The sequence below is a fragment of the Gigantopelta aegis genome, chromosome 5, assembly GCF_016097555.1.
Source record: "Gigantopelta aegis isolate Gae_Host chromosome 5, Gae_host_genome, whole genome shotgun sequence".
Taxonomy (NCBI): Eukaryota; Metazoa; Mollusca; class Gastropoda; order Neomphalida; family Peltospiridae; genus Gigantopelta; species Gigantopelta aegis.
The window spans coordinates 17,530,108-17,674,286 of NC_054703.1; the positions used below are offsets into that span (position 1 = coordinate 17,530,108).

A 144,179-nucleotide genomic window follows, 5' to 3' on the forward strand; every position below is an offset into this window, starting at 1 on the left:
CGGCTGATGACATTTCGACTTTGGTTGAACTCTGTTTCCAGGAACCTTCTGAAGGACCCTAACAACACCAGGATTGTCATTTGTGTTATGCTGTGTGATTGATAATATTGTGCCATGGAAAGAATCATGGCTTGAAGTGGATGACGGGTTGTGATCTACGTTATCAGGTTTTTTAATAGTGAGCAGTTAATTCATATTGAAGCACAGACACTGCTCTCATTCTTATCTATGTCGATTACTATACTGGCAAGGTATGACACATCACTGGATTCCTTGACCTCAACATCAGATCTAGGTACAGATACCAAGAGCATGGTAACCGGAGAAATTACATACATTAATGTTATGAACTTTGTTCTTTCTTTTTTCACCGTGAAGATATATGTTTTTTCACATGTGTTCTATTGAATTACTTGACATCAAAAACGTTGAGTGACGTCATGGTGCCCCCTAGGGCACAGTTTATGCTTCTTTCCAGAAGTGATTGGTCACTTATCCGCCCCAGTATAAGTACTAGATGGTGAGTGCACGAAACGCAGGATGCCAGTGATCTTACATGTTGGCTAAATACTTCAAAAGGGTAATACAGTGTGGAGTTGTATCACACAACACACGGATAGGCCAACACACGCCCACGCGCCATTCCCCTGAGTCGGTTCCTGTCCCAACAACCAGGGAATGGAGCATTTTTCAAGAAACAGAAAATTAATAGAGCAAATATTTAAAGAATAACTAACCAGCTACGAGGAATTATGAATTATCTCTCCCATGTGAATTAATGCTGTAAACCCGAGCCTAAGGCGAGGGTTTTACAACATTCATTCACGAGGGACTGAAACTAGTTATTAGGCTTTTAAAGTGCATATTTTACTGGAATTATCAATTGCAAATCAAATGTTTTGACGGTGGGTTTTTTCTTTTTTCTTGTTTGTTTGTTTGTTTGTTCTTGGGTTTTTGTTTTGTTTTTTTGTTGTTGTTTTTTGTTGTGTTTTTTTTGGTGATAATGATAACTAGTTTAACGTGCCCATATACCACTAGGGTTTCGAACACGCCCATCCCGAGTCCGACCTCCGATAAGATCGGTGGCCCGACTCTGGATGGAGGGGGAGGGGGGGGGGGGGGGGGGGGGGGGGGGGGGGTGTTGAAAATGGGCAGATCTTGAGAAGCCGGATCCGTCTGAACGAGAGAGAGTATCAGACTAGGGTATAGTCCAGTCGTCATGGGTTGGTATAGTGGTGCGGACGGGGGTGAGAAACGGAAAAGGTAGGCCTACATACATAACTTGTGCATTAGGGTTAGTGACGTTAAAACAACAACTCGGGCCATTTATGTTTGGCTCCACAGTAAATGGCCATACAATAGGCCCATATTTTAGATTATTTCTTTTTCGTTAGCATAGTTACACCGACATCCTTACAGTGCACCACAACTGATCACAGGTTGTGGTATGTGCTGTCCTGTTTGTAGGAAAATGCATATAAAAGATCCTTGTTGCATTAGGAACAATGTAGCCGGGTTTCCTGTGATGACTACGTGTCAAAATTATCAAATAACATCCAATAGCCGATGATTAATTAATCAATGTGCTCTGGTGGTGTCGTTAAATAACTTAAACTTTAAATTTCTTTTTCTTTATAGTCCTCGATATATAAGATTAACATACTAGAAATATATTAAATTATTGTCTTCGTTTATTTTATCAGTGGATATAGATAATAAACTTGCCGAAGCTATTTCCAAGAAGGTCAAGGTTGCATGCTTCATCACTTCCATGCAGAATCATCTCGAGAACAAACTCCGAGCTGTCAATCAAACGTGGGGGCGGCGCTGCGACAAGACTCTCTATGTGATGACAACCAACATGACAGGCGCAGATATACTTCCGGTTGAGATTGAAGACGATCGCCAGACGTTGACGGAAAAGACTCGGGTCGCCTTCACGCATCTTTATAACAAATACCTGAACCAGTTTGACTTTTTTCTCAAGGCTGATGACGATACGTATATCATTGTGGAAAACTTAAAATACTTGCTCTCTCACTATAACGCTAGCCAGCCGATATATATGGGAGATCTGTTCATCCAGTATGCACCAAACGGATATATGAGCGGTGGCGCCTCCTACGTGCTAAGCAGAGAGGCCCTGAAAAGGTTGGTTCAAAACGGTTACAAAGTTCCTGGAAGGTGTCGACTAGAGGGCGGGGACGAAGATCTTGAAACTGGGCGGTGCCTGTACAAAGCTGACGTATTGTCATACAGCCCTGTTGATCGACATGGCCGAAAGGCATTCCATGCTGTCAATGTATATGCATATCTGGTGGGACCCATGCCTGGTTTTCTTAAAATATTTTCAAGGATTCCATCAAAAATGGTAAGTATTACAATATAATGCTAGTTGCGTTGTAATTTCTCCCAACTCCCGACTTAAACGAGTGCGCTCAGATTAATAATTAATGGGATATACACAGTGGCGTAGGAAGGTGACACACCCCCACCCCCAACCCCCCCCCCCCCCCCCCCCCCCCCCCCCCCCCCCCTCGCTTCCTATGCCAGTAATACAACAAGAATCGAGTTGTAGGGACACTCAGGCTAGCAACTGGACAATCGTACAAGTCGTAACAGCAGAAAGCTGGCCAACGTTCTGCTGCCATTTGGTAGTTTGAGACTAGCATAATGCAATACGCCATACCCCCACTCCCACCCCCACATTACAATAGTTAATTTCGTTTTTCAGACAGTTATGTTTTAAGATGAGCGACTTAAATTAGGTGGCTCGAAAATAGCACTTCAAAACGGTGACAAACTGAAAATGAGTAAAATTAATATTGTGACTTTATCCATTGAAGGTTCATGGCACGTATACTCAGTGAGTCCAAAGTAGAAATGGGGTGGGGGTGGTAGTTTCATGCGGAAAGAATTTGTAATACAAAGTTACAGGAAGCCAGAAGCTCTGTGTGAACAAATAAAGCCAGAACTAAACTTTGACTGCTCGGCCAAAATAATTAAGGTGATTAGAGCAATTTTGGTGGGTTGCCAGTGACAGTATCAATAGTCACAAGATTGGATATGACTCCCATACCGAAATCTAGAGGAGTGATTTACTGATTTACCACTACCCTGACCAAAAGCTAGGGCAGGGATTTACTACTATTTTTAATGAAAACTAGGGCAGTGATTTACCACTATCCTGACTAAAACCTAGGGCAGTGATTTACCACTATCCTGGCTGAAATCTAGAGCAGTGATTTACCACTATCCTGACTAAACCCTAGGGCAGTGATTTACCACTATTCTTACAAAATGCTAGGACAGTGATTTACCACTATCCTGACTAAAAGCGAGGGCAGTGATTTACCACTATCCTGACTGAAAGCTAGGGTAGTGATTTATCACTATCCTGACTGAAAGCTAGGGCAGTGATGTATTGTTGAACAACCCATCAATCAAATGAAGCATCCTGACCAAGTGTTTACTGTGATAGATTCAACGATCTAGGTGATTTTAAACAAAGATTGTGATAGATTCAACGATCTAGGTGATTTTAAACAAAGATTGTGATAGATTCAACGATCTAGGTGATGTTAAACAAAGATTCCCTTGTTATTTATTTCTGTTGACAATGACTGTTTCCACTTTACAGGGCGACGACTGTTGCAGCCAGCTTACCATCAGCTTTCACTACACAGAACCGAAGCTGATGTACCTCTTGGACTTCCTCCTTTACAGAATCAGTGTTTATGGACGATCCATCAGCTACAAGAAGCTGAAGGGACTCTTTCAACTAAAAGCGTTACCTAAACCACCAATAAACATGCCCCGATTTGCGTATCTCGGAGAGGAGCTAAAACAGTATTACAGTAACGAGACAGATTGGAGGAAGTTAAACTCCACAATATACGTGTCGAACGACTTAAAGCGACTGTGGGAAAAGAGAAAGACAAGAAAAATAAATGTTTAAATTGTTTTTGTTTGTTTTTTCAGGCAAATTAACTATACAATGTGGGGTGGGTTTTTTTACAAGATTCAGCACTTTATGATATCCTGCACATCAATGTTTGGTTTGTGTTGGTGCATATGGGTCACTGTTAACTGCATAGAGTAGTCTAGATTTCTTGTTTCAATGAAAATTGCACACTCAAATTAGGGTACTGTTTTAAGATATACATTCCCAGTTACATTTTTACTGAAATAATCCCTTTGTTTTTAATAATGGTTTATGTTAAAATAACGATGGCTTGCAGACAATTAATATCTCTTTAAATCAAGTTATTTTCATAATTTATGTAGTCTAAAAAAAAAAAAAACGATCAGTTTTAAAGTGAAAAACATGAACTGTTAAAACAAAAACAAAAATAGGTGCTACATGTAGTCAGATACTTACAAACGTAGTGTTCCTGTATGATAGACATGTTCCACGTATGTGGGGTAGTCTTGACTAAACTGACACGCTAAAAAACCCTTCTGATCCTAATCATCTTCTTCTTAAGCTAGGATTCCATGTGTCCGTAGTGCGTTATGCGTGATGCGCAATGCGTGATGCGTGATGCGCAATGCGTTTTGCCCGTTTCCATGTATCCGTATATATTCATCTGCGTGAAACTACTTTGTCCTTTTGGAGCAAGACTGGAGAAAAGAATAGGTGTGTATTTTGTGAATATGGCTTGCAAAATATGGTTTAAGTGTAGTTATTATCACAAAATTATTGTTACTGTTTGAAAATATTATATGACGGATGTCTGGCTTCTAGTGTGTGGGTGCAACTTTTAATAACTTTTAATATTTCGATGTTTACTCAAATCATGATATATACCGTAATCTACCTCCAAAAAATATCAATGTTCCATCTCCCCCACTGAAGGAATAAACTGTTTATATTCTTTAGAAAAGGGCACTCACCCCAACACCATCGACTTGGATCCGCTGACATTTAACAAACTGGCTTATCATAATTATGCTGCATATACACGTACATATATAAGTTTCTGTGTATTGCGTTTATATTTTTTGTTGAATGTTATTTTTACGGAACATTATCTATATTAGACTTTATCTTTTGTAGTGAAGTCATGCCTCCCTGCTGGTCAAAACTAGCGCGTTTAAGAAGAGAGGTGGAAGAAGATGAAAATATGTTGCTCATAGCTGGAATTGCGCATTACTACCGAAAGAAAACCAAACGAAGGAAACATAAGTGCTGGGTCCATGCAGTATTGAAACAGAGAAAAATATTTGGAACGTACCATCATCTGGTTAAAGAACTTGAGTTGGATTCAAAAGTATTCCAACAATACTTTCGTTTAAGCAGGGAACAATTTCAGCAAGTTTTGTTGCATTTAGAGCTACACCTTGTCAAAATAAACCTAACAAGAGAAACCATCAGTCCAACGGAACGACTTACAATTTGTTTGAGGTAATAACATAAACATACACATGTATATATTTTGTTAAGTTCTATTTATTTGCAAAAACATGTAATACAAATATCAAAATTATACAATGACTGTGGTATGAACTGTTTCCTGAAAATCATGAATAGTGAGCATTTGCCATCCTGGCCCTATTGCATCTAAAATACCGAATGCAAACGTTACAGTGCTCTATACATTAAGGTTGCCATAATAAAGAAACATATTAATTCCTGTCTCAGTTGTTTAACTCGGTCACAGCCATGCCAAGAACATCTGATGTTTCCCTCTCCACACTGGGGAAGTGCTCGTTTTCATAGTGATTACTTTGTGGTGAGCACTGATATAAGGGAACGCACTGCTGAAGAGTGCTGGAGGGAGATATTATGCAATGTGTTTGAGGCTGCACACAAGCTTGCATTGGAGGAAGAGGCATAATAGTTTGGGGTGGCAAATGCCTATTCTCTGCATTGAAGAACAACTGTGCAATCTGAAATTGCACCACTCCTTTAACATCGTTTGGCAGTTTCTTTAGACGAAGAATGTATGGCTCAAGGAAAGCCTCATCTGCATCTCTAGCTTCTGGAATGTTTTCCCTTCTCTTTTTAGTACTTGTGCAGAGATCAATCGGTGCCTTCTCAAAGCCATCTGGTTCTTTAGTTTTTCTATACCTGGCTTGCTTTGATCTTATTATTTGTTTGCTACCACTAGCAGATGTTCTGTTGACGTTTGATGTTGACTGGCTCTTTATGCTATTTAAAAAAAAGAAAGAAAAAAAGAAAAAAAAAGAAGCACAGTTAATACATTAATAATAATAACAATAACAATAATAAGAAGAAAAACAACAACAACAATAATAATAATAAATGATCTTTTCATTCATTTCAGATATCTGGCAACGGGTGAGTCGTACAAGTCACTTGCATTCAGTTTCCGTGTGGGTGCTACAACTGTTAGTACCATTGTTCCAGAGGTATGTGAGCTGATTTGGTATCACATGAAGGACTTGTATATGCCGCCACCAAGAACCAGTAATGAATGGAGGCTTACTGCAGAAAACTATGGATAAATGGGACTTCCCCAATTACATCGGAGCGATAGACGGCAAACACGTTATTCTAAAAGCACCAAAAAATACAGGATCACTCTATTTCAACTACAAAAACACATTTTCTATGGTGTTACTAGCCTTAGTTGATGCTAATCTCAAGTTTCTTTATATTGACATTGGGTCATATGGACGAAACAGCGATGGGGGCATTTTTCACATTCAAGCCTTGGCAAAGCTTTAGCTGCAGGTAAATTAAATCTGCCTCAAGATACTCCTCTTCCTGGTGGCAGGCACATGGGACCAATGCCTTATGTCATCATAGCAGATGAAGCATTTCCACTACAAAGGACTCTTCTGAGACCATTTCCTGGAAGGGGTTGCACAGAAGAGCAGAAACTGTTTAACTACAGATTAAGTAGAGCCAGACGCATTGTAGAAAATGCTTTCGGGATACTAGCATGTCGTTGGAGAATATATCACACAAAAATAGCGGTACAGCCTGAAACGGTCAAATCTGTGGTAAAGGCTACATGTGTTTTGCACAACATGCTACAAAGCCAGAGCACCCCGGCACAGATACAAGCCATCCAGCAAGAATATGTTGAGGGTACAGAATGCGAGGCTCTTGAAAATATGCCCCGAATTGGTTACAGATCAGGTGTGGAGGCAGGCAAAATACGGGAGGTTTTCATGGAGTATTTTGCTAATTTTTACAAACTGCCATGGCAAAATTAAATCATTCAAAGAGGACAGTTCAGAGAATAGAAGGTTTTTTTACGATTTACCTTGTTGATGAGCTTTCCTCTGCAGCAGTATATTTTAACCCAATCTCATCGTCTGGATCTTCATCACCATCCACAGAGTTTTCAAATAGGTCATCATGATCATCGTTCTCGTTCAGAGAAAGACTATCTGCACATAGATTGCTGTCAGTGCTGAAAATAATCAGTATAACTTCTACCCAATCATTGTGCATGTAATATCTAGGGCAAGGAAGATATGATGTAGACATAGTTAATGTTATAATTATATGAACTGCAATATTCAATATGCTTTAAAAAACCCCAAAAAAACAAAAACATTTAAAAAAGAAACTACTGTGTTGTCAGAAATAGGAAGTAAAATAAATGAAAATAAAGTACCGTTTAATTGATATAGATCGTTATTATATTTTTCTTTTTAAAATTACATTTTTTCTTCTGTAAATTCATCCAAAAATTGCATTATGTCAATAAATTTCCATTTCTTTGTGTCACTTGCTCCAGATCCACTTTTCTTGAATTTCCTTTCTCTTCTCTTCCGTACATAAGTGTCCCGAAGTGTTCTCCATTTTACTTTCCAGAAATCACCTATGTAAAAACAGAAAACGTAAATTCGTAAACAACCATAGTAGCAGTAGCAAGTGATTTACATATACATAGAGAAATCATTTGTTGCCATTATTCAAAATCAATAGAGGAAACCCGCTACCGCCACTTGGGCGTCTCGTTCTGACTAGCAGCAAAGGATATTTTATATGCACTGTCCCATATACAGGGTAGTACATACCACGTTATTGTGAAGCACTGGCTGGAAAAAGAAATAGCTTAATGGGTCCACTAAGAAGGATCCATCTGGCGACCCACCTTGAGCGGACGCTATACCACTGAGCTACGTCCCACTCCCGACGAGATGAAATGTACACAAGTGACGTAATGTACATCACAATGTGTCACTAAAATGCTGACGCAATAACGTGGAAATAAAACGAGACAATTTCATCAATGTAAAATCATTACACATAGTACTACAGTAAATTAAACATGACCACTTAAAAATCAGGTTTGATTATATATAATGTGCATGTGTTTATGTATGTAGGTCTAATCTTCCTACCTGTCTTTCCCTCCCAGTCAAGTATAGTTGCTACGCTATTCCATATATTGACACTCTTCACAGAGTCCTTGTGGTCCTTTCTTGAAGTGTCATATATGGACGGCTTTTGCTTAACCACTTCTATTAATTTTTCTAAAATATCTTCTGGAACAATGTTCCGAGGCATTTTGATATTGCCGCAAAAAAACTAGGAAACACGTGATTTCTCGACTTCCTGTGTCCGTATTGTCTGCGTGATGCGTATTGGAACGATCATCGAGGAGTTCTGAATTAACGCATCACGCATCACGTACACATGGAATCGCTTCAATTGAATTCAATAGAAACCGTTGTTAGCGCATCACGCATAACGCACTACGCATAGCGCACTACGGACACATGGAATCCTAGCTTTAGGTTGTATTCCTTCACTGTCTGGAGATCCACACAGTGGTGTAAAGTTATTTGTATGTTTCTTCTTGTTTTCTTTCTTTCTTTTTGTCTCCTGTCCCACGAAGCAGGACCAAGTGTTACTATATTTAAGGCCGATAAAAATTTCAAGATGGCCATCCTGGCATCTGAAAAATCGAGACATTTTTAACTTTTTCTCAATTTCCACCATTCAAATTTCATCCATATGTATTCTTAATTATATTCTCATGGCCCTGGCCAAGTTTGTTATTTTTTCGGGACGATTCAAAATTCAAAATGGCCGCCCTGGCCTCTGATTGACAGATATCTTTCTTCTTCTTAAGTTCTACTGGTCAGGTTTCAACCAAACTTGGTTCAAAGAATGCTCTCATGGCACTTACCAAGAGTTGTTATTTTTGGGGAAGTTTTAAAATTCAAGATGGCCGCTCTGACCTTTGATTGACTGAGTTGTTTTTGACTTCTCAAGGTCCACGTACAAGCAGATTTCAACCAAATCTATTCCATATTATCCTCTCCTAGCCCTGACCAAGTATTGTTATTTTTCAGGCTGATTCAAAATCTAAGATGGCCGGCCTGGCCTTCGATTGACTGAGACATTTTAAAACTTCTTTTCAAGGTCCACCATCCAGGTTTCAACCACACTTGGTTCAAACGATCCTCTCATGGACCTGACAAAGAATTGCTATTTTTGGGGCTGATTCAGAATCCAAGATGGCCACCCTGGCCTCTGATTGGCTCGGACATTTTCAATGTTTTCTCAGATTCCACCAGGCAAATTTGAACCAAACATGGCCGAAGTCATCCTCTCATGACCATGCATATGTTTGTTATTTTGGTGGCCAATTGAAAATCCAGTAAAACACAAGATGACCCTGTTTTAACCATATTACATTATCATGCGTATGTATTAATCTTAATTTTGTTTTAATTATTATTGTAAATACTATCTAAATCTGTTACATGTATCTTTGGTTGTTTAGCCACTGTTCCCATTGATTTTGATAAATCATGTGAGAAGTTATGGATTTTTGAGAAATAACCATGAAAATTATATGGACTTGGCTTTTTCTGTTCAAATTCAACTACACAAACTAAGCCTTTTTTGTGTGGAATCTTGCGCAAGCTTCCATAAGTGTAGACATGCTTGCACAGTTGAAGATATGCATGCGGCAAGCTTGCAGAATTACTGACAACCTTACATGAGCTAAATGTTAGCTTGCAAATAGCTTGCATTACTTGTGCTACCTTGTAACAAACTTGTAACTACCTTGCGACAACCTAGTCGAAAGCATGCATTTTTGTTTGGGTATAACCACCTAATAATGTTTGACTTGATAAAAATAATTCTACAACCATTTGTGATGTACAGTTGTATGGACAAACTGTTCAATGTAACAGGACTGTGAAGGATTGGACAATAATGTACACTGGTTGTGGATTTGTAGTGTCCGTAACCTTTCAAAAAGCATCATTATACATTCAGATACTTTATTTTTTTTTAAACCCGACCAAACCATGTATTTAAATGTTCTTGTATTTTAAGGCTATACCATATTACAAGGAGAACAAACAAATAATATAGCTGAATTTGTAATGGTTAATTTCGTCCAGCATTCACCTCTGAAAATAAAATTATGACTAGCAGGGCATTCCTCATGCTGAAAACATGTCTGAATTGTGTTCAGTACTAAGACCATTTTTAACTTGCATAAACAATTAAGTTCACAATGAGACATAATATTGAACCCTACTGATAACATACTACTAGGGGTGTTTTACATTTGTTAAATATGTTCAGTTGATCGGTTATGGACACTAGCAGATGTCACATCCGGCCATGAATAGTTAGATTTGCATCTGAAAATTATTGTGTTCATATTTACGTTTAGTATTGGTGTTAATAAGGTTACTGTTTACTTGGTGTTAACAGAGTTACCATTTATGTTATGACTGTTTCATGAACATGTTAAACTAAAGGTGCACCGTATTACTCTTATGTTTACATACTGTGTGTTTACAATATGGTTTTATATCTAGTATTCTAGTTTTGTTTGGTAGTGTTCGTAATCAAATATTCACTTTACTATTTCATGTTCTTTGCCTGTCTAAGTTGACTGTGAAAGAAAATATTTTGCCTTTAAAATAACACTAATACAAATATAATTCAGTTTTAATAGTTGGAAATGGTTATTATTTTAAGATATCTTAGCACAACTGGCAGTTCTATTTTATATTCCATTATGTTTATATTTATTAGTCATAGTTATTTAACATTCAGTTAAATATTAGATGAAATAAACACTATATATTCACGTATGTTCATGAATTAAACATCCTGGAAAATACATATACTATTGGTTGGATGAAGTGCATTTATGTTTTGTTATATAAGATTATAGTGTCCGTATCCTTAACGTGAAAAAGATAGAAGCTATTGTCATAAGCATAAACTTGGAATTATTAAACCCACTGATACATTTTCCAATAGTTAAATGGGCATACTTTATTAAAATAAAATGTAGTTGGATCTTTCATAAAGAAATATATTTCGCCCCAAACCCTCCATAAACATTTCTAGGAAAGCTCGCCGGGCCCGCACCTAAAACCACGCCCTAACGACTACCAAACAGACTAGCTTTTAGAGGCGTTCCTGAAGATCTAAACGGAGGGGGGGGGGGGGGGGGGGGGGGGGACTCGGGACAGGCGTGTTCGAAACCCTAGTGGTATATGGACACGTTAAACCAGTTACTAAGCTATTGCTATCCAGTATGGTGTTTTCTCTATCTCACAACTGTAACACGTAGTCGTGAAAAAACTGTTCACGGTAGAAAAACCTGAAAATAAAATCATAAATCATGAATAAATAATGTATAACTGTTGAATTTCTTTTTGTTTCTATAAAGCAGAATTACACAATACCGATAATATAATAGTAGTCACAAAATACAGTATTCATTTCTTTGTGGGACAGACAGTGTTTATTGTACTTTTCTTCTCTTTTTTTTTTTTTTTTCAAAATGTAGTAAAAACATAATATCATTTTTCAATTAATAACTATAGCTGTCTCCCATTCAATGTGTGTTATATTCAGAGAATAACACATATTTAATAAACTCAGGCACGTACACAGATCTGTTCAACCTATAAACGGAGCCAGATGTATTTATATATAAACATAAATCATACATATGTGTGTGCTAAATTCATCTCAGTCGGTTGAGTGATCGCTTGAGGTGCTTGCGTCACAGGATCGATACCATTCAACTGACTGGGTGTTTTCTCGTTCAAATGGTGCACTACAACTGGACCCAGGCCGTGGTATGTGCTGTCCTGTGTGGAAAAGTGCATATAAAGGATCCCTTGCTTCATTGGGGGGGGGGGGGGGGGGGTGTAGCAGGTTTCCTCTGATGACAACGTGTTAGAATTACCAAATGGTTGACATTCAATAGCCGATGGATAGTTCATCAATGTGTCGTTAAGAAAACAAACTGTTTGGAAGAAGATCTATGCTGTTGTACTGTGCGACAGTCGATCGGCTGATCAGAGGTCATGACCTCTCAAAAGGCATATTATTCCACAATGTGAAGAGACGATAAATATTGCATGGGTATCTTAATGTACATAATGTATTTATAGTATGGTGATGGATGCGCTGTCGGTCTGGGATCGATCCCCGTCGGTGGGACCATTTGGCTATTTCTCGCTCCAGCCAGTGCACCACTAGTGGTATATCAAAGGCCGTGGTATGGGTTATCCTACCTGTGGGATGGTGCATATAAAAACCTTGCTGCTAATCGAAAAGAGTATCCCGTGAAGTGGCGACAGCGGGTTTCCTCTCAATATCTGCGTGGTCCTTATCCATATGTGCGACCCCATATAACCGTAAATAAAAAGTTGAATACATCGTTAAATAAAACATTTCCTTCTTATAGTATAATGTAATATAATATAATATAACTGGCAATCGCTGATACAATCGGAAAGACGGAATGTGCTCTCCTTTCGCGACCACCTGGCAACAGCACTGATTGGACAGTGATTCATGAGTGCATGTCAACACAACTGTTTAAAACTCTAGTGGGCAATACATTGATTTTAGATACGATTGTCTGGTTAAATGTTCAACGGGCTGTGTCTTGTGCAGGTTTAGATGAATTTGTCTAGCCAGCCCTGGGAGTGACAGTCCTCCTACTTGCGAAGTATCAAGGATGTATCTTTCTGAGATGTTGAAAAGTTAGTTTGTTTTGTTTAACGACACCACTAGAGCACATTGATTTAATTAATTATCGGCTATTGGATGTCAAACATTTGATATCATTATGTAACATTTGGTAATTTTGACATAGTCTTGGAGAGAAAAATCGCTACATTTTTGCATTAGTAGCAAGGGATCTTTTATATGCACCATCGCACAGACAGGAAAAGACATACCACAGCCTTTGATATACCAGTCGTGGTGCACTTGCTAGAACGAGAAATAGCCCAATGGGAAACTGACGAGGATCGATCCTACACCGACCTCGCATCAAGCAACCGCTTTACCACTGGCCTACGCCCCGCCCCTTTCTGGTTAGTTCAAGTCATTCTGCTGGCGAAACATCTGACACTGACTCTTGGGAGGAGTTACGAGATAGTTAAAACTGTTTTGTAACAGCCCTGTACAGAGATACGATTTTGAACGGGTCGTCATGTCGCTCAGGTTATGCATGTGTCGTTCATCGTACAGCTAGAGGTTATGAAAAGGGACCGTTTAACAGTTACTTCAGGCGAGAAATATGGCAATTCTTAAATACCCTCCTTCAGTGTAACGTCTGTTATCGCTGAGACGCCAAATCCCTCTAAATTATGTAACACTTGTCTCCATTCCACTTCGTTCCCTGTCACTGGTTAATCAGCTTTGTTGGATGTGCTCTTTGTATTTGGGTTTTTTAAATATCATATACAAAATCGTCTGCTAATGCTAGGACCCCATCTACCAACTGCTACGACAAAGTTGGCCAACTTTCTGCTCTCACGACTTCTACAACTGTCCATTTGCTAGTCTGAGCATTCTACCAAATCTATTTTCTTCGTATACAGCTCCTACGGCCGATTAGTTGTTAATCTGAGCACAACCATAGTAAGTCCGGAGTTGGGGAAACGTCGAGTTGGCCAACTTCGTCGTGATAATTGACAGTCTGGGATAGCATTAGGACATTGTTTTTGAAAACGTTACGTACCTCCCTCTCCCCGAACTATAACGTTACGTAATTGTTGAACGGTCCCGAAGCATAATCTTACTTTATTATAGATCTTTGCATGCATGGTTGTATATATGTTATATATATATATATATATATATATATATATATATATATATATATATATATATATATATATATATATATATATAAAGGAAACGTGTCATTAAAAATATATCCATAGTTACCCATTTTCATAAGGCCAGTAAAAAAGTCACCTTACCATACCATACTAAACAATCCGATACCCTACCTTCCCACACCGCATCAGACCTTACCCTACCCTACCATACAATACCATACTCTACAGCACCACACGACACACCACACCGCAACATACCCTACCCTGCCCTACCATACCATACCATACCATACCCTACAGCACCACACAACGTCACACCACACCGCAACATACCCTACCCTACCTTACCATACCCTACAGCACCGCACAATGCCACACCACACCGCAACATACCATACCATACCCTACCCTACCTTACCATACCACGTCACACCACATATAACACAGCACCACACCACACGACATCATACCCTACCCTACCACACCACCACACCACACCGCATCATACCGCACCGCGCCGCATCATACTGCACTGCACCGCACCACACAACACCACAACACACCATACCATGCCATACCATACTATACCGAACAGTACCATACATAAATTAAAACAACTTGGACACTTTATTTAACGTAAAGATAAATTTAACCTTAAATAGTTCACTGAACTGTAGTGGTGATGATAGCATGCTATACACAAATTAAAACTTGGACACTTTGCTTAACGTAAAGATAAAATCAACACATTACATGACCTAACTGTACTGGTAATGATTCTTAAAATTGTTTTATGTTAACCCTTTCCAACATACAACCACTTTGTTCCAAAAGACTTCTACATAATGCATTGTATTTTGAAAGAGCTGGCAGTGAAAGGGTTACGAAGTAGGACATTCAACCTATTGCCACATTTAGCCCAGCCGACCGTCGCACTGTGTGGTTTGGTGACACCAATCACTGACCCGTGAAAGTCGAGCAATGAAAAACATCATGTTTGTGTCCGAGAGACGTAGCAGGAGAGGTGAACCAAATATTTCCAGACACGAATAATGTAATAGCCGTCATCAACCGTTATCTTTAGGTGACCATGGCACCCGCCATTTCTAGCGTACTAAACTCGCGCTGGCAACGCCATTATTTAAATATGTTTACAAACAAGTCTCTCGTACCGCTATTAATGTGGTCGCACTGTTGTAATAAAAAACAAATCAGATACAACTGCAGCCAATCATTGCCTGGCTATTACGGTACACTTTAATTATAGCCAATCACCATCTACAAAAACAGAATAAAAAACACATTGATTTTAACCCCCCCCCCCCCCCCCCCCCCCCCCACCCCCCCGGTATATGAATCAAAATGTTAAATCAGCAAATACCGCCGTCATCCTCCCATACGCCAATACACACACACGCACGCATGCACGTACGCACGCACACACACACAGACACACACACAGAGACACAGACACATACACAGTCACACAGAAACTCACATACACAGAGACTAAAACATACACGCACACAAACACAGACACATACATACATAGACACAAACACACACAGAGTCACACAGAAACACACATACACAGACGCAAAAAGATACACACACAGACACACACACACACACACAGACACACACACGCACACATACATACATAGTGACAAACACCCATACAGACACACGCACACATACACATACACGCACACATACAGATACACGTACAAATACAGACACAGATACACACACATACACACAAAGGCACACTCACACATACACACACACACACACACACACACATACAGACACAGAGACACACACAGACACAAGACAGACAGACAGATACACACACACACACACATACAGACACAGAGACAGACACAGGCACAAGACAGACAGATAAACACACACTTACACACACACACACACACACAAACAACAAACACACACAGACACACACACAGAGACACAGACATACACAGTCACACAGAAACTCACATACACAGACACACAGACTAAAACACACACAGACACACAGAGACTAAAACACACACGCACACAAACACAGACACATACACACAAACACACATACACAGACGCACACAGATACACAGACGCACACAAATACACACACAGACACACACACACAGACTAAAATACACACACGCACACATACATACATACATAGTGACAAACACCCATACAGATACACGCACAAATACAGATACACGCACAAATACAGATACACGCACACATAAGACACAGATACACACAAAGGCACACTCACACATACACACACACACACACACACAACACACACACACACAAACCCCAACACACACACACACACACACACACACACACACACACACAGCGATTCTGTTCGCAAATATCGCAAGTCAAACTATATTCAGAGGAATGTAGGTAGTAGTATCGCTTTGACGTCAATAAGCATCTTAAAACGTAACTCATTGTTGACGTCACGGGAAAATGTCGAAATACCATTGGAACGCGCACCTCCAGACCCTTACCCTGGATCCGCGCCTGACAGGGAATAAAAGTAGCGCAGAACTATGTACAGTAATAATCCATTGTCCGTCACCGACAGGAGTGATGATGATAACAATATTAAGTACATAAAATAGATTCATGCACTACAATATGAATCAGTTCTTTGTTAAATTCTTTGTTATTCTTTTGTTTTAATTATTATTATTATTATTATTATTATTATTATTATTTGTCATTCTTTTGTTTTAATTATTATTATTATTTTTTATTATTATTTTTTTTTTTTTTTATTATTATTATTATTATTATTTTTTTTTTATCCCACTGCCCCATTTCTTTTCGCTCCTTTGAATTCCATCTTATTTCTTCCCAATCTGGCAACTTCTCCTATCTTTCAACTTATTTTGCTGTCCATCTCCACGTCCCAGTCATTGTCTCTCTAACCGCGACATGTGTTTGTCTCTTGTGGCTATCCGTGCCACACACCTGCTATTCCCCATCATCTTTTAGCTGTGGGCTTAGTCTGACTACTTCAAGGAGTGTTCAGTGGTTACTTCTGGCATTGTTAAGAGGCACTTGTAAACCACCTGCTATACTTACTATATACCAACTACCGGCAGTCGTTAGTGCCGTGGGTCAGACCAGGTTTATTAGCGGCAGAGGACGAGGATGCCAGGTGAGTGCAGGGAAATACACAGAAATGTATCAGTTTGCAACAAAAGCCTTCGCTAATCTAGAATACATGGTTCACTCAGAAATGTATCAGTTCGCTATAAACGCCGTCGTTAATCTAGAATACATGGTCACTCAGAAATGTATCAGTTCGCTATAAACGCCGTCGTTAATCTAGAATACATGGTCACTCAGAAATGTATCAGTTCGCTATAAACGCCGTCGCTAATCTAGAATACATGGTCACTCAGAAATGTATCAGTTCGCTATAAACGCCGTCGTTAATCTAGAATCCATGGTCACTCAGAAAGGTATCAGTTCGCTATAAACGCCGTCGCTAATCTAGAATACATGGGTCACTCAGAAATGTATCAGTTCGCTATAAACGCCGTCGCTAATCTAGAATACATGGTCACTCAAAAATGTATCGGTTCGCTATAAACGGTTAGTCCGCGGGATGCAAAAAGAAAGAAAGAAATGTTTTATTTAACGACGCACTCAACATATTTTATTTACGGTTATATGGCGTCAGACTTATGGTTAAGGACCACACAGATTTTTTAGAAGAAACCCGCTGTCGCCACTACATGGGCTACTCTTTCCAATTAGCAGCAAGGGATCTTTTATTTGCGCTTCCCACTGGCAGGATAGCACAAACCATGGCCTTTGTTGAACCAGTTATGGATCACTGGTCGGTGCAAGTGGTTTACACCTACCCATTGAGCCTTGCGGAGCACTCACTCAGGGTTTGGAGTCTCGGCATCTGGATTACAAATCCCATGCCTCGACTGGGATCCGAACCCAGTACCTACCAGCATGTAGACCGATGGCCTAACCACGACGCCAGCGAGGCCGGTACCCCGCGGAATGCATTCTCTATTGTTATCTTGAACAAAGTATCACGAAATAAATTCCTGTTACCTCTCCACATCAACTCTGATAGCAAAACCACGACTTTATTAAAGCAGCAGTTGTGTTTGTATTTTGCATTAGGAAACGGTGTCAAATGATCGGTGACGAGTCTAATGTGAAGAAGGCCACAGTCTGCGTCATAATGAACTGCCCCGGTGCCGCCAGAGATAAAGACAACACAGTGTGCGTCATAATGCACTGTCCCGGCGACGCCAGAGATAAAGACAACACAGTAAATGTTTTCTCACACGAATCGTGTCACTAATCACCACCTGCTGGGAACACCCACGGTCAAGGCCACAGACATATTTAATGTGCCTTCTGTTGCAACATGCTTTGGTCTTATTTAAAGGAAGAAAGACATGTTTTATTTAACGACGCACTCAGCACATTTTATTTACGGTTATATGGCGTCAGACATATGGTTAAGGACCACACAGATATTAAGAGAGGAAACCCGCTGTCGCCATGGTCATCTCTTTCCGAGTAGCAGCAAGGGATCTTTTATATGCACCATCCCACAGCCAGGATTGTACATACCACGGCCTTTGATATACCAGTCGTAATGCACTGGCTGGAACGATTATTTAAAGCTACTACAAGATAGCATGCGTTCCCATCTAATGGAGATTTTAGGCCACTCCCCACGACACAAAATCTCAGATACTGTTTTAAAAATCGGGCACAAATTAATAAAACCTTGGTAAGCCCAGTCTGTTGTTAAACTACAATCTAACTCAAGTTGGCCTCAGATTACAGTTATCTTCCCATTTGGTTGTCCAAAATCCGGAAATTTGACCGCACAAGTAGTCTGCTGTTTGACTGTGATTATTTCATGGCAGACAGCTATGAAGTGGCAACTATTTGACTGAAGTTGACACGGGAGAGCATGTAGTTTGTAAACATGTGTAACTTGTTGACATTGATGACTTGTTTGTGGTAATTCCGGCCCATGCAAAAGTAGTGCGTTTTGTGTAAAATGGGTGTACTCCGGCCTGCTTTAGAGGGTGTGTTTGTTTAAACCAATATGCTGGGAGAAAAAGCTGGACAACAAGGGTTGTCCTTTTCAGGGTATGTGTCCCCCAGGCAGGCAAAGGTACATACAAAAATCCACGGGCCTGCTGATATTAATAAAAATGTTATAGCTACTAAGGCTATATAGAAACATATGGCGAAATTAATTGTGGTCTGAGGCCAGTTTCTCACTAAGTCATATTCATAAAACTAGTCTAACGTTAGCATTCTTCTGTTGCTCGCTAAATCACCAGAAAGCTACCGAGTCAATCGTCTTCACTAGTATTGTAACATGCAATTGTGTTTTCAAAGACAAATCGTTATACTAGAGAGGGACAGTGGGTTATAGACTGGACAAAGGTCTTGGTGTGTGCTGGTCTGTCTGTGGTGCATATAAAAGATCCCTTGCTGCATTAGGAAAAATGTAGCGGGTTTCCCTTGATGACTACGAGTCAGAATAACCATGTGTTTGACATCTAATAGCCGATGATCAATTAATCAACATGCTCCGGTGGCGTCGTGAAACAAAACAATCTGTTTAACTTTTAATACCATTAAGTATATGAGTTTTTGTTATGACAAACATCTGCACAAACAACCAGTCGATAAAGATACTACCACAACCCACACACTAGGATCAAACAATGTTTTTGTTCAATACTGGAGTTTACGAGATTTTATTTAGCTGTGATGGCGTGTGTGGGGTGTGGCTGGAGGTGCAACCCTCAACCCCAACACCCAATATATAGTGTAGCATTATTTGGGGTGAATTATTTCTGAAATGCACCATGACTGACATATCAAAGGCCGTGGTATGTGTTATCCTTTCTGTGGGATGGTGTATATAAAAGATTCCTTGCTACCAATGCAAAAATGTAGCGGGTTTTCTCTTCCGGATTAAATGTCAAAATCACCAAATGTTAGACAAATATGCTCTGTTGTCGTTAAATAAAACAAACAAACAAACAAACTTCTTAATAATTAAGCGTTCAACAACTATTAATATATACTTCACGCATAAAACAAAAGAGAAGACAATCTGCATGATCGAGAGGGGGGGGGGGGGGTCCACCCCCAAAACCCTCCATCTGTCTACACATGTTCATCATGAAATTGACGAGTTCTATGAGAAACGGACATCTGTTGGTCAAGGATTGGACGCACACCGATATGCGTAGTGACAACTACTATTGTGAATTACACTGTAGTTACTTACTGTAGTTACTTACTGTGTAGCAGTGAACTAGACGTTTAAAATATTGCTATCATCCAGTTGCCAACTAAGTTCAACTTGAGCTTAAGTTTAAGTTGACGTTAAGCCCGAGACACTCATTTTGAGGTTGCTGAAGACGTGATCGCAATACTGCCTTAAGGACCAGGAGTCACATTTTAAAGGTCCTGGGTCTGTTTGCTTGGCGCTCAGTCCTAAATACTGGTACCGAGTTACTCACCACGACGGACGATTCCATAGTGCCATGTCGCTCACTTTGATTTGTTTTGTGGGACTACTTTTTGTCGAGGAGTCGTTCCAAGCATGGACCCCTTCACCGGGCACGACATTCCAGTGGCAATTGCAGGAGAGTATTAATACGCACGTTGCTGCTTCGGTGTATGATATTGACCTGTTTAATGCGAAGGACAGCGATTTTCACACTTTAAAAAGGTGGGTGTGTGCTGTTGTGCTGACGAGCTAAAATGCAATGTTACTATGTATAAGTTCAGGTAATTGAAAATTCCTTTGGCTAGTGTCCTTCCATTACAATAAGTTTATTAAGTACTGAATCGAAAGGGTGCTTGCTGATCCCCCCCCCCCCCCCACCCCAAGTTCAAAATAAAAGAAATAAAATTTTAGATACAACATTAAGTAGCAGTGTATTTTAACTGATTTTAACTTTAACTTTACCGTTTTGTAGGACAGAATAAATCACAAATACAGAGACGGCTGGTTGGCCAGTTCACTTATGCATGCTTTATTTAACTCGCTCACGCACTCAAGCACTCACTCACTCACTCATTCTTTGATTGATTGATTGATTGATTGATTGATTGATTGATTTATTTATTTACATATTTGGTATTACAGCCACGGTCACAAGATTATCTGCTACTTCTCGGCGGGAACTCACGAGAATTGGCGACATGATGCGCACAGTTTTCCGCACAGCACTCTGGGTAACGCGCTACCGGAATGGAAAGGAGAGCGATGGCTAGATATTAGGTTCGTGTGTGTGTTATGTGTGAGAATGGATGGATGGATGGATGAATGAATGAATGAATGAATGAATGACCGAATTCATAAATCAATCAAACATTGATAGGGCCTCCACGAGTCCAAAATGTTGGACTCGAGTACTTGAGGGTCAAACTCGAACCGAACCCGAGTTCCTGACACTTACACTAGATGTTAATGCGTCTAAGGAATAAAGTAAAATAGCATTATACATCTTAATTTCAGCGCTGAACATGAATGCCAAACCATGCCATTTTTCTGTATTTAGAAAGCGGTTGATACGTTCAGTATTGTGACGGAATGGATGGACGGACGGACGGACGGACGGACGGACGGCCAGATTAAAATGACAAACTAGCGCAAAAGCATATAATGATTGTGTAACTTGTTTTGCTGACTATATATGGGACCTGTAAGATGCTAGTGAGGTCTACACACAGAGAGGTGACTGCTGGTGCTAGACTACTGGGGTGTGTTCCATTGTTACCGTATGGTCTTCGTCAAGCGGGCTGGACGTAGCCTAGTGGTAAAGCGTTCGCTTGATGCGTGGTCGGTCTAGGATTGATCCTCGTCGGTGGACCCACTGGGCTATTTCTCGTTCCAGCCAGTGCTCCACAACTGCTGTAACAAAGGCCGTGGTATGTACCATCCTGTCTGTGGGATGGTGCATATGAAAGATCCCTTGCTGCTAATCGAAAAGTGTAGTCCATGAAGTGGCGATAGCGGGTTTCTTCTCTCAATATATGTGTGGTCCTAAACCATATTTCTGACGCTGTATAACCGTAAATAAAATGTGTTGAGTGCGTCGTTAAATTAAAAAAAAAGGTCTTCGTCAACTGTGTGTGAAAGCTGGTATTGGTGATTTCACTCGATATATTCCAGTATCATAAAAGGGTATAACTGGCAATACAAGAGCTACTTGCGTTGTGGGTGCTGATTTACCACGATGTGTTTGCGATACGTAGCCTTCATCGGGAACTCAGTGAAGTCAGCATCAGCTCATATGGCTCTGTGGTGAAGCACGATTTCAGCAATTCTGAAACTGTAAGTGGGGAAGACAATGCTGATGCTATACTACCGGGATGTATTCCATTGTAATAGTCTTCGTGAACTGTGGGTTAAAGCTGGCACTGGTGATTCTACATACATTGGCTGCATGGGGTTGGAGCCGACATGTGTAAGGTATTACCTGCCATCCATACCTTAACCGGCTGTGATTACACAAGTTGGGACAAAGTTTACAGCATTGAAAGCAAACACAGTTGTCCACTTAAAGGACTTGAACTATCCCAGCAAGGATATATTGATGGCAACAATTGAACGATGTCTCACCAAGATTTTGAAGAAAGGCACATGCAAGACAATGAATCAGCTGAGAACACACATGTACCACCACAACAAAGGAATGTGTCTGGATCAACTCCCTCCTACCAGTCACGCCATAAGGGCACACATATCGAGAGCATTTGTTTGCAACACATGGGATGATCGCCTTGCTTACTGATCAAGCCCAAGCCCTGGATCCAACTTTGTGCGGGTTTGTAGACGAGGATGACTTACGTCGACCAGACAGGGCACGACAGCCAATATCAGAAGAGTATGTACTACAGTGTAACTACACCAAGTGTGCAAATAGCGGATGTATTTGTAGGAAGAATGGGGGTACCATGTTGCATGTTTTGTAAATGTCAAAGTAAGCAGGGAAACGATTTGGGTTCTAGTTGTAAAAACTGTTTGCGTTCTACTTAATCCATATGTGCATGAGGTTATTAATTTACATTGGTGGTTGATAGTCGTACACACTTTGGTGTAATTTGCGTATAATTAATGATTTCGGTGTGTTGATCATGTTATTACAAACAATGTTAATGTTTCACTTTCCATATTTTCTACAGAACTATGGCAAAACCGAATATCCATTGAACATTTACTTGTCTGAAATGGAACTAAATGTGTACAGTTATGATGACCTTTTAACCTCGGATGGCCTGATTAAATAACATATTTGCACAATTCTTATTTCATTACACAGAGGTCTCTAATACAAACAATTTGAAGGGTTGTGTGCTGTGCTACGACATTTGGTTACGGTACACAGTTATTGCAATTTTCGTAAAAACATTTCTTCCAAATTTGGCCATGGAGGCTGTATCTTTGAACGTCATTTTCTCAGTTATTGTCGGGTTACAGAAATTCTACCCTCACTTTTCTGTCTACCCACATGGTGTACTTAAATAATATGAAGAGTAACTTAGAGGACATTTCATGCACACGGGGATCCCCCCCCCCCCCCCCCCCCTCAGCCACTGAACTAGTAGTTACTTTTGAAGTTAATGTCCTACATTATCTCACGTGTACGGATACTCGAGTACTCGTGGAGACCCTATCAAACAACGAATTAAAGAAATAATAGACGAATGAATGAACAAATGTGAATTAACGAGTGAACGAAATGGTAATTAGAGGAAACAAAAACAGGGTCATACTCCGGGGGGGGGGGGGGGGGGGGGGGAGGTCGGGGGGGGGAGGGATGACCCCACACTGAGGCTAAGAACAAAATGTAGATATAAGGGTCCGGTAAGTTCGTATTCGAACCCACTACACCCTTGATAAATTCATTGTGTACTTCTTCCAGCTGGGTATAACTCTTGTTTGTGGTGTGAAGCATACTAGCATCGACAACCCTTTATAAACTCACTTACCTCATCCCAACTAGTGTCTTACGGGCGGTACCTCCTATGTACGGTAAGGAGAAATGCATATTGAATATTCCTTGCTGTTTATACATACATACATACATACATACATACATACATACATACATACATACATACATATATACATACATACATACTAATATATATATATATATATATATATTAGGTTTTGTGGCGATAGCGAACCCATTCTCTAGACCATATCTGGAAATAGCCATATGCATAGATAATGGAAAACATTCTTGTCAACTGTCGGAGTAAAACAAAAGCCGAAAATATTATTTCCAATCGTTATTATTTATTTATTCAAGTAGAGCAACACATAGCCAGGACCTCAGCGCAGGTGGTGAGGTGGAGGGGAAATGCCTCCACTGACAGACATCCCAGCTTAATTAGCTATTAAATGTAAAACGTATACTGCTGTCGTTAAGCAAACATTCCTTTCTTTTCTTTTCTGCCAATTAAACAATATGCTCGGGTGTCTTCTCACAAACATTCCTTTCTTTTCTGTTCTTTTCTGACCATTACACGGTGTGCTGGGGTGTCTTCTCACAAACATTCCTTTTGTTCTTTTCTGGCCATTACACGGTGTGCTGGGGGTGTCTTCTCCCAAACATTCCTTTCTTTTCTTTTCTGACCATTACACGGTGTGCTGGGGTGTCTTCTCACAAACATTCCTTTCTTTTCTTTTCTGACCATTACACGGTGTGCTGGGGTGTCTTCTCACAAACATTCCTTTCTTTTCTTTTCTTTTCTTTTCTGACCATTACACGGTGTGCTGGGGTGTCTTCTCACAAACATTCCTTTCTTTTCTTTTCTGCACATTAAACAATCTGCTCGGGTGTCTTCTCACAAACATTCCTTTCTTTTCTTTTCTGCACATTAAACAATCTGCTCGGGTGTCTTCTCACAAACATTCCTTTCTTTTCTTTTCTGCACATTAAACAATCTGCTCGGGTGTCTTCTCACAAACATTTCTTTCTTTTCTTTTCTGCACATTAAACAATCTGCTCGGGTGTCTTCTCACAAACATTCCTTTCTTTTCTTCTGACCATTAAACAAAGCGCTGGGGTGTCGTCTCACAAACATTCCTTTCTTTTCTTTTCTACCCATTACACAGTGTGTGGGGTTCTTCTCACAAACACTCCTTTTTTTTCGCAGAAGTCCACAGGTGAAGTCGATAATGGAGAAGCGGCTAGATCTCGCGAGATCTCGCGGGTGCGATGCTGTGGAACCAGACAACGTCGACGGCTATGCCAACAACAATGGGATGGGTCTCCACAGGGCTGACCAGATACACTACAACACGTGGCTCGCTCACAGTACGTCACTATACACTACAACACGTGGCTCGCTCACAGTACGTCACTATACACTACAACACGTGGCTCGCCCAGACTACGTCACTATACACTACAACACGTGGCTCGCTCACAGTACGTCACTAAACATACACTACAACACGCAGCTCGCTCACAGTACGTCACTATACACCACAACACATGGCTCGCTCACAGTACGTCACACGTGGCTCGCTCACAGTACGTCACTATACACCACAACACGTGGCTCGCTCACAGTACGTCACTATACACTACAGAACGTGGCTGGTTCACAGTACGTCACTATACACTACAACACGTGGCTCACTCACAGTACGTCACTATACACTACAACACGTGGCTCGCTCACAGTACGTCACTATACACTACAAAACGTGGCTGGCTCACAATACGTCACTATACACCACAACAGGCGACTCACATTACGTCACTATACACTACAACACGTGGCTCGCTCACAGTACATCACTATACACTACAGAATGTGGTTCGCTCACAGTACGTCACTATACACCACAACACGTGGCTCGCTCACAGTACGTCACTATACACGGTAACACGTGACTCGCTCACAGTACCTCACTGTACACTACAACACGTTGCTCGCTCACAGTACGTCACTATACACTACAACACGTGGCTCGCTTACAATACGTCACTAAACATACACTATAACACGTGGCTCACTCACAGTACGTCACTAAACATACACTATAACACGTGGCTCGCTGTAGTACCTCATTGGTGTTATGAGCGTCTCTTGCTTAACTCTATATATCCATATACTATTTATTAGTAAAACGTCGTTATCTCGATCTTGAAACGAACAAACCATCGAGTTCGATATACCTGTGATTCGAGATAAAGATAGAGACAAATTTGTTGTTCAAAAGTATGCCATGGGATAATAACAGAGTTCGAGATAACGACTTGTGCATTATCGCTGTTTTTCATACATACCTGTTTACAACTGCTGTGATTGTGCCGTTGTAGCCGCCCACGCCAAGGGTCTGTCGATTGGTCTGAAGAACGCCCTCAGTCTGATACCCGAGCTCGTGTCTCTCTTCGACTGGGCGCTCAACGAGTCGTGTCTAGACTACGACGAGTGCGACGAGTACCAACCCTTCCTACACCAACACAAGGTATATAGATATAGATACATACATACATGCATACATACATACATGCATACATACATACATACATACATACTCACATACATACATACATACATACCTACATACCTACATATACTCTTCAAAAAAAGAAACGCAAAAGGGTACAAATGGGTTATAACTCCGATTTTATGTTTCCTACCGGTTCATGCTTTGTGAATATAACGTCATTGCATGTCCCAAACACATTCCCACGGTTACATTCGATAAAACGCAGCTACTGTACAATAAAGTTCCAAAATGTGAATATTCGCAAAAACGCAGCCACGTGCAAACCATGTCACCACTGCACGTGCGTTGTCTGCACGTGCAACATGAACACCGACAGTATAAAAGTGCAGGGTGTTCGCTTGCCTGGCCTCTGTATCTGGCCGACAGTTGACAATCCAGGACATGCCACGTCTCAGTGAACCGCAAAGAAACAATGCCATCGGCCGACTAGACGCAGGCGAATCCAGAACGGCCGTTGCCAGGGCATTCCATGTGTCCCCAAGCACCATCTCCAGACTGTGGGACCGTTACCAGCAACATGGATCAACACGTGACCTCCCTAGATCCGGTCGACCACGGGTCACTACCCCCGGGCAGGACCGCTACATCCGGGTACGCCACCTTCGGGAACGATTGACTACTGCCACCTCCACAGCCGCAGCAATACCAGGTTTGCGCAGGATATCCGACCAGACCGTACGGAACCGCCTACGTGAGGTAGGAATTCGTGCCAGACGTCCAGTTCGAGGTGTCATCTTAACACCACAACACCGTCGACTCCGACTGCAGTGGTGCCAGATTCATCGACAATGGCCTCAACTGCGATGGAGACAGGTGTGGTTCAGTGACGAGTCCCGATTTCTGCTCCGACGTCATGATGGAAGATGTCGCGTGTATAGGCGTCGTGGTGAACGTTATGCGGCAAACTGCGTGCAGGAAGTGGACAGATTCGGCGGGGGTAGTGTCATGGTGTGGGCAGCCATCTCACACACTGGCAGAACTGACCTGGTCCACGTGCAGGGCAACCTGAATGCACAGGGCTACATTGACCAGATCCTCCGGCCACACATCGTTCCAGTTATGGCCAACGCCAACGCAGTGTTCCAACATGACAACGCCAGGCCTCACACAGCACGTCTCGCAACGGCTTTCCTACAGAACAACAACATTAATGTCCTTCCTTGGCCATCGATATCACCGGATTTGAACCCAATTGAGCATCTATGGGACGAGTTGGACCGACGCCTCCGACAGCGACAACCACAGCCCCAGACCCTGCCCGAGCTGGCAGCAGCCTTGCAGGCCGAGTGGGCCACCATCCCCCGGGACGTCATCCGTACTCTGGTTGCTTCAATGGGCAGGCGGTGCCAGGCAGTTGTCAACACACGCGGAGGCCACACCCGGTATTGACTCCAGATGACCTTGACCTTGGTGGTGTGTCCTATCACTTACTCACAATGGACTAGAGTGAATTGTGAACAATCCTGCAACATTTGGTAATTATCGGACTCACCATTCAATAATTAAATCAATTCTCCAAATGTTACGACAATGTGGTTTTGCGTTTCTTCTTTTGAAGAGTATACATACAAGCATACATATACATATACAAAACTCTCTCTCTCTCTCTCTCTCTCTCTCTCTCTCTCTCTCTCTCTCTCTCTCTCTCTCTCTCTCTCTCTATATATATATATATATATATATATATATATATATATATCTGTCTTTGTGTGTGTGTGTGTGTGTGTGTATCTTTCTACGAAATGTTACGATGGTGTTTTACTATTTCACTGTTTGTGTTAGGCTGTATTCCACGTGGAGTACGTGGACAGCCACACTGACGGGCCGGCCAAACAGCGCAGTGTGTGTCACTCGAGCCACCGACCCCACGGCTTCACCACCCTCATCAAAGACTGGGACCTCACAGCTTGGAGACTCACCTGCTGACGTCTTAAAGGGGCAATGTCTTCATTTTGTACCCGTTGCAATAAGGCGCTGATTAAAGCTACATTCTCGAGTTTATTATTATTATTAATATATATATATATATATATATATATATATATATATATATATATATATACAGTGGAACCTCGTTAGTCCGGACTCCAGTAGTCTGGAATCCTCACCTTACGGACGTTTTTTTTTTTTCAAAACGAAACGACGAAATGAAAGTTATTCATTAATCCAGATATTCAGCTTCCGGAACCGGACGGTCATAATTCTGAACGAAATGTAAAAAGTAAAGGCAAATTGCTTCGTTTGACCGGTCGGTTTGACCAGTTTATTTAACCATTCACCTGTGTTTATTTAGTGTTAATCGGATAGAGCACAAGTGTTATTTTATGAGAAAAAAAAAGAGTATTTTATTTTTAAAAGTGGTGAACTCTTGATCATACCCTACGGTACCCCATGACCTCGTTTTTTTAACTACCCTCCCAACTTACCTGTATGATTTATTACTGAATACTGTTCATAATTGTTTTGGTGTCCAACTAAAGAGTATTGCCAGTCACCCAAAATAAAGACAAAGGAAACGTCTTTATTTGTTACTGCTATCAAAACACTGGCTTGCGACTCTTTCACAAGTGGAACAATGCTCATTCAGTTTCACGCCGGTTTTGAGACAGTTGTATTTCTGTGCTAGGGGCGGAGGGATGTATCATGTTGGCGTTTATATTATATCAGTAGATATAGCAGAAAGGAAGTGGGTGTAACTATGCTACGTGTTAAGCAGAGAGGCCCTGAAAAGGTTGGTTGAAAACGGTTACAAAGTTCCTGGAAGGTGTCGACTAGATGGCGGGAAGAAGATCTTGAAACTGGGCGGTGCCTGTACAAAGCTGACGTATTGTCATACAGCCCTGTTGATCGACATGGCCGGAAGGCGTTTCATGCGCACAATGCATATTCATACATTGTGGGGCCCATGCCTGGTTTTCTTAAAACATATTCAAGGATTCCATCAAAAGTGTTAAGTATTAGCTGCATACCAACAAAGGCCTTTATCTCAATCTAAACCTCTGTAAACTGGATACCCATGGAAACCAGGTTCTTGTTTGACTTGGGACTCAAGTTGGCCCATGAGTATCCGGTTTAGGGGTGTAGGTCATTTAACAGGCACCACCAAAATTATTTCCAGGCCTTGAAAACCATATAGGACATAAGCAAATACAAACATATGAAATTAGTTTAGTTTTGACTTCAAAGAACATAACTTTCTTTACACTCATACCATTTAACAACGGAAACGATTAACACGACAGCTGAACACAATTTGTCTTGCTTTATGTTTTGCGTATTTACTTTATTTCAAATATTTGTAGTAATAGTAGTCGCCTATAATGTTATAATATTTGTAATTAGGAGAGGGCCTCGTAAGTTGAATAACTTGTACCCAATCCTTTTGTGTATTATATGCAATAAAATATGTTTGAAACAAACAACGGAACAGGGGAACATATAACGTGCATGGCAGGGCTTAAGGTTTCACTAAAGCAGAGGCGATGGACGGTGTACCCAAAATAAGCCAGCCCAAAATAAGACAGCCCAAATTATGTACAAACATGCTAACCTCAAAATCAACGGAATGTTAATTGTAATTAGATTAAAACAACTAGAAATGCTTTTCTAAATATGTACCAGCTTTTATTAATATTACTGTTCTAAAACGGCTTGGTGTGCTCAGACCAGATAAAAAGTCTGCTGTGCCCAATTTAGTGTGATCTAAAGCCCTAGATGATTTTCTGTTTCAGATTTTGAAAATAGTTTTGCTACAAATAACATGAACTTCTCCCATATGAATTTATTATATAATGGATACGCATACAGTTTGCTAAACTAAATCATGTTGTTAGATAAATACAACAGTTATGACGAATGGCCAAAGAGTAAAACGAAAAAAAGCAACCAAAATGCATAATATCGGACATCAATTGTTTTATAATCAACATTAAAATAATCAAATGCATAGCCTATTTCTTTATTTAAACACAATAGAACAGACCTTTATGACATGGGAAAACATAAATAACAATGTTTTTACATGACAATATAGGACAGGTTTACGGGAGACCATTAACGAATACATAGTATAAGTATTTATTCTATAACTTACCCATGATATCCATGTCATAAACCCATGTGATAATTTAATGTATTAACCCGGTTAATAATGGTATGCAAATTTAATAGTATATGCAAATTTGCAATGTCTCTACGTAATACTGTTTTGCTGTCAATGGGTCATTTGTGTAAAAGCCAACAAACCTGAATACCAGAGCGTAACGTTTTCATACGATTTGGTAACCTAAATATATATATATATATATATATATATATATATATATATATATATATATATATAAAGTGACGATCAAAAGAAAGTATACCAATTATTTTTAGATAGGTTCCAGTATTGTTCGTTATAATGCAATCAATGACTAATAGACGCACATTCATCAAATTTATACTGCACGAGAAACATGATACTCGTGCACATAAGGGTGTAAAAAAAAAGGTGCCATTGCTTAGAACATGCCTCAGTCAACAGTAAAACACCAGAGAACATGGCAAGGCTAACTGCTGAAGAAAGAGAGAGAGCTATTGGAATAGTGCAGATGGGTGCGAGTTATGCCCATGTGGCAAGAATCCTGAATTGCACACAATTGACGATTACCAGATTGATACAGCGTTACAGGGTGACTGGCAGGACTGCATATAGACCATGAAGTGGAAGACCCCACGTCACAATAGCCAACGAGGACCGCCATCTCCGCATCTTACACTTACATAACATATTCCTCACTGTGACGTCATCTGCAGCGACTGGCCTTGGACATGTCATCAGTCGTCACACTGTACGTCGTCGACTACGACAGCATGGTATCAGGGCCTATCGACCATTCGGGATGACATTAACGAAGCAACATCGACTTCGACGTTTACGTTGGGCACGTCAGTTTCAACGTTGGCAACATCGGAACTGGCAACATGTACTCTTTTCTGATGAGAGCAGGTTCTAGTTATTCAGAGCTAATGGCAGGACTCGGATATACCGACGTGCAGGAGAGAGAACAGCTCCGTGCTGTGTTCAGGAGACTGAACCGTTTGGTGGTGGATCTGTGATGGTTTGGGGCGGTATCTGTGGCCAACAGCGGACAGACCTTATTGTCATTGACGGAAATATATCCGACATCGGGTCCATGCTTGCATACTTGCACATGGTGGACATACACGCTATTGAAACATGTTCTTTGTGGTCAAATTTATTCACCATCGTTATGAGTGGCCCTTTAAGAAATCGCACATTTCACCCCTAGTGAACTGTGATATTATCATTTTATGGGTTTTATTGAGTATACTCGTGTTTATTTATCGCATCAACTTGTGTTTTGTGTTGTTTTTAATACTTTGAAAAAATAATTGGTATACTTTCTTTTGATCGTCAGTTTATATATATATATATATATAATTAAATTTCTGTTACATTCATTACAACATAACGTCATCCGATTGGTCCAGACGTAGCAACGGGAGTTTGTTCATTTTTCGATGAATATAAAAATTACGTCGTCAGGGAACGTCATATGTGATGACGTCATTTTATATGGGCAAGTTGTCTTAATGAGCGTTAATATTTATTGATAAAAAATAATTCAAAATAAAGTATGACGTTTTAGTGTTATTAGCATGTATCATTCAAATTTAATTATAAGTATTGTCTGTTATTTCTTTTACGTTCATCTGGGTATGAACAAAAAAAATCATTCGCAAACTTATGTGAGAACGGCTTCGCCGATTCACACAGTTTGCGGATGATTTTTTTTGTTCATACCCCGATGAACGTAAAAGAAACAACAGACAATCCTTAAATAAATAAATAAATATATATATATACAAAAATACAATGGCTCGAGTAGTGTAGTATATATTGATACATATATATCTACGGTCTTCCGAATTTATCATTAATTATTTTAATTAATTTACAGACTTTTCTTAGGACACCTATTTTATTAACGGTCAATAATTACTTAAAGAAGGCATAAGAGAATCATTAGAGTCACATAGTGTGCATGGTCGATTTTCTACAGGGATGTTGTTCCATCGTCCTAAATCAATTGGAAGGTAGTGATTCGATGTTCTAAATTTAAGTATGGTCATCCAGTTTTTCTGGCATTATGGTGAGATATTTTTCTACAGTTTTTCCCTAAACATTAAGCATGTTTTTCCTCTAGACAAACTTGCACTATTATTGTTCTGCGTTTGAAGGTACTGGTCATGATGTCTTAATTTGATTTGTTCAAGAAATTGTTTGTTTGTTTGCTGTTGTTTTTTTGCTGAGAATCTTTGGGACATCCATATATCTAATACCTAGGCTGTTAAATAATTGTTTAATATGTTGGATCCAAGTATAGTTGTGTCCATTCAGGAAAGAGTCATGTAACATCAATTCATGTAATAAAAATGCTAGTTTTATTTATTTGCCAGGTACAATTCTAGTCCAGAAACTAATAATTCTTTGTTAGATAATTGATTTAAGAGGTCTATGTCCTAGTTCTCCATATAACATGAATATTGATGTGACTTTTTTAAACAGGGAGAAAGCGACTCGGGGAATGTGTGTGTATGTTTTCGATAATATCCGTTTTTTTGTAGCCCCCATTTCGCATCCAGTCATACTGGATCCAGGCACGGTTCCAGTATGAGCTACAATTCGGCAAGCTAAGTCAAAATTATTCAAATAGCTCCATTCCTTTTCTATGAACCGTTCCAAAGCATGTGCCAAATTACCTCATGAAGACTTCGCAATCTTTTATCTTTTGGGCTTAATCGTACGAGACATTCAAAATTCAATAGCACCACGAGTGCCCCCCACCTACTACCGACCCTGGTCGGGCTGCTGGTGATCTCTTGCACCTGCCAGCGCGGGCATTCCCTCCTCTCACCCACCCCAAACCCGTCCCTGTCCTGGACGGAAGAGCTGGAATGGGTCGGCAATTGCGCCTATTACAGGCGTGCGCTGCAGCAGCTTACTCTGAATATGCAGGTTAAACCCTTCGATCAGACCCAATAGGTTGATTGTTGATGTAATACATCAATATCCGTTTGCAGTTATGACACACGATATCGTTATACTCTTCATCATATCCATTACTGTTAGGAGAATCTTTTAAGTCTTCTGCCAAAGTAATTATGACAGTTTTTAACAACACTACATGCTTTTCAGACTCTTGAAGTTACAATGTATATTGTATTCGTACGGGTTTGTTCTAGCTGTGCTTTTAGTGAACTGATTGCCTGAGATTGGTTGTCGATGGTTAGTTGTGCTTCTGTCAAATGGTTGGTTGTTTTAATAAAATGATTTCTGGCTTGGTTTATTTCTCTACTGGAATTTTGTTTGGCCTTGAGAGCATCGAGTTCTTGTTTTAGTGGGTTATTTAAGTTGACATTGCTAGTTAGAACCTTAGCACCTAAGTTAGAAAATGGTATTTGCCTACATGGTGTTTTTGATTGCTCGTAACATATAGTATTAGTGCTTAACACTGATTGGTCTGATTGGCAGGTCGCTGACTAAGTAGCAGACGTCAGATTACCAATTAACTACATGTGTACATGTAAACATGAATATATAAATTGTATTGTTAGAAAGTTGAAATTGAAGCACTGTGACAGTGCAACATTGTGGCTCACCAGACCACTGTGTGGTTAGTGTTGCAGGCAGCAGAACGTTTTGAACATTGGGGCATAGACATTTTGAAAAATAGATAACAGAAGTAGTAATGTTAAATCTACGAGTTTCGATTCTTTTTTTTCTTTCTTTGTAATTTATAAAATGTATTGTTCATAGGCTGCGGTACAGTGACGTTTAATATATTGGGGTGGGGTGAGGTGGGGTGGGGTGGGGTGGGGTGGTGGCGTCGTTTTGCATGATATATTGAAACGTCATTAATTAAATACAATATACGTGGGAAACGTGCGTGTTGAATTTGGTGATAATAGAATAAAGAATTTTGGTAGAATTATGGGCCAGGGCCCAGATTATTCGAGGTGAGCAAAGTTTATGGGGAGATATATTGAACAAAATCCATTAAGCATTGAGGGGTTATGATTCCTAAACTCCTTCTCCTACACACGCGCCTGGGACATTCTAAGCGTCGTTTTCGTACTATGGTATGTATTACAATTTTATTTATTTCTGAACCGGATATGTTTTAATTGCACACAAAAAAGGTTGCGTTCTGTTATTTATAAAACACTTTTACTTTGTTCTTACGTCAAACCAAACCCAAATTAGTTACAAAAAACAAAAACAAACACAAACAAAAAACCCACCAAAACTTTTCTGTTGGAGGATAGGATGGACTATAAATACATTACTTTATTTTAGATCATTTAAAAAAAAAAACGTTATGATCAGTTGTTCGTTTTGAGTTTTGAAAACAAATTTAAAAAGAAAGAAAGCAAGAGAAGTTGTTTAAGAACTATTTTGTTTTGGTGTGTAGATATTGTAGGCTTCAGTATTTCAACACGTGTGAACCTCGTGTGCTCTACACAAGGCGATCATACACAAGGGACTAACGATTACATTAATCAAGATAACCAAGCATATACGAAGAATTATATTGTATTACCGAACATGAGATCTTATATTATGTGTTGAGAAAAGCTAAGCGTAACAAAAGCTCCGGCAATGATGGCCTATTATATGAGTTCTTCACTTAATATAAAGATATAATGCTACCTATTCTCTGTAAACTTTTTAATGTTATTTTAGACTCTGACATATTTCCGGAAAATTGGTGCAATGGCACAATTATCCATGTGTTTAAAACGGGTAATAAAAATGATATAACTAGTTACAGAGGTATCACTCTCACGAGCCAATTGTCAAAATTGTTCTAATAAACAATAGATTACTGAATATGAGTTCAACCTACAATATTATATCTGATGCGCAGTTTGGGTTTAAGCCCAGTTTTAGCATAGCTGACTCTATTTTGCTCTACAGAGTCTTATAACTATTACGCTTGGCAGTAAGAAAATACTCTATTGTGCTTTCATTGACTTTAGTAAAGCATTTGATACTGTTGAGCATAAAGCATTGTGGCTAAAAAATATAAATTAGGATTAAATAGTAAACTTATATATGTTGTAAAATCAATGTATGGTCAAATAAAATCATGTGTGAAATATCAGAGAAATACATCTGAATCCTTCTGGCACAGATCCGGTTTAATACAGAGAAATACATCTGAATCCTTCTGGTACAGATCCGGTTTAATACAGGGAAATACATCTGAATCCTTCTGGCACAGATCCAGTTTAATACAGGGAAATACATCTGAATCCTTCTGGCACAGATCCGGTTTAATACAGGGAGAAGCTCTCTCGCCATGATTATTGTCTTGTGTGAAACCCATTTAGAAATTGTTGACAGTTTTAACTATTTTGAGGTCTGTCTTCATTATATTGGAAACTTTAATACCACTCAAAAGGTCATATACAACCATGGTTAAAAAAAGCTATTGCTGTTCTATTTGGTAAACCTAGTGACTATTTCTCAAATGCAGAAACATTACTATCACTGTTTGATACATATGTTAGCAGTATTTTAAATTATGGCTGTGAAGTTTGGTGTTTTAACAAAGCATATAGATACGAGATCCTACATTTACAATTTGTAAACGTATTTTAGGCGTGAAAAGGAGCACTACTATAATATGATGGTCCATTTTGAATTAGGTAGATCACCTTTGTACATAAGTAGGAACATTCGTATTGTTAAATATTGGATAAATGTGTTATTTGAATACAAATAACTGTATTTTTAAAGAGTGTTATACCACCCCATATCACGAGTGCATAAGAAAACCACGTTCTGTTAACTGGGTTAGTCAAATACGAGACCTGCTTCTCACCAATAGTTTTGGTCACATATGGTATAATTAAAATGTAGAAAATTGCAATACATTTATATCACTATTCAAACAGAGAATGACTGATAAATTTATCCAATCTATGTTTGCTGTATTCAACAATTCTCCAAAATGTCTGTTATACAAATTCGTTGTTAATAATTATTGCTTACAGCCTTATCTTCAGAAACCTATTGCCCTGAAATACAAACACATTTTGAGTAAATATAGATTATCTTCCCATAATCTCTTTATAGAAACGGGCAGATACCACAATATTGACAGGAATAATAGAATTTTTAGGGTGTGCAATATGAACGTAGTAGAAGGCGAATATCACTTTGTTCTAGTGTGTCCTGCAATAAGAGATAAATATATAAAATATAACCTTTTTATTATAATAAAACATCAACATTTAAAGTAACGCAACTGCTGTCCAGCGACAATTCAAAACAGCTAATTAAATTGTATAAGTATTTGAACACTGCTACCACGCATAGAACAGACAACATTGATACATGACATATGTTATTATGCTGTATATTAGTGCTATGCATGTATTACCCATTTACTATTGATTTGTATCGATTGTAACCCGTAGCTATACCATTCCCCGCAATGTGCACATTATATTATTTTATCTATAAATATGTATGTATGCCTACAAAATATATATTTTTTGGCAAAATAACAAATGTGGATATAGATTTTGAGGTACACTGGAAAATGGTAAAGTTGTGAAATTTCGCGGGGTTTTTTTTGTGGGGTTTTCATATTTCATATGTGAAATTTCATTAATATTTTCATATTATGTAGGATCACAGGATAAATAAACTAACTGATTACTGTGTCAAGACATCGGCTTTATTCTGCTCAGGTCGAATGGCGATTGCCGCGAGGCAGGTCCTCACAACATTATCTTTTCTATCCTTCGTATGTATTAACTAATATAAGTCAATAGAACTTTAATTAATTAATTTATTTATTATTATTATTATTATTATTATTATATTTATTTATTTATTACTAAATCATTATCCACCACAACCATACACAGATCCTGTATATATTTATTATTTTGTTGTACATTATACTATACTGATAAGTTGTAAAAACGTAAAGTAACAAAGAACTTGAACTACGATGGTAACCACACTTCCTGTGATCTGATAACCTCATCATGATCATTCGAAGTGTTATATAGTATGGCACTGCCTGATAACACATCCGTTACTAGCATGATGACCTTGGCGTTGCTATGTGTTATCAGCCATATGTTTCTTAACGCGGGCGTTCGCGAAACGTTTTGTTTTTTGCGTTAAGAAACGGATTGCTAGCCACGACTCGCGAGCACACCGAACCTTGGCTAACGTCATTGAAAAGTGACTCGCGGCGAACAAAAATGACTTCTACAATTGTCGATATACATACATACACACACACATATATATATATATATATATATATATATATATATATATATATATATACACACACACACACACACACACGCGTGCGTGTGTGTGTGTGTGTGTGTGTGTACCCCCAAGCAGCATTTAACGACGTGTCAGTTACACATTTTATCTTGTATTGAAAATCTCCTGTTAAGCCGCGAATACATTTATCGGGGGGGGGGGGGGGGGGGGGGGGTTTTTTTGTTTTTTTCATCTGCTCCCGCTTCCGCACACGTTATCGATCGTCCGCCAAATTCGATAGTATTGAAATCAATTGGTACGGACAGACCTGGCCGTCTATGTATCCGCACGTTTACACCTTCCCGCCCAAATCGTTCCGGGACCGATTTTGCCTAAAGCGGACAAGGATTCTCACAATGTGACGTCATATTCAGGTGTTTCCTAAACTTGGTGTACAACCCTTCATAGATATAGGCCTAATGATATGAAATGTTTATTAGCAAGTGACCTCTATATATCATACAGGCCTCGGTGGCGTCGTGGTTAGGCCATCGGTCAACAGGCTGGTAGGTACTGGGTTCGGATCCTAGTCGAGGCATGGGATTTTTTTTATCCAGATACCGACTCCAAACCCTGAGTGAGTGCTCCGCAAGGCTCAATGGGTAGGTGTAAACCACTTGCACCGACCAGTAATCCATAACTGGCTCAACTAAGGCCATAGTTTGTGCTATCCTGTCTGTCGAAAGCGCAACTAAAAGATCCCTTGCTGCTAATCGGAAAGAGTAGCCCATGAAGTGGCGACGGCGGGTTTCCTCTCAAAATCTGTGTGGTTCTTAACCATATGTCTGACGCCATATAACCGTAAATAAAATATGTTGAGTGCGTCGTTAAATAAAACATTTCTTTCTTTCTTTCTATATATCATAGGTGTTTGATTTTGTAATCAAAATACATTGACGGACGTAGGCATACTTTTGTATTTGGCAAACAAACCCCAGTAGGTGATATCGAGGCTTTATAACAGGCATATATATATATATATATATATATATATATATATATATATATATATATATATACAGTGAAATACAAAAAAACAACCCAGGGGAATGTGAGGGTTGGCCCTGCGTTCCCCACCTCTGGTTATTCCACTGGATACATCTACACGTGAAGTCGCAATAGTCAATCAATTTCACGATGAAATGATAAGTTGTTAATATTGACCAATGGCTATACGCCATTTCTGATTACTGTGCTATAAATACGAACACATGATTGTGTGCTGGGTCTTTTACAGGTGAAATTTATAGTTTGGTAAGTTAGATAGTTATGTAGGTTGTTGGTCTTGAACTTCAAGTAAATGCTTTCAGTCACATTCATTTTGTATGTGAATATTTTCGTTAGTTTGTATTATCTCATTCACCATATTAATTGGCAGTGAATCTTAAACAGACACTCTTATGGGGATGTTGTGGTGCTTGTTGAGGGGAAGGGGGGGGGGGGGGGGGAGGTTCAGAAAAACAAATTAGTAAATAAAAAAAACCCTCGCATGTCTTCCATGACACATATGATACCCTCCCGGGGTTGGTAAAATTCTAAAATCATCTTAGATCCTCCCCTGTATATAGGTCTTAAGAGTTTAACATTATGGGTGGTAATTTCAATGTATAAATACTTTTTATTTGGATATATTCACCGAAATTATAGTTATTTTACTTCAAAATTCAAACATAATATTGACGATTGCACTGATATGCAGATCAGAATGAATGGGACGGTGCCGACTTTTATATTTAATAAAACAAAATTAATACTTTGAAGCAAAAAGAGGAGTACCATCGATATAATTTTTTTTTTTTTAAATAATTAACTAAATAAATACATAAACAAATGTCTTTCACGAGCTGATATGGCAATCCTCAATTGAGTGTTTTCTTTAGCAATGTGGGGTTCTACTAAATATAACATTTGTGCAAACTGTTCTGTACTGGTGGAATCTATATCCATCCATGTGTAGCTCTTGAACAAGTCTGCGATACTCTCCGTGGTCATTGCGCTTCATATTGATATGGCGTACCCACCATCTTCTCATCAACCTCTTTATCTTCTTGTTTCTTCTGTTTCTGTACAGTAACAATACATCATCATCATCAGTGTTGTAGCCGAGTGGTAGGAATTTCAACATGTCAGATAATTATGAAGATTGTGTTTCTTTCGATCTATATAGCCTACAACACACGTGGAAAATGAAGTATTTACATTGTTATATTCCATTGTGAATTTGCTTAAACACATGACAGGTGTGTTCCTACAAAACGGACAACGGACGACGGATAACGTGTTCGGGAGCGGGAGCGGAAGGGAAAAAACGGATAAATGTTTACTTATACTGCCAAATGATACCTCAATTAAATCCAGTGTCCGATTTTATTTTGTAAGTCACGAGCCCGGGCCCCTCTAAATTTTGCGATAGTTATAATTTCATTATATATTAGTTTTCTTCTTTTTTTACGATCCCCCTCCAAACTTCCCCCAAAGTTCCCTTGTTTCTGGATCCGTCACTGACTGACTCATGTGTACGTATTTTGCGTGTAATGCGTGACAGTCCTCTACATTAACGTTTCCATCTATGAGCCAGATGGCGCCTACTTGTAGATAGTATGAAATGTTATAGTCGCAAATGAAAAAAAGAATGGTTGCATATGCGACCGATGACCAAACCGGACGCAATGTAAAGGGCTGCGTGATGCGTATTGGAACGATCACCGAGGATTTCGTAAATTACGCATTACGCTTTGCGTACATATGGAAGCGCTTCAGTTGATTACTATATAAACTGACTGGCGTGTGTGTGTGTGTGTGGGGGGGGGGGGGGGGGGGGGGGGGGGGGGGGGGGGGCACTTTTCAGATATTTTGCTTTATATTTGCTTTATAATAGTGTGAAAATGTGGGGGAGGTTTGGAGGGGGATTTTAAATAAAAAAGAAAATTAATATATAATAATATTATAACTGTCGCAAAATATAGCCCCCCCCCCCCCCTGTAAGAGAACAGAACTAGTTACACTGTGAAACAATACATTTATATTTTGTACTTTAATATTTGCTAATTGTAATCCATGTAAAATGCATAATGGGTTTGTCTGCAACCCTATATAGTTGTTTGGTAGTGCTTAATTCAAATGTGAATAAACGTTATCGAGATTCGCGCATTTTAAAAAAAACCCAAAACCCTCTAAATTCGGGCAAAACTCAGTCTGCCATCCCCCAACCCACCCCAGACAAATTCGAGCCTGTACGCCTGCAAGGGGCTGTATGGTGAGTATAGGCCCAAATGTTATCATTAACAGACATGGATTCATAGTTTATGAAAACAGGAATCTAAAAAAATAACAATTGAATCACTAAACGCGCGCGTGCTAAAAAAAACAAAAACAAAAAAAACATCAATGTGTTTAAATTTTGGTATTGGGCATACATGTAGCTTTCGTTTTCTATACTACTCAAAAGAATTTAAGGGTCAGACGATATTTTCAACATTATTTTCTGAATGTCAATTATATTAGCTAGACCATAATGTCACGCATGGTATTGTTCCATTTTGACGAAAGTGGGTCTAAGCAACCCATAAATGAATTAAAATCCACTGTCATTGACACTGTCGACTAGTTCTAATAGCGAAAACATGCTTACATTTGCACGTAAATTAGGGCGAAAGCGAAAGGTCTGCTAAGTGCCCATAACTTGCTTTTTCACAAAGCGCTTCATTTGCACGCTTTGCATGTGTATTCCATGTTCCCAATGCTGAATTTCTGTATAATTGGAGCTTGCGTTCCTGTACGGTGCACACTCCAAATTCGACAATAGTACGACTTCAACTGACTATCGAAGATCGAGGAAGGGCTATTGCTTGGCTTCAGGATGGCAATACGCAAATAAATGTTGCTCTGAGACTTGGTGTCAGTCAGAGTGTCGTTGGCCGACTGTGGCAACGGTACCAAGCAACGAATTCTGTTCGAAATCGTCCACGTTCGAGAAGACCCCGAAGCACTACAAATAGAGAGGACCGCTACATCACCAATATGGCTCTACGTCAACGCACAACCACTGCACGCCGATTACGTGACAATCTGCTGACTGCGACTGGAACTCGAGTGTCTGATCAAACCATACGCAATCGTCTGAGAGCCAATAATCTACGCTGCCGTCGCCAGGCTGTTCGACCACCACTCCTACCACGTCACAGAACGGCCAGACGTCACTGGTGCACGCTTCATCTGCGGTGGCAACGTGTTCAGTGGGGTCGAGTGATGTTCACTGATGAGTCCAGGTTTAGTCTCCAGTTCAACGACGGTCGGGTTCGTGTCTACAGACGTCATGGGGAGCGCTTCGCTGACGTTAACGTTAGACAACGTCACCGGTTCGGTGCTGGCAGCGTCATGGTGTGGGGCGGCATCTCTATCCACCACAGGACCCCCCTCTATGTGGTGGATGGCAATCTGAATGGAATCCGCTATCTGAATGAGATTATCCGGCCGTTGGTTCTCCCAGGCCTTCAGCAGATTGGCGGCGGGGCAGTTCTGCAGGATGACAATGCCAGACCCCACCGCGCCAGAGTGGTAACGGACTTTCTCAGACAACAAGGTATCGCCAGGATGGATTGGCCAGCATATTCGCCTGACTTGGCCCCAATAGAGAACGCCTGGGACGAATTAGGCAGGAGAGTTCGGGATAACCATGCCCCTCCGGCCAACCTTCATGATCTGGGTCAACTTCTTATGGCAGAGTGGCAGGCCATTCCCCAAGAGTTCTTCAGACGTCTGATCAACAGCATGAGGCAACGATGTGTCGAGTGTATTCGCGCCAGGGGTGGATTCACACACTATTAAACGAATGTTCTAATGTGTAAAATCCATGTTTGACAACCTTCAACTTTGACAGCATGTCATGTGACTTTCTTGTATACAGTGACGTTTATTTGTGGGTTTTTGTAAATATGGAACAATAAATAAAAAATTTGGTGTAGTTTACATCATCAATCTAATACACTCTGAAACTTATTTGGTTATAAATTTTTGACCCTTAAATTCTTTTGAGTAGTATATTTGGTGTATTGACGGCAACGGAATCGCTTTCGTGAATAAGTCGGTTGCTCCCCTTGCAACAGAAGTTCCACGAATGATTTTATTCGAGACGGAATGAAATGTATGACATGTTAAACATATTTACGGTACAGGTACCAATCACATGCCAGACACGGTTTGAGTTGAGAACGCATTCGACAGTGTCAGCTGTTAAATAAATTCATCTCTAAACAGCAACAAAGTCAATAGTCATATTTAACTGACATTTTATTATTTTTCAGGTGATCCTAGTTGATCAAGATATTTCGTAAGCGTATTTATTTTATTGACCAGTTATATTATTCCTTTTTTCTTTTTCGTAAGAAAAGCGTCCATCGTTTGGCAGCTCTTGGCTGCACATTTTTTGCTTCGCTCTATTTGCTCAGGTCGTCCCATAATAGTTGTAGTTAGTGAGTCGACAAAACAGCGCGCCACAATTATTTACATGATAGACTGGTTTCTCAATTTACCATAATGAGTACAAACTCACCACCTGTTTACCATGAGTATAAACTCACCACCTGTTTACCATCATGAGTACAAACTCACCACCTGTTTACCATATGAGTACAAGCTCACCACCTGTTTACCATGAGTACACACTCACCACCTGTTTACTATAATGAGTACACACTCACCACCCGTTTACCATAAGTACAAATTCACCACCTGTTTACCATGAGTATAAACTCACCACCTGTTTACCATGAGTATAAACTCACCACCTGTTTACCATAATGTGTACAAGCTCACCACCTGTTTACCATAATGAGTACACACTCACTACCTGTTTACCATGAGTACACACTCACCACCTGTTTACCATGAGTACACATCACCTGTTTACCATGAGTATAAACTCACCACCTGTTTACCATGAGTACACACTCACCACTTGTTTACCATAATTAATACACACTCACCACCTGTTTACCATGAGTACACACTCACCACTTGTTTACCATAATTAATACACACTCACCACCTGTTTACCATGAGTACACATCACCTGTTTACCATGAGTATAAACTCACCACCTGTTTACCATGAGTACACACTCACCACCTGTTTACCATGAGTACACATCACCTGTTTACCATGAGTATAAACTCACCACCTGTTTACCATGAGTACACACTCACCACATGTTTACCATAATTAATACACACTCACCACCTGTTTACCATGAGTACACATTCACCACTTGTTTACCATAATACACACTCACCACCTGTTTACCATGAGTACAAACTCACCACCTGTTTACCATAATGAGTACAAGCTCACCACCTGTTTACCATAATGAGTACACAATCACCATCTGTTTGCCATAATGAGTACAAACTCACCACCTGTTTACCATAATGTGTACACGCTCACCATCTGTTTACCATAATGTGTACAAATTCAAGAGAAAGTCCCTTTAATACTCGTTAGTCCCCAGACTGTAAGTTTTCAGATCTGATCAAAATAATTAAATAATAATTTTTTAAATAATAAACTCGAGAATACCAACGTTAATTAGCTTGAATACCAAACACCCGGTTTAAAATGTATCTTGTGTGTGTGTGTGGGGGGGGGGGGGGGGCGACAACAACAAAAAACAACCACCTCTGCCCACACACACATAAAAAAAACACCCAGAAAACCCACCAACAACACACCCAAATCAACACAACACAACACAAAAAGTCTCCAGTCCCTAAAAAAAAAAACCCAAAAAACAAAATCAACACAAAAAACCCAACCCCCCCCTCCCCTTTCACCCCCCCCCCCCCCCCCCCCCCCCCCCCCCCCCCACCCCCCCCCCCCCCCCCCCCCAAAAAAAAAAACCCACCAAAAAACAAACAAACAAAAAACATCAGCAAAAATCATACAAACAAACAAATCCCATCCAGGGAGGGATTAGAGTAATCCTTCAAAAACATGCAAAAGTAAATTTTTCTAAGTATAAAAAAAAAAAAAATAATAATAATAATAATAAACACAATAAATCACAAATAGATTTATTTTCTGATTCAAAGCAAAATATTCCTTCCATAATATATACATTGAATACAAAAACTAGTACAAAGTCGACACAAATATAATCTATTCAACAAAAGCTATAAAAATTTAATGATCTCGAATTAAAACAAAACTATAACGGAAGGGAGAGAACAAGTACCGAGTACATGAACAGGAACATGTTAAACACGAGTTATTTCCCCTGAAGAGAGAGAGAGAGAGAGAGAGAGAGAGAGAGAGAGAGAGAGAGAGAGAGAGAGAGAGAAATAATTATTAATGTCATTTCTTGCTATTTACAAAATGTATAACACTATTCTAGCCGTTGAAATTTGTTTCTCCTTCCACCCCTATTCAATGGTATACAATTATGTACCTCTCAAAACCGGACGTTTTTCATGGTCACTTTTTAAATATCTATACAGAAGAGAACCTCTCTAAAGCGAATACTTCTTAAAAGTGGACTTTTTACTCGGTCAGGAGGGTGTCCGGTTTAGAGGAGTGTCACTGTAGTTTGAAGTAGCCAAAGTAAATAGAGGATTCGTCACGAGTATTTTTTAATATGCAAAACATCAACCGAGTCTATGTTAGTCGGTGTTTGTCGAGGCAGAGCCGTCGGTATTTGTCGAGGCCCTGCCGAGACAAATACCAATTAACTAGACGAGGTTTATATTTTACATATTAAAAAACACGAGCAGTGAATTTTATTTATCCTATAACACTTCTAAAATAACATTTTAATCAATTTTTTTTAGTACATCACAGTACTAAAGTGGCCGCCATTGGTAATATGACGTCATCACGATTAGCACAAATTAGTTTGACGTCACGCATTTTAAAAGACCTTGTAAATTTGCATACCATTATTAACATGGTTAATACACACAAATTATCATATTTATTGTACGAGTTTATTTTGCGCAAGAATATAGGAACTATATACCACGAGACCGCGTGGCGGTCGAGTGGCATGTTCTTGCGCAAAATAAACGAGTGCAATAAATAGGATGCGAAAACAACGTATGTGAGGTTCTGTATTTATTACATACCTTCTTTTACTTTTTACAAATCGGTTTTTAATTTAACGTCATAAGTACACTTTCTTATATCTATGACAATACCTTCTTTCATGGATTTACTTAACGTTAGGAATCATTCTCTGCGGCAATCTTGTGTAATGTTTCAAATACGATGTGACGTAATTTGTAAATCATACATGACCTCAGTAACAAAACGGCGCTAACTCCAGTAAAAATAAAAAGGGAATTCCCCATTTACAAGTTCCGGTCCAGATCGCACATGTATAATACAAGATCCATTTATCACACGGTTTGAAAATGTTTTTATCACTATAGTAAGATTGAATAGGTATGTAATACATTTTACTATAACGCAACAACTTTGCAGAGGCGGTTGCATATTCTTTTTTTTCCCAGGACTTTGAAAAAAAAGAAGAAGGCATTTACAGTATTTCATGTTATAACATGTTTGATGTAAAGACGAACATAAACACTCACTGGACCAAGATATTACACCCTGCTCCCCACACCAAAATATATCAAAACAAATAAGTTTGTTTAACGACACCACTAGACCACATTGATTAATTAATCATCGGCTGTTGGATGTCATTAGAGGAAATCCGCTACATTTTTTTATTAACAGCTAGGGATCTTTCAGGTCTATATGCACTTTCCCACAGACATGATAGCACATACCACAGCCATTGACCAGTTGTGGTGCACTGGTTGGAACGAGAATCTAATCAGTTGAATGAATCCACCGAGGTGGTTCGATCCTGTCACACAAGAACCTCAAGCGAGCACTCAAACATTGAGCTATTTCAGGGTCATACCTATATCAAATATCGGGGTGTGGTGGGTTGGGGTGGGTGCTGGACAGTAAAATCTTAGACTGACCATTTCATTAAGACCGCTGGTTTAAACATCACACCACTGAGACCGGTGTACCCAATCTTAGACTGATCATTTCATTAAGACCGCTGGTTTAAGAGCGGTCATGTGATGAAAGCAATAACCTCCCGGAAATGGCACCAATCAAGTGAGGTCATGTCTCGTGAGACTGGATGTGCATGGCGCCATGCAATTTGTATGGCGTTGTCATGACGTTAAAGCCACACAATATATTAGAATCTAAAAGTTTTATAAGCACCAGAGCAGATATAACTATGGTTTCTCTTATTTAGCCGTTGCCAATTGTTTTCATCGAAACGGATGGATACAGAAAGAGCAGAAGTAAATTCAAGTAGTTTCAATAATATTTAATCCAATGGTCAAATAATACTATATCGTTGTGCAACAGAGTTTGATTTCGAAACTGCACTACCAATTTTAAACCTTTTATCTGAAATCTGTCGTTTTTATCTGACCAATCGACTGCAGATTGGTTTCGAAGAACTATCAGGTCATTTTGTACATCGAATAAAGAATACCAGTGACTGTGCGTTAGTCTTCGCCAACTTTTACACATATTCAGTCTTAGTAATTTAATAGTAGCATTCATCAATGGCTCAATGCACTAATTTCTTTTCTTTTTTAATTTCGGTAATTTGTAACAAGTGTTTCTACACCCCATTTTTGTAAAACGTGAACCAATCTATGATTTGTTTAAACGTAAACAGCTTTTTAATGGGTTTATTGAATTAGAATGGGGATAACTATGTTTTATTGGACCATTTGCCGACGTTAATGTTGATTTTACAGTCGCAAATATCCGCTTTATCGCCTCCGCTTCAATTTGTGACAGTAAAACCAGCATTAAAAAGTTTGTTTTGTTTAACGATACCACTAGTGCACATTGATTTATTAATCATCGGCTATTGGATGTCAAAAATTAGACAATTTTGATGTATAGTCTTAGAGATGAAACCCGCTACCTTTTTCCATTAGTAGCAAGGAATATTTTGTATGCACCATGCCAGTCAAGATAGCACATACCACGGTCTTTGGTATACCATTCGTGGTGCATGGTTGTGACGAACCAACATTCACGTCCACAAATGGTGAAATACAACCTAGTTATCTCCTAAATATCATAAGCAAGTACGTTTTAACAGTTTCCGAGAAGTCTGTACCTACCCGAGTCTGCACGTCACAAGAATAGTTTTACACTAGGGACCAGTCGATTACCCATACACACATCGTGCTAAATATTACGTACAAAAATGAATTCCGTAAATACAACGGCAATGAAAGCCGCCATTTTTTTAAATAACTTTAACAATAACAGAAGTGGCAGCCGTGTATATAGCCTCGGCTAATGACGGCTGGCTATCTACACGGCGGTCCTATGGTGAAAGTCTAGTGTAAGGCCACCAGCACAGGCACTTGACACAGATTAGCATACATGAATAATAATGTTTTAAATGTTCTATATTGGTAAACGATATATTTCCGCAATATTTTGCTCATACCCTCTTCAAGCATGACAACTTTATTTCCACTTAACGTGTATTTACATATACCAAAAATTTCGATCCCTACTATATAAAACATATAGTAGGGATCGAAATTTTTTATATATGTAAGTGGCAATAAATATGTCATGTTTGAAGAGAGTATAAGCAAAATATTGCGAAAATGTTTCAAATTTAACGATATACAACACATTTTTAATTTTATTCATGTGGCCACCAGGCACGATCTAAACTTCCCCGTGCTGAGCCCGGGCTACATCTAGTAATATGTAATAGCGAGTTCGAATTTCGAATACGATTATTATATATAATATTTAAAATCACAAAGTGTCAATTGGCAGCATTCGAACCTACCGCGCCAATTAAAAAAGAAGTTTGGTTTGTTTACCGACACCACTAGTGCACATTGATTAATTAATCATCGGCTATTGGATGTCAAATATTTGGTAATTCTGACAGAGGAAACCTGCTACATTTTTCCTAATTAGCAGCAAGGGATCTTTTATATGTACTTTCCCACAGACCAGTTGTAGTGCACCAGTTGGAACGATAATGGATGAATCCACCGAGGTGATTCGATCCTGCGATGCAAGCACCTCAAGCGATTACTAAACCGACTGAGCTAAATCCCGCCCTTAGAAACATCTGACAGCCCGTGACCTTAACCGCTCGTCCAAAGGATACATCCATACAAATGTAAGCTCAATTAACCGTCATAATAATGTTTAAATAATCGTATTCGAATCTCAAGCTTTTGAAGCCTACCCTTCATTTTGTTTTCTTTTCTACAGTCTGTTGGTTTATTTGTTTCTATTGTTGTCGTCGTCTTATTCTTTGATCAGGACAACTGCTAATTTAAAACGACTCGTTTTCGCAGGGTCGACTTAAACATGGGAATCTGCTTCAGTCCAGCGCCCATATCCATCACGTTTGTTACCTTGGTAACGGTGTCAGTGATACTCAGACCGTGGTACTTGTCCATCATGTCGATCAATGTCGAGATGAACTGAGTCCCGGATGTCGCGTTTCTGTAGGCAATGAATCCTGGAGCCGTGGCGAACACTGTCAGGAAATCGGCGTGCTCGTGCACCGGATTCTCAACTGTGACGTCATACTCCCAGCTTCCTCCGTGATCGGTGTCCTCCACGTTGACACCTTGTGCGGCTTCCCTGCCCTGACAAGCTTGGATGAAAAACAGTTTGGGCTTCTTTCCTAACGAGCGGCACTGCCTGGCTGAGAAGAACGACTGTATTTCCGACACGCTGACCAGACGACCGTTGGTTCCATACACGGACTCCCTCTCGCCGTGAGAGAGGATGAAGCAGACGAAGCAGTCATACGGTTGATGATTCAGCGACGATATTCGTTTCAGTTCTTCCAGCATGTCTGAATCGGTCTGGTTTTCAAACACTTTGACCTTGAAGTGAGATCGCGTGAAGAACTGGTCCAGTTTGGCCACGTCTTCGTCTGTCCCGTCTCGTCTGCTCAGTCCTGGCCAGGTGAAGTCTCTGTTGTTGATGATCACACACATCCCTTTTGGTCTGGCGTCCATTTTGTACTGATCACTCTCATCCACTACTGGTGGAAGTGTCAATTGGTTTAAGATACATCGTTGTGGTGGTTCCTCGAGTGCAGGAGCCATACTGATAGGAGCGCCCCGTGGTAACTCTGCTGTTGGTTCCTCGGGTGCAGCAGCCATACTGATAGGAGGTCCCCGTGGTAACTCTGCAGGTGGTTCCTCGAGTGCAGCAGCCATACTGATAGGAGGTCCACGTGGTAACTCAGCAGGTGGTTCCTCGAGTGCAGCAGCCATACTGATAGGAGGTCCATGTGGCAACTCTGCAGATGGTTCCTCGAGTGCAGCAGCCATACTGATAGGTCCACGTGGTAACTCAGCAGGTGGTTCCTCGAGTGCAGCAGCCATACTGATAGGAGGTCCATGTGGCAACTCTGCAGATGGTTCCTCGAGTGCAGCAGCCATACTGATAGGAGGTCCACGTGGTAACTCAGCAGGTGGTTCCTCGAGTGCAGCAGCCATACTGATAGGAGGTCCACGTGGTAACTCAGCAGGTGGTTCCTCGAGTGCAGCAGCCATACTGATAGGAGGTCCACGTGGTAACTCTGCAGATGGTTCCTCGAGTGCAGCAGCCATACTGATAGGAGGTCCACGTGGTAACTCAGCAGGTGGTTCCTCGAGTGCAGCAGCCATACTGATAGGAGGTCCACGTGGTAACTCAGCAGGTGGTTCCTCGAGTGCAGCAGCCATACTGATAGGAGGTCCACGTGGTAACTCTGCAGATGGTTCCTCGAGTGCAGCAGCCATACTGATAGGAGGTCCATGTGGTAACTCTGCAGATGGTTCCTCGAGTGCAGCATCCATACTGATAGGAGGTTCACGTGGTAACTCAGCAGGTGGTTCCTCGAATGCAGCAGCCATACTGATAGGAGGTTCACGTGGTAACTCAGCAGGTGGTTCCTCGAGTGCAGCAGCCATACTGATAGGAGCGCCCCGTGGTAACTCTGCAGATGGTTCCTCGAGTGCAGCAGCCATACTGATGGGAGGTCCACGTGGTAACTCTGCAGATGGTTCCTCGAGTGCAGCAGCCATACTGATGGGAGGTCCACGTGGTAACTCTGCAGGTGGTTCCTCGAGAGCAGCAGCCATACTGATAAGAGGGCCCCATGGTACCACTTTCTGAACGTGAAAGCAGTGTAAATTTCCATTATGCAGTAAAGTCGTTCCTGGTACTACTTGTAGAGAGACAAGAAGATGTTTGTTTACTTTAATCTGTCTTGTTAAAGGAAGTCTTTTTCGGTTTTGTTTTACAGTTTTACGTTTACGTACATTCTCCGCATCTTGTGTAGACAGGTCTGTTTGTGCTGAATATGGGTGATTTTGTTCGAAAGGACAAGGTGTCTTCGGCTTCCGTCCAAAGAATATGCCAAATTCCAATTTCATATATAGCGAGAAGACATAATCAACAGAAAAATTATAAACGTTTATAAGAACGACAAAAATTATAATTGTAGTAATAGTTGTTTCAAAAGTAAATTTCTCATATACTGTCTCATGGTGCAAAGCGACCGGTTGAGTGTATATCCGTGTCGCTCTGTTTGACTGCAAAGTGCTGTCGTTAAAAATTGAACCGATCACTCTTTTTTGCGTAAATTCAAATCCTAGTACTAGCTCGGAAACAAATCCGTTGGTTAGATATTGATAAGCTACAACAAATTTCAAGTATATTGGTACTCCCGACCAGAAGGGTTCGTCTTGTAGCAACAAGGCTTCTCGTATTTCCGCTCGAAACACTTCAAACAGCAAATAATCAACAAGCAAACTAACACAGGATATGACCTCGTTTTTGCGATAGAAAGGAGACCATGTACCTATCGTTAGAATGCCACGACATAATACAGAAAAAACAAGTAATACGTCGGTTTCTGTGGCATGAAGTGGATCACAACATGTCGCCCATATTGTAAAAGAAACCCAACATAAAATTAAAAGACATAGTTCTGTGTGTCGGAAGAACAAGCTCAATGCCCTGTCCATGCGTCTAGCTTCACACTTCTCACACATTGTCCAGCTCAACCTCCGATTGTCCGTAATAAGAATCGTAAAATGATCACTCACTCACTAATAAGTGCTCGCGCCAAGGATGGACGTCCCTGAGCCTTCAGTGGATATGTGCACGTTAACAGAGTTTTCCTTCCTTCCTCTTTCACTAAAATAGTTAATACGCGTTTTTACACACTTTGAAATAAACAGTGCACTTAATTCCAGTTTTCCAGCGTCTTACTACCCAATAGTGCAGTCAAACTAATGTTGTAAGTATTATATTCTGCTCGCATTGCACTGTATTTATAGAAACCATTTCAATAACTGGGTTTTCCCTGTGGGGTGGTTACACATATATCTACGTCACTGCAACTGGTTTATCGGGAATCAGTAGCCTATGAACACATAAACAGTGACTGGGTCGCCAGTTCGCCAGATGTAGGTTCAGTCAACATAAATGTTGTTCAATACTGCATGCATATATAGCAGCATATGTGTTGGCTTAACTTGGTTATGCTTGAATTTAAAGACACGCTATCAAAGTAGAATAAATAAAGTAACTGAATATATTAATTTCGTTTCAGAGTTAAAGACTATACCTTTAGCTACCAGTGGAATAAGATATAACTAGAAAATCTATAAATGATAACCAACAGATTAAATGATGAAAGTAATGTAAAGTTTGTTTTATTTAACGACGCCACTAGAGCACATCGATTTTTTTAATCTTATCATCGGCTATTGGACGTCAAACATATGGTCATTCTGACACCTTTTTTTTTTTTCAGAGGAAACTCGCTATCGCCACATGAGCTACTCTTTTACGACAGGCAGCAAGGGATCTTTTATTTGCGCTTCCCACAGGCAGGATAGCACAAACCATGGCCTTTGTTGAACCAGTTATGGATCACTGGTCGGTGTAAGTGGTTTACACCTACCCATTGAGCCTTGCGGAGCACTCACTAGGGGTTTGGAGTCTGTATCTGGATTAAAAATCCCATGCCTCGACTGGGATCCGAACCCAGTACCTACCGGCCTAAAGACCGATGGCCTAACCACGACGCCACCGAGGCCGGTGGTTAAATGATGACGTCAAGGTTTTCTTTTGTGTACAAGTTTCACAATGTATACCCATAAATAATTGTTGCGTTCAGCCAGTACTGGACATTTTGTCCAGTATTTATTTGGTTTTTGGTTATTTATTTATTTATTTATTTATTTATTTCACCCCCGTTAATTTACCGGGTACCGTATATTTGCACTATGAGAGAATGATACATTGCCGTTTTGTCACGAAACATATTGGAGGAGCTTTTGAGCACATGGATTGTTTGTTTCATTTTATGCTCTCTTCCCCCTCCGGTTCGTAATTTGGTATATTTATCATTGTTATTAAATCTCTTGTCTCTGAGGATCTGAGGAAATTAATGATTGACTACACAGCTTTCTAAAAATAAAACATACTTTTAGAGTTGTTTGCCAGTGAGGACATTTTGTTACTGAATGCGAGGGATTTGCTGTAATTTATCTTCTCAAATAATATTTTAAATGTCTGTAGTTTTGGTCACAAACCAAAAATGTAAATTGTGAGACGGAACTACTTTTGAACCGATCACACGGATAATTTTGCATAAATAACTCGAGCATATGAAATAGATTACCATGTAATTACAGTCTAGTTCAGTTACATGAATTATGAAATCAGATAAATGTTATGAAATTTTATAAATCTTCCACGAAATCTGAAATGTTGGTTAAATAGGGCCGTCAGAGGAAGAATGAATAAATGTGTAACGACACCCTAACATGAAAAATACATCGGGTATTGGGTGTCAAACTAACTTTCGGAGACCGATGGGTTGCTCTGACACAGCACTCTTGTCGGCTACGCCCGTCTGACATAATGTTACGCAGTATTTGTCTAAACTCACATCGCTCATTTCCGTCGGTCGCCGTCTAAAGAGTCTCCAGTAAAACAATATATATATATATATATATATATATATATATATATATATATATATATATATATATATATATATATATATATATATATATATATATATAATATAATAATAATATAATAATAATAATAATAATAATAAAAATCAAAAACAAAATCGCTAAACTTTCATTGGTCACTTGACGTCTTTCGATTTTGGATTTTAATACATTTTTCTTTTTAACCGAATCAAGTACAAACGTCACCACTAAAACACATAAGTTTACGAGAGAGGGAGGCAAGCAACTGCCCCACCTTCAAATTCGGGAAAAAACAATAAGAGATATTCGGGCTAACTAATCTTACCTGAAACAATTTCACAATGTACATGTATATATTTCCATTATTCTACCCACAGTATTGGTTGTAATCCATGTGAAATGCATAGTTATTCGTTTGCAACCCTATGCAGACGTTTGGCAGTAAGGGCCTACTGCTTATATGAATAAATATTGCTATCCATATTCGGGCATTTTTGTTTAATTTGGGCAGAAATCTGCCTGCCACCCCCTCCCCCCCTACCCTACAAAAATGGGAGCCAGTACGCCTGTACTAAAACTATTTATATATATATATATATGTGTTACCATATCCATGCAAATGGAAGGAAGGAAATGTTTTATTTAACTGTTATATGGCGTTAGACATATGGTTAAAGACCACACGGATATTGACCACACTTCATATGCACCATCCCACAGACAGGATAGTGCATACCACGGCCATTGTTACACCAGTTGTGGAGCACTGGTTGGAACGAGAAATAGTCCAATGGGCCCACTGACGGGGATAGATCCCAAACCGACCATGCAAATGGAGTCCTTCCAATCAGTGTATTATCACGTGACACGATAGAGGGTTTCGTGTCAGTCTACTGTCATGCTTGTAGTGAGGAGTATTGTCAACATTTTCTTATTGCGAAATATTGCGATACAGAAACCTTAATTGCGATAAGTAGCCTACCACGATATAATATTGCGAAGACTAATTCTCGTTTATGGGCACTTATAAAGTGCTCTAATTTCATGTGCATTTTGTATATCTGAATAAAATGATGCACTCTTCAATTAAAATTAACAAGTGAAGCTATTGTTTCTTTTCCTAAACTTGATAGTTTTTGCTTGAAAATTGAGGGGGGGGGGGGGGGGGGGGGTTGCAATAACACACGTACAAAACATAAACGTAATATATTGGTACTCTAAAAACATATCGTAATACGTATTGTTCAAAATTAATATTGTGTGCGTGCGTTTGTGTGCGTGCGTGCATACGTTTGCGTGTGTGTGCGTGCGTTTATATATATACTCTTCAAAAAAAGAAACGCAAAAGGGTACAAATGGGTTATAACTCCGATTTTATGTTTCCTACCGGTTCATGCTTTGTGAATATAAGGTCATTGCATGTCCCAAACACATTCCCACGGTTACATTCGATAAAACGCAGCTACTGTACAATAAAGTTCCAAAATGTGAATATTCGCAAAAACGCAGCCACGTGCAAACCATGTCACCACTGCACGTGCGTTGTCTGCACGTGCAACATGAACACCGACAGTATAAAAGTGCAGGGTGTTCGCTTGCCTGGCCTCTGTATCTGGCCGACAGTTGACAATCCAGGACATGCCACGTCTCAGTGAACCGCAGAGAAACAATGCCATCGGCCGACTAGACGCAGGCGAATCCAGAACGGCCGTTGCCAGGGCATTCCATGTGTCCCCAAGCACCATCTCCAGACTGTGGGACCGTTACCAGCAACATGGATCAACACGTGACCTCCCTAGATCCGGTCGACCACGGGTCACTACCCCCGGGCAGGACCGCTACATCCGGGTACGCCACCTTCGGGAACGATTGACTACTGCCACCTCCACAGCCGCAGCAATACCAGGTTTGCGCAGGATATCCGACCAGACCGTACGGAACCGCCTACGTGAGGTAGGAATTCGTGCCAGACGTCCAGTTCGAGGTGTCATCTTAACACCACAACACCGTCGACTCCGACTGCAGTGGTGCCAGATTCATCGACAATGGCCTCAACTGCGATGGAGACAGGTGTGGTTCAGTGACGAGTCCCGATTTCTGCTCCGACGTCATGATGGAAGATGTCGCGTGTATAGGCGTCGTGGTGAACGTTATGCGGCAAACTGCGTGCAGGAAGTGGACAGATTCGGCGGGGGTAGTGTCATGGTGTGGGCAGCCATCTCACACACTGGCAGAACTGACCTGGTCCACGTGCAGGGCAACCTGAATGCACAGGGCTACATTGACCAGATCCTCCGGCCACACATCGTTCCAGTTATGGCCAACGCCAACGCAGTGTTCCAACATGACAACGCCAGGCCTCACACCTCACGTCTCACAACGGCTCTCCTACAGAACAACAACATTAATGTCCTTCCTTGGCCATCGATATCACCGGATTTGAACCCAATTGAGATCTATGGGACGAGTTGGACCGACGCCTCCGACAGCGACAACCACAGCCCCAGACCCTGCCCGAGCTGGCAGCAGCCTTGCAGGCCGAGTGGGCCACCATCCCCCGGGACGTCATCCGTACTCTGGTTGCTTCAATGGGCAGGCGGTGCCAGGCAGTTGTCAACACACGCGGAGGCCACACCCGGTATTGACTCCAGATGACCTTGACCTTGGTGGTGTGTCCTATCACTTACTCACAATGGACTAGAGTGAATTGTGAACAATCCTGCAACATTTGGTAATTATCGGACTCGCCATTCAATAATTAAATCAATTCTCCAAATGTTACGACAATGTGGTTTTGCGTTTCTTCTTTTGAAGAGTGTGTTTTGCGTTTCTTCTTTTGAAGAGTGTGTGTGTGTGTGTGTACGCGCGCGCGCGCAAGAAACGTAAACATATAGTTTATATAGTGAACATGAATAGGATTACTTGGTTACAGATGTTCAAGTCGGTGAAATGATAAACAGTACAGTGTACCTGTGGCTATACCGGAAAATGTATCAATCTGACATTCCGGAAAATGTATCAATCTGACATTCCTATCTTCCCAATCTCGGAATATCTCAGTAATACAGCGCTCGCTTGCTGCGCGGTCGGTCTGGGATCGATGCCCGTCGGTGGGCCCATTGGGCTATTTCTCGTTCCAGCCAGTGCACCACGACTGGTATATCAAAGGCAGTGGTTTGTGCTCTCCTGTCTGTGGGATGGTGCATATAAAAGATCCCTTGCTGCTAATCGAAAAGAGTAGCCCATGAAGTGGCGACAGCGTGTTTCCTCTCAATATATGTGTGGTCCTTAACCATATGTCCGACGCCATATAACCGTAAATAAAATGTGTTGAGTGAGTCGTCAAATAAAACATTTCCTTTTCTTTCCTTCGTGGTGCCCTCATAGACCTACGGGCTCCAATGTCTGTAGAGAGGCAGGCTGGATTTTACCCGAGTTAAAATTAAAATACACGAATCTCGATAACAAAATGTATTCATACATGTGTATTAACATTACTGCCAAATAGCTGTATAGGGGTGCAAACTAAACACTACACATTTTTACATGGATTATAACTAATTTTGCTGGTAGAATCATGGAAATTCATATTAAAGAGGTCTCAGGTTAGGCCTAGCATATTTTGCCCGAATATCTCTATTATTTTCACCCGAATTTGAGGATTTACACTAGCACTAGCAATATCATCTCCCCCGTCTCTTACACTTATGGGTACCCTGCCCTTGAAAGAAATGTTTGTTTTGTTTTATTTCTTTTATGTCCCCAGCTCATTTTGACAGTGTCACGGTTGGGGTGCCCTGATTCATCGTCACACAGAATATTAATTAGAATAAAAAAGTTAGTCTGGCAGTGTATAACTTGTACATGGTATGGTAAGAAAAATTCTCTCTCTCTCTCTCTCTCTCTCTCTCTCTCTCTCTCTCTCTCTCTCTCTCTCTCTCTCTCTCTCTCTCTCTCTCTCTCTCTCTCCCTCCTCCTCTCCCTCTCCCCCCCTCTCTCTCTGTGCGTGCGTGCGTGCGTGTGTGTGTGTGTGCGTGCGAACGAGTTTATGTGTTTCCCTTTTTATAACTTTCGAACCCCACCCTTTTAAAAATCCTGGATCCGTCCCTGTAGATTATTCCTAATTTGTATTCCGATTTACTTTGAATGTGAGGGGTGTGATTATATTTATACTATGAACACGGGGTGTATATTGGTTAGGTCCACAGGAACCGGGGATGGGGCTGGGGGTCTTTGTGACTACCCAATTTGAGGCCGAAAATGTTTACCTTTTTCTTCTAAACAAAATAAATAAATAATAATAATTGTTTTTAAAATGTGACTGTGTACCCGTCTATAGCATGTGCCCTCACCACATGATAGAGTGAAAAATAATAAATAAATAAATAATAATAATTTATTATAAAAACGTCTCGGGAGAAGTTATATAACCGAAATAAATTTACTGCAGAGCTCGACGAGGAACCCCATCTTACTATTTTTAGCCATTGACCTCCGGCATCTTTTATTCGGGCATGCGCATTTAACAGATAATGTTGCTATGTGTAAAAAGGAAGTGCACGGAAGAGGTTGTTTCTAACAAATTCTCAGTTTTACTTTGACCACCTGAAAAGAGAAGAAAACAGACACGACGCCAGGCGATGACTCACACTTCAGGGCACACTGAGCTGTTCACCTGTTATTCGAATAACGCGAGCTGACCTGCAAACAATATCTGTGAGTTGTTAGCTCTGTCGGGCTCACACTCCGCGGGCTTGGCTATAGGTTCAAATAGACCAAATCAATTCCTATTGCCTATAATGTTAATGTTTACTAATGAAACTCATATAAGCAGCGTATCAAACACACCGAGCAGGTACAGCAATAAAAAGTGTGGCACCTCACATCTAATCTACCTTTTAAAAAATGGGGACAATTAAGGCATTTTAGTCTGGTATGCATATTCATCTTTATATAATGCACATTATTGCTTAACCTTTAGACTACTAGATTAATTTTTAACAAAAACCACGTTGAGTGGGTACAAGTTTATAATTTTTACTCACATATATTCACTTAAATGTTTCATAAATACATGAAATAAAGTTCATATATGAATCGGTAAGTATTATTTTCGTGTCTTTTTTTTTAATTTTTATTATTTTACATCGGCTAATGGTGATTAAAATTAGGCAAAAAATCGAAAAATTTGCGTTTACTTACGGGCATTTGTGGCCAGCTGTCCAGTATTTATGTCCATTATTCCCGATAACAGTGGTTTTCTGACCAGAATTTTTTTTAAAACCCGAACTACGATTCATATTGCAATATTTGGTAATTTTCGTTGTTGGTAAAACGATCAAATTTATTATCAAATTAGCTGTTACAATCAGCTATCGATCCCTGAAAATTACCGCGACGTGCCGCCATTGTTGTCAAGCGAAAATACTTGCCGAAAACCACTTTTTGAACTCAAAATTTCAAGGTATTTTCAATTGAAAAAATCAAAACAAAAACCACCATTTTGAAAAAAACACTTTTTTCTTTAATTATATTTCCGTTTCCGGTGAGTGTCGTGTGCAAAACGGTGGGAAATATGAATTGGGGAATGCACTGTATACAGTGTACAGTATATCGACTGACGTGACGTTGGGCGAGATATCTCGCCTGCAGTAGTCAGAAGGTTAATATCAACAAGTATAATCGTATAGTTAATTAATAAAACAGTTAAATGTGACAGCTATTATATATAAAACGGGCGCAGCCATTTTGTACCATCCCAGTGAATACGCCCTCTGGCGAGCTGGTGGTTATGTAATGCCTAACGTGTCACGTCAGGAATTAGTCTTCGAACTGAAGAAACAAAACATACCTGATTTTTGCAGATGCATCAGAATTTTCTGTAATAGTAGCCATCCCAGTAAGCCGGCAACAATTATATATTATTTTTCAATACAAAATAAACCACCATTGTCAAAATGTTGAAATAACTGTATTATGTTTTGTACATGTATATTTAGACGATCTCCAGACACTGTGTCTAGACACTTTCCCATCTAAACTTACAAAACTGACCAATTACGTCATCCCAAAGAAAAGAAAAGTATCACTTGGGTATCGTGAGTGGTTGTTTTTGCTCGAATGTACCCTACCAATAGGCCTAACAATATGCATTTTTTCTTTGGATTTTGTTTTAAAAAGAAAAATACTATAACTCCATTTTGTTCTATTGAATTTGATGCAAATTGAAATATATTTAATTAAATAGTTTATTATACTGTCAAGTCATTTATGTTGTTTTTACAAGTCAGGTTGATGAAAGCGAAGCGCCTTGTCATAAATTAGAGCAGTTGTTTACACTGTGCATAGAGGAGATGGACGGAGCTGATGTCACTTCGCCCCAAGCTATACCACCGGACGTCACAAAAACGAAACAAAATGGCTGCCCCCAGTTAGCAGGAATAATCATGTTTTTTTATTAACTCTAAAATTACGCATTTTTCATTTGTTAAAGTGTCAGTATGTGTTGGTGGTCCGGGTATGCATCTTTCCAACACATAAGGCTCTTGTTTGAGTTGACCCTACCTTTAAGTGATTTAATTACAGGCCTTGGTAGCCCCATAACTTTAAAAGAAAAAAGAGAACAAACAAAAATAATTCATTGCCTTTATTCCAAAACAATAGTGTTTGTTACTGATGACAATAAACTTGTAAATGCTGTAAACCAATTAACCCAGACAGGGGATCGCCATGTGTGTTCATGTTATCATGTTTACAAGAAGGTCAGATGTCAATTTGCTTAGGTAGCCTAGAAGAAAATAAACCGCGATTGAATTATTGTTTGGTTTAGACTTTAGCTGACAGCAAATAGTCTTGATCATACAAAGCGTTTGTTAAGTAGGCTGTGACGGTACATGCTCTTAATTATCTTTTCGCCTGTGGCGATGTTAATTGTTTTAGAGGGTTGTGTGCACTTGGTTACGTAATACCTCCGCGCGACCATACACATCCAGCCAGATGCGGAGGCCATGTGGCTAGTAGTTAAATAATATCTCCGATAGTGCTGTTTATGGCCAGGGGATTGCTCGCGGTATGGCGACAGCCAGACTGACAATCAGAGAGAAATATACCGACTCTGGTAGAGGTGGAATATCAGATGATAAGATTCGGTGCCGTGATTTACCCCCAGGCGATATTTCGATTTATAATAAATAGCTAGTGTTTTAGAGTTATGAGAGAACGAAAAAGGATGGCTCCCAGGGAACGTAGTCCGTTGGACTTTGGTAAATATTTTATTTCTGCTCTGTTGTATAACCTTGATGTGATTGATGTGACTTTAAATATTTTAATACTGTATTATACCAATATTCTTTAGACAGTGTCTTCGGTCATCTGACGAAGTAAATCGTAGTCTTACTGGTCTATATTTATACGAGTATTTGGTAATATAAAGCTTAGCCAGTCATCCTAGAAGACCTAGGTAAACTGTAGGTTATTGTCTTTATTGTGATAGGTACCAGTATTAATTCTGTGTTACAAGGTTACTGAATGAGTAGTTAAGGGTTAATTAAAAATTAACCAGTTAGGAATAGTGTGGTAATTCCTTTATTAATTAAGTTCCCCTGGAAGCGTTTCTCAATTATCACACGTGTGTGTTGTGTCACGGTGAAGTGATTAGCATATTGTGTAAACTAGACACCTAGAGATTAACTAATTAAGTGATCAGTTCTGGGTTGTTATTATTGTTGTTATTAATTAACTACTGCGGCTGTACCATTTGTCAGCGTAGGTTAATACAGATTCCAAAGTGTATTGTGTTTTGTTGTGTTTTCTAGTGAACTAAAACGTGCTATATTATATATACTTTATATAAGATCGTATCTCTGATCATACCTAGACGAGCCAAAGCGGTTTTGAACTGCCTGTTACAGAGAGATCTAATAGATATACAGTTAGGAGAGATATTTGTATAATCGTGTTTTATTCAGTTACAGGAATTATAAAATCCCCGTGACATGGGCATAAAAAACAACGGGTGTGTTGTTGATTGTCATAAATGATTACGAATAGATAACCCATGACGTATCCAAATGAAAATTCCATGACCCATATGAACCATGTATATCTGGCCACTGGATTACATCAAATTATTTGTTTTGGTCCGATATGTTAAAACAAAAAAATCCAAATGTACTTCTTTATTTCACTAAATCATATTGCGCAACCGCCACTTGTAGGGCACACTATGGGAGCAATTAACAGTTACAGCACCACCTGGCAGCAGAGAGCGCACACATAAAAGGTGGAATTTCAGACACTGATGAATTAAACGTCTTGTTGATTGTGAAGTGACTGGACATGCCAAAACATTTGGTAGCCCGACGTACTACCGGGATTAGACAAGTGGTAGTCCGAGTGATAAATCGGTAGCCAAAACACCCTGGGCTACAGGCCTTGACCTTAAGTTTTTTCAGCGGTAGACCACCGGGCTACCAGGTTATAAATTCTAGTAGCCCTTAATTAGTAAAAATTGGTAGCCCCACAAGTTTAAAAGAAAAGAAAAAAAAGAGAAAAAAGATAAATAATTTATTTTTATTTAAACGTTTTATGGAGGGTTTTTGTAAATCATGAGCATTATACTGTGAAATATAAAACTGCATGATAATCCTTAATGAACAATAAAGTTTTTAGTTTAAATCATTGAACAGAATCTGGGGGAAATACTAAAAACTACAACATTAATAGGTGACAGAATGAAGTGTCTCATATGTGGCATTATAATATTGTGTAAGCCTTCATTACGAGATTAGGCCTAACAAAAAAGAGAAAAAATTATAATAATCCCTACCTACCTACCCATATTTGAAACTACTGGTCGGAAATGGACAAAACTAAATATTTTTAAGGATGGTCTCAAAAGAGGAGTAAATATGGTATATAAAAAAAATCCAACCACCACCAAACAACCGACCTATTCTATCTGCATTAACTTGGTTGGTACGATTCCAGAAATACACAATAGTATTTATCGGTGGGTGGGGGATTTGCCTTGAAATTTTGACAGTGGCCAGCTGTTGGCATACGCATTACATGTAAGGGGGTGTTACTAATTACGTAACGCTCTAGGGGTAGAGGAAGAGGGTACTGTGTTCGATTTACGTAACATTTTTCAAGACTATATGTTATTTTTATTCATTACTTAGACCTAAAAAGGTGTTTTTTGGAGATGCGCGGTCAGTCTAGGATCGATCCCCATTGGCGGGTATATAAACTAACTGTATCCTTGCGGTATGGGTTTTGACGCAGATAAGCAACGATCTCGCGTAGTGTAAAAATAACAATGTTTTTCTTATTATTTACAGAGACATAACCTAATGTATATATAGCATTCAAATATAAACATTAAATTCAATATATAGTAAGAGTTTTAGTTTTAGCCTACATGTGCATACTGTAATATTCTAACCTTTTTGATGCGGTATGTATTTTGACGCGGAACATCCAGATAACTTGTGAATGACCAGTATTCAAGAAAAACAACTCCAATTAACTGGAAACAATGTGTGGTGGTCCATATAAATTCCATGTTAATAAAACACGTCAAAAATAGCACAATTAAAATACATTTTAAGCAGATTGTCACATGTAATCCATATAGCCCAGTGCAAACATAGTCACTACTTGTACATTGATCGGGTGGGAGTAAATTTGTCAGCCATTCAACTTTTTTTGTTTGTTTATTATTAGTATTATTCAGAACAGTGTCCACTATACATTTCATGTGAAATAGATATTATTTTAAGATGTAATATGCACTTGAATGTCGTTTAATCCTGACCCAATATAATCGTATGCAGTGCATGTAAAATAAGAACAGGGGACTCATTCAGACGTCCAGAGAAATAGATTGATGTAGGGGTGGTCTAATTGTCTTGTGTTTATTTCATTAGTTGTAAATGACAATTTTGCGTTCAGCAGGTGAGTAAAATTCATTGTGCACATTTGGAGATAGAGGCATGTTTATATATGTTAAAAAAGTGCATTACGGAAAATAGTACTTTTAGCTACATGGTATTTTTAATTGTTTATACATACTGCAGACTGGCAAACTGTAAACATTGCTTTATTTTTATCAATAAAAAATACTTCCGTCAACAAAAACGTCTGCATTTGATGTCATAGTTTTTCTTTGATGATGCACAATTGCTATTTAAAGATAGCACGCCAAAATACATACCGTGTCATAATACATACCAAGACGATATATGGATTAAAAAAAAAACCTTACTATTTACTGCAAAGAATAACCAATTTGTCAGTGACAGTTTATTCAATTTTGAAGCAAAAAAACCACAACAAACAAAAACAAAAACCCTAACAGTTTTTTTTAGTTCCATTGTTTTTCTTTACAGTCAGTATTTTTTTAGGTGATTTACCAGCCAGCAAATGTTTCGCTAACGTTCCCAAACTACTTGATTGGTTTCCAGTGAGGCCATTTGGTTTACTGTGAACCACACAAACCAGTCTGGCTGACGTTTCTCCGCTCGGTCTGGCTGAACGCAGCCCATTACTTTTCCAAAATTGCTTATGCATAAAGAGCGCATGGGATACTTTTGGCGATGTATTTTGCGCATTGGTTCAATGTTTGTATGGATATTACTGAAGCACATTTCCACAACCGACAAAAAGATGTATTGGTTAAAAAGAACAGGTAATTCAAGGTTAGGAACATAATATCAACGAATTAACATAGAAATGTTTGATGTATTACTAAATTTGGGAACACTTAATTACTGTCTATTGTTATTATGTAAGAACTGAAAAAACATTTTCCTTTCGGTTCTCTTCATTGGCAATTTGGTTTATAGAAATGGGCCAACCACTACTTGGCTCGATCCAGACCAGTCTAGTCTCGATAAACCACTTTGTTTCGGATTCGAATGTATGCTATGCTGTTGAAACCAGTTTAAACTGAAGCTTTATGACCAGACTAATTATTATTATTATTTTTTTTTTGTTAATTCGGTAACATTTTACTCACTGATTATTCAATTTAATAAATTTTTGGAAATATTTCACGCGAATCCAAAATAGATTCGGATGTTTTATGCTTGCGCGAATCCTGGCGCGAATCAGATTTGGAGATTCGGATGAATTTTTAGCCCTGAACCATGATGCATACCATATCAACATGACTGTGTGTTTGATGAAGATGAGAAAGATAACAACCATGATGCATACCACATCAACATGACTGGGTGTTTGATGAAGATGAGAAAGATAACAACCATGATGCAGCAGAGTACCACTCAGTTAATTCATAAGCTTCTTTAAAAACTGGCTTACAAGTCATATATATATATATATATATATAAAGTGTTGTTTGTATTTGACATATTCATAATTCACTTCTGTAATGGCCACCATTTTAATTTTAGAAATTTCAGTTTTTTAAATCATGTAATTAATGATTTTATTGCATTGCTTGTGTCTGAAAACCTACATTTAGAAACTTTCTTTGTATTTTTACTATGTCTGGTTGTAGAGATTTAATAAAACAGATAATGGTGGCCATCTTTGATGCCATCTTGAATTCCTGGGTTACCTCTCCATGATTTTCAGGTACTTTTGATATCGTATGTGTTTTATCATCATCTCGGCAACATTCTTGAAAATTTCAGCGTAATTATTACTAGTTTGTTTGAGGTTGGACTATTTATAGCTATTAGTGGTAATAAAAGTTTGTTTTGTTTAACAACACCACTATAGCTATTAGTGGTATTACTCCTGGACTAGAGGATATTTCTGAGGTGACTTTAACAGAAATCAGTATTGGAAGTAAATTCCTATGGGCAGTTACATGTACATGTAGGTTATCAGGGCTCAAACTTAAGCTACAATTTGTCTCCCACAGCAATTTTTAAAAGAATAATTGCAATTGGTGAAACAGCCCACTGATGGCAATTTTGTGTCTGCCTATGGCAATTTTTTTTAAAGTGACATAAATTGCAGAAAATAAATATGACTGAAAGGTTATTTTTCTGTATGTAGCCCTGGGTTATGATAAGGGACGTTTGCAACGTATTACGGCTAGTTGATTAACAAACTTGTGTCTTGTTAAAAATATAAAAATGTTAAGACAAGTTCACATTACAGAATGCTATGTACAGGTATTTGTAGGTGAGTCGGGGAGTCCCAAACTAAGACATCAAGTACAGCATGCTATGTACAGGTATTTGTAGGTGAGTCGGAGAGTCCCAAACTAAGACATCCAATACAGCATGCTATGTACAGGTATTTGTAGGCGAGTTGGGGAGTCCCAAACTAAGACATCAAATACAGCATGCTATGTACAGGTATTTGTAGGTGAGTCGGAGAGTCCCAAACTAGGACATCAAATACAGCATGCTATGTACAGGTATTTGTAGGTGAGTCGGGGAGTCCCAAACTAAGACATCAAATACAGCATGCTATGTACAGGTATTTGTACAGGTAGGTGAGTCGGAGAGTCCCAAACTAAGACATCAAATACAGCATGCTATGTACAGGTATTTGTACAGGTAGGTGAGTCGGGGAGTCCCAAACTAAGACATCAAATACAGCATGTTATGTACAGGTATTTGTAGGTGAGTCGGGGAGTCCCAAACTAAGACATCAAATACAGCATGCTATGTACAGGTATTTGTAGGTGAGTCAGAGAGTCCCAAACTAAGACATCAAATACAGCATGCTATGTACAGGTATTTGTACAGGTAGGTGAGTCGGGGAGTCCCAAACTAAGACATCAAATACAGCATGCTATGTACAGGTATTTGTACAGGTAGGTGAGTCGGGGAGTCCCAAACTAAGACATCAAATACAGCATGCTATGTACAGGTATTTGTAGGTGAGTCGGAGAGTCCCAAACTAAGACATCAAATACAGCATGCTATGTACAGGTATTTGTAGGTGAGTCGGAGAGTCCCAAACTAAGACATCAAATACAGCATGCTATGTACAGGTATTTGTACAGGTAGGTGAGTCGGGGAGTCCCAAACTAAGACATCAAATACAGCATGCTATGTACAGGTATTTGTACAGGTAGGTGAGTCGGGGAGTCCCAAACTAAGACATCAAATACAGCATGCTATGTACAGGTATTTGTACAGGTAGGTGAGTCGGAGAGTCCCAAACTAAGACATCAAATACAGCATGTTATGTACAGGTATTTGTAGGTGAGTCGGGGAGTCCCAAACTAAGACATCAAATACAGCATGCTATGTACAGGTATTTGTAGGTGAGTCGGAGAGTCCCAAACTAAGACATCAAATACAGCATGCTATGTACAGGTATTTGTAGGTGAGTCGGGGAATCCCAAACTAACTTAAGACATCAAATACAGCATGCTATGTACAGGTGTTTGTAGGTGAGTCGGGGAGTCCCAAACTAAGACATCCAATACAGCATGCTATGTACAGGTATTTGTAGGTGAGTCGGGGAGTCCCAAACTAAGACATCCAATACAGCATGCTATGTACAGGTATTTGTAGGTGAGTCGGGGAGTCCCAAACTAAGACATCTAATACAGCATGCTATGTACAGGTATTTGTACAGGAAGGTGAGTCGGGGAGTCCCAAACTAAGACATCTAATACAGCATGCTATGTACAGGTATTTGTACAGGAAGGTGAGTCGGGGAGTCCCAAACTAAGACATCCAGTACAGCATGCTATGTACAGGTATTTGTAGGTGAGTTGGGGAGTCCCAAACTAAGACATCAAATACAGCATGCTATGTACAGGTATTTGTACAGGTAGGTGAGTCGGGGAGTCCCAAACTAAGACATCAAATACAGCATGCTATGTACAGGGCTATGTACAGGTATTTGTAGGTGAGTTGGGGAGTCCCAAACTAAGACATCCAATACAGCATGCTATGTACAGGTATTTGTATGTGGGTCAGGGAGTCCCAAACTCTGTCTCAAAATGGCCATGGTAATTTTAAATCTGCTGAGATGTCCTTAGAGAAATATTCCTTTGTTTGTTTTTCAGTGTGAATGACAATGCTGCTGTGTAGTAAACGGCTAGGCTGGTCTTGGAAGTGGATGTTGGTTATTGCATTCCTCTCAACGGTAGTGGCATTCTCGTACTTGTTCCTTTATATCAGAGGTGAGTTCTACTATAGTGCTGGGAATCTCTGCGATTTTCTCCATTAATTCATTGATCGGTTATAGTCAGTTGGCACCAGCACACTAACTTTCAGTTGTGCAATCATTTAGAATTATACTTGGGGGAACATTTGTTCAGTATCGCGTCACAAATCGCTATGTAAGATTCAGAGATCGCAACACAATTCTGAAACGTATCGCGTAAAAATCCTTTTCATGAAGTGAAAACGTATTGTGTCTACTGGGATATTTTATTAAAATTATATCGGTCGTTCTTATAAATTAAAATTTCAAACTGCTTTCATTTTATAATATGCTCTGAAATAAAAAGAAGTTTTGTAATCGAATTCTGTTGACGGATTCCTATAATTAAAATAACCTCTGCGATTATACGGCTTACAATCGTTCTTATTGTCAGCCAGTGTTTTACAATGACTAATATTCCTTTGAAATAAGTATGTTTCAAGTAGGCTTTTTTGATTGGCCTCGGTGGTGTATGTACAAAGACTTTCAGACAACCCTATTTCCAAATAACAGAAATCAGCATGTAAATGCTGAACAGCTGCCAAATACAATTAGTCTGGAAGAATTTCAAATAACCTGGAATTTTGGTGTGCAAAGCATTTTATTGCATTTTTTAAGTCTGTTTATAGTGCTGATTGCAAATCCAGTTGATGCCACTCTGTAACGTTTGGGCAATTTGAGTTATTGAGCCTCAAAATGACAGCCATCTTGGATTTACGTAGAATTTGTAACTTAACGCTCGGTTATTGGAATTTAACAAACTTTTTTTTTAAATACCTTGTTTTTCACTGAATAAGAGACTGGTTAACATTTCATGACTGTAAAGTAATTATGTATCCTAGATTTTGGTCATATCCATATTGGATTTATTTTTATATGTAACTTAGTCCTCCATTACAGGTACTGATTATGCATTTTAAAAACCACAAGAAGCTGGTTCATTATTTAATGTATTACCATGTATATACTATGGAGCCATTCAAACTTTATGTAGGCAATACAAATACACAATTATCAATGTAAAATATGTATGGAGTATGCACTGGCTTTTTCCAATCGGCAACCTAAGTCATTCAAAGTCATTCAGTCATCCAATAATATTCAACAATTACTATAGGATGTTTTCCTAACCAACTACCTCTGGCAAGCTGCTGTAGGCATCACATATCAGGCACATTCAAGTTCGCACATACAAATTCTCGATCTCAGTTTCACAGAGTAGCATCATTCTCATCTTCATCCTCATTGCATTCTTCATCATTATCAGATAAAGATATTGTATCCTGAGTATGTTGACTGCAGCATACATCAAACTTCCCTCGACAGTTACAGAGCATGGTGCATGCCAGTTTTGCTGCGAAACAGCTGCATCTATTTGTAGCACATGGTTGGTCTGATCGACAAGAACACTTTATTAGTTGCAGGATTTCTGGTGGAGCAGCTGATGCATTATTTGGAATTCCAACTGGGATCAATGTTTTGGCTTTTACATCACGTGTCCAACCAAAATGTATTGGATCCAGTGATGGTGGATCCAGAAGAGGTGCTGCGTACCATTGTATTGCCTGGAAGTGAGCACGCTTAGGATTTTCCTGAAATGCCTCAGTTGTCGGTGGAAGGGATGATAACTGTGGTGCTGATTTACGTGCCTTTGCCGTTTTGAATGACCATGCTGTTATTCTCGCCTGTGTCATATTGTTACTTGGGTGCCCATAGCAGCTACTAATGAGGAAAGTAGCTTCTTGTACAACCTCTTGTATATCTGCATTGATCAGTCCCACTTTGTTCAAAGTAACTCCTGATTTCAACTTCTTGAGAACTGTTGCTTTTCCAATACCATGACATTGAGCAACAGTATCGCACCCAGATATTGCATGTGCAGCTAGTATATGTGGTACAATGTCGATGTGTTTTTCTACAGTTTGTCCAATGTCTATTAGCTTTCTTTCACCACTGGTAGCTTCCATCGTTATCGTGGCTGACAAATGCAATTTCCAGTAGAAATACACTAGCAGAACAAACACATCAGTGTCATCGCATATGACACGTACACTTGTATTCCCACAATGCATTAACAGCATGAATAAGTTGTTGCACGATGATTATATCAGCTTCTTCCTGAGTGGTTTTCAAGTCAGTTCTCTGTGTGTCAATGTTCTGCAACACTTGTGTTGGAACATCTAAACTGCCAGTTACAACAAGCATGTTTGACATGTCCTTTGATTTGACACATTCAGTGATATCTGTACATATGATGTCAATTAATTGTGTCTTGTTTTGAATGTTTGTCAGAACAACAGACTTGGATGGTAAAGGAGTTTGTCTGGTCAGCTTATGGGCCCTTCCTGCTGCTTTGCCACGTTCAGCTCGTGTAGTGGACTTTATACTATATGCATAGTATCGATCAAATACTAAATACACTGGACTGCATTTGACAGAGTATGACAAATATTTTGAAAAGTCACTAGCCACAGGGCTAGTGGGTTTGTGAAAACCACTAGCCCACCAAGATAAAGCACTAGCCCAAATTCCTGTTCAGTTATAACTGGATTTTTATAAAAAAAAATTAACATTACACATTTACGAGTATAACAGTAAAATAAAACAAACACTTAAATCATGTTGTAACTTTCAGTTTTTTGTCGTGTTGTACGTTTGGTTTTTTGTCAAGTGTGATCCATCGTCATTCGCGTTTTCGCGTTTGCCCTCCCCCAGGGGAAAAATAATTGAGCAAACTCATGGTTGATATCTAAACCCACTATCAAAATAATTAAATTTAAATGAGGGTACGACAGTGTGACACACGGTAATAGATGGTTCAGTGTATTCGGTAGTGGGTTATACATTTAGGGCCCTACTATTTATGTCGCCAGGAACGGTGATGCCAATTGCTCAAATACAGGGCATTATCCCCGTGTCAGACCGATATCAAAAGAATATAACGGCGACAAATAATCCGTTGTTAATTGATGAACAAAAAAGGTATCATCTTGTATCGGCAGCTGTGACGCATTATCCAGACCGATACACAAATAGGTCAAGCAGAGTCATTGCATGTGCGTTACCATTAAAGTAAATTGTTTTCCTGATTGCCGATAACCACATGTCAGCGAAGTGTAAAATTAGAAAACAACAGGTAAATAAAACAAACACTGAAATTCAAAGCGTGACCGGGATTTACTTGATTGAGATTAACCTGTCGTCGCAATTGGTGATTTCCAAGTTCTTAAGTGCGAGATTTCCAAGTTCATATGTACGAGATTAACTACCACGTGACGTGTCCAACTAATCAAAACACGCATGTCATTAAACTTATTTCCTGTGCCAGAAACTTGAAAGGGAAAAGTAAACAATGCATGCTGTAACTGTGGCGATGTAGAGATAGCATGTTACTGCAGTTTGCAGACCTAGTTCAAGTGGATTATGATTGCGTTGTTGATATTATTCGATGACAAACGTCACAATCAAATTTATTAAACGAAATTTCAGCCGAGAGAAAAACAAAAAACCACCAAAAAAACACGATCGAGCGATAAGGAGGGGTGTGGAAACCACTAGCCCTGCGGGCTAGTGGTTTTGCGGTTCTCACTAGCCCGAACTTAAAAACCACTAGCCACGGGCGTCGGGCTAGCGGATTTGTCGAACTCTGCATTTGAGCTTCCGCAACACATACTCTGTAACATTCGACACAACGTCAGAAACAGTTCCTTTTGAAGGCCAATGGACAATCCATAATATCGCAGAGCCATCTATTATCACTGCTTCTGGTACAGCATACAAACGTGCAGATACTTCAATGCTTGTTTTATTCTTCAATACAGCTTTGTTCTTTGCAATACGCATGTCACCTGAATCCAGAAACATTGCAGTCGGAATTGGTGCCAATTCATATTTCAGAACATCGTCCATTGTGAGTGAATCACGAGAGAGTTGCAACGCTATCACACGTGAGTAAATCAATGCTGTATCAACCACATCAACTTCTCCAACTGTGATAGATTTTGTTACTGATTCCATTGTTACCACTTTCTTACTTAGCGGTGCATAGAATCCATCAGGTAAGTTTGATTTGAACGTCTGTAACTGCATACAGCCTATCTCATGAGCTCTATCCACATTGACTGCATTGGTTGCCACTTTCCCGGTAGCAATGTTCACCAATTCCTCTGGATGTTCTTCTGGAATAAGTGGCGAGATACATGTACTGAGCATATCACGAATCTTCTTTCTGTCTTCGTTATCCAATTTAATTCTGGATATACTCTCTTCTTTATGAGGTGTTACATGACTGGACTTGTAGTTTTCATCCAGTTCCACCAGGTCTTTCTGCAGCTGACTTCTGATGTGTAGACCGAGTGCCCAGCGCTGCAAGGCTTTCTGGTTAAGTGTAATACCTATTACTCCACCTGGACCATGGCCATATCTCATCATAGTTGTTTCAATCATCATGTCGCTCCAAATGGCATTCCATAGGCCTGGCTTATGTCGCATAACATGTTCCTTGTCCATGAAATGTTTAAGGAGATCTTTAGGCATCTTTGCCATCTTCATGGAATAGATCGTGCCATATCGGAAGTAGTTCCAGTGGGCAGCAGCTCCAAAGTATGGAAGCATACGATCAGTAGCCAGTAAGTGAAGTGGCCACTCACCTTCTCGTTCTGCGCGGACATACAGCATCATGATCAGTACTGGTTTAATCAAGGAATCAAGCCAGAGACGAGTAGTACGACTTTGAATTGCTCTCTGCTCGAGGATCAACATCAGCGATTCGAAACTCTGCACATCTTCATGCATAAGTATTGTACGTAGAACTTTTTCAACCACCATCCTTAATGCGCGTATGTTCTGGGGGATCTTTTTACCATGTAGCATATGGGGAACACCAGCAAATGCTGCTTGCATCACTTCTTGTAATCCTGAATTTGCCATTAACATCCCAACACAACCAACAAATGACATTAACATGTGCATACCTCCGAGACGTGGAATAAACCTCTCAAATTCATGGGCATGAAACCATGTCATTTGCACAGTGATTTTATACAACTGTTGGTCATTTGTAAATACAATGTATGCCTGGCCAGCTGCCTCTGTGATACGTTTGACCTCATGCATTGATGTTAGAATGGTATCAGGATCTGCAGGGTACATGTCTAGCATGGGTAAGTATGTCACTTTAGTTGCTGGTTGTAGTGTCCATCCAGCTTCTCGAACTTCTTTCACATTGAAACCATTGTACTCGGGTGTCTTATCATCACTGATTATTGATTTCAAAAACATGAAGTCAATATGCTGAGCCCTTTGTAATGAAACAACTTGATGGGCCAGCACTTTAAGAGCTGTCACTGCATGTTTAGCTTCACTACTTGGCATTGGTGGGTTCTTAGGACCTTGGTAATGACATGTGTCCACATCTTGAACTTTTATGTCCTTCAAGTCTACTTTTCGCAACCTGTTTATGAATTTGTTTGCTTCTTTGTATTCACTGGCTGATTCATTTTCCTGGGTTATGATCACAGCCATATTGTGTGTTTGTTTAATACCATTAGGAGATGCGATATTGGCATCAAAGTTGTAACCAACAGCTTGCACAAGCTTCCCTCCAGACACTAGGCATTTTTGTTTCCCAGTTTTAATAGCATCAGCAGCAGCAGAGGCAGTAAACTGTTGGAACTCATCGTATGTAGTTGCAATGCCAAAACGATGCAGTTCTGTGATTAACTTCTTACTCTGCAGTAAGTTTGTAATTGCAAGTTGAAGTTGCGTTGGTGACTTGCTAATGTGGCTCGTTATTACAGAAGCCACAAAGGCTGATGGCAAATCGGGAACTTTTAATTCTTCAAGGAGTTGGAGTAGAGTTGAACTGACACCAGTGTTAATGTTATCTTTGTTAAGTCTCACATTGTATACAGATTTATCTGGTTTTGCAGTTTCTTTCACAATATCAGTAGCAATTTTCTTAAGGTAATTACTGTCATCATTTGCGGCTACAATATTTATGGCACATGTTTTTCTGAAAACGAGCAAACTAGCAACACCAGGTGATGACAATACAATTAATGCATCACCAAAATGGTCACAAACTAAACTAATCAGAGTTTTACGACAAAGACTACTACCACCATACTCCTGATACATATCTAGCAATTCTACACTATTCCATATGTGCTGTTCATCAAGCAACATACTGTTGATGACTCCTTTAAATGCTGCATCCACTTCCCCACCAGGATTTGCTGTGGTTAAAATATCAATGTACTTTGAGTGCATGAATAGTGCTTTGCAGTCATGGTGGTACCGCGCATCTGCTGCATGAAGATCAGCGATTGCCGCAGATATTCTAATGCGCACTTGGTTGGACCACTCATCATTTCGGATGTCACACACAGAAAGGATGACATCCTTAAATGTTTTCTGGTTGGGACGATCCACAGTCCTCACAACTGAGTATCTTCTCCATCTGTCTGCATGCGTAGGGTCACGTTCTGCACAACACTCGCCACAAAATAAGCAGTCTGTGATGAAAGAGAATGTTTTCTTTTCCGAACGACGTGTACGTTTCTGTGCTGGTTCACCTACTGCTGCTTCTTTAAGTTTCTTCTTTTTAAATCGTTCAATATGTGTCATTGATGTGTATGTAGACACACATGATCTGTGACAATGTATTGTTAAGTGTGCATCTGCTGTCAACTGTTCGTGTAAACATTTGTGTAGATCATCTCCACGTATCTGACTTGCAGCGATTATGGACTTTACACGAGCTGGACCTACAGTACTGACATCTTCTTCTCGACTGCAATTAAATATACAATGTTCAGCCTCTTGTGTACTCATTACTTCATCAGAGGGTGGTAGGGGAGACCGGGGCTGGTTGTCACACTTTTTATGTCGTTACATTTCTACAATTTATAAAATCTTATTATCAAATGATTTTCTTGTAAAGTTTAAGTCGTTTATATCAGCCATATAGTGTAAAGGTAAATTTCGCCCAGTTTCATTTAAATATAGGATTCTGGCAATTGAAAATATTAAAATTATTGAGACAACTTGCCCCGTTACGGTGTTGGTTGTCACATGCCCTGAGGTTGGTTGTCACTATATGTTTAATGCACTGTAGATCCTGAAATTAATGCGATCATAATATCAATGCGAAAACTGCGAGCTCGTGTTATTCGCATTAATAATATGCCGCATTTAAAAATTTTTTTGTCTATGTGTCCCACGTTATTAAAACAAAACAAACAAAGATTAAAATTCTAACATATAACACAACTGGAAATAAATTCATTGTAGGCAAGTCTGACTAATTGTTGACTAGTCCAGTAAGCTATGTGTCACACTCTTTTAAAACAAAGATTAAAATGCTAATACATTTATAAAACAACTGGAGCACAATTCATTGTAGACGAGACATAATAATCGTACAATAATCTAACAAGATGCCAGCCACGCTTGCTGATTGCAGGGTCTTTGGCTATCCTATCAAAAGCCGACACGATACATCGCGTGTGAATGGGTTTTAGTACGCTAATCCTGAGGTCGACCGTTTCTGTGATTTAACTGTTCAAGTTCACTGCAACTTAGTTGGCTGAATTGTTCTTTTGTTATGACTTTGAAATATGTCTACATCAATACCCGTTACGTAAATGAACGCTGCAAAATATGGAGTTGATCTCACCAAAACACTAAGGACTAAACAGATTAACTGATGTGTACACAGATATGTTAGTAAGTTGATCTCATTGAAGACAACTGCAACTTGAATTGAACAAAAATCTACACGGACGTGTGTTGCTAGTAAAGTAATATTTCAAATGGAGGCCACTCGCATTAATTTCATGTCGCTTTTAGTCTGCCCACCGTCACTCGCATTAATTTAGGGACGCGTTAATTTCAAGATCTACAGTATTAAAATACAGTAAAACACAATAAGTTGAAGTTCTTGTGATTGGATATCACAACTCAATGTTGTCAAATGTAAGACTTTTATTAATTTAAAAATACAAAATATTTTCAACAAAAAATTTATTTAATATGCCATACTTTACTTGAATTTTCAAAAGTATATGTATGTATGTATTTATAAATGTATGAATATCTATATATTATATACATTTGACGGGCACATGGGATAAAAATCTGTTTTGAACTCAGATTGTCTCTCATGCCGTTGCCTGGACTCGAACATATGGCACCTAATCGCTCACATTTCCTTGACCACCACGATTACCGGTTGGTCACCGAGACGTTATAAAAAGAATATTAACCGAGGATATACAAGAAGCCTACAAACGTGTATATAAAATTATTTTTGGCCTCATATGTATTGATGTATGTATGTATGTATGTTTGTATGTATTGATGTATGAATATCTATATATTGTATGTATGTCGAGGTTGTATGTATGTATGTATGAATGTATATAAACTTTTAAACTTTGATTTGTTTAGCGACACCACTAGAGCACATTGATTTATCAATAATCGGCTATTGGATGTCAAACATTTGGTAATTCTGACTTAGTCTTAGAGAGGAAACCCGCTACATGTATCCATTAGTAGCAAGGGATCTTTTATATGCACCATCCCATAGACAGGATAGTACATACCACAGCAATTGATATACCATCCTTGGTATGTATGTATGTATGAATGTATGCATGTACGCATGCATGTACGTATGTATTATATGCATGCAGGTATGTAAATTGCAATTCACCATGCTTTTGCGTTACCGGGGTTGGTTGTCACGTGTTATTGTATGTGACAACCAACCCCCGATACCGTGTGACAACCTGCCCCCTCACGACCCATTCACAATAATTACTGTCCGTCAGACCAATGTACTAGTCTATTGCTTATAAGTTCACTCCATAAGAAGCAGACTTTCATATCTGTCTAACACTGTACTAATCTGAAACAAAATGTACAAATGGTAAAAATTAGAATATAATGATATTAATATTTAAAAAATACATACAGAGCGAAAAAAAATGTCAAGTTTTGAAATCTAAAAAAAATGCCGTGAATTCTTTGTAATTTAAATATGACGGAATACAAACATTTCAAGCCACATACCTGTCTTAGTCCAGTACGCTTACGCCGTTTAATGGAAGAGATATGGCCACTGTGACTACCAACCCGTGTGACAACCAACCCCGATCTTCCCTACTCATGGCATCCTATTGGAAATTATATCTGTAAAGGAAACAAACATGCCACATCTGTTAAATGGCTCACCGTTTGACATCAAACAAATATGACTTAATATGGCTTCCAGAATCCATGATGGTGAATTATTTTACAGTTACTAAACATGAACCAGTAGCTTAGTCAGTGAAACAAGTTGCTATTTAAAAAAAATTCCATCAAAATCCGTTAACTGAACGTGAAGTTACACATTATATGTAAATCCAAGATGGCCTCCGCTTTGAAGCTTAATAACTCAAATTGCCCAAAGGTTACAAAGTGGCATCAATTGGATTTGAAATCTATACTATAAATAGTCTCCATAAATGCAATAAAATGCTTTGCACACCAAAATTCCAGGTAGCATGAAAAATAGCAAACTTCCCCCGGACTAAATTCCTGTATGGTGGCTATGATTTTTTTTTTTTTTTACAAATCTCAAAATATGTCTTCTAGATTTTTAATTGTATAATTCATAAACTTCCTACAAGGAGTTTCTAAGTTTGTCTTTACAAATTAATGGATTATCATTTACCGATTATGACTTACACATGACTACCTGAATTTATTTGTTCTTTATGGCTACTAAATACAGTTGCAATAAATAAATGATATAAATGTTTTCTGAAAATTGTCTCTTCATACATGTATTTAATTTATCATATATACATTTAAAAAAAAATTGCTACACAAAATGAGTAATCGCTAATCAATTTTCATATTGATTAACGACTATCGTTAATCAAAATTTTGAAAACAAAACGTTTCCTGTTACTTATGTGAATGATTGAATTATTACGATCATGACCTGTTGTATTCACAGGGAGAGATGCTGCAAATCACTAGGTTTACTTTTAAAAATACAAAGAATATTCTGCATATGTTTGCTTATATTTTTTCAGTATATGTTTATTTACCGTACATATATGTGAATTATTTCTGCAAGTTAATAAACTTCATATAGTGATTTTTATTAAAACAAAAATTGTGCGAAAAATGATCTGCAAAATATAGCATGGCGTATCTGTTCATTATAAACAGACCAGTGAAGTCAGCAGGGGTAAACATAAGTCACGTGGTTTGGCTTTTGCATGCATTCGAGTGTGGAGAAAGAAAGAAAGGTTGAAAGACATGCATTGATTTGGACAATCACTTGAAGTGGTTAAGTGACGTGTGTAGCCAATTGTCAGCCTTGTTATGGGGTTTTAACAGGAAAGGATCAAACTTCATTTGTTATGTTCTCTATAATGACCGCCATACATCTCAGTACAAAATGGACTGCTATTGTAAACATGACATGACTAACACAAGCTCACTTGACAGGCTGTGGCTGGCTCGTGCCATTATTTCCTTAAATAATGATGTCCCAATGTTCGATTATAATGGAAAATGAATTGGTTTGGCTCCTCCGATGTGATAATCTATTATTTACACCACAAATGACCACGTCATTCTACTTGTCTCTCGAGCAGTGAAGTTGTATGCCGAGAACATCTGGATTAATTTCCCCTCCTCCCCCCATCCCCCTCCCTCACCCCACCCCTTTGAGCGATGATTAACAGCTTGGGGAAACTTGTCACGATACTTGGTAGGAATTAGCGTACTGTCACTTTTAAAATTTTGTTCGGTATTTGGAATAAAATTAAATGCTACATATGAAAGTTGAGCTATGGTATATAAAACATTAGAATCAGGCCCGTAAGAACGATATCTGAAGTTGGGGGAAGGGAGAGGGCACAATCTGTAGTGGAGGGACACAGTCTAGTTGGTGGGGGGGGGGGGGGGCAAAAGCCATATTTTAAACCGGGTTTATAAAAGTGGGGCTATAATCCACCCCCCTCCGACTTCTTGGTTGCTACCGACCTGTGAATGGTCAGAAATGTAACTGTATTGCATATATACAGCTATTTAAATTCGAAGCAAGATTATTTAACCTAATTAAGAAAGATGTAAGTTTTATTTATAACAGATTAGACTAGCCGAAAGCTTAATAATATAGCTACAAACTCAGGATGGTCTCTTTATTATAAACTCATGAGGGTTTATTATGCATAGTCATAAGGTAAATAAATACATAAATAAATAATTTGTGGATAGACAGTTGTACGACTGTCTTTTTTAATGAAATGATAAGGGGGAAATAGAGCTGTGATAAAGGCCTATGTGAGTTAGGGGTTTTGTTGGGGGTTTTAGGAGAAAGCTAGGGGAGGCATATTTTATTAAATTTTAAATACTGATACATGTGGAGAATTAAACATCATTGGAAATCCGCATGAGTATTTAACTATAATTCTAACTGTTAAAAGTAAAAAACCCCACATTCCACTAAAGTTAATTTTATTGTATGAATCTTTTAATTTTGCGATGTAAAATAATGAAATACCACAAAATATTTAAGTTATAGTTTTGGTTTTGTAAACATATAGTTTTGGAAATACGTATGGACAGTTATCTCCATTCTGTTTACTAAAATATGCAACAGTCAGATAAAAAAAACCCAAAAAAATTCACAGGTTATACAAAATATTTTCAGCATTTGAATTTGTGCAGGCCGGATGGTCCAGTTTAATGAAACATAGAGGTTGTGATTTTCAGTTTTTTATTTTTTGCACATTCTGTTTGTTTTTGTTGCTTTTAATTGTTTTACAAAAGTTTCTGATTGGTATTTCAATAACAAACAAGTTGTAAACAATAGCTGATTATCAAGCAGATATATTGTTTCAAATTGTAAACTGATGGCGAGTGTGTTCTGTATTGTGATTGTTTAATTGTAAACTGACGGCGAGTGTGTTCTGTATTGTGATTGTTTAATTGTAAACTGACGGCGAGTGTGTTCTGTATTGTGATTGTTTAATTGTAAACTGACGGCGAGTGTGTTCTGTATTGTGATTGTTTAATTGTAAACTGACGGCGAGTGTGTTCTGTATTGTGATTGTTTAATTGTAAACTGACGGCGAGTGTGTTCTGTATTGTAATTGTTTAATTGTAAACTGATGGTGAGTGTGTTCTGTATTGTGATTGTTTAATTACATTTGTTTTCCGGGATCAAATGAAAATAACACCCGAAAAGCTAATGACATTATTTGAAAGTGACATCATTATCAATTGGAACAGGCCAAGTTGGCGGTTCAAGGGTCTACAGTTAGACTGTAGCCAGGTGTTTTTTCTCAAGATATACAGTTAGTTCCATAGAAAAACGATTCAGTTTACAATGGACCTAACCATATGGAGATTTTAGATTTGCTGGTGTTATTGTCTATTTGCTGTACGCAAATGTTTCATTTTTAATCTCAGGCTAACACCTTCAGTCAAAAATTAGATTTGCCAGATCAAATCGACAATAATACCTGCAAATCTAAAATATCCATATATGGTTATATTCTAACTGTTCTGTTCAGTGAACACATTCAAATTTAATAGTCAACAATTTGCATACTGTACGTAAAACTATGTAATGTATTTAACCGGAACTTTTCGTAGGTTTTAATTAATAGTAAGTGGGCAGCCTTGAAAATATAAAACCATGAAAATATCTGAAAATATCAAAAAATTCTATAATATTATTATAAACTGATAATTTACGACAATTAAGAAAACTATAGGGAACCTTTACGGAAATGACTTATACGAACTTATAAGTGTGATATACTTTATTTATACGCCACTTGTAAGTCAATCTGATTAAAATTAGCTCAATACTGGTCTACCAGCATTGCATGTACTCCCATGTCCAGGTGACATTTCATCTATAAATAATTTAAATATCGACCAATTACACTTTGCCATTTATAGCGTTATTCGGGACCATATACAAATTGTAAAAATATCGGGCAAGACTATTTATGCAATAGGCGAACTTGTTGGTCAGTTTCAACATTAAAAAACAGGGGGAAAGTGCAGCAATAAACTCTGGATTGTATACTAGTATAAACAAATTTTATGGCTATACCATCAAAGGTTTTTTTTCCGTCTTGAAACAAATTTTATATAAAATTTTATATTGAAATTAGTTCCTGGCATACTTCGTAATTCACCCGAATCATTTCGTATACCATCAGCATAATCCCATATGTTTTCAAATCACTGGCATGATTTTGCAAGTATATATACTCTTCAAAAAAAGAAACGCAAAAGGGTACAAATGGGTTATAACTCCGATTTTATGTTTCCTACCGGTTCATGCTTTGTGAATATAAGGTCATTGCATGTCCCAAACACATTCCCACGGTTACATTCGATAAAACGCAGCTACTGTACAATAAAGTTCCAAAATGTGAATATTCGCAAAAACGCAGCCACGTGCCAACCATGTCACCACTGCACGTGCGTTGTCTACACGTGCAACATGAACACCGACAGTATAAAAGTGCAGGGTGTTCGCTTGCCTGGCCTCTGTATCTGGCCGACAGTTGACAATCCAGGACATACCACGTCTCAGTGAACCGCAGAGAAACAATGCCATCGGCCGACTAGACGCAGGCGAATCCAGAACGGCCGTTGCCAGGTCATTCCATGTGTCCCCAAGCACCATCTCCAGACTGTGGGACCGTTACCAGCAACATGGATCAACACATGACCTCCCTAGATCCGGTCGACCACGGGTCACTACCCCCGGGCAGGACCGCTACATCCGGGTACGCCACCTTCGGGAACGATTGACTACTGCCACCTCCACAGCCGCAGCAATACCAGGTTTGCGCAGGATATCCGACCAGACCGTATGGAACCGCCTACGTGAGGTAGGAATTCGTGCCAGACGTCCAGTTCGAGGTGTCATCTTAACACCACAACACCGTCGACTCCGACTGCAGTGGTGCCAGATTCATCGACAATGGCCTCAACTGCGATGGAGACAGGTGTGGTTCAGTGACGAGTCCCGATTTCTGCTCCGACGTCATGATGGAAGATGTCGCGTGTATAGGCGTTGTGGTGAACGTTATGCGGCAAACTGCGTGCAGGAAGTGGACAGATTCGGCGGGGGTAGTGTCATGGTGTGGGCAACCATCTCACACACTGGCAGAACTGACCTGGTCCACGTGCAGGGCAACCTGAATGCACAGGGCTACATTGACCAGATCCTCCGGCCACACATCGTTCCAGTTATGGCCAACGCCAACGCAGTGTTCCAACATGACAACGCCAGGCCTCGCACAGCACGTCTCACGACGGCTTTCCTACAGAACAACAACATTAATGTCCTTCCTTGGCCATCGATATCACCGGATTTGAACCCAATTGAGCATCTATGTGACGAGTTGGCCCGACAGCGACAACCACAGCCCCAGACCCTGCCCGAGCTGGCAGCAGCCTTGCAGGCCGAGTGGGCCATCATCCCCCGGGACGTCATCCGTACTCTGGTTGCTTCAATGGGCAGGCGGTGCCAGGCAATTGTCAACACACGCGGAGGCCACACCCGGTATTGACTCCAGATGACCTTGACCTTGGTGGTGTGTCCTATCACTTACTCACAATGGACTAGAGTGAATTGTGAACAATCCTGCAACATTTGGTAATTATCGGACTCACCATTCAATAATTAAATCAATTCTCCAAATGTTACGACAATGTGGTTTTGCGTTTCTTCTTTTGAAGAGTATATATAAGGTTTTGATTGGTCGAATGAAAGGTCAACTGGACATGAGCTCCAATGGGCTGCTGTTAGATCCACATGTAATAGTGGAGCTCATTTTAATTAGATTGTTGTATCTGCATCCTGCAACTTCTTAAAATGATCTTTTTAGCAATGGAACATTTTAAATATAAAAAAGGTACCTTTGAAGTTTTTTGTGGGACTTAAAATTTCAGTTTTGAGGGTATGTAATGGTAATAGGTGTAATCGAAACTCTCAATATGTACTATTATTATTTTTTTAAATTATTATTATTATTATTTTAAAGTTTGTTTGGTTGTTTGTTGGTTTTTTGTTTGGCTGTTTGTTGGTTTTTGTTTTTTGTTTTTAAGTTTGTTGTTGTATTTGTTTTTTCCTTTTTACGGACCCACTACACAGGATTACTGCATTCCTGTACCTGTAGGCACGCCAATTACATATACATTGTCCTACGATCATTCTCTTAATGAATTCCAATCTGCCGTAAACCCCAAAATGCACCATCAAAGTCGTTAATAACTGGCATTACCCTACAACTACATGTATTAATCAGTGAATCAACATGAAGGCAAGATCTCTGATAGGCTTGAGTTGATGATGTTGAGAAATACATTGTAGTCTGTCGGGGACCTCACTGGTGGAACGTTTGTGTCGCTGCATAAAGGTTTGTCATCAGTAAAACTCCTTAACAATATGCAGAATGTGTATAAATTATAATATCTGGCGGTATTTAACAATATTATAGATAGGTCTATGGATAGTGATAGGTCACCACTTTGAGTGTAGTTGGTGACAGTGATAGGTCACCAATTTGCGTGTAGTTGATGACAGTGATAGGTCACCACATTGAGTGTGGTTGGTGACAGTGATATGTCACCACATTGTGTGTAGTTGGTGACAGTGATAGGTCACCACATTGAGTGGTTGGTGACAGTGATAGGTCACCACATTGAGTGGTTGGTGACAGTTATAGGTCACCACTCTGAGTGTGGTTGGTGACAGTGATAGGTCACCACATTGAGTGTAGTTGGTGACAGTGATAGGTCACCACTCTGAGTGTGGTTGGTGACAGTGATAGGTCACCACATTGAGTGTAGTTGGTGACAGTTATAGGTCACCACTCTGAGTGTGGTTGGTGACAGTGATAGGTCACCACATTGAGTGTGGTTGGTGATAGTGATAGGTCACCACATTGAGTGTGGTTGGTGACAGTGATAGGTCACCACATTGAGTGTGGTTGGTGATAGTGATAGGTCACCACATTGAGTGTAGTTAGTGACAGTGATAGGTCACCACATTGAGTGTAGTTGGTGATAGTGATAGGTCACCACATTGAGTGTAGTTGGTGACAGTGATAGGTCACCACATTGAGTGTGGTTGGTGATAGTGATAGGTCACCACATTGAGTGTAGTTGGTGACAGTGATAGGTCACCACATTGAGTGTAGTTGGTGACGTCAAAACAATTTGCTTCCTGCTCTGTATGATTAAAAAGAAAAGAAAGAAAAAATATTTTATTTAACGATGTACTCGATACATTTTATTTATGCTTATATGATTAAGGACCACACAGATATTGTGCGAGGAAACCCGCTGTTGCCACTTCATGGGCTACTTGAGCTCTTTTCAATTAGCAGCAAGGGATATTCTATATGCACCATCCCACAGACAGGGTAGTACATACCACATCCTTTGATACACCAGTCGTGGTGCACTGGCTGGAATGAGAAATAGTTCAATGGGCCCACCGATGGGGATCGATCCCACACTGACTGCGCATCAAGCGAACACTTTACCACTGGATTACGTCCTGTCCCGATCTGTGAAATGATTCAGGCCTCTAATTTGGCAAACCGGCGTCGTGGTTAGGCCATCGGTCAACAGGCTGGTAGGTACTGGATTCGGATCCCAGTCGAGGCATGGGATTTTTAATCCAGATACCAACTCCAAACTCTGAGTGAGTGCTCCGCAAGGCTCAATGGGTAGGTGTAAACCACTTGCACCGACCAGTGATACATAACTGGTTCAACAAAGGCCATGGTTTGTGCTATCCTGCCTGTGGGAAGCACAAATAAAAGATCCCTTGCTGCTAATCGTAAAGAGTAACTCATGAAGTGGCGACAGCGGGTTTCCTCTCAAAATCTGTGTGGTCCTTAACCATATGTCTTTTCGACTTGGCAAGATGATTGGGACGGTGCGGTTACAAACAAGCTGTCAAGCCAGTCCTGGGAGAGTGGCAGTCATCCCACAGGCAGTGCAGGAACGATGAAGTAGTCTTGTGCGTGCCACATCGGTCATACATATTTGACGCATTCATTTATTTTAAAGAAGGACCCTCCTCCTCAGTGTGAACATTGTCAGTGTACACTGACTGTGTGCCATATTGGTGGAGTGTGATCATCTCAAGCTGACGAGAAATGATATATTTGGCAACAGAAATGTTTTGGAATCTTTTAAATTCCATCCAATGTTAAGTTACTTACAGGACACGAACATAACAGTTTGTCTCCCATGGCAATTTTTAAAGGAATTGCCATGGGTGAAAGAGACTACCGACGAAAATTCTGAGCCTGCCTATGGTATTTTTTTAAAGAGACATTTGCAGAAAATAAACTTGACTGAAAGGTTATTTGGCTGTATGTTCACATGTTGAAATGAGCAAATGTTAAATATTGGCAGATAATGTCCACCAGGTGTAAACATTTTGCCATCGTTGAGGAGCTTTACGGACATCACAAAAGTGCCATTGGTGATGCTCTCTACCTACGGCAATTTATATCTCAACAATTAATGACAATTGCTGTCAGTACCGTCGTTAAGATCGAGCCCTGTACTCACATACACATACATGTAGCTAGTGTGTATTTAATATCTCTCTCAGGTAATCTACTTCAGCAGCTGTTAATGTTTTTTGAGTACTGTAGTGTCAGTATTACTTCATTCATATAGCTAGGTGTCCTGGGAGAATGTACATAAAAGGGTCCACACAATTCATCTTGAAGCCCACCCCAATACCCCTCCCCCGCCCAGACTACATCCCAGCACTGTTCGTACTTATGTATTCCTCCTGTTCCAAATGGTTCGGTAATATCAATGGATCAATCACAAACTTATACCTACCATTAATTCATGTATATATATATATATATATACTCTTCAAAAAAAGAAAACGCAAAAGGGTACAAATGGGTTATAACTCTGATTTTATGTTTCCTACCGGTTCACGCTTTGTGAATATAAGGTCATTGCATGTCCCAAACACATTCCCACGGTTACATTCGATAAAACGCAGCTACTGTACAATAAAGTTCCAAAATGTGAATATTCGCAAAAACGCAGCCATGTGCAAACCATGTCACCACTGCACGTGTGTTGTCTGCATGTGCAACATGAACACCGACAGTATAAAAATGCAGGGTGTTCGCTTGCCTGGCCTCTGTATCTGGCCGACAGTTGACAATCCAGGACATGCCACGTCTCAGTGAACCGCAGAGAAACAATGCCATCGGCCGACTAGACGCAGGCGAATCCAGAACGGCCGTTGCCAGGGCATTCCATGTGTCCCCAAGCACCATCTCCAGACTGTGGGACCGTTACCAGCAACATGGATCAACACGTGACCTCCCTAGATCCGGTCGACCACGGGTCACTACCCCCGGGCAGGACCGCTACATCCGGGTACGCCACCTTCGGGAACGATTGACTACTGCCACCTCCACAGCCGCAACAATACCAGGTTTGCGCAGGATATCCGACCAGACCGTACGAAACCGCCTACGTGAGGTAGGAATTTGTGCCAGACGTCCAGTTCGGGGTGTCATCTTAACACCACAACACCGTCGACTCCGACTGCAGTGGTGCCAGATTCATCGACAATGGCCTCAACTGCGATGGAGACAGGTGTGGTTCAGTGACGAGTCCCGATTTCTGCTCCGACGTCATGATGGAAGATGTCGCGTGTATAGGCGTCGTGGTGAACGTTATGCGGCAAACTGCGTGCAGGAAGTGGACAGATTCGGCGGGAGTAGTGTCATGGTGTGGGCAACCATCTCACACACTGGCAGAACTGACCTGGTCCACGTGCAGGGCAACCTGAATGCACAGGGCTACATTGACCAGATCCTCCGGCCACACATCGTTCCAGTTATGGCCAACGCCAATGCAGTGTTCCAACATGACAACGCCAGGCCTCACACAGCACGTCTCACAACGGCTTTCCTACAGAACAACAACATTAATGTCCTTCCTTGGCCATCGATATCACCGGATTTGAACCCAATTGAGCATCTATGGGACGAGTTGGACCGACGCCTCCGACAGCGACAACCACAGCCCCAGACCCTGCCCAAGCTGGCAGCAGCCTTGCAGGCCGAGTGGGCCACCATCCCCCGGGACATCATCCGTACTCTGGTTGGTTCAATGGGCAAGCGGTGCCAGGCAGTTGTCAACACACGTGGAGGCCACACCCGGTATTGACTCCAGATGACCTTGACCTTGGTGGGTGGTGTGTCCTATCACTTACTCACAATGGACTAGAGTGAATTGTGAACAATCCTGCAACATTTGGTAATTATTGGACTCGCCATTCAATAATTAAATCAATTCTCCAAATGTTACGACAATGTGGTTTTGCGTTTCTTCTTTTGAAGAGTATATATATATATATATATATATATTATTTTTGTTTTTGCTGTGTATTAAATAGCTAGGCTGTCATATATATAGCCACTTCCTCTTTATTTATAAACATTGGACTAGTACATTTTCAGGTATACTTTAAAAATGTAAACATTCCTATCCTAAACCGGATGTATAATTACTCATGGAAATGCGGAATGTGCCATGTATATGGCATAATAATGAATTTAAAAGGAGCAAACTTAATGTGGCAATCTAGAGGTATAACAGTAGAGTTACCTGTACATGATAGAGCTGTACATAACGATACTGCGATACAGTATTGTATCACGATATAGTAGTGTAGCACAATACAGTATCGTATCACGATATAGTAGTGTATCGCGATATGAGGGCCATGATATGATACATTGATTCAGGACAACTGTATCGCGATACAATACAATACATTAATACAGTTGCCAAAAAAATATCTGTGTGTTCCCTCAAAATATCTGTGTGTTCTCTCTAAATATCTGTGTGTTCCCTCTAAATATTCCCTCTAAATATCTGTGTGTTCCCTCTAAATATTTGTGTGTTTCCTCTAAATATATGTGTGTTCAGTGCAGCAGGGAATATTGTAACTGCACAGCTGTCTGCACTGAAACCTAAACATGTTAACAAGTTGATTTTGTCGAGAAAAACCTGAAATTCCATTGAACTGCATTGAGCTGAAGACTTCACATTTCTATTTCAATACATTTTAATTCCATATTATTGTCGGGTGAGAATAAAACTATGCTGTAATACAGCTTGTGTCATGTGTTAAAGTTTAAGTAAGGTTATCATGTTTCATAAACTTGAACTAAACACTTCATTATCAATTATTGATATGAAAAAACCCAAATATCGGATACATATCTTATCGCGACCTCCCATATTGTTACAGCTGTAGTACATGTAAAGGCCTTTTAAAATGCTTCTGTTATTAATGTATAAGCTTATTATCATTCAGAACATGTTTTTATTCTGTTGTTTAATAACTTGTTTTCGTTGTTTTGGTTTTGGTTTACCCATCTTCGCAGAGGACGGTCAAGCATTCTCGCTACATGAGCTTGGCAAATTATATTGACACTGCGGTTATTTGGGGGATGCTCATCACATGATTCAAAATATGTCACACGTCTGTTAGTATTTTATGATTTATGGTTCATCGCCATAACGTAATTATTTTTTACAAAATATCAATAATTATTACATACCTAGCAATAAAATATATCTATTTATCATATAATATCTTACATTTTCAGTGCAATCAAAGTATGTGATATTTTTCAGATCACATACTTTAAGAATTTGATAATTTTGCAAATTAGATGTAAATTAGTCGAGGTCTCAGCACTAGGTTTATTGACATTTAAGCAAATGTACTTGGGTGACACTCCATGATTGATGTATGCATTCATAGTCATCAAATAAAAACATTTCAATGGCAATTTGACACTGAAAGCTGTCCGGCGTTCAGAAAACAAAAAATGTTAGGCATAACTTTATTTTGATGTAAGGACATCCAAAATGACGTCATTCGAGTTTGACGTCATTTCCATTCAAAAATACACCGCGCAACATATTCTTACGTCATATGAATATCTAGTAATGGCATAATACAATTTTTATTCCTAATATATGATATTGACGATACTGAAAAACACTGGTAATAACCTCTATAGATCTACAGAAAGCATAAAAGTGATATCCAGTGAAAATATAGAAATCGTATTTACTTTTTTGTAAAAGTTCATGATTAAATTATCTCCCTTTGTGTTGTTTCTTCATACATGCATGTATTCACATTTGGTGATTACAAATGTAATTTAAACGGCTGTACCTTTAAAAATGCAATATGAAGTGCAATTAATATAAAATATCTAAATAATGATGACACAATGTCTTGTCATTGAGTGTAAGTTAAAATTTAACGGTGTTCGATTTGTTTTGTTTTTGTGGGGTTTTTTCTTTTTTTTTAGGAACGCTTTGTCAGGTATGTTTGCATAGCAGTATTATTAAATAAATGTTAATTTAATAATTAGATAAAGATCATTTTTATTCAAATTTCTTTTGAAAAGTCTATGGTCAATTAAATTTTCGGGGAAAGTCCCATTCGAAGAAATATATCATGGCGTTACATGTTTTCAATAGGATAAGCAAAAGATATTAACAAAAAGTGAAAGATATTGTTAAAAATTATGAAAGATGTATATAATAAATGGACCATTTCATGGTGGGTTTTTTAATACGATTTTTATGTCAACAGTTGACATAAAAATCCCCTTTGTGTTGACATAAAAATTTTGAAGCAATGAGTGAAAATATGGTTTTCACACAGTGTGTGAAAACCATATTTTCACTCATTGCTTCAAAATTCGTGAAAATATGGTTTTCACACATCACTCGTTGACATAAAAAATCGTATTAAAAAACCCAACATGAAATAGCGTCTATTTATTTATTTATTTATTTATTTATTTGTATCAGATGATCAGTACAATTATGCTGCAATATCATGGAGAGACAATAGCTTCACCAACCGTGAGTATCTTAATATTTGTCGTGTTTGTCACTAATTGTTGTACATGTAGCATATGGTTAGGGCACTAGATCAATGTTTAATTAGTACAATTGCTATTTGATTGCATTTTGTTGCTGAGATGGACATCTGTATACATGTACTTGATGTATTTTCGGTTACTCTAATCTTTATAATATGTAGCACAGTATAAATTTTGGCCCATGTTATACAGTGTTCTTGCTGGGTGAAAATTAAAGGAGGGCGGCCGCGCAGCACCACACCCTTCGAAAAAAAGAAAAGAAACGAAAAGCAAAAAACAAAAAAATGGGGGTGGGGTGGGGGAGAGCTTGGTGGTTACCATGTTGTTGTGTGTTGATAGACTTTGTGGAAAGACATACTCCTTATTTTAATTACAAAACGTTTATACGAAATACATGCAGGCTCGTCTTTTATTTGAACTGAAGATGTTATCGGTCCGATATTCACTGGCAGTTCCGGTTTTGCTGAACCATCAAAGTTTTAATATTATTTTAATAAAGATATGAAGAACAAAAAAGATGTGTGTGTGTGATCCCCTAATGTCAAAATTTGTTTTTGTTATTCCCATTTTCATCAAATGAATCGATGATCGATCGCTGTAATAAAATGTTATCGCCAACTGATAAAAAGAAGTTTCGTTTTTGTAGTGGCGGTGTATATATTATTTGGCACCCAAGATGAATGATTTTAATGCTAAACACTACCACTTCCGTTGATTTTATAAGCGGTGATATCCCCCCAAAATGAAAAGTTTACAATATGTTATAAGAATGGCTGAATAAACAGAATGACAGAAATTAAAAATCATCAGTTACAATCAATTATATCTGTAACTGAGGACAAAATATCAGACGACAGTTAGTGGAAACAAAAGATAGAGTGACCGTTCTGATCATGTGACAAACTTGGCGCCAAATAAGTGGGGTTTTCAGTCGGAGATTGCTGAATCCATAAAAAATAAAAATGTTTTTATTGCTCAAATAAAATATAACTTTTATTGTGTATTAAACATACAAATGGATACAGGTATGGGACAAAATAGAGGCTGTTAAAAATACAATTAAATTACGTTGCGGTAACTGTCGTAAATGTTTCGTCAGTTGCTTTTTCATACACTACGCGGCTTGTTTCCTTTGATGTCCAGTGTGCAGACTGATCGTGGGGTTTTTATGTGTGGAAAAGTGTGCATTTGGAAATAGCGGAGATAGGTGCTGGAAAATATAGTAGGGTGCTGGAAAATAAAGAGGGGTGCAGAAAAATAAAGGAGGGCGGAGAACGTGAAAGGAGGGCGGCAAAATGCAATAGCAGGGCGGGCCGCCCCACTTAAATGGAGCCGCGAGAACACTACTATATTACTAGGTTTGCATATATATGTGAAATCTTTTTTTTTGTCTTCCATCTGTTTAAAAAAAATATCAAGTAATCGGTCCAAGAAAAACTATCATATTATGTGTTATAATGTTTGTTTTTTTAATTATTATTTTATTATTATTGGTAGAGGTACAAAGTTGAAACCACACAAAAATATAGTTTTCACAAGATGTAGTCAAATCATGCAATACATGTGTTTCTTTCTGGTAAATGCTGTTTCAGTTTTATAAAAATAATATTGAAAAACCTGCATTAAAATTACTTATTGACTAAAACGATAAAAAATGTCATTTAGTAGATTGTAGTAACATAATTGGTGTTATTTTCCCCATCTGCAGCTACGCAGTGTACACACTGAAAACCATCTAGAAAGACATAATATTATCATGTATGAATAACGATGTCATCCTTGTTTTCAAATGAAGGTTGGAACATTTAGTGTTGATATTTTTACATGAAAACAAAGCTGGAATAACACTTTTTTTTGTGTATAACAATAACATACATGTACAAAAAAAAAAGAAGAAAAAAAAAAGGCCATGGTGTGTGCTATCCTGTCGGTGTGAAGGTGCATATACATCATACACTAATGGGAAAATGTAGCAGGTTTCCTCTGTTAAAATTACCAAATATTTGACATCCAATAGCTGAGTACTAATAAATCAATGTTCTCTAGTGGTGTTGTCAAACAAAAAAAAAAAACCTATAACTTTTTACCCAGTGCAGTCTTATGACACATTATTTCCTGATGTACATAGTTAATAATGGTATTAAGCAGTTTACCCAGTGCAGTCTTATGACACATTATTTCCTGATGTGCATAGTTAATAATGGTATTAAGCAGTTAACCCAGTGCAGTCTTATGACACATTATTTCCTGATGTGCATAGTTAATAATGGTATTAAGCAGTTAACCCAGTGCAGTCTTATGACACATTATTTCCTGATGTACATAGTTAATAATGGTATTAAGCAGTTAACCCAGTGCAGTCTTATGACACATTATTTCCTGATGTACATAGTTAATAATGGTATTAAGCAGTTAACCCAGTGCAGTCTTATGACACATTATTTCCTGATGTGCATAGTTAATAATGGTATTAAGCAGTTAACCCAGCACAGTCTTATGTCACATTATTTCCTGATGTACATAGTTAATAATGGTATTAAGCAGTTAACCCAGCGCAGTCTTATGACACATTATTTCCTGATGTGCATAGTTAATAATGGTATTAAGCAGTTTACCCAGCGCAGTCTTATGACACATTATTTCCTGATGTGCATAGTTAATAATGGTATTAAGCAGTTAACCCAGTGCAGTCTTATGACACATTATTTCCTGATGTGCATAGTTAATAATGGTATTAAGCAGTTTACCCAGTGCAGTCTTATGTCACATTATTTCCTGATGTGCATAGTTAATAATGGTATTAAGCAGTTAACCCAGTGCAGTCTTATGACACATTATTTCCTGATGTGCATAGTTAATAATGGTATTAAGCAGTTAACCCAGTGCAGTCTTATGTCACATTATTTCCTGATGTACATAGTTAATAATGGTATTAAGCAGTTAACCCAGCGCAGTCTTATGACACATTATTTCCTGATGTGCATAGTTAATAATGGTATTAAGCAGTTAACCCAGCGCAGTCTTATGACACATTATTTCCTGATGTTCATAGTTAATAATGTTATTAAGCAGTTAACCCAGTGCAGTCTTATGACACATTATTTCCTGATGTACATAGTTAATAATGTTATTAAGCAGTTAACCTTGAAGGAAGGAAGGAAATGTTTTATTTAACGATACACTCAACATATTTTATTTACGGTTATATGGCATTAGATATATGGTTAAGGACCACACATATATTGAGAGAGGAAACCCGCTGATGCCACTTCATGGGCTACTCTCTTCGATTAACTGCAAGGGATCTTTTATATAAGCACCATCCCACAGACAGGATAGTACATACCATGGCTTCTGTTACACCAGTTGTGGAGCACTGGCTGGAACGAGAAATAGCCCAATGGGCCCACTGACGGAAATCGATCCTAGATTGATCACGCATCAGGCGAGCGCTATACCACTGAGCTACATCCCGCCTCCTAACCTTGAAGTAGTTGTAATGCAAACATTCCTTTCCTTTCCTTGCAGTTCTCCTGAAACACACAATCTCAGACCGTCTCAAGCGGACGCCCCGCATCCTGTGTTTCGTCATGACGACGCAGCAGTTTGAGGCGACGAAGGCGCGCGCGGTGAATGCGACGTGGGGGCGGCGGTGTGCGAAGCTGCTGTTCATCACGTCCTACACCAGCACGCTATTCCCCTCCCATGTGGTTACTGGGCCCGAGGGCCGTAACCACCTGACGGCCAAGTCAATGGGTGCGCTGCAGCACCTGTACGAGACGTACCTGGATGACTACGACTACTTCCTGAAGGCTGACGACGACTCGTACATCGTCATGGAGAATCTGCAGCTGATGTTGAGCATGCTGAATCCCAGCGAGCCCAGCTACCTCGGCTTCCACTTCAAATACAACGTCCACCAGGGATACATGAGCGGTGGGGGCACGTACGTTCTCAGCAGAATGGCACTGCGCCGTGTCGTCAAAGATGGCATCCTGCGTGGTGGCATGTGTGCCGCAGACGGAAATGATGAGGATATCGATGTGGGGGCGTGTCTCGAGAAAGTGGGTGTAGCTCCGTATGCCACATATGACAAGTTCGGACGTCATGCATTCCATGCGTCGAATGTGAAAGATTTCATGATCGGACCACTGTCTGAGTACCTGCGTCATTACCCATCACATGATGTCAAAGTGGTGAGTCAGTGGGTACACTAGTGAGTGAGTGATTGAGTACTCGTGCAGGGTGTGCACTTTATGGTCACCCGATCGCCCATAGCGAGTCAAAATAGCGTTGGGCAAGCTAGTCAAAACCTTATCATGTGTCTCCCGCCTGGTGACCGTAAGTTTCTGCATATTATATACTACTCAAAAGAATTTAAGGGTCAAAAATTTATAACCAAATAAGTTTCAGAGTGTATTAGATTGATGATGTAAACTACACCAAAATGTTTATTTATTGTTCCATATTTACAAAAAACCACAAATAAACGTCACTGTATACAAGAAAGTCACATGACATGCTGTCAAAGTTGAAGGTTGTCAAACATGGATTTTACACATTAGAACATTCGTTTAATAGTGTGTGAATCCACCCCTGGCGCGAATACACTCGACACATCGTTGCCTCATACTGTTGATCAGACATCTGAAGAACTCTTGGGGAATGGCCTGCCACTCTGCCATAAGAAGTTGACCCAGATCATGAAGGTTGGCCGGAGGGGCATGGTTATCCCGAACTCTCCTGCCTAATTTGTCCCAGGCGTTCTCTATTGGGGCCAAGTCAGGCGAATATGCTGGCCAATCCATCCTGGCGATACCTTGTTGTCTGAGAAAGTCCGTTACCACCCTGGCGCGGTGGGGTCTGGCATTGTCATCCTGCAGAACTGCCCCGCCGCCAATCTGCTGAAGGCCTGCATGGGAGAACCAACGGCCGGATCTCATTCAGATAGCGGATTCCATTCAGATTGCCATCCACCACATAGAGGGGGGTCCTGTGGTGGATAGAGATGCCGCCCCACACCATGACGCTGCCACCACCGAACCGGTGACGTTGTCTAACGTTAACGTCAGCGAAGCGCTCCCCAGGACGTCTGTAGACACGAACCCGACCGTCGTTGAACTGGAGACTAAACCTGGACTCATCAGTGAACATCACTCGACCCCACTGAACACGTTGCCACCGCAGATGAAGCGTGCACCAGTGACGTCTGGCCGTTCTGTGACGTGGTAGGAGTGGTGGTCGAACAGCCTGGCGACGGCAGCGTAGATTATTGGCTCTCAGACGATTGCGTATGGTTTGATCAGACACTCGAGTTCCAGTCGCAGTCCGCAGATTGTCACGTAATCGGCGTGCAGTGGTTGTGCGTTGACGTAGAGCCATATTGGTGATGTAGCGGTCCCCTCTATTTGTAGTGCTTCGGGGTCTTCCCGAACGTGGACGATTTTGAACAGAATTCGTTGCTTGGTACCGTTGCCAAATTCAGCATTGGGAACATGGAATACACGTGCAAAACGTGCAAATGAAGCGCTTTGTGAAAAAGCAAGTTATGGGCACTTAGCAGACCTTTCGCTTTCGCCCTAATTTACGTGCAAATGTAAGCATGTTTTCGCCATTAGAACTAGTGGACAGTGTCAATGACAGTGGATTTTAATTCATTTATGGGTTGCTTAGACCCACTTTCGTCAAAATGGAACAATACCATGCGTGACATTATGGTCTAGCTAATATAATTGACATTCAGAAAATAATGTCGAAAATATCGTCTGACCCTTAAATTCTTTTGAGTAGTATATTATGTATCAAAATGCAAATAACTAATGTTTGTAAGAGATCGGAATGTTATTTTTTATTTATTGTTTTCCACTGGTTTCCTATTAGTATCTGCGCAACCAAACCCATATAGGACAACCAGTCTATTGAACAGTCTAAAACCATTTGGAATGTTAGTCCGGTTTTGATTATATGTATTCTGGAAAACTGGACCATGTAAATGTATTCATAGGTTCAACTGGAACACCTTGACAATGTCCGTCTACTTTCCATTTAGTTACAATTGGAACAACTCGTCACATTCCGCTATGCTATGTTTTGCAGAAAGATTTTGTTCACGAGCCCGAGGTTTTCCGAAGTTACATTGTGTTGGAACGTTTTCACCCAGTCATCACTGCGAATGATGTCAACATAGATTGCTGTCAGCTTAGTATTTTTTTAATTCCTCATCATATGGCCATAAAAGCACCTTATTCATTCCAAGACTGAGCCTTGGTTAAACATTACAGATCTTTGATTGTGTGGGTCCTGTGACAACATAATAATTATAATTTAATTACAACAGTTTGTAATAAAACTAAAACAAGTTCTGTTTCCTTCTTTTGTGTTGTTATTATTGTTTGTATGATATGATAACATGTTTGTAAAGTGCAATTTAAGTACATGTAAGTTCTTTTTTTAAATGAAATTCGGTCATGGGCTATTCAAAAGTTGTATGGGTGGGTTAAAGTGTTGCTGTGAGTGGCCCGATTGGCCAGTCAAAAATAATCCCAAGTGCATACCCTGCTCATGAGTATTAGTGAGTGAGTGTACTAATGAGTATTAGTGAGTGAGTGAGTGTACTAATGAGTGAGTGAGTGAATGGGTGTACTGGTGTTTGTCTGTCCAGAATATAGTTTTCTGGATGTGTTTTTTTTCACAATGCATTGAGATATCGAGCTGAAATGTTTTGTATATAGCTTTGTCATGTTCTGTTACAGATCAAGTTTGATTTTCGTGGAAATTTACCCATTTTTCACAGTTACGGCCCATTAACTTAATTAAGAGATATTATGTTTTTTTGCAATGCCTGAAGATATTAAGATGAAATCTTGTATACAGTGAAACCTCGATAATCCGGACAGTATGGTTTTTCCTAAAAGTGTCCGGTTTAATGAATTTCCATAGCACTGAATCATTCCTAAAGACTTATTTCCCTTGAATGGCAAACCAGTAAAAGAAATAAGCAACAAAATAGATTTGTATAAACATTTTTTTTTATATCAAAACATATCTGTTGATGACAAATAATTCTAAATTAATATTTTAAAAAACCAATTCAATTTTAAAATAATTTCTTAACTAGATTTTGAATTTTAAAATTTATTTGTCCCGACATTTTTCTTTCAATTTAAAGGCCATACTTTTGTGACATTTTCATTTCTTTGGATTAGCTAGGGTAAAAATAATATACATTTTCGTTTCTTTGGATTAGCTAGGGTAAAAATAATATACATTTTCATTTCTTTGGATTAGCTAGGGTAAAAATAATATACATTTTCATTTCTTTGGATTAGCTAGGGTAAAAATAATATACATTTTCATTTCTTTGGATTAGCTAGGGTAAAAATAATATACATTTTCATTTTACCAATGACAGTTGGGCTTAATTTTATTAATGACATTTTATATAGGCAATGAACATGTTAACAAAGCCATATACGAGATCAGTGAACCATGTTATTCCACACTGAAGGAACACCGTCTAACAAACACGAGATCAGTGAACCATGTTATTCCACACTGAAGGAACGCCGTCTAACAAACACGAGATCAGTGAACCATGTTATTCCACACTGAAGGAACACCCTCTAACAGACACGAGATCAGTGAACCGTGTTATTCCACACTGAAGGAACGCCGTCTAACAGACACGAGATCAGTGAACCATGTTATTCCACACTGAAGGAACGCCGTCTAACAAACACGAGATCAGTGAACCATGTTATTCCACACTGAAGGAACGCCGTCTAACAAACACGAGATCAGTGAACCATGTTATTCCACACTGAAGGAACGCCGTCTAACAAACACGAGATCAGTGAACCATGTTATTCCACACTGAAGGAACGCCGTCTAACAAACACGAGATCAGTGAACCATGTTATTCCACACTGAAGGAACGCCGTCTAACAAACACGAGATCAGTGAACCATGTTATTCCACACTGAAGGAACGCCGTCTAACAAACACGAGATCAGTGAACCATGTTATTCCACACTGAAGGAACGCCGTCTAACAAACACGAGATCAGTGAACCATGTTATTCCACACTGAAGGAACGCCGTCTAACAAACACGAGATCAGTGAACCATGTTATTCCACACTGAAGGAACGCCGTCTAACAAACACGAGATCAGTGAACCATGTTATTCCACACTGAAGGAACGCCGTCTAACAAACACGAGATCAGTGAACCATGTTATTCCACACTGAAGGAACGCCGTCTAACAAACACGAGATCAGTGAACCATGTTATTCCACACTGAAGGAACGCCGTCTAACAAACACGAGATCAGTGAACCATGTTATTCCACACTGAAGGAACGCCGTCTAACAAACACGAGATCAGTGAACCATGTTATTCCACACTGAAGGAACGCCGTCTAACAAACACGAGATCAGTGAACCATGTTATTCCACACTGAAGGAACGCCGTCTAACAAACACGAGATCAGTGAACCATGTTATTCCACACTGAAGGAACGCCGTCTAACAAACACGAGATCAGTGAACCATGTTATTCCACACTGAAGGAACGCCGTCTAACAAACACGAGATCAGTGAACCATGTTATTCCACACTGAAGGAACGCCGTCTAACAAACACGAGATCAGTGAACCATGTTATTCCACACTGAAGGAACGCCGTCTAACAAACACGAGATCAGTGAACCATGTTATTCCACACTGAAGGAACGCCGTCTAACAAACACGAGATCAGTGAACCATGTTATTCCACACTGAAGGAACGCCGTCTAACAAACACGAGATCAGTGAACCATGTTATTCCACACTGAAGGAACGCCGTCTAACAAACACGAGATCAGTGAACCATGTTATTCCACACTGAAGGAACGCCGTCTAACAAACACGAGATCAGTGAACCATGTTATTCCACACTGAAGGAACGCCGTCTAACAAAGACCCAGCAATTAAACATACTCGGAGGTGTGAGACCTAACCTTTGTCACTTGATAATGGTCTGTTGACACTTACTGCCCATGGTGGTGGATACTGCTACTTAGTGGCCATGGTTGAACAAATTCGGAGCAAGGCATACATTTGTTTCTAGTTAGATAATCAGATGGAAGAAATTACATCCAGTCAAGTAAAGCAAATTGTCTTTATTTTTCACAAATTATTTTGTATAATGGTCATCCGGTTCCGGAAGCTGAATATCCGGATTAACGTACACATTTATATAGTGGAGAGTTTGTTGTGTATGTCGGGTGTCCTCAAGTTGTGGTTCCCAGACTACTGGAGTCCGGGTTATCGAGGTCTCACTGTGTAGCTTTATTTTGTACCCTTACAGATAAAGTTTAACTTTCGTGATGCTTTACTCATATTTCACAGTTTTTGCCATTGAATTTAGAAGATAGAGAAATTCATTTGACTCCGTAGGGGACATGTATCGCTTTAGAAGTACTCAGACTGCTTGTTCACTGTTACACTATAGTAATTAAGTGACATGTTCAAGTCTGGACTGGCCTCGGTGGCGTCGTGGCAGGCCATTGGTCTACAGGCTGGTAGGTACTGGGTTCGGATCCCAGTCGAGGCATGGGATTTTTAATCCAGATACCGACTCCAAACCCTGAGTGAGTGCTACGCAAGGCTCAATGGGTAGGTGTAAACCACTTGCACCGACCAGTGATCCATAACTGCTTCAACAAAGGCCATGGTTTGTGCTATCCTGCCTGTGGGAAGCGCAAATAAAAGATCCCTTGCTGCCTGTCGTAAAAAGAGTAGCCTATGTGGCGACAGCGGGTTTCCTCTAAAAACAGTGTCAGAATGACCATATGTTTGACGTCCAATAGCCGATGATAAGATAAAAAATCAATGTGCTCTAGCGGCGTCGTTAAATAAAACAAACTTTACTTTGTTCAAGTCTGACATGTTGAAGTCTGTCATGTTGAAGTCTATCTTGTTGAAGTCTATCATTTTGAAGTTTGACATGTTGAAGTTGTCTTGTTAACGTTTGTCATGTTGAAGTCTGACTTGTTGAAGTTTATCTTGTTGAAGTTTGCCATGCTGAAGTTTGCCTTATTTTCCTATTTTCAGGGTCCGAACTGCTGCAGTCAGTTTTCAGTCTCGTTCCACTACATGGAGCCCGACATGATGTACATCATGGACTTCCTGCTGTATCGCATGAGCGTCTTCGGACTTGACACGGACTACCAGAGTCCGCACATGACCAACTTATTCCCCTTACAGAGAGTCGTCGTTCCCCACAAAGACGACAAAGAAATACTTTATGCTTAAAAACAGAATCATGAAAAACCATTCATGCCAGTTTGAAAAACCGGTTGTTCCTAAAGTGTGCCATTTCCATACCGCCTCGATCCCCAGCCCAATACATGCATGAAGAGTTCTACAACAAGTGAGTTTAAAGCAGATCTCATTTAAGGGGAGCTGTCACACCTGCTCCCCATCACTCCCATGAGACTAGTTGGAGAAGAGTTATTTTTATATCCCCTCAGCATGTCAGTTTATATGTTACTGGGGTGTGAAATCTAGATGCAGGGCACAATATTTCACGAGAACCGTTGTTCTGTTCGCGTGTCGGTTACACAACTTTAAAATCACGGGAACTGCCAATCGGGTTACGTGGCGAACGATTACATTCGAATATTAAAAGTACCCAATATCATTAATGAAAATGAAAATTAGTTTATTTTTGAATCACCAATGTAGCATAGAACCATAGTTCAAGTGTTTTTGGATTAGTTAGGCCTAACTGATCAGGTTACGAGAACTATATTCACATAACGGAACAATCGGTTACCTAAGTAAAATTCACATGAACTGACTTCTAGTTAAATAAGATTTTGAAATATTGTCCCCTGTAGATGTAGCTTAGTTGGACCCATTCTCTGACTGTGTTTTACCCATCCCCACCAGTACACCATGACTTGTATCATAGTCTATGGTATGTGCCGTCTTGTCTGGGAAAGAGCATATAAAATATCTCTTTCTACTAATGGCAAATGTAGCAGTTTTCCTCTCTTAAGAATATATGTCAGAATCACCAAATGTTTGTCATCTAATAGCGGGTGATTAATAATTGAGTATGCTCGAGTGGTGTTAAAAGAAACTTAACTTATATATGATATCAATATGGTAATTTCTCCCATTCCCGGCCTCGGTGGCGTCGTGGCAGGCCATCGGTCTACAGGCTGGTAGGTACTGGGTTCGGATCCCAGTCGAGGCATGGGATTTTTAATCCAGATACCGACTCCAAACCCTGAGTGAGTGCTTCGCAAGGCTCAGTGGGTAGGTGTAAACCACTTGCACCGACCAGTGATCCATAACTGGTTCAACAAAGGCCATGGTTTGTGCTATCCTGCCTGTGGGAAGCGCAAATAAAAGATCCCTTGCTGCCTGCCGTAAAAAAGAGTAGCCTATGTGGCGACAGCGGGTTTCCTCTAAAAACAGTGTCAGAATGACCATATGTTTGACGTCCAATAGCCGATGATAAGATTAAAAATCAGTGTGCTCTAGTGGCGTCGTTAAATAAAACAAACTTTACTTTGTCCCATTCCTAGCCATGTAAGATGGATTCATTCCATGACATCAGCTCATGCGAATAAATCTGTCTTGCATGGGCTATGACGTTTAACATGGGTAGTATTACCATGGTAATATATGACATCATACCAATGCGAGTTGGTATTAGATCGATGTTTTGTTATTAAAACCTTCATTATAAAAGCTATCTTATTAATCTGTAGTGTTAAATTCTATTTAACACATGAAACATGATAGTGTAGTTTATTTATGATAAAACGGTCACATAAAGAAGTTACTTTTACAGCCATCTTTGTTTGTTCGTGTAAAATAATGGTTTATTTATCGAATGGATGGGAGAAAAAGACTCCCATCATATGCAGTCATGTGGGATAGAAAAGGTAACCCCTTGGTGGTGGAAATTTCAACCCTAGGACTCTGCAAGCCTCGTCCCGGGAATAAATATCCACCACCTCGGGTGTACTTTTTCTATCCCACATGGCCACGTATGATGGAGTCTATTAATCTTGCATGACTTCCTATAATCTAATGAATCTCTCGCCTGCGTTGTTTTTCATGGCAAGGCCTGTTGAGTTGGAAGAACTCTGAACAGGGCTTCTCCAGCTGTCACCTCACAATGAACAAAGGGGTCATTCAAATATTACGTAACGCTTACGTGTGTGTGTGTGTGTGTGTGTGTGTGTGAGTCCAAGCGTTATATGGTGTTACAAGGGATGGGGAGTGTATTGAACAGCATTACATAACAATTTTGTTTTCTCATAAACGTGCCACTTCTGTGATTAATTTGCAGATATTATTAAAAAAAAGAAAAAAATGCAATTGTTAGTAGTCATAAATATACTAGTTTTCCACAAATATGTACATTGTTAGTAGTTAGAGCCTGGTGGCCAATGAGGGGAAAACAAATAAATCATGATGATGATGATCGAATGAATTTTTTTTTTTTTTTTAAATCAACCAATTAACATCGATCATATGTAAAAAGGAAAACGGATCTATACAAGTCAATACTTTCGATTTCCTTTCACATGCAGCAGTTCACTAATGAATATATGGTCACCAGTAATCCCTGAAATGAATATACTTACTGGCCCCATGCTTATAAACTTTAAAGTCTAGACTTTAACATCATGGCAACACCATTCAAATAGCATTACGTTAAAGTCTGGACTTTAACATCATGGCAACACCATTCAAATAGAATTACGTTAAAGTCTGGACTTTAACTTTTATAAGCACGGGCCCAGATGTAATTTTATTAAAGTCCAAGTTAACAAAATGTTGCAGTCATACTAAGTGACTGGTACCCAAACAGATGTTACCCTAACACAGTGCAGGCGTAATAAAATAAACGGTGACCATGCAGTCTCATCAGATCAGGGTTTTTTTGGGTTTTTTAAAGGTTGCACATAACCATATTGTTTTATGAACTTCCAAAATGTTTTTGGGTTTTTGGTCTGTTTTTGTTTTTGTGTTGTTGTTTTTTAAAATTATATTTAAACATTACATAATTAAATTTGCAAGACTTGAAAGAAATTATTTTTAAGTGCATTATATGATGAATTAACACAAATTTAAAAATGTACCTGTACATATGTATAAAACAAATATTTACTTTCTTTTATTTTTTTTATCAGTCACTGAGTGATTACAATTTACAGGTGAATTTTTTATCATAACCAGTAAATTGTTTATCCACTGGTCAGTATGGGAAGTAATTTTTTTTAAATTCTAGAACCCCTGATATACAAAGAGAAGTAGGGCTAGCTATGAATATTCAATCATGGATAATTAATTTTTTAAATCACCAATCCCATGGTTAGTGTTTTTTTTTTTTAAATTCTAGAAGACCTGGGTTTTACTTTTAGATAAATAGATATATAACAGATAATACATATTACAATCAGTAATTCAGTAATATGTATTATCTGTTTGTACTTAGTCTAATACTTTTATACTTCTTTTTCAAATTATTGTTTTGACATTATGCAAATATTCAATAATAATAAACATTATTATTAAAATCTATCTTAAATTATCTCCTTCTATAAGTGTACAATGTATATGACAACCTCATGTATTCCATAATGCATCTAAAAACAACTGGAAATTTAAAAAAACATTACTGGGGAGCATGCCCCAGAACTCCCCTAGCATTTTCGCACCCTTTGGGGGCTCATTTAATGTCAAACTATTTTGCCAACCCTCTGAACAAAAATCCTGATACACATGGGTTTAAATAAACACTGCCACGTTGCTTTGTCTGTGTGTTGTGGGGGGGACGGGGGTGTATCTCCGAGTGTTACGTAATATTTTGGGGGGTGTATGGTCTAGCATTACGGGGCGTTACAAGAGGGTGGGTGTCTAATTTTGACGAAAATAGCGTTACGTAATATTTGAACGGCCCCCAACTGCTTGTCCTAATTAGGTTCCATGTTGGGTTATAGATGGTGGGGGAGGATCAGTTAGAAAAGTATGTCATCAGCATTCCAATAAATGATGAGTTTTAAATCAGACAAGTTGGAGCTTCTAAATTCAGGGCTCGAGCTTAGCGGTAGCCCTGGGTGTTTTGGCTACCGATTTCTCACTCGGACTACCAGTTGTCTGAACCTGGTAGTCCACTGGGCTACCAGATCTTTTGGCATGTCTAGTCACTCCACAATCAACAAGACGTTTAATTGATGGGTGTCTGAAATTACACCTGTCGAGTGTGTGCTCTCTGCTACCAGGAGTTGCTGTAACTTTAATTGCTTCCCTAGTTTGATCCACAGGTGGTGATTGTGCAATGAGTAATATTTCGTAGTCATTTTTGACAATCATGATCAACAACACGGCCCGTTGTTTTGACGCCTACTTATAACTAACGCCTGGTATAATCAACACTATTTGCCGCCATCTGAAGTCTAAGCTAAACCATAATGCAATCCCCGTTTATTTCCTTCTAGGCTACAATTGTCAGAATATTGTTTACAAAGTTAATATCTATGTTAAAGAAATGTATAAATTGACAAATATTTTCAATGTTAAAAATATTAATCTTTCTTACACACACGCATGCACGCACGCACGCATGCACACACACGCATGCACGCACGCACGCATGCACACACACGCACGGCGATCCCCTGTCTGGGATAATTAGCTTACAGCATTTACAAGTTTATTGTCATCAATAAAAACCACTATTGTTTTGGAATAAAGGCAAGTTTTGTTAAGATTCTTCAAAATGACACCTGTCGAAGATGGTTCGTCATTTTAAATATTTAGAGAATAACTAACGAGCTACGAGGAATTACGGATTATCTGTCCCGAGTGAATTAATGTTGTAAACCCGAGCCTCTGGAGAGGATTTTACAGCATTAATTCACGAGGGACAAATAATCCGTAATTCCTCGTAGTGAGTTGGTTATTCTCTTTATTACCCATTGTCAATCTTTAATGATTTTAAAAGTATATTGACGTTCTCGCTGCTGTAACAACTAACAAGCTCTACCAGCCATAACAATATATTTATACGCACCGTTACCGGTGCACACCCAACAGTATCCACCAAAGAATAGTTTTAAAAAAACCTAGTCCAAATAATAAAATAAAAACATTTTTAAACATTTGTACATATATTTTGATTTTTAATTCCGTAAATGTTCGTATCGTAAAAAAAAAAATTGAAGTTCGTAGTAATAGTTTGACCGATGAATGGAATCATGAATGAACAAAAAGTAGTCCCGGCAGTATATAATTGCCAATCAAATCTTGTCTTTTTAAAGCCAGCCAATCGGTGACTGTAGAAGCAATCTGCACACTGTGCAGAGATCGAAAAAATATTACCCCGTATATTTGAGCCCATATGGGTAATAAAAATATATACAATATCGATCTTCAGAATGGAACGATTAGCAGACAGTTTTACACGTGAAAACCATTTGAAGTGTTTCAATACTACCTGTATCTTATAAGACTTCATTATAACCTAAAAAACACAACAAAAACTATTTGCATATAATGCCACATAAATGTATATAAAGACACTTCATTCTGTCACATATTAATGTCGTAGTTTTGAATATTTCTGGATATCACTTTTTTTATCAGATTTTAACTTTACCCAAACATTATTAATCAGTGATAGAAAAAAGTAGAATTTTTCACTTGTCCATGTACATCTAAAAACCTGCTTATCCGCTATTTAATAATAAATTGGCAGTAGCCCCAGATTCTGTTTAATGATTTAGAGAAAAAGCTTTATTGTTCATTAAGGGCTATACATTAATGTAGTTTTCATAAGTGTATATTTCACAGTATATTGTCATGATAAAAAAAAACCCCACCTAAAACAACCATGTCTGACATATAACCATAATTAAAATGTGTTGAGTGCGTTGTTAAATAAAACATTCATTCCTTACTGTGGAGTTTAGAATGGCGGACATTTTTGTTGACAGTGCCTCAAGATATGAACTGAGCTCAGGTTTTGTGTGTTGTTTTACCATGTACTATTACAGATCAAGTATGACTTTAATGTGGAGGGCTCGTTAAGGGACAGGTACTGTTCCAGCAGTACTACTCTCAGAATACTTATTCATTATTAACATACATTTTAACATTACATTACCGGCCTCAGTGATGTCGTGGTTAAGCCATTGGACATAAGGGTTCACAGCCCAGTACCGGTTCCCACCCAGAGCGAGTTTTAATGACTCAATGGGTTGGTATAAGACCACTACACCATCTTCTCTTTGACTAACTACTAACAACTAACTTGCTGTCCTGAACAGACAGCCCAGATACCTGAGGTGTGTGCCCAGGATGGCATGCTTGAACCGTAATTGGGTATAAACATGAAATAAGTTGAAATGATAATGAAATGATCGAATCCGCTGGACCGGCTTCAGTGGTGTCCTGTTTAAGCTCTGGGTGGGAGCCAGTATGAGGCTGTGAACTCTGTACCTACTAGCCTTATGTCCTATGGCTTAACCGTGACATCAACGAGGCCGGTTACAACTTATTGTTCAGAATTGTATTCAACTTGTTTTTTGTTGGTTATACAATTTGAAACAACTCTGTAAGATAAATGGAATTTCAATATGTCAACTGTATAGTGTATAGTAGATGTGTAATGATAGATCAATACAGTATTTTATCATCATACAAGGTTTCGGACACATATACATATACATATATACATATACATGTTTGTTTAACTTGAATTAAAAATAGATATAATCAGAAAGAATTAATTTGTAAACATGATTTTATTTATACATGTAAATTGTATCTGAAGTATGCTATAGACAGTGTATTGTTATATAGGTGACTGTATAATGTTTGTGAATGTATAGTGGTTTTATCACAGGTCATGGTAGGTACTGTCCTGTCTGTGGTAAAGTGCATGTAAACATCCATTCTACTAAAGAAAAACAATGTTGCAGGTTTCATTTGATCAAATGTTTGGCACGTAGTAGTTGATTAATTAATCAGTGTACTTTAGTGGTTTGGTTAGACAAAATAAACTTTATATTGGCATAGTTATTTAAATCATCATCATATTTTTTTACAAATGTAGGCCCGTGTTTGTGTATAAAATGGATCTAAAAATGTATATACTAAGTATCACTCGTTCAGGCCCAGCCTCTGTGGTATAGTGGTTAAACCATCGGACAAAGGGATGGTACATGTATTTAGCCCAGTGGTAAAGCATTTGCATGGTGCATGTTTGGTCTGGGATCGATCCCAATTGGTGGGCCCATGCATTGGCCATTTCTCTTTCCAGCTATTGCACAACAAATGTCACATACGGTATGTGCTATCCTGTCTTAGTTGGTGCATATAAAAGATCCCTGGCCACTAATGGAAAAATGTGTGGGTTTACCAAATGTTTGACATCCAACAGCCAATGATGATTAAATTAAACAAGACTTAACCATTAGACAAATGGTTGGTAGGTGCTGGGTTCACATCACGGTACTGGCTCCCACTCAGCAAGCTTAATGACTCAATGGGTAGGTGTAAGGCCACTACACTGACTTTTCTCTCATTAACATAATATAAGTACAAAACTAAGTATAAATGATTGAATGAACTCTTTCAGTGATCGAAATGTACTCTATTCTGAAATAATTAATTTTCTAAACCGAGAAAAACCATCAACAAGTATTCCTTCATGCTGGGCCGGGATGTAGTCCAGTGGTAAAGCGCCCACTTGATGCGCGTCGGTCTAGGATCGATTCCCTTTTGTGGGCCCATTTAGTTATTTCTGAATCTCATTTCAGCCAGTGCACCGCAACTGGCTGTAGTATGTGCTATCCTGTCTGTGGGATGATGCATATGAAAGATCCCTTGCTACTAATGAAAATATGTAGCGGGTTTCTTCTCTATGACTCAAAATGACCATACGTTTAACATCTAATAGTCTATGATTAATAAATCAATGTACTCTAGTGGAGTTGTTAAAGAAAACAAACTTTTCTTCATGCTGTATTTGAACTCTCTTTAAAAAATGGAGTAGTGAAGTCTGTTGAGTCAGTACAACCATCCCACTGAATAAAACATTGTGTCTTTTCTGCGGACTCCATGAGTCACTATTCAGTCGGACTGCAGTACAAGTTGACTTCCAGTTTAATGCTAAATCGTCCGTAGATTGCTGGCGCAAAATGCGACAATGCAAGTCGCACATTTTTGTCAAGTTGAGTTCTTTTATAGTGACCCAACCAACAAGCATATGAAATACAGCTTTGCTGAATCGAATGTAAAAGTGTTATATTTATATTGAATTTCAGTAAGATATTTTCTGTTGTGTTTGTGTGGTAGAGCGCTGCTTCACGTGTGTGGTTCGTAGGAGTGATGACCTCTTTGTTGTTCTCATTCCAACCAGTGTGCTATGTTCTATCCGGTGTGTAGGATAGTGCATATTTATCTTCCAACCAGTTTTCTATTACTGGTAGGTTGTGCTAAAAGTTATTTAAATTGTTACATACTATTTAGCTCGAGTACTCAGACGGTAAGAGAGCTAGGCAGACATCTGGACAGTTGTTAATCCTCTCTTATACCGTCTAGCTCTCTCACTGTCGGCGTACTCTGCTACACACTATAAAATTATGTATTAAAGATGCCTTGGTGTGAGTTGGAAGAAGTAATCTCGGTGGTAATGGTGAATGTTTTCTCAGTCTAGATCTAGTGTTGTTGTTTACACGTTACTCACCTACTTGCCCTTTTTGATGACTAAACTTACATATTAAAAACTCCAACTGAAATGCATGCATGTATATGTACTCTGCATTAATCAGGAAAATCATCGATTTGTGCAAAATAAAAGATAAAGGTGTGCACAAATCATCTGTACATTTTGGATCAGTTATTTGATTCGTTAGACAGTTAATATATTATATAATCATTGGTTATTGGAGTTTTATTAACTTGTTTGAAGTTTAATAATTTTATATTTTTTTGTTAATTACGTTTTACTGTGTGCAACATTCCATTTTAATAAAGTGATTTTTAAACCCGAGGTAACTGTTTTGTTGCGTTTGTTTTGGGGTTTTGGTGGGTGGTTGTTTTTGTGTGTTTGTCTTTTTTTCTTTCTTTTTTTGTTGTTGTTGGGGTTTGTTTTGTTTGTTTGGGTTTTTTTTGGGGGGGGGGTTTGGTGGGGGGGGGGGTAATTGCATTTATTTGTAGGGGCACGACATAGTCCAGTGGTAAAGTGCTCACATGATGATTTTTTAAACCGGAGGTAACCTTTGTTTTGTGGGTTTTTTAATTGCTTTTATTTATTTCTATTTGTTCAACATTTTTATTATTATTGTGTTGGGGAGGGTGGGTTGGATGTGGTTAGTTCGAGTATACTCTAGTAATCTATTATACTATGAGTTCAGCAGTACTCTCAGAATGTTTCTACAACACATGACATCATTACTATTCTTTCAAAGGTGGAACGTAGCTCAGTGCTAGAACGTCTGCTTGATGCGTGATCGGTCTAGGATCGGTCCCTGTCGGTGGGCTCATTGGGCTATTTCTAGTTCTAGCCAGTGGACCACGACTGGTATATCAAAGGTCGTGGTATGTGCCATCTGTCTGTGGGATGGTGCATATAAAAAATAGTGGGTTTCCTCTCTATGTCAAAATTACCAAATGTTTGACATCCAAAAGCCGATTGATTGATAAATCAATGTGCTCTAGTGGTGTCATTAAACAAAACAAACCTTTTTTCTATTGTTCTTTCTTGTGACAAATTGTGCAAGAGTTGTTCATCTGTTGATAGAAAGTCCGTTAAATTGTATTATATAGGAATATTAGCTTGCAGATGCCTACCTATATCGATGTAAGATGTCCAATCTCGTTGTAGACTGCTAAAGAAGCAAATGAAAACATCATTGTCTCCCATTAGACCAGACCCTGAAATTTAGCAAATTGGTATCACCTAGGTGGGCAAATTCTCGTGTGGGTTTTTTAATAGCCCTATGCCTGTAATTAATAAATTAGTATGACAGACTTTTGTAAGGAGTAGCCTTTTGGTGGATATCACCCATAAAGATAGTTAGGCAAGGACAATATTTTCTTGTACAATATTTGCAGTAGAGATAACAAAATGTATCATAACTTTGCAATTAATGCACTCAAAATGTTTGTTAAACTCCTCTATAAACTGATATATACAAATTGGTGTAATAATTAGGTCACCAGAGGTTAAATGTCATGACATTTTGTTGGTTTTAAAAATCCGACACCTTGGCATTAATGGTACAACTGCTTCATGTATGAGGAACATATTTCAACTCAACTGCCTAGAATGTGAATAATAGACAACCTGTGAGCATTTAAAGGAGTCATGTGCCTTTATGTACAAAACTAACATAAAAGTGTGAAAAACATAATTACTTTGCAGGCAGTCAACAGATCCTAACACACTCTCCAGTAACAATTTGAAAATAGTTTACTATTGCCTTAGACTTCAACTTTTAAAAGAGACCTCTTGTCCAAGATACGTTCTGGTCGCCATCATGGTACCTATTGATACCAATACCTCAGAACCCATACCACCTAGACTAGTAGTTTTTCTTTTAATCTAACTTAGAGTGTTGAGGGTAATGTATGTAGTTATATCACCCACAATATTACTAGATGGATTTTTTAATAAAAGAACTGAAATACTTAATTTAGACTTATTGAGGAACAGTGCTTCAATGACTATTGTGAGTGTTACCATCGTTTTGCTTTTGTTCACATTAACAAGTGGAAAATGTTTGTCCATTGCTTTAGGTTTCAACTTTTAACAGGAACCACGTGTCTAAGATACATTATGGTAGTAATCATGGATTTCCAATATGGCCGCCATACAATACAGTAGCTATTAGTGCTAATATCTCAGAATCCTTGCCACCTATACTCTCATTTTTGGGATCTAACTTTGAGTTTTGAGGTAATTAATGCAGTTATATCAATCAAAATATCACAAGATGGATTTTGATTTTGATACAAATAAAAAAAATATACAATCGAATTACTTGTGAATCTTTCCATCTAGTGCCACATTCACTCAGACTAATGTAACCATACTTAAGCAATTCAGTGTAGGCTTTGGAAGACAAAGTTAGGGTATTCCAATATCTCAGCACTCATACCACCTAGGCTCACAGTTTTCCTTTGGCCTAACTTAGACTTTTGAGGATAATTGATGCAATTATATCATGCCAAATATCACTAGATGTGTGTTTTATAAAAGGAACGAAATATACAGACAAATTGTTGAGGATAAAAGCTGCAGTGTCTTTTGGAAGTGTTAATGTACCATCGTCGTTTTGCTGCAGGTTTTGGAAGCTAGAGTTAGCTGACAGGTATTCCACACAAGAACCCTTGGGAGCGGGTGCATGTGTTTATATTTTTCACTGGTGACTCATATTATTAGCTTGATAAGAACAGTCTTGAGTGCTGCAATGGGGCATACTGGGTGGGTGGAATGGTTTCCGGAAATGTAAGATCGCTACACTCACAGCTGAGGTATGTGCCCAGGTTAGCGTGCCTGAACCTTAAGTGGACTTAAGCACGAAAATGGCGTTCAAACAAGCAACATATATAAAAACATCGTTCAGCCCGCATCCGAATCGGATGAGTATGAAATGGCATTTTAGTAATGAAATTCTATTAAGGTTCAAAACCGGCAAACGGTGGTGTTGTGGTTCAGCCATCAGATATAAGGCTGGTAGGTACAGGGTTCGCAGGTCGGTACCGGCTCCCACCCAGAGCGGGTTTTAACGACTCAGTGAGTAGGTGTAAGACCACTACACGGTCTTAAATTCTCTCTCACTAACCACTAACCACTAACAACTAACCCAGTGTCCTGCACAGACAGCCCAGATAGCTGAGGTGTGTGCCCAAGACAGCGTGCCTGAACCTTAATTGGATACAAGCATAAAAATAAGTAAAAAGAAAGAAACATGCCGTCATGAGCATGTAACTTTGCTTACTAGGATATCGTGTCCAAAACTGATTACATTGAAAGAAAAATCGCTACTACTTTTATTATCGTGTTAACCTTTATAAATTATACACTTCCACATATACAGTACAGCTCATACCAGGGGCGTAACTATGTGTACGCAATGTACTCATTTGAGTACAAAATATTTCTGCTTATACGCAATTTAGCTATTTGAGTACACGTTTTTTTCAACAATCGCACTAAATTCTCAATGTTACTTAAATTATTAACGCTACACTTTAGGGGAATCTCCAATGTCATTCAAAGCTTGGGTTTCATGAAGATATGACGGTCGTAATGACGGCATACGAATTTGACCAATACAAGCATTTGTAAGAAAATAAGTTTTACAGATTGGAATTACTATTGACTGAATGGCACGATTTTTAGTGGTTTTGCTATTTTCTTGAGTACACATTGCAAAAGTCTAGTTACGCCCCTGCATACCACAGTAGTTGAAAAGCATGTACTAGTCACGAAGAACCAGTCCGTGTATTTGGCTTACATATACTAACTACCAAACAGAGTGGTGCACTCATTCTGGGTTTGAGTACATGTATTGGTAAATAAAATTCATACCCTACAACAATGTTGATTTTATATAGTTACTTGTCAAATGTTTATAAGATATATTTTTGGAGGGTAATATTTCTTTTGAAAGATGCCGTTTCAAGTGGTTCTTGGACATATAATCAATAAATACAATTGTTATATTACAATAGTTTTAATATATAACATACATGTTACAAATATCCTTGTATATGTAGTGATCATGAAATCATGTCTAACTACCTTTATACCACTTTAAAACAAAGTTTAGGTTTGCCTGGGTTTGGTAGTATTGAACAAACTAAATTTGCAATGGTGGCCATTTTGAAAACCAAGATGGCCACCAGTAAACTCCACTTACATGTTGCTATATATTTTGTATTTATTATATAATGTTTGTAAAAGGTATCTAAATAGTTGGAGGTCTTGTAATAACTGTGTACCTATAGGACATTATAGCATGACACAGTAGGCCTAACTAAAAAACGGCAAAAAAATTGCTCAATGATGACAAAGTGTCATGCAGTTTCCGATTCAGGATACCCTAAATGATATAAAAACACCATAAAACATTGTATGTACCCTAGTTCAAAGTTAGGTCAAATTTTGGTATCTGGCAACTTGACTAGTGGGAGTGAAATTGTACTACACTATTTGCTAATAAAGTGGGGCTTTCAGGTGTTTTTTTTGTGGTGATGTTTGGTCCGTCTGTCTGTCTGTGTGTGTGTGTGTGCGTGTGTGTGTGTGATGTGCATGCGTGCGTGTGATAATGCTGTTAATTGCTGTACTAGGTATAGTAACTTTTATTTACACTGATTAATATATTTACTAGACAAGCCATAAAGTAGGGCTATGCTTAAAAAGAAAGTAGAACAATTCTGCCACTTATATGGATTGATTTAAACTTTTTTTTATTGTATATACATAACATTCCAATAAATAATAAAAAATGTTTATTGTTATCTCTTTGGTTGCGTGCCTGAAACTATTGCTTTGAAAGGGGCATTCACGTGCTTAAAAATTAAAATACCAGAAAATTCCGGAAAAATATTTCCATTAGGTTAGTCGCCCTGCAACATGAAACCCGATAGCTAAGTTTGACTGACCGAGAGAGAGAGAGAGAGAGAGAGAGAGAGAGAGAGAGAGAGAGAGAGAGAGAGAGAGAGAGAGAGAGGGGAGAGAGAGAGAGAGAGAGAGAGAGAGAGAGAGAGAGAGAGAGAGAGAGAGAGAGGGGGAGAGAGAGAGGGGAGAGAGAGAGAGAGAGAGAGAGAGGGGGGGGGGGGGGGGGGAGGAGAATGTGTATGTGCATACACGCACGTAAGAATTTTATTTCACATCTTTCAGTTTATAACAAATCGCGATGAGTTGCAGAAATGCGATATTTCAGTCAATGAATAAAAATCCCCAAAACGCTAACTGCAGTACTACAGATCGCGAAATATTACCTGCATCAAGGTTACAACATTTTGTCATTTTTAAAACATATAGCAGCAGCAACTGAAACGCTGTGGGAATGTGCTTATTAAAACATAGCGGCAGCAACTGAAACGCTGTGGGAATGTGCTTATTAAAACATAGCGGCAGCAACTGAAACGCTGTGGGAATGTGCTTATTAAAACATATAGCGGCAGCAACTGAAACGCTGTGGGGATGTGCTTATTAAAACATAGCGGCAGCAACTGAAACGCTGTGGGAATGTGCGCTGTTATTAAAACATAGCGGCAGCAACTGAAACATATAGCTGCAGCAAAACTGGCGGTGGGAATGGCAGCAACTGAAACGCTGTGGGGATGTGCTTATTAAAACATAGCGGCAGCAACTGAAACGCTGTGGGAATGTGCTTATTAAAACATATAGCGGCAGCAACTGAAACGCTGTGGGAATGTGCTTATTAAAACATATAGCGGCAGCAACTGAAACGCTGTGGGAATGTGCTTATTAAAACATAGCTGCAGCAACTGAAACGCTGTGGGAATGTGCTTATTAAAACATAGCGGCAGCAACTGAAACGCTGTGGGAATGTGCTTATTAAAACATAGCGGCAGCAACTGAAACGCTGTGGGAATGTGCTTATTAAAAAATCTCTTGCTGCTAATGGACAAATGTAGCGGCTTTCCTCTACGACTAAGCGTCATAATTACCAAATGTTTGGCATCCAATAGCTGATGATTAATCAATGTGCTCTAGTGGTGTGGTTAAACAACACAAACTAACTTTTTCAGCAACTCTTTCTCTGTTCTCTTTCTCTGAGTGGAGCAAATGTCGAAATGACAACGTTAGCCACTAAATAGATGTAGTTTAAACATGTGCTGAAGTGGTATTAAACAGATATTCTTTTCTTTCCAAATATCCCAACTGTAGCAATGCTAGCATGTTCTGAGAACGCGTTAAATGTTCCTTTTTTTCTTTCTTTCTTTTTTTAATCTGTTCTTTGGATCACGTGTTATAATTGATCAACTCGCGAGGTCCTACATTTGGGAAGCGGACCCATAGGATGACCTAAGTCGTTTGCATACATATATTATGACGCATGTTAATAAAATTAAAAATCCTTTGCACGGAATTACGTAAAATTAAAGGTATATAAATCTACTGCACAGTAACTGGGTAAAACGCAATATTAAAGGCACAAATTCCACTGTACATTAACTGGTTGAAAAATAATATCGTGTCACGTAATGGAAAACTTACCTAGTCAAATGACGTGATCCACCAATCATCGTTATAATCCTGATACCAACCGACTGAGCTAAATCTCGCTCCCATAAGACTATTAAGTCCACTGTACAGTAACAGTTGAAACATAATATTAAAGGCACAAAGTCCACTGTACAGTAACAGTTGAAACATAATATTAAAGGCACAAAGTCCACTGTACAGTAACAGTTGAAACATAATATTACAGGCACAAAGTCCACTGTACAGTAACAGTTGAAACATAATATTAAAGGCACAAAGTCCACTGTACATAATAGGTTGAAATATAATATTAAAGGCACAGTCCACTGTACATAATAGGTTGAAACATAATATTAAAGGCACAAAGTTCATTGTACATAACTGGTTGAAATATAATATTAAAGATACATAGTCCACAATACAGTAACTGGTTGAAACGTAATATGAAAGGCACAAAGTCTACTGTACATTGACTGGTTGAAACATAATATTATAGGTACATAGGTCACTATACAGTAACTGGTTGAAATTTACTTTTTAGTATCGTTATCTACCTGTTATGGTCTAGGGGGTGGGACATAATTCAGTGGTAAAGCGCTCGATTGATCCTTGTCTGGAGCCCATTGGACTGTTTCTCGTTCCAGTCAGTGTACCACAACTGGTATATCAGACCGTGGTATATGAGCTATCCTGTCTGTAGGATGCTACCAATGGAAGAATATAGCGGGTATCCTCTCAAGACTACCAAATAGCCGATTATTAATAAATCAATCTGCTTTAGTGGTGTTGTTAAACAAAACAAATTAACTGATGTAGTCTTGGCTGTCTTAGTATCGACAGAAGCGCAATGCAGTGTACACAGCGTTCTTGCTGCATCTTTAATAGGCGGAAACAATAATAAAAAGAAACTTTGTTTTGTTTAATGACACCACTAAAGCACATTGATTTATTAATCATCGGCTACTGGGTGTCAAACATTTGGTAATTCTGATATATACATTGTTAGAAAGGAAACCAACTACATTTTTTTCATTAGTAGCAAGGGATCTTTATATGCACCATCCCAGACAGGTTAACAGCTTTGATATATCAGTCGTGGTGCATTGGCAGAAACGAGAGATAGCCCAATGGGCCCATCGACGGAAACTAATAATGTCATGACTGAACTCCAAAATAACCAAATTAAAGGTCTGTGTCATCAGATTTCGAAATTGACAGTTTTAACACTAAGCGCATTCTAGCATATCAATGATATTATCATTACATCCAAACAGAACACGATTAGAGAACACCGAGCTACCTATATGCGACCTATTCCGGACCAGATCAATTCCAAGGCGCCATTTTCAGGGAGCTGGTCCATGTGCCATTTTTAGGGAGCTGGTCCATGTTCCATTTTCAGGGAGCTGGTCCATGTGCCATTTCCAGGGAGCTGATCAGTGTTCCATTTTCAGAGGGTTGGTTCATGTGCCCTTTTGCCCTTGGTTTCCTCCAATAAATAATGTTCTGGACCCGTCCTTGTATTCTTGGCTATAAAGGGAGTTATTTGTTCCATTGCCTCCCAATATTTGACTACAACTCCAAGCTATGTGGTCCCACTGGTCGTCCGTCGTTGTGAAAGCTTTCCTGGGTTCTTCGCAGTGCGGCAACTGCAGAATAGACGCAGCGCACTCCGTCTGAAGTTGCAAAGGGTACGGAAGTAGAGAAACAACTTGGCGGTTGAGTACATAAAGTACAGCAAGCTCACTGCTCCGAGGAGGGGTTTACTTTGCACGTGCAAGCCGGCGATTACGTGGAACGGTATCTTTGACAGCATGTTCAGCATGAACAAAACCACCATAAGTTTGGCCAGTCGAATCTTCCCTTTCGACCCCATGCTGCTCGTGTGGCTCTCCAGCACGGTCTCGGCTTGGTTCTGGATTATTTTGCACGCGCAGACAAGGATCAAAGTCAGTGGTACCACCAGCACGCTTATCACATTTCCCGCGCCAATCCACCAGTTCTGGTACGTGTAGTTAGGCTCCACGCAACCGGAAACTTTGTTCCGTTCGTAAAACGTACCATCCAAATATGCGAACCCCACCAACACTGGAATTGGCAGCCACGTAGACGCTATAAAGACGTGTACTCTGCTGGGCAGGACGTAGATACCGTAAAGGAGGGGGCGGCAAATGGCGACGCACAGAGTGATACTCAAGCCCGCTATGGAGAAAGCCTTGACCCCCGACAGCGCCATCACCACGGGCAACCCGAACAGCTGGATTCCCCGCTCCAAGTTGGTCGTCCACAGCATGACACCCGTAAACACGTTGAGAAGAGCGTCAGCCACAGCCTCGTTGACCATGACTTTGCCAGTTGTCTCCCTTGCCATGTTGGACTTGAAGAGAACAATGAGGATGATGACGTTGCTGATAGTTCCACAAACTACACTCACCACAGTCGTGGGTATTCCGATGGAACACAGACAGGTCATGTCTGTGGCGTTTTGTGACATGTTCTTTTAACTTGTTTCTCTCTATACGTATACGTAGTTTCTCTTTCTTTGTCTCTTTGTTTCCGTCTTTGTTTATCTTCCTTTCTTTTGTTCGTATTGTTTTTGTAATTCTGTTTGAGTTTTTTGTTTTCTGTGTTTTATTTTAAATTTTAATTTTGATATATATTTTTTTGAATCTTTGATTGTTTCGCATTATACGTCTTGTTACATTTTATACGAAGCAGGAAAGGCACCTACCTCGGAAATTGCATCTTGAAAAGAGTGGCGTTTATACTTGAAGAAGATAAATAAGTGCAGAGATCTTATACAGCTGTGTGTCTTACTGCACTAAATGATCCCGTGGTTGCGCTTGGCTTTTTATATACTTGTCTTAATTTAAATAACGATTGCACATTGCAATTAAAACCACGTCTGCTTATTTTTTTTCAGAAAAACGGACGCTCGTGATAATTACGAACGGCCCATTGGACTTGTTTTTCCGCGTTTTAATCACCTGACCATGTTAATTATAATTACCGTATCACTAATTGTTGTCTTTTGCAGAAAAAAAACACGCGACTTGGGGTTTTCATAATTTGATAAACGCAGTAAGGGCGGAGTTTGTAGGTTGTTTACCTTGTCTGTGTGTCCGCGTATACATGGTTAACAGTGTCAGTTCAATATGCTAAATCAGGGCGGACATTATCCTTTCCAGGCCTTAAGCTACTTTCCCACATACACGACCTTTATCAGGACCTCAACACGACCAAGCTCGACCGTAAGGTCGTGCTTGGTCGTGGAGCATCGTGACAAATATACAAATATGTGTCAAGTGTACGACTGTCATACGATCGTCATACGACAGTCATACGGCGTATTACGATGGTGTACGTTCTTTATATGATGGCAATACGATTTGTATACGACCGGTTACGACTGTGACACGACTTAGCACGAAGTCAACACGATGGCCATACGACCTAACAAGACTTCAATACGACTTATACGAATGTCATACGACTGCCATACGACTGTACAAGACTGCGATACGACATCCATACGATTTTAAAAAAAATTGTCACGTAGTCCCATGTGTATATAAATGGGATGCAGATGCCTTCCTGTGCTAGTCACCATGATGTTTGAGGAGGAGCAACACCTGCAAGAAGCTGCTTTGGAGGAGGAGGAGAACCTTCTGCTTGATGCTAAGGGCTAGGAACGAGCGTAGGCGGCGCAGAGTCCCAAGAAGAAGAACTGTGTGGATGAAGCCATGGTTATTGAGACCAGAGTATGGACACTATGAAAACCTCTTACAAGAACTCCACCGTGAAGATCCCAGCAGCTACAAGAACTTCTTGCGTGTTCCTCTAGAGTTGTTTATGGAATTGACTGAACGTGTAGGTCCACGTCTGCAAAAACAGGACACTTTCTGGAGAAAGGCCCTTGATCCTGGAAGACGTCTTGCTATAACATTGCGTTACATGGCCACTGGAAACTCATACAAGTCATTGCAATATGGCTTCCGAGTGGCTTATAAGACTATCAGCAAAATCAGACCCGATACGTGCGAGGCAATTTTTGAAGAGTATGGAGGTGAGGTCATCATAACCCCCACAACCCCAGAGGAATGGATGAAGGCAGCTGAGAAATGTTCAAAGCGCTGGAACCTTTACAACGCTGTTGGTGCACTTGATGGCAAGCATGTGGCAATCCGGTGTTCTCCAATTCTGGCTCCTACTATTTCAATTACAAGGGCTTTTACTCGATTATTCTTCTAGCCTTGGTAGATGCTGCCTACACATTTAGGTATGTTGACATTGGGGCAAATGGTACCTGCTCTGATGGAGGTGTGTTCAAGAATACTGGTTTCTATGACGCTTTGGAGGAACTCATGTCAACAAATGGAAGAAATGAAGAAGAAGAAGATGGGGGAAAAGTAAGGAGATGGGGAAGAAGAAGAAGAAGAAGAAGATGATGATGATGATGATGATGATGATGATGAAGAAGAATATGGAAAAGAAGAAGGGCAGTGTATTTATATGTGCATGAGGGTCAAGGGTAGCAGCCTGCTCTTCCATAAGTCTCTTTTTTGTCAGTGTTCTTATAGTCCTTCAGTTTCTTGTTGTAGACGAGTTTGTTTTCTTTGTAAAATCTCAGCTAAGTCCACTTCCTGGGTTTCGCTGAAGAGAAAGTTTTATCTTGCTTTGGCTAGTCTCATCAGGCTCATGAGTATCCACGGAATCCTGTTCTTTTACATCTTCTATATCGTCTACATCTTGTACATCATCGTCATCGCCGTCATGCACCTCTTGTGGGGGCGACAAAGGTAAATGTGTAGACGATGGAGGAGGATTAGGATCTCTTGGACTAGAATGACGTATATCCTGGGGTATATCCTGTTGAGGTATATCCAGGGGTTCATGAGGTTCCCCATTGGCTGACATGCCAGTTTCAACCATGTCAGCAGTTTCATTTTGTTTGGCGCTGGGATCCAGCCCCTCCACATGGTGTTCTGAAGATCCCAGTGTTTTTGTCGGGTCCACATGGTTCACATCCACTTCAGGCTTCTTTTTGCCACCTTTGTTGCCCGATTTGTTGCCTTTGTGGCCTGCTTTTACACGAAGTTTGCGAGCAGGCATGCTTGTTGTTGTTTTGACTTTCACGAATGAATGAACCACGTGACACAACTGGGATTTCAAATATCGGTCATATGACGGTCTTATGGAAATCTTGTTCAGTCGTATGACCGTCGTATGAAGGCCATATGAAAAGTCGTATGCAGTTGTGTTTGATCGTATGAAGATCGTGTTCAGTCGTATGAGTTCTTTCCCACGCTTCCTTGTACGACAGAACACGATTTTCATACGATCGCCATACAACTGGACACGACTGAACACGAATATATACGATCTTTATACGATCGTCATACGATCGTCATACGCCTGTGTACGACTAAATTGTAGCTCTTAGGTCGTGATCTAATTTTTGAACATGTTCAAAAATTAGAGAACGACCTAAGCACCTGTACGATCGTCATAAGACCGAGCACGACTACCACCGATCACATACGACTGACCACGATCATGTTCCCGACCGCAATGCGACTGAGCGCGACTACCTAGATGTGCTTAAATCGTGCTCGGTCGTGGCCATGGTCGTCTATGTGGGAAAGTAGCTTTAGTTTAAATTTAAATACGTCATCCAACATGTATGCATGTATGTATTGATGTATGAATATCTATATGTTGTATGTATGTGACTATTACATACACTCATATTAACGCACTGGCGCAAGGGATAGTTAAATCCTTTCTTGCCTCACAAATTGCCGTTGTTGGGACTCGAACCCGTGGCACCAAAAGGCTCGCATCTTTCAGACTTGCCACGATACGTTCTCGTCTATGTATGTATATATTTAAGAATGAATGATTAAGAATGATTATTTTAAAATTTTGCCACAATGATTCGAAATTGATTTTAAATTGACCGTTGTGATATTAAAAATATAACGGTTTTTTGTCTTCTTTTTAATTTGTTTTTATTAGCCGAATACGATGTATTTGGCTTTTTTTAGAAGATTGGATAAGGGATAACAAACAAAGCAAACGCTGAAAAATGGACTGCGTTAGAGGCTAACAAGCAGGCTTAGCTGGTGAGTAGTCTTAGATACATACCCACGAGACTTTTTTCTGTATGCAATAACCGGACGTGCTGTAATGGGTTTTTTTCATAACAGTTTGCAGATTTGAAAATTCCTCCTTCATAAGTTTACCAATATCAACGCTACGTCGATTGTAAATTACTTGAAACATATTTTAAATCTTTCTACGGCTTTACCAGATTTCACATTGATTCCAACTGAATTTCTTTGTCTGTAATGTACGAATCCAGAAGGCCTCTCGTTCAAGTCTCAAGAGGTCTGTTTCGTCCTTTAAACCATGTATCGGGGGTTGTTCAACTGGAATTATTTCAAAATATTTCATCTAATGAATGGTCAGGTAGATTGAAATGATTGGCGACATGGATGTCGGCTTCATGCCGAATATCATACTTGTGACAAACTGCTTTCTGTGGACGTTGAATTGACATGCGACGTCACGCTGCGAAGTCCCAGATTCAAGCATCCCTATGACTCGCCATCTGTCATTTTCACTGAGGCGTAGCATGACGAAATTGCATCAAAGTTCTCTAATGAAGTTTTTCTGACTTCTGGACTTCTGAAGACTGCACAGAGTGGCAATGATTTGCGACTGAATGTCTGGCCTTTTATGGTGAACACTGGACAGCATTTCTCCCGAATATTCTATGTTTCTTGCACAAAACATGCAATCGCTGCAACAACTGCTTGGTTGCATTTCTTCGAGCTGTTTCATGCACATTTTCTCTGGTTTACATCCATAAATCCATTCACAAATGTATTACTCCAAACAATCCATGTTACAATAACTTTTGCCTTTGAGTATATGTATGTTTAACGACACCCCAGCACGCACGCACACACACACACACACACACACACACACACACACACACACACACACAGATATTGGGTATCAAAGAAAGGTTAAAGTTTGTTTTGTTAAACGACACCACTGCAGCACATTGATCAATCATCGGCTATTGGATGTCAAACATTCTGACTCGTAGTCATCAGAGGAAACCCGCTACACAGCAAGGGATCTTTTATATGCACTTTCCCACAGACAGAAAAGCACATACCACAGCCTTTGTCCAGTTGTGGTGCACTGGTTGGAACTAGAAATACCCAATCTGTTGAATGGATCCGCCAGAGTGGTTCGATCCTGCGACGCAAGCACCTCAAGCGGGAGTCAAACAAAGGCAACCCTACAGAGAGTAGGATAGCAACATTATGATCAGTATTCAGTATTAAAGCTTACTGATAATTAAGGGAAGGGATTGCCATGAGATGTGTTACGAAACGTTATGGGGGAGGGAGGAGGGGTGTCTCAGTTTTCTCCATCAATAAATCTACTGCTATATATAAATGAAGCTGCAGTGCATACCACTAACACACCAAACAAGACATACATAGGTCTCACAGGGGGATCATCCAAAGAAAGGTATGCCAACCACAAGAAGTCCTTCATGCACAGCAAGTACGAAAAGGAAACAGAGCTGTCGAAATACAGTTGGGAACTAAAAAGAAAAAACGCTGAGTACACGATAATGTGGCGCGTAATAAGGAAAGTGAACACCTTCAAGAGAAGCACGGGGCAGTGAAATCTATGCATTGAGGAAAAGCTGGAAGTACTGAAAGCTATAGGGATCAACTCGCCGAACAAGAGAAACGAACTTCTATCCAAATGCCGACACTCACCCACATGGATTAACACAGCCACCTAAGCTAAGCCGAAAAAGAATAGCTCGTACCCACTGCACCAGTTGTGACGTCACTGCTTCATGACGTAACGACAGGGCAGTTACACGTTACCTGATGATCGCTTAAAGTAGTAACAAAAGGTGTAACGGTATATACTAGTATATATATATGTTTTGGCTTCAGAGGAGCAGTGGTTAGTTTCTTTCTTCTTCTTTTTTTGCCTTAGTTCGAAAAATAAAATAACATAATAAGGAAAGGGGGAGTGGGTGGACCAAAAAAAAAGAAATTAAAAAAGATAAGGAAAGTGGTACCATGTCCAGGTCTGGATTATATTCATTCCAAATTAATTACCAGCGTTCTGCACATATATCCAGACACACCCACAGGGCGGGACATAGCCCAGTGGTAAAGCGTTCGCTTTGTGATCGATCTCCGTCGGTGGACCCACTGAGCTATTTCTCGTTCCAGCCAGTGCACCACGACTTGTATATCAAAGGCCGTGGTATGTACTGTCCTGTCTGTGGGATGGTGTATATAAAAGATCCCTTACTACTAATGGAAAAATGTAGCGGGTTTCCTTTGTAAGACTATACGGCAAAATTACAAAATGTTTGACGTCTAATAGCCGCTAATTAATAAGTCAATGTGCTCTAGTGGTGTCGTTAAACAAAACAAACAAACCAAGCACACTCATTGAGGATAATATTAAACAAGTAAATATTATGTTCTTACCATTTCACACATAGTAAAAACATATGTACTATGTATTGTGTGATATTCCAATACCGGCTTCGGTGGTGTCGTGGTTAAGCTATCTGACATAAGGCTGTCAGGTACTTAGTTCGCAGCCCGGTACTGGCTCCCATCCAGAACGAGTTTTAACGACTCGATGGGTAGGTGTAAGACCTCTACATAGCCCAGATAGCTGAGGTGTGTGTTTCCAGTACAGCGTGCTTGAACCTTAATTGAATATAAGCACGAAAATAAATTTTAAAAGGAAGAAAGAATAGTCGTATGTACCTTTAAGAGAGGTATATAGCGTCTCCACGAGTACTCGGGTACTTGGGCACGGGCCGAGTCTAGCAACACTCGAGTCCGTTCACAGGACTCGAGTACTCGTACAAGGAGAGCACTCATTTAATTGTATTTTGACGTCATTTTGGCACATGCTTGCCACCAGTTACATTAGAGGGCTGTCAGACATGGAGGGAGAAGAAAGGTCGCATGTATGCAATGAAATACAACGGCATGATTTCGCATCCATGTTCAGCGCTAGAATTAAGATACACAACGCTATTTTTCTTTATTCCTTAGTCTCATTATCATCTAGTGCAAGTGTCTGGTACTCGGGTCCGGGTCGAGTTTGACCCTCGAGTACGCGAGTCCAATGTTGTGGACTCATGGAGGTCCTAGAAGTATACTACACAAAATATGACAATGCTTACTTTAAACTACTAGTATACACAAACATACAATTTGACATATCTGAGCATAAATATTTACAGAGATGGTATGCCCCAGATACCGAGATACAATGCTGTATTAATTGAAATGCCAAAATGTAGTTGAGGGGAGACAAATCCTGTGTATAGAAACTTTATTTCATAATGTAGAGTTTCGTCCCTTGCTATGGTTTTAAAGCAACTGTGATGCTGCAGTTGTGTAGTTTATTTTGAATGGAACAATGTCCAGCCCTGGATTATATTCATTCAAAGTTAATTACCAGTGTTTTACACACATCTGCAGGCACTCCGTGAGGATAATATTAAACAAGTAAACAATATGTTCTTGCAATTTCACACACTGGGTTAAAATTAAAATGAAATTCGTGAACAATAGGTCACGAGCCCTGTAGGGTGGAGTTTAATTATGTTCAGGAATCCACACTTGCGAGTGCATTCTCCAACTTCTCCATCATTCATTAACACAAATTACGATTCAGTCAGTGGATGGGTGCACGTGCTAAACGTGCGAACTGTGTAATCTCTGATTTCCGATTTAGTCTCCGACAATCATCGCTGTACGTGCGATAGTCCGGGGCATGAAGATTCATAAGTGTATTTAAAGAAGAAAAAAAAAAAAAAGTTTAGAAGGTAAAAACTTTAGGATTAGCTAAACGTAATAAATATTCAGTTATGTAATTATATATATAATAATTTACCTGAGTGATCGAAACACATTTTAAATAATTTATAAGGGCTAATAAGAATGCATTAATTTTAGGGCCGCCACGAAATGATTTCAAAGAATAACATCAAATTTAGATAATTTATTTTTAATGGCAGTATAACTTATAAGAGTATGCGGTAGTGATGACAAAGTCGGGTCAACGGCCACGCGAGAAGGAAGTGATTACGTATCCAGTGCACACAAACTTACCTGAATCAGGCGCGGAATAATTTTTTGCAAACTGAGTAATTTGGTGTTAGTACAAAATGAATAATCTCGTATAAACCTACCAAAAAAGTAAATAAAAGTAAATTAAATGAAATTAAATAAAATAATAAAAATAAAAAATAAGAAAATAAATAAATAAATACACAAATCAATAAATACGTCATAACTAAATAAATACACAAATACATAAATAAATAAGTAAATAGGTAAATAAATAAAACAAGTTTGTTTTAATTAAAGACACCACTAGAGCACATTGATTAATTAATCATCGGCTATTGGATGTCAAACATTTGGAACTTGTGACGTGCAGTCAACAGATGAAACCCGCTACATTTTCCTAATGCAGCAAGGGATCTTTTATATGCACTTTCCCACAGACAGGAAAGCACATACCTCGGCCTTTGGCCAGTTGTGGTGCACTGACTGGAACGAGAAAAAACAATCAGTTGAATAGATCCACCGATGTGATTCGATCCTGCGACGCAAGCGTCTCAAGCGAGCACTCAACCGACTGAGCTAAATCTCGCCCCTCGCACACAATGACCGATGGAACTAACCTAGGTACCGAGAGATTTTTAAACACACATTCCCTTCTTTTTCTTGATCTTGTCCAAAATGGACTCCTTTAATTGTGATGATACTCATCACGGTGTGGCCCGCTCTGTCCAGATGCTACAAAGGGAGACTATAAATGCGTCATAATTTGTCTTTATTCCCTGATGCGTTTTATCGATTGGTGCCACATTTTGAATTAAACAACATGGCGCGTGTCTTAGCCGAGATTACTGTCGAGTGTGATGACGAACTGCCGAGACCGCACGAGATCCCGTGAGACCACATGAGACAGTCGCAAAGTGAAGAGAACTATGGGATCACGCAAAACATCTCCTAATTAAAGCTGCAGTCTCTACTAATGGAAGATACAAACTACTACATGCATATTGATAAAGTTGCCATCTCGCCTCGTCGTATTATAACATCGCTTATTATCACAAAATACAAACACATCCACACGTTTAATAAACTCACAATCCCACCTCACCATATTATAAATTATTACTATCGTGAAATACAAACACAACCACACGTTTAATAAACTCACAATCCCACCTCACCATATTATAACATTATTACTATCGCGAAATACAAACACATCCACACGTTTAATAAACTCACATTACCACCTCACCATATTATAACATTATTACTGTCGCAAAATACAAACACATCCACACGTTTAATAAACTAACAATCCTACCTCACAGTATTATGACATCATGTACTATCGCAAAATATAAACACAACCAGTGTTTTAATAAACTCACAATCCCACCTGACGACATTATAACAACATTTACATAGGCGTACGGGCTCCCATTTCTGTAGGGGGGGGGGGGGGGGGGGGGGGGGGGGGGTTGGCTGGGTTTTCTCCGAATTAAACGAAAATGACCAAATGTGGATAACAACATTTATTCAAACAGCTATATAGGGTTACAAAACGAACGACTAGACACTTTAAACATGGATTACAACTAATTTTGCGGGTGGAATGGTGGAAATACATCGTAACAAGGTCTCACGTTAGGACATTTTTCCCGAATATCTATATAATCTTTGCCCGAATTTGAGGTTTTGCCCCACCCCCACCTCCCGCCATTTACTATCGCAAAATACAAACTCACGATCTCGCCTCATCATATTACCATTTATTAACGCCAAATACAAACCCAAACAAAGCATGTATATACCAGTTTTAATTTTAAAATATTTCTAATGTTTGCCTACATAGACATAATTGAGCTATATATGAAAATATGGAAAAGAAGTTGTTTATGGAGGTAAGCCCCGTTCCGCTAGACGATCGTAGCACCCCATAACTACCTTAGGCACGTACAGTGATCTTATTCTTAGGGGAATAAAGTACTTTTCGGAACAGCGTAAATGACAGGCGAGTTCTGAACCTTTTGGAACAATTTAAATGCATTCATTTTTAGTCAGTATTTGTTGAGGTCTTTACTAAGTCAAATGCCTTGCCACTCTAAATTTAAACCGCGTAATAGAGAAACGAAGGTAAAGCAATTAGTTTTTCCTTAATATCTCACAATAATACTACTCAAAAGAATTTAAGGGTCAAAAATTTATAACCAAATAAGTTTCAGAGTGTATTAGATTGATGATGTAAACTACACCAAATTTTTTATTTATTGTTCCATATTTACAAAAAACCACAAATAAACGTCACTGTATACAAGAAAGTCACATGACATGCTGTCAAAGTTGAAGGTTGACAAACATGGATTTTACACATTAGAACATTCGTTTAATAGTGTGTGAATCCACCCCTGGCGCGAATACACTCGACACATCGTTGCCTCATGCTGTTGATCAGACGTCTGAAGAACTCTTGGGGAATGGCCTGCCACTCTGCCATAAGAAGTTGACCCAGATCATGAAGGTTGGCCGGAGGGGCATGGTTATCCCGAACTCTCCTGCCTAATTCGTCCCAGGCGTGCTCTATTGGGGCCAAGTCAGGCGAATATGCTGGCCAATCCATCCTGGCGATACCTTGTTGTCTGAGAAAGTCCGTTACCACCCTGGCGCGGTGGGGTCTGGCATTGTCATCCTGCAGAACTGCCCCGCCGCCAATCTGCTGAAGGCCTGGGAGAACCAACGGCCGGATAATCTCATTCAGATAGCGGATTCCATTCAGATTGCCATCCACCACATAGAGGGGGGTCCTGTGGTGGATAGAGATGCCGCCCCACACCATGACGCTGCCACCACCGAACCGGTGACGTTGTCTAACGTTAACGTCAGCGAAGCGCTCCCCAGGACGTCTGTAGACACGAACCCGACCGTCGTTGAACTGGAGACTAAACCTGGACTCATCAGTGAACATCACTCGACCCCACTGAACACGTTGCCACCGCAGATGAAGTGTGCACCAGTGACGTCTGGCCGTTCTGTGACGTGGTAGGAGTGGTGGTCGAACAGCCTGGCGACGGCAGCGTAGATTATTGGCTCTCAGACGATTGCGTATGGTTTGATCAGACACTCGAGTTCCAGTCGCAGTCCGCAGATTGTCACGTAATCGGCGTGCAGTGGTTGTGCGTTGACGTAGAGCCATATTGGTGATGTAGCGGTTCTCTCTATTTGTAGTGCTTCGGGGTCTTCCCGAACGTGGACGATTTCGAACAGAATTCGTTGCTTGGTACGGTTGCCACAGTCGGCCAACGACACTCTGACTGACACCAAGTCTCAGAGCAACATTTCTTTGCGTATTGCCATCCTGAAGCCAAGCAATAGCCCTTCCTCGATCTTCGATAGTCAGTTGATGTCGTACCATTGTCGAATTTGGAGTGTGCACCGTACACGAACGCAAGCTCCAATTATACGGAAATTCAGCATTGGGAACATGGAATACACGTGCAAAACGTGCAAATGAAGCGCTTTGTGAAAAAGCAAGTTATGGGCACTTAGCAGACCTTTCGCTTTCGCCCTAATTTACGTGCAAATGTAAGCATGTTTTCGCCATTAGAACTAGTCGACAGTGTCAATGACAGTGGATTTTAATTCATTTATGGGTTGCTTAGACCCACTTTCGTCAAAATTGAACAATACCATGCGTGACATTATGGTCTAGCTAATATAATTGACATTCAGAAAATAATGTCGAAAATATCATCTGACTCTTAAATTCTTTTGAGTAGTATATATATATATATATATATATATATATATATATATATATATATATATATATATATACATTTGTTATAATTTGTGTAGTTTATAGTATAGAGAAACGAATAAACACGAAAGTATCCGAAGAGTCAGTTAGTGATTAGGTTTTCGGCAACCGATTTCCGTGAAAATGATTTGACCAATGGCGTGTAAATGAAATCTGACGGTGTGCTATATCCTGACGCCAGGCAGGCCATTCATTTCCCAACCAATCACATTTTTTCCTTCTGATTTGTGCTTCTTTTGTTAAAGGCACGAAGTCAGGGTTTGTTTCGTAACAGTTCGGAGGTTTCTTCCGTCACGATGTTTTGTATTAAATAACGGATGTACACAACCTAGAAACGCGATCATGACGTGCAAACATAAAACATTTTTTAAATGTTGACGGCATTTTTTACTTGACCACTTGGAGAAATGCTTTGCAAGATGGCTTCTGTTGGTTTTAAGATTTTTATGTTTATTTATTGATTGATTTAAATCAAGCACATTTTAAACAACCTCTGTACTAATGTCGACACTTTTGTCTGGAGACAGAAGAGTAACTTCACCAGGTCAAGTCCAGTGAATTGGTTTGACGTGTACATTCAGAACAAGCTGTTATAGTGCACGCCTGTTCTTTGCGTAGGTCCTAACCACTGACAGCTTGGTTTGACGTGCACATTCAGAACCAGCTGTTATAGTGCACGCCTGTGTAAGTCCTAACCACTGACAGCTCTTTTGTCGGAGACAGGAACAAAAGTTTGTTTTCTTTATAGACACCACTAGAGCACATAGATTTTTTAATCATCGGATATTGTATGTCAAACATTTGGTAATATTGACATATCGTCTAAGAAAGGAAACCCGCTACATTGTTCCATTAGTAGCAAGGGATGCACCGTCCCATAGACAGGATATAACAGCACGGCCAATGATATATATCGTGGTGCAAAGGCTGGAACGAGAAATAACCCAATGGGTCCACCGACGGCGATCGATCCTAACCCAACCGCGCATCAAGCGAGCACTTTACCACTGGACTACCCCCCCCCCCCCCCCAGACAGGAATTCAACAGGTGCTCCTGCATGGTTTGTAATGGGGAGGGGGATGCACCATCCCACAAACAGCATAGCACATACCACGGTCTTTGATATACCAGTCGTGGTGCACTGGCTGGAACGAGAAATAGCCCAAATGGGCCCACCGACAGGGATCGATCCCAAACCGACTCCGCACCAGGCGGGCGCTATAGCACCGGCCTACGTCCCGACCCACAGGCCGGGTTTATTGTCTGTCACAGTGCACTTCACCTGAGAGTGAGACCGGTTATTTCTTCTTATCAACGATAAGCCATAAACATTGAAACACGGTGTCACGAGAGATTTACTTACACCTGGGGTCGATCGATCGCCGCATCGCAATGATCGCGACCTGTAAGCCGATTGTACCGGATCTGACGTAAAACGTCACAACAAAACACAGGCCGTCTTAGACGCTGCCCTCTATCTTTGATGCTTGTGTCAGGAGTTTATAAATAACTGTTGTTTAGCAGTTCGATCACACGTACACGCATGACGTCATTCTATTGTCATCCTTTAAGTTGCATCTCATCATACTAGGGGAGAGACGTAGCCCAGTGGTAAAGCGCTCATTTGATGCGCGGTCGGTTTGGGATCGATCCCCGTCGGTGGGCCCATTGGGCTATTTCTCGCTCCAGCCAGTGCACAATGACTGGTACATCAAAGGCCGTGGTATGTGCTATCCTGTCTATGGGATGGTGCATATAAAAGATCACTTGCTGCCAATCGAAAAGAGTAGCCCATGAAGTGGCGACAGCGGGTATCCTCCTTCAATATATGTGTGGTCCTTAACCATATGTCTGACGCCATATAACTGTAAATAAAATGTGATGAGTGCGTCGTTAAATAAAAACATTTCCTTCCTCATCATACTACATTAATAACATCATTTAATAATTAAGCAAAATCATAGGCGTTCGAGCACCCATTTCTGTAAGCGGGGAACGCTGGTTTTTGCCCGAATTAAACCTAACTGCCGAATTAAACCTAACTGCCCGAATTAAACCTAACTGCCCGAATCTGGATAACAACATTGTTTTTCCAATTAGCATTACTGCCTAACAGATATATAAGGTTGTAAACGAATCACTACGCATTTCACTAATCCTGCGGGTAGAATGATGGAAATACATGGTAAAAAGGCCTCAGTTTAGCACATTGTGCCCGGATATCTATAATTTTTACCCGAATTTGTTCCAGCACTACGTTTTCAGTTGCCCCACTGTCCCCCTGTCTCGTACGGTTACGTGCAAAATACCAACACACCTAAATGTTTGAATAAACAATCTTGGCTTACCGTGTTACATTATTATAATACTTTCTATACACATTGGCAAGATATGTTATATAGTTTCGGTCGCTGACCAGAAATATAGCTTTTTGGGACGGAACTACTTTTGTACTAGTTATGATCAGCAAAATAATGTTTCATCCTACAATGTAAATAAATGGTACAATGTTAAAATATAATACCAACAAATAACTTTAATAACAAGCTATATTTTATCTGACACTGACTTTTCAGATATTTTGCTTTATATTTGCTTTATAATAGTGTAAAAGTGTGTAAATATAAAAGTGTGCACCCCACTTTTTAGCACCTTCCTACGCCACTGTTTGAAGTATAAATGTATAAGAACTATTTTGTCTTGGTGTATAGATATTGTGGGCGACAAGGCAATCATTATTCGCCGTAAGAGAGTAAACCTGTGAGAAACAGAAAGTTTGTTTTGTTTAACGACACCACTAGAGCATTGATTAATTAATCATGTTTGACATCCAATAGCCGATGATTGGTTAATCAATGTGCTCTAGTGGTGTCGTTAAATAAAACAAACTTCCGTGAAGAGGTTACAGTGTCCTAGGCGAGGCCAGGCCCCAAGTCACTGTTATTTCGCCTGCTGTGTCACATAAGTAAATATTCAAATCTCTTCTTGCGCATACTGATCAGGACGTGTCGTAACCTGCAAACAAAGTCAACTCGCGTGTGCGGTCGGTACGCCGGTGCTAGGGGCCGTACGGTGCTAGGGGCGGTACGATGGCAGGGGCCGTACGGTGCTAGTGGCGGTTAGGTGCTAAGGGCGGTTAGATGCTAAGGGCGGTACGGTCCAAGGGGTGGTTAGGTGCTAAGGGCGGTATGGTGCTAGGGGTGGTTAAAGAAAGGAAGGAAATGTTTTACTTAACGACGCACTCATCATATTTTATTTACGGTTATATGGCGTCAGATATATGGCTAAGGACCACACAGATATTGAGAGAGGCAACCCGCTGTCGCCACTTCATGGGCTACTCTTTTTGATTAGCAGCAAGGGATCTTTTATATGCACCATCCCACAGACAGGATAGTACATACCACGGGCTTTGTTACACCAGTTGTGGAGCACTGGCTGCAAAAAGAAATAGCCCAATGGGTCCACCGACGGGGATCGATCCTAAACCGACCGCATATCAAGCTACGTCCCGCCCCGGGGTGGTTACGGGATGTGATTTCATGGTTGTAGTAAACGTTTTGTGAAAAATTCATAATTCTTATGTTAGCGATGCAAAAAAAAAGAAAAAAAGAAAAAAAGAAAAAAAAAGAAACATGAAACAAAAATCATACTATCTCAACTCACAAGATCTCTCTTTGTCTATCTATCTATCTATCTATCTATCTATCTATCTATCTATCTATCTATCTCTATCTAGCTATCTATGTGTGTGTGTGTGTGTGTGTGTATGTGTGTGTGTGTGTGTGTGTGTGTTTGTGTGTGTGTGTGTGTGTATCTGTCTATCTCTATATATACATTATATGTATGTCTGTAATTTTACCTATCTACCTATCCAATCTAATTAAAATTAGCTCCACTGGTTAATTACTATTACCTGTGGATCTAACAGCACCCCGTTGGAGCTCATGTCCAGTTGACCTTTCATTCGACCAATCAAAACCTTACTTGCAAAATCATGCCAGTGATTTGTAAACAATTTGAAAAAATTCGGTTTTAGCCGAGGGTATACGAAGTGATTCGGGCGAAATACGAAGTATGCCGGAAACTAATTTCAATATAAAAATTCAATGTTGAACTTTCGTATCAAGACAACAACAACAACAACAACAACAACAAAACAAAAAAAACGTGATGGTATAGCCATAAAATCTATTTATACTAATCCAAAGTTTATTACTGCACCCCTACATCCGTTTTTTAATGTTGAAATAGACCAACAAGTTTGCCTATTGCATAACTAGTCTCGCCCAATATTTTTATGTACTATCTAGCTTAGTAACTATCTCTTTCTCCCTCTCTGTATCTCTACTAAATGCCAAAAAGATCAAATAATCATTTTGTTACACACCAAATGTCCTTATTACAAAATGTGCTGAGGTGTCGTTAAGCAGATATTAATTTCTTTTCTTTCCTTTCGCCTCTGCACGTCACTGTGACCAGCAGATGTTTCACATGTTGACAGACGTGATGCGTCGCAGTTGTCATGTCTTCGAAACTAGGTCATCTCATAATGGACCGAACGACGATCGATATCGAGACTATTAACAATGGTTTCCCAATTAGATAACCAGAATAACCAAGGCTTTTAACTGTCACTTTTTCCCATCTATTGATTTCTGTCGGCAAGGGAAAGAACTGCATTCAAGATATATTCACGTTCCTAATTAGAACAGATTTTTTTTTTTTTTGAGTTCTCTGTCTCATCGGTTACTACGGAATATCTGCCAAAGAATAGCATTTCTATTAAAGAAAAATTGGCTGCCATGGTAACGAAAGAGATTTTACCAACTCCTCGAGTGTTTGTCCTGGAGGGGTGTAGTTTTAACACATTTTGACGGTAAACAATTATTTCTGCAGACATTATATCACTTGAAGCCAGTTGCCATGTTATGAGGCACGAACACGTGTACGTGATAACTCGTTCTCCTGGACGAGGTTTCCGTGCAATGATTTTATCAACATCAACAACTAATAGGATGCATGAAGCAGTTACTGGTGGAGATGTACTTTAATATCCAACAGAGATTCGCTTTCGTCACAATTAGGTTCATTCTGTCAAGATTCAGCCGGTTTCCTATTTATTCCTTTAAGTTGGCCATAATCCTTTCCTTCCGCCAACAAACGATTTATCTCGTCAAATTTCGGTTTATTCCGTCTATACTTGCTGTATTTCGTCGGAAACCAGCGGGTGACCTAGAGTTGCAGTAGACATTGGGTGTCTCACCACTATTGTTTTCACATAGCCTATTTAACAATTTAGCCAGAAATAAATGATTAATTTTATATACTAGAATAAGGGAATAGTACACTTATAATCTATGTGACGTCATTCTTCTAAAAAAAAAAAAACCCAAACAAACAAACAATTCGCCACCTACAGTTTGCAATACTACCATTTTTAATGTGAGAAGTTCGACAAGGGAAGCAACTCTTATTAAAACTAGGCATACAGGTAGTACTATACCAAATAAAATCCCATAGGCGACCATGTTAACGGTTGTGTTTAAAAACACTATATGCAATATCAACTAAACTATGACCCATAAATATCATTACTACAACCCCTACATGTACCTCAGTGCATTAACTGAAGAAAATGGTACCTTTCATGGCTCATTTTCGGTATAACCAGATGTTTTTACAACACCCCTAGTTTCGCACAAAATTTGATTACTGTTTTTTACAGGTACCCCATACATGTTTCAAACACAAGGCTACTTGACACAGTGGTACTAGATGAAATAAAATGCATAAATGTTTAGTCCAGATAAAAAAAATGTTTTTTGTTTTTTTTGTTTTTTACCTTCAACACACTCACATTTATAACCAAGCACAGGACGTGTGGTGTTATCTTCTCTAACAAACGTTCGGTGCACCTCGAACTTAGACCCAGCCGACAGATATTTGGTTTAGTGCTACCTACAGTCAGAATGCTAAATATATCTGTCACGGGGATCCTATAATACCCGTAACTGAATGAAACACGATTGTCCAAATATCTCTCCTAACTGTATATCTATTAGATCTCTCTGTAACGGGCGGTTATACCCGCTGGCTCGTCTAGGTATGATCAGAGATAAGATCTTGTATAAAGTATATATTATTATAGCACGTTTAGTTCACTAGAAAACACAACACAAATACAATACACTTTGGAATCTGTATTAACCTACGCAGACCAATGTACTGCCGCAGTAGTTAATTAACAACAACAAATAATAACAACCCAGAACTGATCACTTAATTGTTAATCTCTAGGTGTCTAGTTTACACAATATGCTAATCACTTCAACGTGACACAACACCCACACGTGTGATAATTGAGAAACGCTTCCAGGGGAACTTAAGTAATAAAGGAATTACAACTCTATTCCTAACTGGTTAATTTTTAATTAACCCGTAACTACTCATTCAATAACCTTGTAACACAGAATTAATACTGGTACCTATCACAATGAAGACAATAACCTACAGTTTACCTAGGTCCTCTAGGATGGCTGGCTAAGCTTTATATATATATATATATATATATATATATAGATATATATATATATATATATATATATATATATATATATATATATCAGAACGGTGAGCCTACAGTATACTGCGTCAGATGACCGGCAGCACCGTCTAAATAGTATTGGTATAATACAGTATTAAAATATTTAAAGTCACATCAATCACATCAAGGTTATACACAGAGCAGAAATAAAATTATTTACCAGTCCGGACGGACAGCGATCCCTGGAAGCCTTCCTATGTTTCTCCTATGTTTCTCCCCAATATCTCTAAAACCCTAGCTATTTATTATAAAATCCCAGACTGGTCCGGAGACAGGACGCGGAACCGAATCTTATGATGTGTATATTTCCACAGTAACCAAGCGGTATTTTTCTCTCAGATTGTCAGACTTAATGACGCCTAGTCGCCAAAATCATGGTTGTAAAAACCGCACTCGCGGAGGTATTATGTAACTACTGGTCACCTGGGCTTAAGTGCATATTGGAACTGCACACGGCCCTCTAAAACAATTAGTATCGCCACAGGCGAAAACAAATTAAGAGCATGTTCCGTCACACACCCCCACCTCAAAAAGGATATTTCCTCTACTCTAGGAATAGGGAAATATACTACATTAAAACAAAACGTGCGTTAACCGACGCATCCGGGCATTTATAACGCATGTAATAATAAGATGACTACCAGTAATCACACTGAGTCTCTGAGTCCCTGGTATACAAATAAAATATATAAAAACAAAACAGAAATCAAGAATGTCAGCACATTATCATAACGTTCAACTTCGATTACATTGGATGTGCCCTTGATATGTTCAATGGTGATTGGGAATTCCTGCAGAAGAAGACTCCATCTCAAAACTCTCTGGTTGGTGGCTTTCATTCTGTGAATGAAGGTAAGCGGATTATGATCAGTAAAGACCACCACTTGATGCACTGCCGATTTCACGTAGATCTGAAAATGCTTCAGACCTTGTACCATGGCCAAAGCTTCCTTCTCTATAGTGGAATAGTTCACCTGGTGTTTGTCAAACTTTTTGGAGAAGAAACTTACAGGATGGTCCAGTCCATTTTCGTCTTCCTAGAACAGCACAGCTCCAGCTCCCACGTCACTGGCATCCACAGCTAGCTTGAAAGGCACTCGGTAGTCTGGTGCTGCCATCACGGGACACGAGGAGCGCATCTGCTTGAGACGGTTGAATGACTTCTCGCATTCATCTGACCACTTGGACTTCGTTTCCTTCTTTTTCAGTGGCGCACGTTTTCCAGGTTTTCTCCGATAGGCATGCTGTCGAATCGGTGTAGCGTTGGGTTCCAAGCGCACATCCTGGCTTAAGGTATTGGTAACTGTTGGAAGGTCCTGACAAATGGAAGCATTGTCTTGTATCAGCGTAGTCAACTTTTCTCGCTGGGGGTTCAAGTCTGCTAGAATCTGGCTGTTGGTTAATTTTCTCTCTGCAGTCTTGACGTCAGCACAGGAAATTGAGTGACTCTCAATTTGGACCGGTAACTCTGGAACTATCGGCAGTCTGTCAAAATAACCGTTTAGCAAATTGATGTGACAATACCTACTTTTCCTAACCCTATCAGGAGTGTTTATCAGATACCCTGTCTCATTAACCCGTTTGTGCACAACATAGGGCCCGAAATACCTCTTCTGCAATGAACCCCGTTTAATGGGAAGGTACAGCAGCACCTTATCCCCTGGTTTAAATTCCCGACTCCTAGTCTTCCTATCAAACACTGATTTGATTTTGCTCTGAGCATGGCTCAGTTGCTTCCTAGCCTTCCTATCAAACACTGATTTTATTTAGCTCTGAGCATGGCTCAGTTGCTTCCTAGCCGTCCTATCTCTAACTCTCTTATTCATTAATACTCCCTTGTCCATATCATAACCTGACATCTGATCATCCATCTCACCCTCTGTTAACAATGTAGTGCGAGCTGCCAACAATTTTGGATCAGCCCCCTGCTCTAGAATTAACTCTTGTCTATTACAAGGTAAATCCCCTCTATCAAACACAACTGGTTCAGATCCCCTCTGCGGGAGGTCAACAGGTTCCACCACATTTAGTTCCTCAGTTGACTTATCTACCATTTTACTGATAACCTCATCCACTCCAATTTCATGGCTCACACACGTATCAGACAAATCACAAATATCCTCTGGGTCTCGTGTTACCCCAATGGCCATAGCCCTAGTCTTTACACACGCAGGATATCTAATCTCATCAACCTCACTCTCTTCTATTGGTAAAGGGCTGTCTTTATTTAACAATTGGTCACATTTCGGCTGACAACACTGACTAGTCAAATCATTACCCAACAAAACTCCTATGTTTTCAACAGGCAAGTCCTTCACAACACCCATAATGACTGGTCCCGTCACAAACTTCGAACACAAGAAAACGTTATGTAACCGGACAACCATTTTTTCTCCAGTAACTGAGGTTAAAGTCAAACTACGTCCTGTATCTGAATTCTCTATACCAGCTAAACACTTTGACGATATAAGCGACTGACTACAACCAGTATCTCGATAGACTGATATTGCCTTAGGACACAATTCTTGTTTCACATCACAGACCATACCAGTGGACACATACGGGTTTACTCTCTCTGCCATGGGACTAACCATTAACTCTCTCGCTAACGGAGCTGACCTCACTAAACCGACCACTTGCACATTATCGCGTTTCCTTTTAAAACAGTCCCCGACAAGATGGTTATCCTTTTTACAGTAACTGCAATGTGGACGAACGGTTCGTGCATTGGCTGATAATGCAGGCTTATCCTTACTTTGCCCACCAGGTGCATTCCTTGCCTGACTAGCTGACCAACTAGATGACTCTCCCCGATAGTTACTTTCCCAGGAAAAACCTGGCTGAAATTTCTTCTGATGAACCTGTCAACCTGTTGTATAGAGCTACCCTGTACTGCCTGAGCTTTGCGTATTAACACGTAGTCATCTGCCACTATGCCTGCCTCCTCTATCTTTTTGACATCACGATCCTCTAAATGAATACGTAAGCTAACTGGTAATCCATTTTTAATGTCCTGTAAGATCAACAACTCCCGTAACTCGGTATATGACTCTACCTGATGAGACAACACCCATTTATCAAACATCTCTGCCTTCTTAGCCACAAACTCACTATAAGACTGAACCTGCGTTTTTCTCAACTCACTATACCGTAAACGATAATCCTCAGGTCGTAATTCATACGCCCTCAACACTGCCGCCTTAACTAGGTCGTACTGACTTGCTCGCTCGTCACTCATTGAATTATAAGCTACACTAGCCTTCCCCTTAAACTTAGACTGCGGCCAATTTAGCTGCTTAGCGGCCCGTTCAAAAAGTTGGAAGAACATATCTACCTCCTGGTCATCAAATACAGGCACTGATCTATAAGCCTCCGACATGTTAAACCCATTTCCTACTTCTCGTCTGACTTCTTCAGTATTCAACTTTAACTCATGTTCCACTTTTAATTTTTCTAACTGGAATTCTCTATCCCTCTCTTCTTTCTCTCTATCCCTAGCTTCTCTCTCTCTCTCTCTCTCTCTCTCTCTCTCTCTCTCTCTCTCTCTTCTCTCTCTCTCTCTCTCTCTCTCTCTCTCTCTTCTCTCTCTCTCTCTCTCTCTCTCTCTCTCTCTCTCTCTCTCTCTCTCTCTCTCTCTCTCTCTCTTCTCTCTCTCTCTCTCTCTCTCTCTATCTAATGCACGTTCTTCTCTTTCGTACTCAAGCTTTTTAAAAGCTAACTGTTGTTCCATACTCAAGTCACTTATCTCTATCTCTGGAACAATCTCACTCTCTTCCATAACAGGAGTATCACCAAAAACTTCCTGGATGATAATTGTCCTTATATCTCCTAAGGTTTTAGCTGATGTTAAATCAATGTCTCGCTCACCCGCGATTTCAACTAACTCGGCCTTGCGTGCTCGCTTAATCTCCACTACACTGAGCGTAGGCCTATCCAGCAAATTCTTATCCATGTTTAGATATGACGCACTTATTATTAATTAATTTTCTAGTGAACAATGTTGCTACTTCTAGTTAATTTGTAAAATTAATTTATAAAGCCCCCATTTACAAACAATACTTTTTTAAATATTCATGTCCCGTTTCAGATCCGGGACGAGCGCCCCAATTTTCACTCCTGTCACGGGGATCCTATAATACCCGTAACATATAGTTTATATAGTGAACATTGTCACGGGGATCCTATAATACCCGTAACTGATTGAAACACGATTGTCCAAATATCTCTCCTAACTGTATATCTATTAGATCTCTCTGTACCAGGCAGTTATACCCGCTGGCTCGTCTAGGTATGATCAGAGATAAGATCTTATATAAAGTATATATTATTATAGCACGTTTAGTTCACTAGAAAACACAACAAAAACACAATACACTTTGGAATCTGTATTAACCTACGCAGACCAATGTACTGCCGCAGTATAATATTAACAACAACAAATAATAACAACCCAGAACTGATCACTTAATTAGTTAATCTCTAAGTGTCTAGTTTACACAATATGCTAATCACTTCACCGTGACACAACACCCACACGTGTGATAATTGAGAAACGCTTCCAGGGGAACTTAAGTAATAAAGGAATTACAACTCTATTCCTAACTGGTTAATTTTTAATTAACCCGTAACTACTCATTCAATAACCTTGTAACACAAAATTAATACTGGTACCTATCACAATAAAGACAATAACCTACAGTTTACCTAGGTCCTCTAGGATGACTGGCTAAGCTATATATATATATATATATATATATATATATATATATATATATATATATATATATATATATATATATCAGAACGGTGAGCCTACAGTATACTGCGTCAGATGACCGTCTAAATAATATTGGTATAATACAGTATTAAAATATTTAAAGTCACATCAATCACATCAAGGTTATAGACAGAGCAGAAATAAAATTATTTACCAGTCCGGACGGACAGCGATCCCTGGAAGCCTTCCTATGCTTCTCCTATATTTCTCCCCGATATCTCTAAAACCCTAGCTATTTATTATAAAATCCCAGACTGGTCTGGAAACAGGACGCGGAACCGAATCTTATGAGGTATTACGTAACTACTGGCCACCTGGGCTTAAGTGCTTATTGGAACTGCATACGGCCCTCTAAAACAATTAATATCGCCACAGGCGAAAACAAATTAAGAGCATGTTCCGTCACAATATCATATTGGGGCTTTCTCGTTCCAGCTAGTGCACCAGTTGACTCTCGATGAGACTAGACGTGTGTCAGTGCGCTCTCGATTTACCCCCCCCCCCCCCCACCTGGGGGGACTGATAGCCAACTTTGGATCCCTTTTGGAGTTTCGGGTCACCTATACCGGGTCACGGGCGACCGTGTCCTTGATATATGGAGACCCGCCTCCAAAGAAGAGGTCTGGAGGAACGGGAAGAGGAAGGAGAAGGAAGAAACCCGTGCTGGGGACGGCTCAGGAGGGGACAAAGCTGGCGGCTCAACCGCCAGTGGCGGTCCCTTCTGCGTCGCCGCCCCCACCGAGTTCTCCGGAGAGGAGGCGACTGCCATCGGCACCTGCATCCCCGGATCCGCCCTACTCGGTAATGGACATCGCGATGTGCAAGCCGGCCAGTAGGACACCACCAAAATGGACCTCCACTCCAAAACTGGCGACTCCGGTGCAGCGGTCAACTCTAACGACCGCTCCCGTTGAGTCGTCACCAGGATTTGTTGCGGTGGCGGCACCAAAAAGGAAGGCGTCATCACCGACCACCCAACCAGCAAAGACCAAGCCGCCGCCTGAAGCCGTCCCCCTACTAGAGGAAGAGAATGAGGACGAGGACGAGGACGAGGACGAATGGAGCCTGGCCCTGGGTGGACTCCGACATCAGCTCCACCCATACATGCAAGGGGACACCTCTCAACCAGCAAAACTCCAGGGAGGGATACGCAAACATCGACTGGAAGCCCATGGAGGACGGCAGCTTCTTCGAAATCCATCAGAAGACCTTCGGAAGTACGCCGGGAGTAGTCGTGACCCATCGGAGGGAGCAGACATACAGACAGTGCGTCTTGTTCTGGAAGATTGACAACAGGGTCTCCACAAGATGCTCAGAGCAGTCTGCGGCCCCGGCTACTCCACGGTGGTACAGGCTCTAAGCCAGCGGAAAGATCGGCTGCCGCCAACTCCGAAAAGCTCCAAGATCCCCGAAAAACCAACCTTAACTAGGACAGGTATCCTCCTTTTTGGGCTTAGTTGGACTTTAAAACGTTTTTCGATCGAGCTTCAAAATCTTTATGTTTATTTTTTTTATAAATAGTCCAACGCAATTTACTTTGGCGCCCGTTCAATTGCTCAAATCACCTTAAAACCTTTTTGGCCGAGCAGTCAAACTTATTTTTGGGTTTAAATTCTTAGTCCGGACATGATGTTAGGAGCAGTTATTCTCCGTAGACTTTAGCTTTTTCTAGTTAGACCCGAAGGAATCGAAATTCAGCCAGTCAGAACACGGCCCATTTTCGGTGTCTATAAGTCGGTCCGCGCAGTCGCTGGACACAACTAAATTTTTATTCCAAAATCTGCCCACTTCAAACTTATCCCCCACCCTTTTCTGTCCTGGACTTAGTCACTGGCAAAGGCCAGAGATTATGCCCAGGACAGACATGCTTGAAACCTTCGTGGTATATGAGCATGTAAATAAATATTGGATTGGATTGGTATACCAAAGGCCGTAATATGTGCTATCTCTTCTTACCAGTGGAAACATGTAGCGGGTTTACCACTGTATGTCAGGATTACTAAATGTTTGACATCAAATAGCCCATGATTAATCAATCAATGTGCTCATGTGAAATCGGTAAACAAACCAAACTTCAAATTTAACTTTTCAGTTCTAGGTGCATTGATATGGAGTACAGTACTGTCTATTTGCTAGTAGCACGGTGAAAATGTCTATTTGCTAGTAACACAGTGAAAATGTCTATTTGCTAGTAACACAGTGAAAATGTCTATATGCTAGTAACACAGTGAAAATGTCTATTTGCTAGTAACACAGTGAAATTGTCTATTTGCTAGTAGCACAGTGAAAATGTTCATATACAAGTAGCACGGTGAAAATTACTATCTACAAGTAGCACAGTGAAAATGCACCAAAAACTAATTGACAATGAAACAGCGAAAAATACGATTTCCATAAATCAAGATTTTGTCGTGTTAATACAGCACGATTTACGTGCACCACTGGCCAATTTAACCTCCGCAATTCTACATTCATTACTTTAAAGAAAATAACTAGGGTATCCGAGGCAAGTTAATGCCAGTTAATACTACATACAGAAAACCGTCTACCATAAACCGTTTTGTCTTTCCTCTTTCATCACAGCAGACGACAGTTCCACCCGATAGCATCGTCTGCTGTCGCTTACGACATGCACCAATGATGTCGCTTACGACGTGCGCCAACGTTTTAGTATCCATGACACAAATTATACTACTTTCTATGCGAATATTTATGATAGAAGCAGGTGCTATTTTCGGTTCTACAAAAAGGATGAAAATATCGACACGTGCCGCTTGGTCGATGGAGCGAAGTGAAATGACACAAACATCTCTGACGGAATCAGACATTTTGATTTCTGACTTCACGTGGGAAGGAGTCGCATTGTGTCATTGCGTGTGATTTGTGTGCCATTGAGTATGGCACTGTGTGTATGTTTTAGTGTGTGTGTTTGTATATATGTGTGTTTGTGTATGTTTTGTGTGTGTGTATTTGTGTTTGTTTCTCTCTCTCTCTCTCTCTCTCTCTCTCTCCCTTTCTTCCCGACCGCTCTCTCTCTCTCCCATCCCTTTCGCCCTCTCCTCTCTCTCGACTCTCTCTCTCTCCTCTCTCTCTCTCTCTCTCTCTCTCTCTCTCTCTTTCTCTCTCTCTCTCTCTCTCTCTCTTTTTTCTCTCTGTGTGTGTGTGCGCGCGTTTGTGTTCGTGCGTGTATGTATGAATGTATGTATTTAATACAGGTACGTGTTTGTGTATATGTCTGTGCGCGTGTATGTTTGTGTGTGTGTGTGTGTGGGGGGGGGGTGAATTTGTGCACTAAAGTCATATAATGCTTAAAAGTAGGTTTAACAACATATTATTAC

General features: G+C 39.7%; 4 protein-coding genes across 7 annotated transcripts in view; 3 read left to right on the forward strand and 1 right to left on the reverse strand.

Annotated features, from left to right (window-relative positions):
• The window catches only part of LOC121373331 (glycoprotein-N-acetylgalactosamine 3-beta-galactosyltransferase 1-like), a 31,983-nt gene extending 20,365 nt beyond the window's left edge, over positions 1-11,618 (forward strand). The window contains exons 4-5 of the mRNA XM_041499901.1: positions 1,704-2,371; positions 3,641-11,618. Coding sequence (XP_041355835.1) covers positions 1,704-2,371; positions 3,641-3,958 — 986 coding nt within the window. The 3' untranslated portion in view covers positions 3,959-11,618. The remainder of the gene's footprint in view (positions 1-1,703; positions 2,372-3,640) is intronic.
• Positions 11,619-20,406: 8,788 nt separating this feature from the next.
• LOC121372890 lies at positions 20,407-28,646 on the forward strand. The gene is made up of 5 exons (XM_041499327.1): positions 20,407-20,836; positions 21,257-21,391; positions 25,282-25,442; positions 26,457-26,605; positions 28,433-28,646. Exons 1-5 carry the CDS (start codon positions 20,649-20,651, stop codon positions 28,574-28,576), a joined length of 777 nt encoding a protein of 258 aa, XP_041355261.1. The 5' UTR covers positions 20,407-20,648; the 3' UTR covers positions 28,577-28,646.
• Positions 28,647-49,038: 20,392 nt separating this feature from the next.
• On the reverse strand, positions 49,039-51,187 carry LOC121373511 (proline-rich protein 36-like). Its single transcript, XM_041500182.1, has one exon. The coding sequence runs from the start codon at positions 51,185-51,187 to the stop codon at positions 49,373-49,375; it is 1,815 nt and encodes a 604-aa protein (XP_041356116.1). The 3' UTR covers positions 49,039-49,372.
• A 7,427-nt stretch (positions 51,188-58,614) lies between these two features.
• LOC121373644 (glycoprotein-N-acetylgalactosamine 3-beta-galactosyltransferase 1-like) lies at positions 58,615-101,496 on the forward strand. Of its 4 annotated transcripts, XM_041500342.1 has the most exons (7): positions 58,615-58,780; positions 68,073-68,189; positions 79,935-79,982; positions 90,161-90,214; positions 93,763-94,430; positions 96,331-96,427; positions 100,326-101,496. In XM_041500342.1, exons 2-7 carry the CDS (start codon positions 68,078-68,080, stop codon positions 100,430-100,432), a joined length of 1,086 nt encoding a protein of 361 aa, XP_041356276.1. In that variant the 5' UTR covers positions 58,615-58,780; positions 68,073-68,077; the 3' UTR covers positions 100,433-101,496. The 4 variants fall into 4 exon arrangements, with proteins under 4 accessions (XP_041356276.1, XP_041356277.1, XP_041356279.1 ...); XM_041500343.1 differs by lacking the exon at positions 96,331-96,427; XM_041500345.1 differs by lacking the exon at positions 79,935-79,982.
• Positions 101,497-144,179: the final 42,683 nt, after the last annotated feature.

What these genes read in the sequence shown, in the direction of transcription:
- LOC121372890 (XM_041499327.1), top strand. Translation starts at nt 20,649, where the DNA reads ATGTCGCTCACTTTGATTTGTTTTGTGGGACTACTTTTTGTCGAGGAG. An exon ending in GATTTTCACACTTTAAAAAG is followed by an intron (nt 20,837 to 21,256) that starts GTGGGTGTGTGC and finishes TTGGTATTACAG; the next exon opens with CCACGGTCACAAGATTATCT. An exon ending in GAGCGATGGCTAGATATTAG is followed by an intron (nt 21,392 to 25,281) that starts GTTCGTGTGTGT and finishes TTTTTTTCGCAG; the next exon opens with AAGTCCACAGGTGAAGTCGA.
- LOC121373511 (XM_041500182.1), bottom strand. Translation starts at nt 51,187, where the DNA reads ATGGCTGCTGCTCTCGAGGAACCACCTGCAGAGTTACCACGTGGACCT.
- LOC121373644 (XM_041500342.1), top strand. Translation starts at nt 68,078, where the DNA reads ATGACAATGCTGCTGTGTAGTAAACGGCTAGGCTGGTCTTGGAAGTGG. An exon ending in CTTGTTCCTTTATATCAGAG is followed by an intron (nt 68,190 to 79,934) that starts GTGAGTTCTACT and finishes AAATATTTTCAG; the next exon opens with CATTTGAATTTGTGCAGGCC. An exon ending in CATCACATGATGTCAAAGTG is followed by an intron (nt 94,431 to 96,330) that starts GTGAGTCAGTGG and finishes TATGTTTTGCAG; the next exon opens with AAAGATTTTGTTCACGAGCC.